The sequence below is a fragment of the Gigantopelta aegis genome, chromosome 2 (assembly GCF_016097555.1).
Source record: "Gigantopelta aegis isolate Gae_Host chromosome 2, Gae_host_genome, whole genome shotgun sequence".
In the NCBI taxonomy this organism is placed as follows: domain Eukaryota; kingdom Metazoa; phylum Mollusca; class Gastropoda; order Neomphalida; family Peltospiridae; genus Gigantopelta; species Gigantopelta aegis.
Window position 1 is genome coordinate 38,841,966 of NC_054700.1, and position 144,179 is coordinate 38,986,144.

General features: G+C 36.8%; 2 protein-coding genes across 3 annotated transcripts; both read right to left on the bottom strand.

Annotated features, from left to right (window-relative positions):
* Positions 1-623: 623 nt before the first annotated feature.
* On the bottom strand, positions 624-80,639 carry LOC121385138. Of its 2 annotated transcripts, XM_041515679.1 has the most exons (4): positions 80,510-80,639; positions 59,522-59,647; positions 6,826-9,613; positions 624-3,344 (listed from the first exon to the last, which is right to left on the bottom strand). In XM_041515679.1, exons 3-4 carry the CDS (start codon positions 9,596-9,598, stop codon positions 3,298-3,300), a joined length of 2,820 nt encoding a protein of 939 aa, XP_041371613.1. In that variant the 5' UTR covers positions 9,599-9,613; positions 59,522-59,647; positions 80,510-80,639; the 3' UTR covers positions 624-3,297. The 2 variants fall into 2 exon arrangements, 1 of the variants encoding a protein (XP_041371613.1); XR_005959497.1 differs by lacking the exons at positions 624-3,344; positions 6,826-9,613 and adding an exon at positions 53,997-54,093.
* Positions 80,640-138,407: 57,768 nt separating this feature from the next.
* On the bottom strand, positions 138,408-140,577 carry LOC121388459. Its single transcript, XM_041519801.1, has 2 exons — positions 139,845-140,577; positions 138,408-139,261 (listed from the first exon to the last, which is right to left on the bottom strand). Exons 1-2 carry the CDS (start codon positions 140,155-140,157, stop codon positions 138,408-138,410), a joined length of 1,167 nt encoding a protein of 388 aa, XP_041375735.1. The 5' UTR covers positions 140,158-140,577.
* Positions 140,578-144,179: the final 3,602 nt, after the last annotated feature.

Consider the following 144,179-nt stretch of genomic DNA (forward strand, 5'->3'; position numbering starts at 1 on the left):
GAAGATTCATGTTTTCTTAAGCCAAGAACAAAATTAGCATCCATCATAAAATTGTTCTTTGTTTAACAACTAGAACCAATAAATAATGTGCCCACTTAACAAGACAAAATGCATCTAAAACACTGCTTGTGTTGCTTTACTAGGCTTAAAATAAAATTGATAGATCTGGTTTTTCAGCCTGTTTTATAGTTTGTGCACAGACATGGACTTGCGGTTTTTTGTGACCCCCACCCGACAATTAACCAAATATTTTTAAAACCATCCACACAACATGCATTTAATACTGTAAGGCTTTGTTTGTATTGCTTTTATAAACTTTGTAATTAAGATACAAAATGGAAAGAAATGTTTGTTCACCAAGACCTCGTCACATTCAAACTACAGCAGTTTGGTGTCTAACGAATGGTTATTTTGATACTTGGTCTAAAATACATGTACCAATATGGTACTGAACATACATTTAAAGAATAATGAACAACAAAAAATTCAACTATTCATTTAGGTTTATTTTATTTAAAATAATTCAGTTTGAATCCCATTAGTTTTTTTTTTTTTTTTATAGTTTTGTGTGTGTGTGTGTGTGTGTGTGTGACACTGTGTGTGTTTCTTAATAATTTGTCATTTTAGGTCTATTTTTACTAAATTAATTTTATCATGAAATTTTTTGTAAAAATCTGTTTCTCACCTTTTTACTTCATAACAGAGAGACAAAAATTGAAGTTAACCCAAAAGGCACGAAATAATCATTATGGTGCCTCCCACATGATCAATTCTGAAACGGCTTTCTCATCTGCATGTAGTAATGTATACTATACAATAATGTATACTTGATGATATTTAGTGTATGTTTTTTTTTTTAATTTGAGATGCCATACTTTCATCTTATTGTTAACAACAGACAAACATTTCCACAAACCTTGTTACTGTTGTACCATACATAATAACAAAATGACAGTTTTGTAGTAATGTCCAAATAATGTATATTTGATGATATGTAGTGTGTTTTTGTTTTTTTAATTTGAGATGCTATACTTCAACTTATTGTTAACAAACTGCTTGAACAGGTTAATAAACAAGTATAGAGTGTACATTTGGCCTATATCAGTGTTTGAAATAAGCACTTGTCCATTTGTCCTGACAAATGAAAATCTGCTCGGACAAGCGAAATGTACCTCAGTGGTTGTCCAGTGGACAAGTGAAAAATTTCAATGCAGTTTTATTTTGAAGAATCAAAACTAATGTCCTTGCACTTGAATAAAACTAACAACTTATTTAGACAAGTGAAAGTATTGGTAGACAAGTAGATTTCTAGATATATTTGTACGGTGGACTAGTGAAACTTTCTGCTTATTTCTATCACTGCCTATATACTGATGTCCTAAAAAACCCTTTACAAGGCTTGAAATTATAGATAACCAACGAATGGGATATGAAAGAATCATGAAGTTCAAACATCTACAATGTAACTGTCACAATGTACTTCGTGATACATACTAAGTATTTGTAAGGTGATTTCTAAATTGGTTTTTGGATTAGCAACAATATTTATCACATTTTATGAATGTAAAGTTTCTTTTGGATGTCAGTATACTTAAATCAAATTTGAAAAAACTAAACTAAAGCATAAACTGAGTCATTGCACCATGAAATATTACTTTTTTTTTGACAAGTCATGAAAAAACAAACACCTACAAAAAAAACTATCCTTAAAAAGTGTTAATCTCAGACACACAAACAACTAATGCATAATTAATGCCCTCTACCTGTAAATAAAGTTATAATCACTTGTGTATAATGCCTTGTATATTGAACACTTCTGTAACTCATGGAAGATTTTGGAAAAAACTTTTGACATAAATAACTTATACCTGTTGGAAAGAATATTGAAATGGGGTAGGCCATATACATGTATATCCAATAATTAATACATGTATTGGTTACTGAAGATCAAGTTATTTGGGAAAGGGGGTGGGGTGCATACAGGCTATACGTATATGCTCATTGGGCAAGTTTCTCAACTACGATGTTCTGAGATAAATTTTGGGAACATAATAAATTAATTTTTGGTTATAAAACTGGAGCAGAATAAAAATAGAAAACTGTGCCCTGTTCCCCAACCACCTCCATAGCCTGGTTTTATACAGCAAACCAAACATCTGCTTCGTCCCTAGATCCAAAACATACTGATACTGGCCAACACCAACAGGAAGACAAACGTTGCAGCCACCAACTGAAGGGAACTCATTAGCATATAAATTTGTGGGGCGTGTTGGTTTTTTTGACTGGTGTAAACATCATAATAAAATAAATCAATCAATCAATCTTCTCAACTGGTCAGTCCGTCTGGCCACACACACATTAACGATTCAATACTATCTAGTGACTGAACCACTCTCCTGTTTGTTTACAAAAAAACCCAAACAACTGCAGTGTTTTTGGTTGTTGTGGCCAAATGGGCAACTCATGGGGAACAAAAACCACAACTGCAGACTATCTATCTAGTGATGAAATTGAAAAAATATGGGTTTTTATAAACAAAACACATATTATCATTTGTATGGTAACCAAATGCTCAAACTATTTCTGTAAACTTCATAAATATACAAATCTCTATTGGCCGGTATCTAAACAGTGGTGGTGCAGAGCACACACAGTACTCTATAGACTGCTGTCTGGTGACGGAACTCAAAACCATCGGTTCTGTGAATAAAAAACACAGATTATCATTTATCTTGTGACCAAACCCTCGAGCTACAATGTATATCTGCAGACTTCACATATATGACTCTTTGTTGCCTGGCACCTAAACAATGGCTGTACAAAACATACACAACTGTAGACTGCTATCTGGTGACGGAACTCAAAACCAAGGGTTCTGTGAATAAAACCAAGGGTTCTGTGAATAAAACAACGGAACATCATTTGTCTGGTGACCAAACACTACAGCTCCTTTTGTTAACTCCACATGTACGAATCTATGTTGCCTGGCACCTAAACCCTAACATCACAATAGTGATACAAAACATACACAGCTGTAGACTGCTATCTGGTGATGAAACACAATACCACAGGTTTTGTGGACAAAACACAGAAGATCATTTTGTCTGGTGACCAAACCCTCAAGGTATACCTGTAGACTCCACATGTACAAATCACAATCATGGTGGTAGAAAACACAAAGCTGTAGGGTATTGGTTGTTTGGCAACCAAACCAAAAGTTTACAGCATTTGGATTCAGCTGCAAGCTGTGGTCTACTTCACAATCTGGGTCTCTGGATGTCTGGATCCTAAGAGTGATCAATCGTCCAGGATAATTATATCAGCTGTTCGTTTTCCCAAAGAACCTGCAAGTATACAGTGAATCAGATGTGAACCAGATTCATTTCTAGATCTATATACACATGTACTTATGTCTGACATTGGACTAACTTGTGTGATTGACCTGTTTGCACAAACCGATCAATAATTAATTAAAATAATAAATTACTAAATTACATAAAAATAGTTGGACAAACTATTTTAAAAATTTATATATTTCATGCATTATTAGTACTATTAGGATCAAAAAAGTAAAAGGGAAGTAACTCTGTATTTTATTTGATTATGTAACTTGTACTCGATTAATCGGAACTTTATTGACATATATATGTATTGACCATTAATGCACAACAGAATCATCGTTAATAAAAAATGTTATAAACATGTACTGACAAACGATTTACAATAAAATCACCATGTTGCTCACAGCAAAATGAAACCAACATGTGACCAACTTGTGACCAGAACCACGATTCGCTTAATATATTGTGCCCTGGTACACCCTACTTAACTGTTACAGTGGAGGACACTTCAACTGATCACAAACAGAAGCAGTTAATCATTCAGATAAGATCTGAACAGTTTTGGCTCTATAGAGCACTGTACACATTTGTAAGTGCCTCTACGAGATACCAAATGTAGCCGATCCCAAACTATTGTAAGGGCGGGAAGTATCCCAGTGGTAACGTGCTCGGTTTAGGATCGATCCCCGTCAGTGGCCCCATTGGGCTATTTCTCGTTCCATCCAGTGCTCCACAACTGGTGTAACAAAGGCTGTGGTATGTACTATACTGTCTGTGGGATGGTACATATAAAAGATCCCTTGCTGCTAATCGAAAAGAGTAGCCCATGAAGTAGCGACAGCGGGCTTCCTCTCTTTATATCTTTGTGGTCCGTAACCATATGTCTGACGCCATATAACCGTAAATAAAATGTGATGAGTGCGTCGTTAAAACATTTCCGTCCTTCCTTCCCAAACTATTGTGTTTGATTTGCAGAAATAAGTATTGTTTAAACTAAGAGATTAAGTGCTACATGTATTTCAAGCAGGAAACTACAATTTTACACAGATATATTGTGTAATGCAGTAAGAGGATCATATACTGTAAATAATGAAATTAATGCAAGCAAGATATTAATGTGAAAAATGTGTCGGATGTATCGGCGCAATAATTAGTTGATATATTATATTTTCAACCTATGACACCACCAACCCCCCCCCCCCCCCCCCCAAACAACCAAATGTGTATTTATTAGAATACATTTTTTACTTTATCCGTATATCAGTGTATTAGCAGAGTTTTCAAGCCTCTAAATACCATCATGAAAAGAGGGGTTGGCCAATACACGGACTCAACAAAAAATGTCTAAGAAAATACAACAAAATATCGGTGGGTACAGAAATACAACACTAATGAAAACTCGTTGGTCATTCTAAGTTTCAAAATCTTATTGTTGTGTTATTTAACAAGTATTTTCAACAGCCTCTATAAAGTTCCATACCAGTGTCCATTTGTTTGTTTGAAACACAATAAAAATTATATTTATTTGAGAAATGAAAAATTAAATTTATTTTATTTTTATTGTTAAAACTTTCCGACAAAAACTACAAATGGTACAAGTATTTGGTGCTAAATTTATGACGAGATCGGAACAGTTATTAAGTCTTTTTATGACTGCTGATATTTTGTCATTAATTACAGATTTAATTGGTCAGAACTGATGATTTTTACTTACTGTCATTGCTTATTATATGCAAATCCTAATAAATGATTAGAAACTACATTTTATTAGAGATATCACCACTTATAAAGAGAATAGAAGAGGTAGTAGAATTATCTATTGTGCGTGCGTGTTAAATAATATTTACACCGCCTTATAAAAGTAAAACTACATTTATCAGCTGGTTATATCCATGCGATTGATTCAATAAAAAAAAGATAGAAATATAAGAACAGAACAATGTTATCTCACATTACAAAATTTTTTAAAAACATTTGATCTTTTTCAGCTATCTTAAAATCTTTATTAAAATAGTTTTTGTACATTGTACTTTGATCGGTTTGCCAAACGTTTAAACAAATTCCCATGATTTGTTTTGCTTTGTGATTTTTAAAAATTGCATTTGCCAGATGCATTAACAAAAAGTGCATTTTAGTGTGTACCTGTCCCAACACAATAATATCATAACACATTATTTTCATGATTTACAGTACTTTGATCACATACCTTGAAGGGCTAGTAATAATGACACAAGACACAAAGTTCAACTAGTAAACAGAGAATAACCATGAGTTTCATAGCAAAATGTGCATGTAAATTAAAAGTTGAATGAAAAGATTCATGTTGAGGATTCTACAGGGATTTGAGAGGGGCTGGAACAAAAAATGTTTACTGCGGCCGGGGTCCAGGGGCCACTCAATTAACTGCGGCCGGGGTCCAGGGGCCACTCAATTAACTGCGGCCGGGGTCCAGGGGCCACTCAATTAACTGTGGCCGGGGTCCAGGGGCCACACAATTAACTGCGGCCGGGGTCCAGGGGCCACTCAATTAACTGCGGCCGGGGTCCAGGGGCCACTCAATTAACTGCGGCCGGGGTCCAGGGGCCACTCAATTAAGGGCCCCTGAAGGAAAAATTGTTGTTTGCAAACCCTGGAACTGCCAAAAATTGCATTCATTGCTAACAAATCTAAACTGGTTATAACTTATAATATAAGGCACACATCATAAACTTGAAACCGTGAAAATATGCAAATAAACCTTGTGTGGTCAACAGTACTGAACATCATGTTTTTGTAGACGAAATGGAAAAGCGGATTTCCATGTAGCTCTCACATTCCTGATTCAGGCAAAGATGGAGCATTCATCTGAACTAATAAATATGGAATCACCATGCATCTCATAGCAAAATGTAGATGGAAGTGACAAGTTGAATGAAAAGATTCATGTTAAGGATTCTAGCAATGATGGGGCATTCTTCTCAACTACAACCAAAGTTCTGGTAAATACAGAATCACCATGAAACGTTGAATGAAAAAATCTGGTTAAAGATTCTAACACCGACAGGTCAATCTTCTGATCTACATGTACACATGTACTAGCTGGTTGTAGATCACAATACTATTTAATAAAGACTCATCATCTGGTTACAGATTCAAACATTGATGGGGTAATCTCTTGTACTACAGCCAAATAGTAAATTCTTGGGCTTACAAACAGAATTGGCTACGTCTATAGTCAATAGTTTTTTTTTTTTAAAACCTAAAAAATATTTTTAATGTTTAAAAGATTCTTAAAAATCCAAACCAAAAGCATTTTTTTATTTCTAAATTATATAGCTTTTAATCTATATTCAGCCACCACCTACCCCCCCCCCCCCAAAAAAAATTTAAAAGAAGACAAAGGGGGAGGGGGGTGGGGGGGGGGGAAGCAAAATACATGTACAAGAATTTGTTCAAAGAGTTCACAGAACCAGTTCAGATTTTCAGACTTTGTCATATTTCTTACCTTCATCTCCAGTTCCCTGACCTTCCTTCAATTTCTTCACCATCTCCTCCAGTCGACGACAAGGCTGCTTAGCTCCCGAGGCCTCCATAGGAGAAGAACTAAGTCGCTTGCGCGTTTGCTGCTCACTGTTGTCGGGTACATCACTAGGCACAACACTGTTACTAGCACTACCGGACGACAATCTAGCAGTGTCAGAGCCACCCTTCTCAGACTCTGCAGCGGTCTGCGTGAACATGTACAACATCTGCGGGAAGTAGCTGTTCAAGTCAGTCAGTTTGATCATCTTATTGCATTTCAACACGGAAACGGGAAGGTTGTAATACTGAATGAAAGCTTTCTCCTCACTGTCTGTGCAGGCGTACAAGGGGATCTTTAGGACATTCTGTAAGGCGTACAAGAACTCGTTCATGCTGCTCTGAGAGAAGTAGAGTTTACACACGGCCTCGATCAGACAAAACTGTCCTGTCCTGTCCGACTCATTCACACTCATGCACGAAATGCTCTTCCCATGTAGCACGACTCCTGTGATCTTACTCACCATCTTGTCAGTGCTCTCTGGAGGTTTCACTACATCAGAAGCTGGACCAGCTGAAGGTGTTCTCAAGGAAGCAGATGCAGCAGATGAAGCAGCTGGTGTCACCTGTTTGGGAGATATCCGGCAATTGCTGACAGTCTTATTTTCTGTAACTGCTGGTGTTACCCGACTTGCAGAAAACTGTGGACTACGTGCCATGATATTACTTCCAGGAAACTGTGGACTACAGGCTGGCAAATTTGGCTGACCACCTCCTCCCATCTGTGAAACAGCGACTGGTGGGGCTGTTGAAAACTGTGATGCAGACACCCTCTGTGGCATCTTCATGGTGTTAACTGAAGTGTTTGGGACCACAGAAACATTTGGAGACTTGAATCGCTGATTGTATGGAAAATGCTGTCTTGGTACATTGTTCCCTGGACCTCGAGGGCCAGGTTGACTGAGATAAGGATTCGGACCTTGTGCATGTCCATTTGGCATCAACTGTGGTGACATCATCCTGTTCATGTACATTACTGTCTGGTTGCCAGGGGACTGCTGTGGTTGGCCAGGCACAAACTGACTGCCAGGGGATGTAGGTCCAAATGGACTTCTACAAGGTTTGGGCCCATAAGAACTGGTAGGAGGATGAGGTGGTCCATAAGAATTTCCAGCCGAATTAGGTCCAAATGAACCCCTAGCATACGGATTTGTGTTGGGTTTAACTTGAGATGAATGACTTCCTTGATGATTTGCTTTTAACGACATATGCTGTCTTGGTGGCGAGCTCATGTTTGGGACTGGGCCACTGCCTTGCATTGCCTCTGGTGACATCACTGGAAGACGCTGCCCATGGGTCAGTGCTGAATAGTTAGACATTCCTGGATGAGTAAACTGTTGCCGCATCATGTTTACCAGGTTCATGTAAGGATATGGTGGTGGTGGAGGTGCTGACGGGGCAGCTGGTGGTGGATAGTGAGGTGGATATCTTCCAAAGGGATTCACGTTCGGATTGACATTGGGTGGAACATTTTCGGCCTGTGGCTGGATGTTTTCGAGTCTGAGATCAGAGGTAGTCAGATTGGGCTGTGATGGGATGCCGACCGCTCTCTCCTCCTGCTGTAGTAATACTGGCGGACTGGAAGGAATAATATCAATGTACTGGGCATGGGACAGAGGATCATCGAATGGAAGCTCCAGAATGTTCACTTTACATCGTTGTGTAACTTCAGACAGGTGAATGACTTTCGTACTCTGACCGAAGTTAAAATCGAATCCAGCAATTTTACACGTGTCATTGAGCAGGTTGCACTCGGCGAGGGTTGGCAATATTCCTTCAATCTGAATGTCCGTTAGCAAACCTGCTGCATATTTGATCACTGAAAGAGGCACATACTTTCCATTGAATCGCTTGATGTAAGGCGACACTGTATTGTTGATCTGTACCCAACCACAAACTTTAGCCAACTCCACCTTGTCATGTTCTGGTAGTGGTAAAGAGGGAGATGGTAAAGGTTGTGACTGTAAAGGTTGTGACTGTAAAGTTTGTGACTGTAAGGATTGTGAATGTAAAGGTTGTTGTGATTGTAAAGGTTGTTGTTGTAAAGAACGTGGCGAAATTTGTTGTAGAGTACCATTCCTAAATTGTGCCAGAACATTTTCTGGGAAAGTCTTTTTTACAATATTATAAAAATCTTCAAATTCACTAAGATCCACAATAAGATCTTTGCCCGTAAACTCCTGTTGCCCATACTCGTAACTGCAGTGGATGCTGTTAATCTCATTTAAGAGTTTCGCTTCGTTCTCAGTCACAAAGTAGCTCACCAAAGGCTCCTTCTTGCTGAGTTCGTCAGGAAACGAATTGGGATACCTACTGAGCAACTTTCTTTCAACTATCCTCACAGCGACATACTTCTTTTTCCTTCTGAGAATATACGGAACATTGACACCATCCAGCGTCTCCCACCCAAACACGCCCTTGATGCTGTCTACATCCACTCGATCCTCGATGTTCTCAGCAGACGTCAGATCGTCAGTATCAGCAAGAGGCTTCTCCTTGTGAACTGGAGGTGGGTTAGAAGAATGAATGCTGCTGCACACTGGAGGAACGTCCGAGGGATAACTCTGAGCGACAGATATCCCGACCTGCGGCCGGCACCCCAGGCCATTGCCGACCACCTGCTGCAGCTGCTGTACGTAGGGCACCTGGTTCTGCAAAGGGACGGCGTCCTGTGGCTCACACTTCATCTGGATCGGCATAGCTCACTGAACTGCCTGAAACATTAAGAAAATTATATTTATAGATTTGGTATTGCAATGTGGATCGGCATACATGTAGCTCACTAAACTGCCTGAAACATTAAGAAAATTATAGTTATAGATTCTGTATTGCAATGTGGTTGGGCATAGCTGACTAAACTGCCCGAAACATTAAGAAAATTATAGTTATAGATTCGGTATTGCAATGTGGATCGGCATAGCTCACTAAACTGCCTGAAACATTAAGAAAATTATATTTATAGATTCAGTATTGCAATGTGGATCGGCATACCTCACTAAACTGCCTGAAACATTAAGAAAATATATATCTACAGATTCTGTTATGCAATGTGGATTGGGTAAAAGGTAATGTTCCAGACACCACTAGAGCACACTGATTAATTAATCATCGGCTGTTGGATATTAAACATTTGGTAATTCTGACTCGTAGCAATCAGAGGATCTTTTATAGGCACTTTCCCAGACAGGAAAGTAAAGTTCTATGTATAAAAGCATTTTACTTTTATTTAAACAATATAAATATGGAAAAGTTATGATTGTTTTTGGTTTAATGACAGCATAAGGATACATATTGATTTTATTAATCATTGTAAGGCTATTGGATGTCAAACATTTGGTAAAACGTTTTACCCATTGTCTTGCAGCAAGGAATCTTTTATCTGCAATTTCCCACATACAGGACAGCATATATCATGGCCTTTGATATACCAGTCGTGGTGAATATGGATAGGGAAATTATATTTTCTAATATTAGATGTTATCTGAACATTGAATGTCAGACCAGGTGCTTGTCTTTTGTTTTAAGATATACATGTAGATTGTATCTTAAAAAAAGAAAGAAATGTTTTATTTAATGACACACTCAACACCTTTTATTTACGGTTATATGGCGTCAGACATATGTTGAAGGACCACACAGATTTGGAGAGGAAACCCGCTATCGCCACTACATGGGCTACTCTTCCGATTAGCAGCAAGGGATCTTTTATTTGCGCTTCCCACAATCAGGATAGCACAAACCATGGCCTTTGTTGAACCAGTTATGGATCACTGGTCTGTGCAAGTGGTTTACACCTACCCATTGAGCCTTGCAGAGCACTCACTCAGGGTTTGGAGTCGGTATCTGGATTAAAAATCCCATGCCTCGACTGGGATCCAAACCCAGTACCTACCAGCCTGTAGACCAATGGCCTACCACGATGCCGGTTCCAGTTTAGTTAATCTACAATCCTGTAACACATTTAGATACGGTTATAACAGAGTGAAACAAGAGTCTGTGACGTTGATACGGGGAAATGCCCTTGAAAATAAGCTACAACTCGACTCCATTATACTTCTCAGATGCAGGTACATTTAAAAAAAATTAAATAAATGCTTTTTGTGTTATTAACAAGATAACAAAAAACACTTCAGATATGGGGAAATGGATAATCTAAACAATAAAATCTAATTAATGTTTGATTTCAGTGATCAAAACCCACTCTAATAGTGAAAAATATGCGTAGTGTTTATTAGAATCAATCTGAATTCACAAGATTTTCTTTTATAAGATTCAGATTCCTGATAAAAAAACAACAACCCAAAAACAACGTCTGATATGTTTGTAATGAAACCAACTTTAAAACAGCAGGGTGTTCATTATCTCTGAAAACTGGAGTCTGTTTGGGACAAGTAGGTGGGTATATCAGTGATAGAAATAAGTGAAATTTTTCACTGATGCACCAGATCACTACATCTAAAAATCGACTTGTCGACCAATATTTTCACTTGTCCAAATAAGTAGTTGTTTCATTCAGGTGCAAGGACAATGTTTTTGACTGCTCAAAATGAAACTGTATTGAAAGTTTTTTTTTTACTTGTCCATAGGATAGCCATTGAGGTAAAATTTGTTTATCCAAGCACATTTTCACTTGTCAGGACAAACGGACAAGTGTTTATTTGAACAGTGAACACTGTATATAGAGTATACTGAATGAATGAATGAATGTTTAATGATACCCCTCCATAAACGTATGAGATAGGTGTGTATCACAGTGTGTGTGTGGGGTGTGTGTGGGGTGTGTGTGTGTGTGTGTGTGTGTGTGTGTGCGTGCGTGTGGATGCAAATCATCAAATTTGGCCAAACACTACACAGATATTCATGCAACATGAGCTGTATGACCTGAAAGTGAAACCACATCACCACGCATTTCCATCATTCCGCCCACAATACTAGTTGTAATCCATGTAAAAATGTATAGTGATTTGTTTGCAACCCTATATCACTGTTTGGCAGTAATGGCTAATGCTAATACATGTATGAATAAATGTTGTTACCTAGATTCAGGCAAAAAATCAGCCCACAAAATTGCAGCCTGTATGCCTATAACCCCAGTCAAATAATGATTAAAATACTGAATGCAGAGGTTTATAACTGTAATCATGAAACAGGATAACCCTAGTACAAAAATACATCAGTAATTGGGTGTTAAACAATGATAAAAATACTGAATGCAGAGGTTTATAATTGTAATCATGCAAATTAGGCAGCAGTATAGCAGCCGCGTTATACAACCCCAGCACAAAAATACATCATTAATCGTGTGTCAAATAATGGTAAAAATACTGAATGCAAAGGTTTATAACTATAATCATGAAAATTAGGCAGCAATATACAACACTAGCACAAAAATACATCAGCTATTGGGTGTCAAATAATGGTAAAAATACTAAGAGTTTGTTTTGTTTAACGATACCACTAGAGCACATTGATTTATTTCTCATTGGCTAATGGATGTCAAACATTTTGTAATTCAGACATACAGTCTTGCAGAGGAAACCTGCTACATTTTTCCTAAGTAGCATGGGATCTTATATAGGCACCACCCCAACACAGGATAGCACATATACCACGGCCTTTGATATATACCAGTCATTGTGCACTGGCTGAAACGAGAAAAAGCCCAATAGGTTACCGACAAGGATCAATCTTAGACTGACCAAAGATTTTTACCACTGGGCTACGTCCCTATACCCTAAAAATACTGAATGCAGAGGTTTATAACTAAACATGACAAATAAGACACACATACACCCCCCTACCAGCAGCAATATAGCTGCCAAACATGGCTGCCTGTCACCTAATAATGAAAATACACTGCAACAGAAGAGCCCACAAGGTCAGAGGACTTAACTTGAAAGCATTACATTTCCAGTTCTGTGTCAACATCAATTAATTAGAAAGGGGCAAACAAAAACAAAACAAAACAAAACAAAACAACAAAGCTTGACTTGATCCTTGATCGCTATGTGATCAATTAGTACTTCCCCACAGAACAATCGTTTAATGGTCCAGTTGTCATGCCCTTAGAAGGTCATGTCACAGGAAACTGGCATCAGCATCAAAGAGTTATGGGTAATGACATGCCACTAAAACAAGCTCTTCTGAAACTAATGACACAGAAAGCTTTTTTAATGTTTCAGACACATGCAGACATTCATGAAGGGTCAGTCACAATTGTCAACATTTTTACAAGCATACAAACTTTAAAAGTTAAAGTATTTTTTTTTAATTTAATGACACCACTAGAGCACATTGATTTATTAATCATCAGCTATTGGATGTCAAACATTTGGTAATTTTGACTCCTAGTCTTGATGACATCAAATGTTTTTTTTTAATGTTTCAAAACCAGATACTTGTGATCCGTCAGTCATAATTACTGTAAACATTTTCATTAGTATCCAAAGAGTATTTTTTTTGTTTTACTATACTCACTGCAGGTGGGTGGGGTGGGGTGGGGTGGGGTGGGGCGTCTCCTCTCCATGTCAAAATTGTACATAAAAATATTGGTCTTGCAACAGATATTTTTATTTAAATAAAATAAAAAAATCCAATTCAAAACTGTACATATTTGCCCATTAAATACATTGAATAACAAAAATTAGGTCAACATTAATTTTGTTTTCTTCAATTTATTCAAAATTAATCAGCTGAATCTCATTGCCTTTCGTGTAGATTTAAATCATCAATAAATTTTATCACAAAAAAAAAAATATATATATATACAGTGAAACTGCGCCAACTGGACACTGATGGGACAAAGTAGAAAGTCTGGTTTGAAGAAGTATCCAGTCTAGAGAGGTTCTGTTTTGTAAGGGACTGAAAAACATCCACTTATAAAAGAATTCCGTTTACTGAGGGTCCAGTTTTGACAGGTTTTACTCCATGTATTAACATATTTAAAAAGAAAATATTTTTCACTATACAGTATAATATTGTTGGGTCGAACTCGGAAGGATCGAATATACTGCACCGCTCAAACCAAAAACAGTCTTAGTTACACTTACACGATGTTGACCGATGTTGACACTTTCTCGAGCACCAACAGGGTTCGAGCCAATGGGATTCAACTGTACATAGATTTGCTGACACACCCCTCACTACTTAATTGACATTTGCAAAATTTACTTACTATAGATGACACACTCAATGGGTCGAACATTTTCTCAAGCCAACTGGATTCAACTGTACATAGGGGTGGGACGTAGCCCAGTGGAAAAGCGCTCGCTCGCGCGATGCGCGGTCGGTCTGGGATCAATCCACGTCAGTGGGCCCATTGGGCCATTTCTCGTTCTAGCCAGTGCACCACGGCTGGCATATCAAAGGCCGTGGTATGTACTACCCTGTCTATGAGATGGTGCATATAAAAGATCCCTTGCTGCTAAACGAAAAGAGTAGCCCATGAAATGGCGATAGCAGGTTTCCTCTCTCAATATCTGTCTGGCGCCATATAACTGTAAATAAAATGTGTTGAGTGCGTCGTTAAATAAAACATTTCCTTCCTTCAACTGTACATAGATTTACTTACTACAGATGATACACCTGTGTTCGGTAATGTCCGTAACAGCACAAACTTTCCTTTCATCACTACCATAATACAAGTCAACCTGATCTCGTCTTTATGTTTGAATTCACAAACAACAGCTGATCTTCCAATAAACCAGACAATTTATCTCTTGAAAAAAATAATTAACCAATTCAATCCGAGCTTTCAATTTGATTCAAGCTGCTAGCTCACATGATCATGTTGTGTTTATTGTGTAACATCTGCACACACGTACAACACCATGTTTTGGGGACTGAACAATGTGCTACTAGTACACTAATTAACCTACCTTTTAAGCATTTTGTATTTTATCATTTGCCAATATTAATCTTAATTTTACCGAACAAGGGAATGAGCTTTAGCGCTGTCGGTTGAGTGCTCACCTAAGGTGCTTGCATCACAGGATCAAATCACCTCAGTGGATCCTATTATCATTCTAATTAGTGCACCACAACTGATCAAAAGCAATGGTATGTGCTTTCCTATTTGTGGGAAAGTGCATATAAAAATACCTTGCTTGCATTACGAAAAATGTAGAGGGTTTCCTCCTATGACTCAGAAATATCAAATGTTTCACATCCAATAGCTGATGATTTATTAATCAATGTGCTCTAGTGGTGTCATCAAACAAAATAAACTTTTTATTGAACAAATATTGGTTATACTGCTCCATTTTTCATTGCTGGTAAACCTTATTTGGTAACAAAGTGAAACCAGCATTAATTTACACAAATGGTCAAATACATCATATATACCGTCAACCAAAACAAACTTTACAAGGCTTGAAATTGTATCACAGAAAACCAACAAAACGGTAATGTGGGATATGAAAGTATCATTAAGTTCAACATATAAATGTCACAATACACTTCTTGATACATACAAAGTGTTTGTAAGGTGGTTTCTAAGTTGGTTCTTTTCAATTAGCAACAATATTTATCAAATTATTCAAATTTTATTAATGTAAAGTTTCTTTTGGATGTCAATATAGTGATTTCCTGATTTTAAGAGGACATACAGGTAGGTTGCATTGAGCATTAACGGGTAAGATAAAATCTGAAGAAAAAAAACACAATTCTAATTTAATCTGCATTTAACGAGAAATTTGACTGACTAATTAAATTAATTTGCAACACTATAAAACCAGCATTAATGTGTCAGAAATTTGGGGGATTTCCCAACACATGTCTATTTACATATTTGTTACTTTTCACCTTTTAGATGAACATACTTTTAAAATATCACCTTTGATACTATTCTAAAGCAAAATGCATGTTCTTGTAAATTTTATGTTTTAATCTAAGGAGTTTTGTGTCGCTATGTATGCACACTGACATGAATGCCAAGGTATATCATGGCAAGTATGTTGAATTAGTTAGGAAATGTTTTCTTTAACGACACACTCAACAAATTTTATTTACGGTTATATGGCGTCGGACATATGGTTAAGGACCACACAGATATTGAGGGAGGAAACCCGCTGTTGCCACTCCATGAGCTACTCTTTTCAATTAGCAGCAAGGGATCTTTTATATGCACCATCCCATAGACAGGCTAGCACATACCACGGCCTTTGATGTACCAGTCATGGTGCACTGGCTTGAACAAGAAATAGCCCAATGGGCCCACCAACAGGGATCGATCCCAAACCGACTGAGCATCAAGCTACCACTGGGCTACGTCTCGCCCTATGTTGAATTAAGAATCTTCCCAAAGTACTCGTTGTTGAGACCCAGTTATCATGACGAGTATTTGGAATAAATGAAATCAGTAATAATCAGTCATTATTAAAACAAAGGGGCGGGATTTAACTCAGTCGGTTGAGTGCTCGCTTGAGGTGCTAGCGTCGCAGGATCGAACCACCTCAGTGGATCTATTCAACTAATTTGGGGTTTTTCTCGTTCCAACCAGTGTACCACAAGAGGTATGTGCTTTTCTGTCTGTGGGAAAATGCATATAAAATATCCCTTGCTGAATTAGGAAAAATGTAGGTTTCCTCTGATGACTACGAGTCATAATTACCAAATGTCTGACATCCAATAGCCGATGATTAATTAATCAATGTGTTCTAATGATGTCATTAAATAAACATATTAAAACAAAATACAAAAAAGAAAAGTGAAAACGTAAGCATGAATATTTAAATTTGCCTGTGCTATAATTATATTTTAAGGTGAATGACTTGAAACATGATAGTAATGACCAGATTTTTGTTAACACTGCATTTTTGTACAAAATATTATTATTTACATGAACAAACTTTTTAAAAATGGATTTATTGAATTAGAATGGGGACAACAATGTTATATTAGATCATCTGTGGACGTTAATGCTGGTTTTACAGCGGCAAATATCTGTTTTACTCAAAAGCTCAATCTGTGACAATAAAATTGGCATTAATGTCACAAGTGGTCAAATACAAGATAGTTATCACCTAATTACTGTTTTATTGTATTGACTTACACTACAAGTACATTTGTATATGTATGTAAGAGATAACATCTTGTGTAACTGTTCTCTCAATCCCTTCCCTTGTCACAAACACATTTCTGAGTGGCAATGAAAGATGTAATGGATCTGATAACCACACTTCTGATTGCATATAACAATTTGTTTTTTCAGTCTAACGACATCACCAGAGCACATTCATTTGTTAATCATCAGTTATTGGATGTCAAACATTTGGTAATTTTGACATGCATGTATAGTTTTAGAAAGGAAACCCACTACATTTTTCCATTAGTAGCAACAGATCTTTTATATGCACCATCCCACAGACATGACAACACATACCACAGCCTTTGATATATCAGTTGTGATGCATTGGCTGGAATGAGAAATATCCCAATGGGCACACTGACGAGAATCGATCTGCATATAACAATACATGTTTCATAAAATACAAGTTTATAAAAAAATACAACTCAGTTTTATAAAATACAAGTTTTAAAATTTGTTTTATTCCATCTACTGACCTGTCTGATCTACCACAATGACAGCGACACTATATGCACCTGTATTATGAGGTTACATTTTGACATTACTTAGGTGGTTTCTTAACACAGGTTTTAGTGTACTGTTTTACACAGGTCCTGTTTGCTACAAATAAGCCAGAAAGCTGGCCGATCCAACAGTGTATAGATTCAGACGGCTTGTTTGTTTTTACCATGCTTATTAACAAACAAACTGCCAACAGCAAGCAGTAAAGCAATCCTTGTTTACAATATATTCACCAAACCAAAGAGTTTCGCTGAATTAACACATACACACACACACATTCTTCACTACAATTAAAGTTTGATTAGTTCAACAACACCACTAGAGCACATAGATTTATTAATTATAGGCTATTACATGAAGATGTCAAACATATGCTAATTCTGACATAGTCTCAGAAGAAACCCAGTACATTTTTACATTAGCAGAAACTGATGTTTTTAATATTCATCATCCCACAGACAGGATAACACATACCATAGCCTTTGATTTACATGTACCAATCATGGGGGACAGACTGGGATAGAATTTTTGTTTTATCTAAGTCTACAGAGGGAATTCGATTCTACAACCATGGGCGAAACGTAGCCCAGTCGTAAATCACTCACTTGATGTGTGGTCAGTCTAGGATTGATCACAATCGGTGGGCCCAATGAGCTATTTCTCATTCCAGTCAGTGCACCATGACTGGTATATCAAAGGCTGTGGTATGTGCTGTCCTGTCTATAGGATGGTGCATATAAAAGATCCCTTGCTACTAATGGTAAAATGTAGTGGGTTTCCTCTCTAAGACTATAAGTCAAAATTACCAATTTATGTTTGACATCCAATAGCCGATGATTAATAAATCAATGTGCTCTAGTGGTGTCATTAAACAAAAATAAACAAACTTTAACTTTTTCCACAGGCTGCACAGCACACACCAAGGCCAGGCTTTCTGCCAGAAAATAATTCCAGGGTATGTAACAAAAACAAAACAGATCAAATGTATACTGTATGTAACTCTACAGGGTGGTTATGGATTACAGGGTGGTTATGGATTACAGGGTGGTTATGGATATGAAATCCTTTGAAAATGAACACTAGATTTTAGGGTACGTAATTTTACCCTTCATACACTCTGGCAGAAATCCTGACGGTCTTTAATATACCAGTAATATTCCACTGACTGGTGACAGGGGGCAGGGGGGTAACAATTAAAGAATGGGATTACTGAGGTGATTTAATTCTACAACCAAAGCACCTCTACTGACTGAGTTAGATCCTGCCCGTTCTTTACAACATTACTACCAAATTTTACAAAAACACAGATAACATCTCACAGGTATTTGGCATAGGGGAAAAAAACCTACACTATTAATGTTATTATCACCAAAAAATCATTCCTATGTCGGTGGCTCTAAGAGGAATTTTTTTTATCACATCTCACGGCATTCCTTTCCACAAGACCTTGTTTAATACCCAGTTACTGAGACACAATGAATCCAATAAACATTCCTACGCGTAAGTAAAGAAATACATGTACAGCCATAAAAATCTGGAATAAACTGAATGTTCCATGGTTTTGACAGGTACATTTAACAGAAAGCAAACATCTGGCAAAAAGGAATAAGAAACTCTGATTTTAATACCATGTTTAACCTAGAACATTGATTTTGCTACCCAGTTCAATAAAGAACAGGAAATACTTTGGTTTTCAAATTTTTTATTATCAACATTTGCAATCAGCTTAAAAATTGATTAGCAACTTGTACTTAATGTTACAGATTTGTATAGCTATTTCTGAAATTTGTGTAGCGAAGAGCAACGCAATACTGGACAAAACGTTCCCTGAAGAACCTCTGATTCTGACACAATGTCCAATTTAGAATCTCAATTCAGATACCCAGTTCAATAAAGAACCTCCAATTCCGGTAGTAATTAAGTTTACTAAAGAATCCTATTTTGATACCGTTCAATTTTAAAATATCTATGACTCTGATATCAAGTTCAATTTAGAACCCTGATTCTGATACTCAGTTGAATAAAGAACCTTGATTCTGACCAAGTTCAATAAAGAAACCTTGACTCTTATACCGGTTCAATTTAGAACCCTGATTCTGATAACCAGTTCAATATAGAACCACCATTTCCAATAGCTAGTTTACTAAAGAACTCTATTTTGATACTGTTCAATTTAATAAGATATAGGACTCTGATACCCATTTCAATTTAGAACCCCGATTCTGATAATCATTTCAATTTAGAACTCTTATTCTGATATCAAGTCCAATAAAGAAACCCTGATTCCAATACCATTTTAATTTAGAACCCTGATTAAGATACCATGCAACTACAATTTATAAAGATCTATGATTTCGATATGTGCAAGTTAGAACCCTGATTTTGATACAAAGTTCAATTTAGAAGCCTGATTTTCATACCAAGTTCAATTTAGAACCCTGATTTTGATACAAAGTTCAATTTAGAAGCCTGATTTTCATACCAAGTTCAATTTAGAACCCTGATTTTGATACAAAGTTCAGCTTAGAACCCTGATTAAGATACCAACTACAATTTATAAAGATCTATGATTTCGATATGTGCAAGTTAGAACCCTGATTCTGATACTATGTTCAATTTGGAATCCTGATACTAAGTTAAAAAAGAACCTAGATTCTGATACCATTAAGGTCTATATTCAGACCCCTGCATTTGAAACCCAGTTCAATTAAAGACTCTGATTTCATTACCCAGATCAATAAAGAACCCTGCTCCTTATGCAATGTTCAATTATGACTCTGATTATGAAACCCAGTTCAATTTAGAACCCTGATTTTGATACCAAGTTCAATTTAGAACCCTGATTTTGAAACCCAGTTCAATTTAGAACCCTGATTTTCATACTGCACATTTTGTTAACCTAGAGGAAAATCTGGGCTTGCTTGGATATACAAAAAATTCAGTAGAACCAGAAAACCAATCTTAATCTACAATACGAGTAAATAATACATTCTTCTTTCTCTCTTTTTTAGTTTCTGTTTATCTTTCCTCTTTTTTCCCCCATTCATTCCATTTGTCCATTCTCTCTCCACTGTCCCCCTCAGATCAAAATCATTATTGTATTCATATTTATGTATTGTTTTTAAAAAAATTCAAATGTATGTAACTAGAAGGTATGAATATATACATGTATTTTTGTAAGGCAATGATTCAAGGCTCCCCAACCGTGACACTGTCAACTGATCTGGGGGCAATAAACTCGTTAAAAAAAAAAAACCCACATTAAAATACAAAAAATAAGCAGATGGTTAGTAAACACACACAAAACACTTGTCACAGCTGTCAATTACCACTGATCAACCTGGAGTACGGACAATTGCTCACCGGACAATACCTCACAGGACAATACCTCACAGGACAATTGCTCACCAATAAAGTGAGAAACAGGACAATTGCTCACCTTTATTATTATTACTGTTTACTCTCCTTTTTCATGATCATCCTAATGTCGTGGTCACCTTTGATTAAAATTTTATTAAAATGTGTTTAACTGACATTTCTATACTGAACTGATGTGCTAAAGTTGTTTAAAATATAGTTGTTTTATAATTAGTTTTGTTATTTTATTAAAATATGTTTAACGGACATTTCTATGCTGAACTGATGTGCTGAATTGAAATAAAATATAGTTAATTTAGAATTAATTTTGTTATTTTATTGTGTTTAACTGATATTTCTATACACCCACTGATACTGGAAATTAAATTTTTATTTAATTTTTTTTAAAAATTAAAATGAAAAATAAAGGTGAGCAATTGTCCTATTTCTCACTTTATTGGTGAGCAATTGTCCTACATTCGATCAACCTACCATGCGACCTATAACTGAATAATATATATTTTTTATATATATAGTTTGAAATGGACTATAGAAAACAATCCCATTATCCATCAATGGGCCCTCACACAAAAGCTCACTTATATCACAGAATTGGGAGTCTAGCCTGAAAAGTGAAACACAATCCCGCACATCTGGCTAGCAAATGGATTTGTTTGGTGGAAAACCTGGCATAGTGCCAGCCAGCTGGAATTAATTATTTGAATCCACTGACATCTGTGGGAAGTTTTGTTTTTTTAAAGTTTTTTTTATGGGTTTCACAAACATGCACTGAGGTAAAAGTGACACATAAATGGGAGTTTATAACTGGTTAACTTGATTTCACACTGGGACTCTTTAAACAAGAAAGAATTAACAAAACACTGCACAATGTACTTGTACAAGTTACTCAGTGTTAGAGTGCTATTGGTTGCAGTACATGTAATACTACCACCCACCACCGCCATACCCTTCAGTGACTATACTTTTCCCCATTCCAACCAATATTTCACAATGGACGTGAGTATGTGTGTCACGGGGATTCTATAATTCCCGTAACTGAATAAAACACGATTATCAAATATCTCTCCTAACTGTATATCTATTAGATCTCTCTGTAACAGGCAGTTCAAACCCGCTTTGGCTCGTCTAGGTATGATCAGAGATACGATCTTATATAAAGTATATATTATTATAGCACGTTAGTTCTCTAGAAAACACAACAAAAACACAATACACTTTGGAATCTGTATTAATCTACGCTGACAAATGTACAGCCGTAGTAGTTAATTAATAACAGCAATCATAACAACCCAGAACTGATCACTTAATTAGTTAATCTCTAGGTGTCTAGTTACACAATATGCGAATCACTTCACCGTTACACCACACCCACACGTGTGATAATTGAGAAACGCTTCCAGAAGTTAATTAATAAAGGAATTACAACACCATTCCTAACTGGTTAATTTTTAATTAACCCTTACTACTCGTTCAGTAACGTGTGATAATTGAGAAACGCTTCTTGGGGAACTTAATTAATAAAGGAATTACAGCTCTATTCCTAACGGGTTAATTTTTAATTAACCCTCAACTACTCTTTCAGTAATCTTGTAACACAGAATTAATACTGGTACCTATCACAATAAAGACAATAACCTACAGTTTACCTAGGTCGTCTAGGATGACTGGCTAAGCTTTATATTACCAAATACTCGTATAATGTTAGAACAAAAAGTCTACGATTTACTTCGTCAGATGACCAAAGACACTGTCTAAAGAATATTGGTATAATACAGTATCAAAATATTGAAAGTCACATCAATCACATCAAGGTTATACACAGAGCAGAAATGATATTTACCAAAGTCCAAATGGACTAACGTTCCCGGGAAGCTTCCTTTTCGTTCTCCTCGATATCTCTAAAAACTAGCTATTTATTATAAAATCAGAATTCGCCTGGGGGTACAAGGCGGTACCTCCCCCTATCATCTGATATTTCCAACGCGACCAAGCGGTATTATTTCTCTCTGATCGTCAGACTTACTGACGCTATCGTCGCCAAATCACGGTCGTCGAAACCGCACTCGCAGAGGTATTACGTAACTACTCGCCACATGGCCTCCACAGCTGGACTAAGTGCATATTGGAATGCCCGATCGCGCGAAGTATTACGTAACAAGTTGCCCACCTGGGCTACGTGCAATGAAACTGCACACGGCCCTCTAACACAATTAAAATCGCCACAGGCGAAAACTAATTAAGAGCATGTACCGTCACAATGTGCCTTATTGTAAATATAGGAAAATGTGTATAAAAACTAGTTAGATCTTGTTGCCAAATGCAAGTTACTATATATTGCATTGTTTAAGCTGTCATTTGTCAAATCGTCAAATGTGATTTAAAGTTAAATTTAGCTATTCCTAGCAACTCACCAAAAAGATAATTCAGAAACCATGTGTTGTTTGCAGGTGGATACCTATATTAAAAACAAATATTCTGCTTGACTAAATGTTACTTGAATTTGGCTGCATATTTTCTGGTCAAATTTGCCAAAATGCTATTAATTCTGTGGCATCGTTTAAACCCAAATATATATATAGAAAGAGAGAGAGAAAGAAAGAGAGGTTATTACTAGTGTTTTTCGGTATTGTCAATATCATATATTAGGAATTTAAATTGTATTATACAAGCCTCTATTATATATAATATATATACATGTATATAGCCTATATATATATGTCTGTATGGAAATATGTTCCGTTACAACATGCATTTTTTATAATAATAAAAATGCACGTAATGTATATACGCATCTCTGAGAAATAATGGTTATACAGCCATGCTTTATTCTAGTTTTAGAAGGTATTTCCCTGTTTCAGTATCACAGGCTCACGTTTCTCTCTATTGTAATATTATCCAGATGTTGCATCCATCCTGTAACAGCAGGTTCTAAACCATGAAGAAAATCATCCATCCATCCATCATGTAACAGCAGGTTCTATAAACCATGAGGAAAATCATCCATCCATCCACCCTGCAACAGCAGGTTCTAAACTATGAAGAAAATCATCCATCCATCCATCCATCCTGTAACAGCAGGTTCTAAACCATGAAGAAAATCATCCATCCATCCACCCTGTAACAGCAGGTTCTAAACCATGAAGAAAATCATCCATCCATCCACCCTGTAACAGCAGGTTCTATACACAATGAGGAAAATCATCCATCCATCCATCCATCCTGTAACAGCAGGTTCTAAACCATGAAGAAAATCATCCATCCATCCACCCTGTAACAGCAGGTTCTAAACCATGAAGAAAATCATCTATCCATCCATCCTGTAACAGCAGGTTCTATACACCATGAGGAAAATCATCCATCCATCCATCCATCCTGTAACAGCAGGTTCTAAACCATGAAGAAAATCATCCATCCATCCTGTAACAGCAGGTTCTAAACCATGAAGAAAATCATCCATCCATCCACCCTGTAACAGCAGGTTCTATACACCATGAGGAAAATCATCCATCCATCCACCCTGTAACAGCAGGTTCTATAAACTATGAGGAAAATTATCCATCCATCCACCCTGTAACAGCAGGTTCTATAAACCATGAGGAAAATCATCCATCCATCCATCCTGTAACAGCAGGTTCTAAACCTTGAGGAAAATCATCCATCCATCCATCCTGTAACAGCAGGTTCTATAAACCATGAGGAAAATCATCCATCCATCCATCCTGTAACAGCAATTTCCATAAACCATGAGGAATATCATCCATCCATCCATCCTGTAACAGCAGGTTCTAAACCATGAAGAAAATCATCCATCCATCCATCTACCATGTAACAGCAGGTTCTAAACAATGAGGAAAATCATCCATCCATCCATCCACCCTGTAACAGCAGGTTCTAAAACATGAGGAAAATCATCCATCCTGTAACAGCAGATTCTATAAACCATGAGGAAAATCATCCATCCATCCATCCTGTAACAGCAGGTTCTAAACTATGAAGAAAATCATCCATCCATCCATCCTGTAACAGCAGGTTCTAAACCATGAGGAAAAGCATTCATCCATCCATTCATCCTGTAACAGCAGGTTCTATAAACCATGAGGAAAATCATCCATCCATCCACCCTTAACAGCAGGTTCTAAACCATGAGAAAAATCATCCATCCATCCATCCTGTAAGAGCAAGTTCTATAAACTATGAGGAAAATCATCCATCCATCCATCTACCCTGTAACAGCAGGTTCTAAACCATAGGAAAATCATCCATCCATCCATCCTGTAACAGCAGGTTCTATAAACCATGAGAAAAATCATCCATCCATCCATCCATCCTGTAAGAGCAAGTTCTATAAACTATGAGGAAAATCATCCATCCATCCATCTACCCTGTAACAGCAGGTTCTAAACCATAGGAAAATCATCCATCCATCCATCCTGTAACAGCAGGTTCTAAACTATGAGGAAAATCATCCATCCATCCATCCTGTAACAGCAGGTTCTATAAACCATGAGGAAAATCATCCATCCATCCACCCTGTAACAGCAGGTTGTATACACCATGAGGAAAATCATCCATCCATCCACTCTGTAACAGCAGGTTCTATAAACCATCCAAACCTGTAACAACAGATGCATGCTTGAAAATTAGCATTGACATGATGATCCCCTGAGGTGACTTTTATTATTTGTAACTAAGAGCGATTATGAATTTTACAAAGGTAAAATGTTGGGCAATCATCCATTTTAAAAAATGTGTATCTTTCTGTCACAGAGCTTCCAACACTGTTCCCCAGCAACAGAATCAGAAACCCGCAACAGGTGTAACAATATTTCTCCAAATATTCCAACCTATACCTATAGATCTCCCTGTATCGGGTAGTTTCTCCCCAAGTGGCTTGGCTCTAGGTGTATTCAGGGAACAAGATCATATATAAATTTACTATTAACAAATGTTAAATTAACTAGTTTAGTTTCAAATATGTATTATAGAATACCAGGTAAGGGTTACAGCACTTACATGGCCTGTTACAACCGGTGTCACACCACCTCTAGGCTGAGCACCACATGTAAACTTAATCACTTGGTAATTAGGGATATATAGTTACCCCTCACAGTTAAAACAGTAACCAAGCTTAGAATAATCAATTATTATACTCAGTCTTCCCTACATCCAATATTCAAAAGACCTACAATTTACCAGGCAGGTCATGAGACTAGGATTACCAGTTATAGATATTATAACTATTCGTAACTTCTGGTAAGACGCCTCCAGTTTACTTTAGTCATTCTGACTTTAGATTACCAGCTGTCTTTCCCAAACCTCTTATATTCAAATAACCTACAGTTTACCAAGTCATGGGACTAGGATTACCAGTTATTGATATTATAAACCCCTATCTATTTTTTTTTTTAGGTAAGCGACGCCTACAGTTTACTTTAGTTGGTCCGATGTAGATTACCAGCTGTCCCTCCCACACTAAGCATAACAAGAATACACAATTATAATACTTGAATGCCACAACAAAATATCTTTCAGTTACCACAGAGCAGTAATACATACTAATCTATGTCAGCTGGACTATAGTGCTGTCGGAAATAGAATTAAAATGATTTTCGTGGATTATTTCATATATATTAAACAGACAAGTAAATATTTTGTAAATATCTATTTAATTAGAGTCTACCTAATTTAGCATTTACTTGTTTTGGCTCTCATTGATGTACAAGGTAGTGTTTACTCTTGAAATTAAAAGAAATATGTCGGTAAACAGGTGATTTGTGCACTTTATTGGAAGTTGAACAGACTATAACAAAGTTTGGTCAACATATATTATGTCAATTTCATTGCCATTACAATATGTGAGGGACCGTTTCTGATGATGGTTTACCCCTATTCCTCTCCAAAACAAAATATTTGTATACATTTATAAGTAACTTTTGAGCAAAACTGTCAAGAACCATTTTGAGTTTGTGATCTATTTTCCTGTATTAAAGGTGCTATCTCATAAAGCTGCATAATGACAGCTATTGCAAATCATGTTTTTATTAAATTTTGCTTTAACATTTAAAGACTACACCTTTAACTATATGCCCATAAATGATTATAGGAAATGATTTTATCTACTAGTAGAAAATACATTTTTATTGGAGAATTTTTATCACAAACAGATGCTCACATATAACTTCTGATATAGCACCTTTAAGTGGTTGCAAGATTGTGTAAATTTCTACTGTATTTATATTGAATTCATATTTACTAAATATGCTGGTCAAAATTAATAATATATGCTGCAATTCAAAATAATCAGTTATCTTGCAGTTTTAAATTAAAAGTTTGTTTAAGGGTAAATGAAAATGTGTTATAGGTCACAAATCTCCTGTTTACTGACATTTTTATTTTAATTTCAAGAGTAAACACCACCTTGTACATTAATGAGAGCCCAAACAAGTAAAATGTGTTATAGTCCGTTCCTATAAAGGTCACAAATCTCCTGTTTACTGACACCTTTATTTTAATTTCAAGAGTAAACACCACCTTGTACATTAATGAGAGCTCGAACAAGTAAATTGTGTCATAGTCTGTTCCAGTAAAGGTTACAAATCTCCTGTTTACCGACATCTTTATTTTAATTTCAAGAGTAAATACCACCTTGTACATCAATGAGAGCCCAAATAAATAAATTGTGTTATAGTCTGTTCCAGTAAAGGTTACAAATCTCCTGTTTACTGACATCTTTATTTTAATTTCAAGAGTAAACACCACCTTGTACATTAATGAGAGCCCGAACAAGTAAATTGTGTTATAGTCTGTTCCAGTAAAGGTTACAAATCTCCTGTTTACCGACATCTTTATTTTAATTTCAAGAGTAAACACCACCTTGTACATCAATGAAAGCCCAAATAAATAAATTGTGTTATAGTCTGTTCCAGTAAAGGTTACAAATCTCCTGTTTACCGACATCTTTATTTTAATTTCAAGAGTAAACACCACCTTGTACATTAATGAGAGCCCGAACAAGTAAATGCTAAATTAGGTAGTGTCATTAAATAGGTATTTACAACATATTTATTTGTCAGTTTAATATGAAAGAAATAATTGACGAAAATCAGTTTTATTCTATTTCCGACACTACTTTAATATATTTCGCCCAGCTGACAGCATTTCCACCTCCTCCCTGTACGTGGCTGCCACCCAAGTCCCTATACAGAAAAAACTCCCAGCTTATATTCCCTGTTTTGGTTTTGCAGTTGGGTCCCTTATTTTTGGCAGTTCTGTCATTTATGGACGAGTGGCGAAATAATGGCCACACAAATTCTCTAAAACTACCAACAATACCGATACCATCTAACTAATAGGGGGAACCTTCTTGGGTTAATTCCATGCAATGGTTTCTGATCATTAAAGTGCTACTCCAGTTGTTTCAGACCCTGGTCAAAAGTTAATATGAAGATGGCTGTCTCCGTCACTTTAAAAAAAATAATAATAATATAAATATTTATTTTCCCCAGTCCATTCTGACCATGTCAAGGTTGGGAAGCCTTGAATTCATGGCCTTACATCAAAGTGATATAATTTATATATAAGTACATATATCTAATTTGTGGAATAATAATGTTATATAGTCATATATAACAATTTGATACATAAATGCATTTGTAATGTTTCTGTATAAATTAAAGATTGGCAAAAAACAAAATAAATTGCTATGACGCATATAATGGAAAGGACTGGGAAATATAGGAGAAGAAGAAAGAAGATATAATGGTTAAAACACATAATCCAACACCAAAAACATTTGATACAGTAAAACAGATCAGTGAATACAAACTTATTTATCCAAGAATGTAAAAACATTTTTAGTAATGGCAGATGCATAAAGTATGTATATTTAGTTATTATATAATGAAAATTTGCTATATCTGATGACTAGTTAAATTTATAAGGGTCAGTAACAATTTATTCTAACTGAAAAAAAAACAGTTTTCTTGGGGGTTTTTAAAAAATCAGATACTATGTAGTAAAGGTTCTTCTGGACTCCTTAGTCCAGAAAGGATTTTTAATATGATAACAATCTCGTCATTTTCCTTATGCTGGTTGTAATATTTTTAGATCAGAGGTGAAAATGATAATGAATAAAAAAAATCTATAAAACTTTGTAGGTCTGGAATTATTTTATATTTTTTCTGTGAGCTTTTTGTCAGAGGTTAAGAATCGGAACAGTCAAGAACCAACCTGTTATTCAAAAACTTATACGGTCAGTCAAGAACCACCTTGTCATTCAAGAACTTTCAAGGGCAGTCAAGAACCACCGTCATTCAAGGACTTTCAAGGTCAGTCAAGAACCACCCTGTCATTTAAGGACTTTCAAGATGTCAAGAACCAGTCATTCTACTTTCAAGGTCATGCAGTCAAGAACCACCGTCATTCCAGGACTTTCAAGGTCAGTGAGGAACCACCCTATCATTCAAGGACTTTTAAGGTTAGTCAAGAACCACCCTGTCATTCAAGAAGTTTAAAGGTCAGTCAAGAACCACCTTGTCATTCAAGAACTTTCAAGGTCAGTCAAGAACCACCGTCATCCAAGGACTTTCAAGGTTAGTCAAGAACCACCTTATCATTCAAGAACCACCCTGTCATTCAAGGTCAGTCAATAATCACCTGGTAATTCAAGGACTTTCAAGATCTGTCAAGAACCACCGTCATTCAAGAACTTTCAAGGTCAGTCAAGAACCATTCTGTCATTCAAGAACTTTCAAAACCACCTTGTCATTGAAGAACTTTCAAGGTTTGTGTCAACCATGGTCCTACAGTACTCCTATGTGCTCCAAAGAAAACAGAAAGAAAATCATAACATCATTTATTCAAAGACTGACTAGGCACTCGATCACTTTCACTTTCCATTTCCAATTTACGTTAACTTACGCGCTATATAACATGGTCATTAATTATGTCTGCAATCCTTCAACGACTTGGCAGGCATGTAGTCTGGAATGAAAGTGTCATGTGACTAATACAGGTTTTCTATCAAGTCATATACATGTATATCACCGTCTTCTACATTACCATGATTGATTACCATGTACAATTGCTAGAATGTGAAGTTATGGAAATAGGCTCATATATGGAATAACTTGGACCGAAGCAACCATTAAAAATATGACAAATTTGGTTTCAAAGTGATTAGTAAAAGTTAAAATTATATTTTCAAAATAAAACAAGAATTCTGAGAGTACTGCTAAAGCAATACATGTCCCCTACCGGGCCCAACACATTTTTGTATATCCTAAGTTCAAAAAAAGAAAGAAAGAAATGTTTTATTTAATGACACACTCAACACATTTTATTTACGGTTATATGGCGTCAAACATATGGTTACGGATCACACAGATAATGAGAGAGGAAACCTGCTGTCGCCTAAGTTCAAGGACTATAACTTAGTGAAAATGTATAAATAACCATGAAAGTCAAACTTGATCTGTAACAGTATCTGATAAAGATATACAAAAAATTTCATGTCAATATCTTGAAGCATTGCGAAAAACAGTCTTGAAAACTATTTTTGTACCTTCCAAGTTCAAGAGTCATACCTCTGTAAACAATGGGTAAACTGCCATGAAAGTTAAAATTAATCTGTAACAGAACATGATAAAACTATACACAACATTTTAGCTCAATATCTCAAGGCATTGTGAAGAAAACATTTGGAAAACTATATGAGGGATAGACAGACAGACAGACAGACAGACAGAAGGACAAAGAGACTGGACAGGTAGAGACTACTAATGGTTCTTTTAAAACAAAATGTGACAGACCCATTGTATTTTCCCTGCCCCAACCAATGTCCCATAGCTGGTATATCAATGGCTTTGGAATATACTTTAAAACTTTTAACTTTAATTTTTTTTCACTTCAGATCTTTTAGTTCCAAAAAAAAGAAGTCATATATTATTCCTGAGGTATTGAAAAAGATATTACCAATTCAGCATTTACCAAAATATAATCCACACATCTGTTACTGAAATTACCTTTTGAGCAACCTTACTATTAAATATATATTCAATTTACGCTTCAGAAATGACAGCTCCAACCTCAACATGTGGGAATCAGTTTATGGTCACAGATTGTAATCCCAATGCCCATTAATTATCACAAACCACATATATACATTCGCGCGCTCTCTCTCTCTCTTTCTCTCTCTAGCAACATCCCTTTGCAGATGAAACTGAAGATCTAGAGCCAATATGCTACTATCCCATTAATCTTGGAGAGTTGCAAAACTAAATTAAGTTATTATAATGACAGAAAATCAAGACAGATTTTAAATTAATTACAGAGCACAAGACTTTGAAGTGAACCGTTTCTCAAGCTTGATTCGTTAAAAGACTTGTTAATCCTCTTGTCTACCCAATTACGATGGAACCAAGAATCAATAGGATGACAGTCAAACATCAGGAGATAACAATGACATTTCGTAAAACAAAATTTTAAAAATAATTAAAAATCCATAACACTTTGTAGTGTCTTCAACAGTATGGAGTTACAATGAGTTTTTCACAAAAGAAAAATGATAGGAACAGTTTTTAATTAAGCAACACTAAAAAAAAATATATATATATATATCTCTGAAGCATCAAATTATGCATTGTTCCTCAAAGATTACAATATTTTTTTTATTAAAAACAACAACAAAAAAACATTAATAAGAAAAGAGAGTAATTATGACTGAATAATGCACATAAACCAACAGGACGAGGGGTAAATAAAATAAAATGCATAGACATAAAACAAAAATTGATTATCCTCATTTTGATATTGAACTAGACTTCTCTAGTTCAATATCAAAATGAGGATAATCAACTTTTGAATATATAAGAGGCCTGAGCATATGAATCTTTGAAGAATCCAGTAATACCAGTCCAGAGTTCCTTGTGATGTCTGCTACAGATACATGTAGCTCAATGAACTTCAAAACAATTCTAAACACAATTTACATTTTCTCTTGCTGAACTATTTTAGCTTGCCTATACTATACACTGTTTTGGTTTTTAGTTTTTTTAAATCTTTTTTTCCTTTTTTATATTTAGATCAATAAGCTGTAATTTTATACTAAAGCTGAAAAGAAAGAAAGAAAAAAAAAAAAAAAAACGAGAAAAGAAACAAAAACTCTGGTTGCTTAAATTAAGCATATAAATCACCTTCAACATCCAAGAGCTTGCCAAGAACAGTAACTCTAAGGAACAACATCTGAACTGCCTGCCCATAAAATTCATGCTATGTGTATATATATATATATATATATATATATATATATATATAAAATTAAGAGAGAAAAGAAAAGAAAAAAAGAGTAAATATGTTAAAAATCACCAACAAAACAGGACCACTAAAATGATGTTTAATGATCTTGTTAGCGACTGTTTGAAACAGAAACTTGAAAGCTCTACTGGTTTCGATGAATTCTTCCTTTCACAGGAAGTCTGATGCTGCTGAAGGGCTTTCACCATTGTCTCTTCTCTAGTTATTAATGGAGGGTGTATTACTTGAAGTGACCCAAGCACTTCAAACCTGGGATATGAATGACCACCACTTCAGTTTTGCAATCAGCAAATAACCCACTTGTAACATGTAGCAGCATATTTGCACCGGAATACTTTCCTATGCAACAAAACGCAAGTCTATCTGACTGAGCTTTTACACATTTCTAAACTACATGTATATTCTGCCATGTTTAAACTATGTTCTGCAAAAATATTTGTATCCTCTTTGTGCTATATGACCGTCCCACATTTTCCATTACTTAAGTTTATTTGACCATAATCTACATAAAAGCTTGTATGCATGCCCAGGACATTACATATGGGATCTAGGATCGGTATAGTCTGCTTGCATCAAATGGGAAACAGTTTATGCGTGTAATTGTAATATTAACTTTTCACTAGAGCACACTGATTAATTAATCATCGGCTTTTGGATGTCAAACATTTGGTAATTGTGACACGTAGTCATCAGAGGAAACCCCTACATATTTTTATATGCACTTTCCCACAGACAGAAAAGCATATTTCGCGGCCTTTGACCAGTTGTGGTGCACAGGTTGGAATGAGAAAACACCAAAGCAGTTGAATGGATCCTGTGACGCAAGCACCTCAAGCGAGCACTCAATCAACTGAGCTAAATTCCACCCCTTTTTGGAAAGTAAACTGTCTTGGCTTCTTCGAAGGCTAAATAAGACTTTTCTATGATGTTCAGAATCTAGATAAATTATGTGATTTATCTACAATAAGTCAGTTGTCTAGAACAATAAAAAACAGATCTGGGTTACATAGTAATACTAGCCATTATTTTAAACCCTGAAAAATGTAGGTCACAGGAACCTAGTAATGGTATGTGACATATAAGTTGTACTTGCATGCAAATTTTGATTCAATTCAATTCAATTCTTTATTCTGTTTTTAGGCCATAGCCCATTTACAGACAACAAAAGGTGATATTTGAAGGACCCGTTGTTCAACAATTCATATAGCAAACTAAATATTATTTAACTGTAATTAGTTTGTATATAGATTTTAGCAAGAATAACAATATTTGTATTTTCTAACAATTATTTTTGGTGTACATTATCTCATATATGTCTACAAATTAACTTATATCCCACTATTACAGTTTCGATTCTGTATCAACTAATAAGGAAGATATGGCCCAGAGAAAGATATCCTGTAATGCACAGTAATCTGTGAAAAGTAGGTCATGGTAACCTAGTTATGGTACACGACACACTGCCATCCTAAATTGAACTTGTATGCAAGGTTTGATGATACTATGTGTATATGAATTGATAAGAAAGATATGTCCCAGATAAGAATCTGTAGTAATCTATGAGAAGTAGGTCATGGTTACATTTATATGTTTTGTGACACACTGCCACCCCAAGTTGTACTTCCATATAGTTTGATGAACCTGTATGAACTGATCAGGAAGATATGCCCCAGACAAGAAATTTAACAAACTGACATACAGATGAACAGCCAGAGGGGAATAAAATGGGAAATCCCTATAAAACTCACATATGATCTGTAACTGTACATGATAAAGCTATATATAAAATTTTAGATCCACATTTTGGGATATGACGCCAGGGAACTGAATGCAACCAAAGTCAACAGGGGGTATTGGGGGGGGGGGGGGGGGGGGGGGGGGCTGCCCCAGAAGGAAAATGGGTTACGTTTAGGGTTAGGGTTAAGAAAATCATACATTAATGATAAAGAGTAGTAAATTTTGCCCAAAACAAATCTGCAAAAAATATCTGGGTAGGGTGCCATACCCATTTTACCTTCTGGCAGAAATCCTGGTGGAACAGGCAGAAGGACAAATGGACAATTGGAGACAAAACTATAGTTCTTTCCAGTTGAACTGGTAGGCGAATGGGAATTGTAAATGTGAAGTGTTGGAACCAACAGGCTATACCAGGTTAAAAGTGTGTTGTATTCCACCTATGGATTATCAGACGCTACATATTTTGATGCATGCTGTAGTAAATACCAATTACCACATATCTGAAATTATGTGCTCTTAATTATTCATCGGAAAATATATATCTCAAACATGTTTCACAAATTTGCAAACTTTAATAGTGGGTTTGCATTCCAATACCAGCTCCCACCCAGAGTGAATTTTAAATGCTCTATGAGTAAGTTTAAAGTTTGTTTCGTTTAAGTCCCAGTCACACTGTCAGTGATCGTCTGGCAGGATCCACGACGGATGAAAACCTCACGGATGACCCCAGATAGTGGTCTATCTGCGGTCCCCTACGGATGCACCACGGTTTAACTACGGTTTTCGACGGATAAACCAAGGATTATTAAGGATAGGGGTTAGTTGACAACGGGAAGCGCTACGGATCATTAGTTTAGTACGGACCATAACAGATTGTCACGAATGATGCCGGATCGTATCCGTGGCTAACCCAGCATCCTGATCCTTGACAGTGTGACCAGGGCTTGAGGCCGGGGATTTACTACGATTAAGTATGGTTTAAGTACGATTTATTACGGATTAGAATGGATTATTATGTTCTTCTACTGATCATTAAGGATGTACTATGGTTGTTCAATCCATGAATTTTTAGTCATCAGCTATTGGATGTCGAACATTTGGTAATTTTGACATATAGTCTTAGAGAGGAAACCCGCTACATTTTGCCATTAGTAGCAAGGGATCTTTTACGTTGGGTTTCCATAGACGTTCACTTTTCATGTATCATGATTCACTTTTCACCATTCACGCGTGAACAAAAGGACGAACAAGTCATTTTCAAAGTCCAGGCCCCATGGGCATTCACGTTTCACTTTTACACTTTCATGTCATGGTTATGCGTGAATAAAGCAACGAACATGCTTGTTTTTGTGACATGAACAGCAAAGTACAGTTACATTAGATTTGTAAATATGCATTTGTAAATAATTTTATCCTTGTTGTTTGGCAAAAATAGCTTTGTAGTTGCGAAATGAACCTACATAATGCAAAAAACTATTACACTATGTTGAAAATGTAAATACTGTAGTTTCTTCCTGCATGGATTTTGGGTACAATTTTACAAAAATCTTTGATTAATGTTTGGTTGCTAACTAGTTGGAAATGATATGATATGATTCGGTATGATTAGATTATGGTATGGTATGGAAATTATGGTAAATGAAAGTGACATATGAACTCAGTCTACGTGAACTTGGTGGACACCGTCATGAAAGTGAATTGTGAAACGTTAATCATGACCCGTGAAAAGTGAACTTCTATGGAAACCCAGCCTTATATGCACCCTCAGCTCTATGTTCCCTCAGCTCTATGTTCGAGTTGGGGTTTCCTGAGATCTGCTCTATGTTCCCTCAGCTCTATGTTCAGGTTAGGGTTTCTTGAGATCAGCTCTATGTTCAGGTTAGAGTTTCCTGAGATCAGCTCTATGTTCCCTCAGCACTATGTTCAGGATAGAGTTTCCAGAGGTCAGCTCTATGTTCGGGTTAGGGTTTCCTGTGGCCAGCTCTATGTTCAGGTTAGAGTTTCCTGAGGACAGCTCTGTGTTCCCTCAGCTCTATGTTTGGGTTAGGGTTTCCTGAGGTCAGTCCTATATTCCCTCAGCTCTATGCTTGGGTTAGGGTTTCGTGAGATCAGCTCTATGTTTCCTCAGCTCTATGGTCCTTCAGCTCTATGGTCCTTCAGCTCTATGGTCCTTCAGCTCTATGTTTCCTCAGCTCTATGTTTCCTCAGCTCTATGTTCCTTCAGCTCTATGTTCCCTCAGCTCTATGTTCGGGTTTATGTTTCCTGAAATCAGCTCTATGTTTCCTCAGCCTATGTTCCCTCAGCTCTATGTTCCTTCAGATCTATGTTCCTTCAGCTCTATGTTCCTTCAGCTCTATGTTCCTTCAGCTCTGTTTCCTCAGGTCAGCTCCATGTTCGGGTTAGGGTTTTCTGAGTGATCATAGAGCTGAGGGAACATAAACATGATCCCAACACTGGTACCGGGTATATCAAAGGCCATGATGTGGTTTTTCGTTCTATGGGAAAATGTATATATAAAGGACTTTTTGCTGTCTGTGTCACTTCCAGCGAGTGTCGCACGGTTTGATAAGTTCCCCAAGCCTTAATTTTTTAACACCTTTTGCTTCAGTTTGAAAACCATCTCTGATGCTTGCATATTCTTTCAATTTATATCTTTAATAAATCATTAAATGTGTTAACTTATTTAATTAAGCTATGTGGGTAAAAAAGTATGTCCTATTTTATAGAACTTTGTAAATTCACATTGTGTACAAAAATTGTATTTTGACATTTGACATTCTGATAGCAGCAGCAAGCATTACATGGCCTGGACCAGGGTGGAGTGCCGCCATTTGAATATCAACCTAGTGAAACTATTTGTCTAAATTTCCCCATGACACTTCTATGAATAGCCGAATATTACACTAAAAATTAGTTTTTGCCCCTTGATAGTTAGTCACATGACACATGGTCACGTGATTAAAAGTAGTTCTAACAATCCAAATCCAACTATATTTTCAGTCTGCTTGTGCCAATATTAAACTAGTTAAAGACACTGAGTAATTGTTATATTAGCAACATCTTACACCGGTCGCTGTTTCTTCCAGAAATAAATGTTTGGGTATGGCACTATGGAACTGAATGCAACCACAGTCAACATGGGGTATTAAAAGGTTAACTTTAAAAAATTAAACATGCCAAAAACTTTGGGTGTGGCGTCATATCTATTTTACCCTTTGGCAGAAACCCTGCTGGTGTGTAATAATTAGGGAATAAATAACAATCTATGAGGAATTAGGAATTATTTGTCCCAAGTGAATGAATGTTGTAAACCCGAGTCTTTGGTGAGGGTTTTATTTATTGAAACAAGAGGGACAGATAGGTCGTAACTCCTCATAGTGAGTTGGTTAGTCTCTTTATTACCCACTGTCACTTTTAACTGGTTTTGAACATAAAAATTCCTGTTGCCTGCAACAAAGCCAGTAGTCATTATGTCATATAACCTTACACACATTACATGACAATGCAACCCATGTAACTGCCCACGGCAATCGGCAATCGGCAATCGGCAATCAGCAATCAGCAATGCAATGCCGAGGAGATTGCTGTGGGGTTGTTAGTTCTCCACGGCACATTTTGCTTTGGACTATATTCACGATTTTTTTTAATGGCAATTTTTTGGTCGTGGACATTTTCTTAATTGCATGGGTTGCAATGTGTTTGATTTCATGGCATAAAGGCATTCTTTTTACAGCCAAATATTTACAATGCAAAATAATATGACCGTGAATTGCATTAAACAATTGTTTTTATAAAATTGATACTGTTAAAGCTGCTGATTATGGAAATACAGAATTTCATGTTTATGAAAGAAAGAAATCAATGTGTAATGTATGTGTTATCTGACTGATGAATGAATGAAAGTGAAGTTCTGTCCATAGCCAACAACCAACCTAACACAGTAATTTTTAAGACTTGTCTGGATTTTTTGTTTGGCAAGGTAACAAATTCCTCTTTCACTGGTTATAGTGTGTTTCATATTTGTGATTCACAGAATAATGGTAAATTGCAGAAAGTTGTATAATCTGAAAAACAAAACTAGTAACACTTTCTAAATTGTATTCCTGCACAAGACAGTCAAAAAGATAATTTTAATGTTTCATGTAGTGAACAACCAACCATACATCATTTTAAAGCCAGCCAATCAGTGGCTGTAGAAGCATCTGCAAACTGCAATTATAGAAAACATATTACCTCAGATACGCAAATATAGTTTAGCCCATATGGGTAATAAATTGTAATATCCATTTATGAAAATACATACCGGTACACGCATCTTCTTTATAATATTCTGTTATTGATACTATTAACTTAAAATTTGTTTTGTTTAACGACACCATTTGAGCACATTGATTTATTAATCATCGGCTATTGGATGTTAAACATTTGGTGATTTTGACATTTAGTCTTTGAGAGGAAAGCCACTGAATTTTTCCATTAGTAGCAAGGGATCTTTTATATACACAATTCCACGAACAGGATAGCACATATCACGGCCTTTGATATACTTTGGTGCATTGGCTAGAATGAGAAATAGCTCAATGGGCCCACCAACAGGGATCGATTCCAGACCGACAGTATAGTATGCAAGTGCTTTACCACTGGGCTATGTCGCCCCATCTCTGTCTCTTTTCATAGTCCATGGTTTTATTACTGATGTTTCTAGACTCCAATACTCAGCACCATTTCCAAGGCCATGCTGTTTTGTATTTCTAAGTACAAATTCCAAATATGAATGCAAGAATGTCGAACGAGTACAAATTCCAAATATGAATGCAAGAATGTCGAACGAGAGAGAGAGAGAGAGAGAGAGAGAGAGAGAGAGAGAGAGAGAGAGAGAGAGAGAGAGAGAGAGAGAGAGAGAGAGAAGAGAGAGAGAGAGAGAGAGAGAGAGAGAGAGAGAGAGAGAGAGAGAGACACAGAGAGAGACAGAGATAGAGAGAGAGAGAGACAGAGATAGAGATAGAGAGAGAGAGATAGAGATAGAGAGAGAGAGACAGAGAGACAGAGACAGACAGATAGACAGACCCCAACCAAACACAAGTCAAAGTTACCATAATGCAACAAGACTGAAGTAAAAAATAACAAATTCAAATACCTATTTACCAGGATTCCAAGTTTAGTCACCTTTTGACCAAAACTGAAATTCCATCTACAAGAAGAAACCATGTTTTGTAACGAATACAATAAGACTTTTACAAAACTGTATCATTTTAATTGAAACAGTGTTTAAATAATGGTTCACAATATGACTTTTAACTGAAACAATGTATAAATGTTGCCCCAGAAAAACTGTATCAATTGAAACAATGTTTAAATGTTGATTCATACACTAGCAATGTGTTAGCAGGATATTTTAAGTAAGGTTTAAAACAATGTATACTTGTTTTGGCAGGGTAACAAATTCCAGTCTCTCTGGCTATAGTGTGTTTCATATTTGTAATTCACAGAATAATGATAAATTTGAGAAAGTTGGTATAATCTGAAAAAGGCAATTTAATGTTTTCAGTTAAACATAATACATTTATTATCCAACATGGTTCAACATACCTGTGATAATAAAAACCATATCAAGCTCATGTGCAATGCACAATAACAATATGCCAGACTTTGTAGAAGTTAAAAACTAAAATGATGTCATTTCATCATCTCTTTCAAGTTTATAGTACTAGTTACATTTGAAATTTTTTTTACACCTTGTTATTAATAAGAAAATTATATGGATAATAAAGGAATTATTACACTTGTGTGTGAATCGTATTGATTTTACAAACTCTTGTCACTCATTTCGTAAACTCAGTATGACATATAATATCTATATATCACCTTGTGAAGCCTATAATTTCATATTACCAGATAACACCTGTTGGAATAAAAAAAAAATATATATATACATATTAACAAAACAAATGTACAATACGTACAAAAATAAATAATTGCGTAGAAATCTTAGCTATTTTACGCAAATACTGTCATAAAAAGCAGGGCCGTAGCTAGGCAACTGAGTAGTTAATAGTCTAAAACTCCTTTTCTTTAAGTTCCTATAATGCTTTCCGCTAACTATGGCCCTGAAAAGATCCATCCTACCCTGCTCAATAAATTCAAAAAAATATATTTGTAGAAAGTCTATTTCTGGCATGTGACCTTAAATTGTGGGGTGGGACATAGCCCAGTGGTAGAGTGCTTGATTGATGTGCGGTCGGTTTTAGATCAATCCCTGTCGATGGGGCCATTGGGCTATTTCTCATTCCAGCCAAGGCACCACGACTAGTACATCAAAGGCCATGGTATGTGTTATCCTGTCTGTGGGATGGCACATATAAAAGATCCCTTGCTACCAGTGGCGTATCTACAGAAAATAGCGCCTATGGCAAGCACTGAAATTGCACCCGTCCAAACATCTTTTAGATAACGTCCGACTTTAATAGAGACTACCCTAGGTATGCCATTGTTTGCTACTAAAAAAAAATGTAGCAGAATCCCTCTCAATGACTGTCAAAATAACCAAATATTTGACATTCAATAGCCAATGATTAACAAATCAATGTGCTCAAGTGATGTCATTAAACAAAACAAACTTATTTTTAAAACCTGATTGTTGGAAAGTTTCAAATTATCAGGTAACTGAAGTCAACGACTCTAAAGAGGTATGTACAGGTACCTAAAAATTCTGACCATATCGTAACGGCAGATTAGTAAAAATATTAACAAAATAAATACCCGATAATTATAAAAATGATGCCTTTTGCAACTGATCGGGCATATATAATACTTCTTTTTTTTTAAATTGTATTTCCGGGAATCCAACCCTATATGTGTACCTAGAAAGAAGGACCAAACTTTTAAAAAATATCCAGTGTTACAAAAACATTTTTTAAAAGATTAGCTTTTGTAATAATATATAGGTGAGTAGTAAAAAAAATTAATTAAAATTGAAGCCTACCAACTTTTAAAACAATTTTTTTTAGTATGTTCCTGGAAGGAAAGAAAGAAAGAAAGAAAGAAAGAAAGAAAGGTTTTACTTAACGACACACTCAGTCAAACATATGGTTAAGGACCACACAGATAATGAGAGAAGAAACCCACTGTCGCCACTTCATGGACTAATCTTTTCGATCAGCAGCAAGAGATCTTTTATATGCACCATCCCACAGATAGGGTAGTACATACCACGGCCTTTGGTATACCAGTCGTGGTGTACTGGCTGGAAGGAGAAATAGCCCAATTTTTTTTTTTTTTTAATTCAATGTTTTAACAAAAGTATTTTAGAACCAAAACTGGTAATAAAAGGTAATATCTCGAACACATTTATTTATTTAATATGTCTAGGTTTAAGTTTATTTTTTCTTTACTAATTTAGTCAGAATTTTTGTTTGTTTTGTTTTGTTTTCTTTGTAAATGCTTCGGCCTAAATCTAAAAACGATATCTTTAAAAACTTTCTCTCTTTTTTAATTTTAACTACTAATCTTTATACATTTGTTTTTAACATGTGCTGAAGACCCCAGCTCTACATTCACAGGATTCCAGAGCAATTATCAACCCTAACAGCTTACCTGCTTACCACCCTAAAACACCTGGAGAAGGGTTGCAGGGCATTGGGCTGCGTAATAACACCAGGCATCAGGTGCCATTTGCAGAACAAACAGGAGCTTGGCTGAATTAATCTTGTCAATGGGCAACCCAACCAGCCTGGGTTGCCATTAGCAGCAGGCATGCAAGACCATTAATCACTGCAATATATCACTGAGGAGCCCCGACACATTCCTGGCACGCTGCCAGCAATCTTTCTGGGGCCGAGCCAATGTCATGTATTATGTCAGTCTGCTAAATGCCAGCAGCGGCTTGGAGGTGCTGGGCAGGCCTACACCATCAACTTAGCATTTACATGCAAATACTTGCGCACAGTTTTATGTAAATATTTGAGGTATGAGGCTAGGCCACCAACGGAAAACACTCGTTATTTAGTGGTTGTCATAGCTACCGACAGGATCAATGAGCCACTCGCCAGGGGTCACAATCCTGCTGAGTCTTGTAAACAATGGACAAAAGGCTGAGTGGTGGTGACTGCAGCAAATTGAAACCTTTTTGGAGGCTGGGCCATTTCACCCATGGGTGCCTCCAACCACATAGAGATAATGGGCAGCTGTGGGGCTATAAATAGCAGAGTGTTAACCAGTTATATGATAGCTACTGCACCAATTTACAGTAACAGTGGCAGGGTTAATGGGATTTTTTTTTAAGTGGCAGCTGAAAATATTGTATTATAGGCAGTCTTGCGAACTCCCAGTATTTTTTTTTATCACATACAGTTATTAACAATGCATCTATTGTACATGATTGTACACAAGAATGACAATTTCGAATACTTTTGGTTAGATTTCTGTCTTATTTCGTCGATTTAATAACGATATTGAGAAAAATAGCCGAAATGTAGCAGTTTTAAAAATGGTATTTCATCTTTAAGGACTATTGTTAATATCCAAATTCAGGGACTTCATTAAATGTGTAAGTGATATTTTATTTTAATCATCTCTAACCGCAATCTACAGTTAATAACACAAAACAGAAAGAAATGTTTTTATTTAACGACACCTTCAGCACATTTTTGTCTATGGTTATATGGCATCAGACGCATGCTTAATGAACACAAAGATAATGAGAGAGCAAACCCACTGTCACCACTCCCTTAAAAATAAAGGTAAATTGCCAAAAGTTATATAATAAATAGAAAATTTCGTGTTTTTTGTCAAATATGATTTATATTTCATCTCGTGAAGTTTGCAACCATATCACACTTGTCGTGCAAGGGCGACTCGTGAGATATGATTGCAAACTTAACTCGATGAGATATAAATCATATTTGACAAAAAATATGAAACATCCTATATTTAATATTCCTTCAGGAATTCTTTGGTATGTCGTCATCACAATAAGATTCAAGAACAGTGTTTGGTAACCCATGTACTGGTTACCACAAAACACATGCCTGTAACTTACGTTATGACGCACTTATCAAGTTTACAATTCTTATTATTGTTGCTTTTAAAGCCCTACAGACACAAAAATAATTTGTTATCGAATCATATAGCACTGTTTTAATTTTACTTATACCTGTTTATCATATATCCTCAGGAATAAAACACTATAGTTTTCCAAACCTGCCGATGTCATATTTAATACTGTTAAGGTCACATAAACTGCAAACATGGTTGGTTGCACCCTTGAGTGTTTTAACTTTACTGATACCTGTTTGTCATACATCTGAATAAAACACTCCCTTTTGCCCAACATGCTGACGTCATATTTAATACAATCAGGGTCACTGCTTACAGTAAGTACCATTAAACTGCCCAATAACATGGTAGGTCGCACCCATGAATGATGTATTTTCTCATAGCAAATACATTAAAACTGTTTTTACGCAATATCACTGACGGATATATAAATATCTAAAAGCAATAAACAGGATATGCATATATACTGAACAAAATAAGAAACTTCCGCTAACTTTGCTTGAACATAACTTGATGAAAACAAACCGGGGGAATAATTGTTATATATGCGTTTAAAGAGTGTTCCATGATGCATCGTTTGGTGCAAAAATCATGGCCATAGGTTAACAGAAACTGGGAGAAATTTTGACCAAGTGTGGTAGGGGTTAAAAAAAAAAGAAGCACCCACTTAATAACGGGTATGACCACCTCTTGAATTGACCACTGCAGTGCATTGCAGACGCATAGAATTGACTAAAGTGTTGATTTCTGCATGTGGAATATTGTTCCATTCCTGAATGAGGCCTTGACGAAGTTCATTGACGTTAGCGGGTGGGTTGGGACGACGCCTCAATCGTCTGTCCAGACTATCCCAGACATGCTCGATGGGGTTGAGATCAGGACTTTTAGCGGGCCAGTCATCAATGAAATCAATGTTATTTGTCCTAAAAAAATTTACAGTGTCTCTAGCTGTATGAGAGGTGGCATTATCATGCTGAAAAATCGAGATGTTGGCGTTGTTATGGAACAGAGGAATGACGTGATGAGCGAGAATATCATCGCGGTAACGTTGAGCATTTAAATTGCCATCAATGACGACTAGTGGTGAACGATAACCATGGACAATGGCTACCCAGACCATGACACAACCCCCACCCCCGAAACGATCTTGTTCAAGAACACAACAGTCAGCATAGTGTTCATTTCTCCAACGGTAGACGCGCACCCTGCCATCACCACGTTGTAAAGAAAATCTGGATTCATCCGAAAAAAGAACGGTATTCCAGCATCGCCGTATCCAACGAGTGTGTACACGTGCCCAATTAAGACGATTTAGACGATGACGTTGCGTTAAAATGCATCCGACGTAAGGAAGATTTCGTATCGCTCGACTAGAACTCCCAACATGCCTTGCAACGTCTTCTGTCGACATGCCAGCATCAAGCATGCCAATCGCCCGTTCACGTAAATTATTGAGTATTCTTGGCGTACTAAAAATGCTACAATGTAAAAAAGTTTTATTTTTTTTACAAATTTTGAAGCGTTTTCGTTCACTTGACGACAATGTCAGTAAGACAAGTGAAACAAATTGACCGAATACTACACGGGACATGTCGAACCATGCATGCATGTGCAAATTGAATTTCACGCTGTCGACGATTAATTAACAGTGCAAAAATAATCGATAAAATTCATGAATCCTGATAATACAGCTCAAGGCTAATACTACCTATATAATTTCATTACACAATGAATTCTTTAACACAACAAATACTATATGTACAAATCGGAAGTTTCTTTTTTTGTTCAGTATAGATAGGCATATCACATAACTCATAATAATCGTATTTGTCAGAAAAATCTGTTGATATTAGTGATAATAAAAAGGGTATCTTTTACACAAGAATCAATTATTTTACACAATCTGGATTCAAGCTGTTGCTTTCATCTGTCACCAGTTGTCACATAACTATTAAATGTGGTTGTGTTTTGTGGCAATAAATTGCAATTTGTTGTGATTTTAAACCACAGTTTCTACGAATGGTGTTTGATTAAACTATTTAAAGAGCCACCAGCATTCGAAATAAGTACTTCTCAGGGCTTGAAATAGCAACCTGTGAAATGCAGTTCATTTCTTTTAGACCTAACACGTGAAATAGAAATTCACCTACTAAAAACCACCCAGAAATTTGCATGGTCCATTTACAAAAGACCAATGTATTTTATGATTATCCCATCTGCTATTTAACATATGATTATGTTATGCTTTAAAGGCATAGTCACAGATTTAAGGACCTTATTTCTCCAAAAGTGGATACTAAATGAAAATTACATCAATGTTTAGAAATCAAATCTGGCTATTGAATCACCTTAATTAAACCATGATGGAGTGAAATCCATGTCAATCCTCTTGGCAATATTAATTTTTAAATTATGGACCATTGCCATAATTCAATTATTTTTTACAAAATATCATTAATAAGTGAAGTATGATGGTTACGTAGATTGTTGAATAAAGTACATTTCGGAACAAATGAAATACATATGTTTAACGTAATACTTTGTTAGTTCATTTAATAGGTCAGTGGTCTGTGACAACATGCCTTTAAATCCATAATGCTCTAAAATTCACCCCAGAATTTCTAATTTTTCATACACTATACACTTTTATCTTATTTCCAGAAGGCTATATTTTTTCTTAGCATGATACATTTCTTTTGGCCCGCTGTTTTAAAAAAAGAACAGGCCACATTTTACGTCCTATTTTTGAGCCCTGCTTGTCCATTTGTCCCGACAAGTAAAACTCTACTCGGACAAGCGTAATGTGCCTCAATGATTGTACAGTGGTAAAGCAGGGTTCACAATGAAAAGAAATTTGCTGTAGTCAATTTTCAGATATATGAATTATTTGAAAATTACCAAAAATGGGTATTTCAAATAAAATTTTATTAGTCAAATACTAAATGTTGTAGCCATTTTGTATTAAAATAAGCAAGTAAAAATGTTCAATGCAGTTTCATTTTGACCAACCAAAAACTAGAATAAAACAAACCACTTATTTGGACAAATAAAAATATTGGCAGACGTCAATATTTTTCCAGTCAAAAAATTATTTGAAAATGCCTGAAGATTGTAGAGACCAAAAGTTGCATATATATAGCATTGGGTCAAGAAATAAATTACTAACATACATGAGTCTGAATCATTTTAGTTTTAAAATGATTTGCAACAAACAGTATGTTCTGGAGCAGGGCTCGAATTTAACGGCGGCCATGCAGAAAAATTGCTGTAATGCCCTATGCATGTACTCCCATGCCTTGGAGAAATTAAACAAAGTCTCACGGACAAACTGGCTATGCCTTATTTTGCATGTGAGTAATTGGTCATCATACTCGAACAAGATTTTTGAAAGTTGTTTTATTACAAAACTATGAAACTGTTCACACTTCTTTATTTTGAATGGGTGCTGCCATGTTATATTGAAAGACATGTTGAAGTTTGCCTTGTTGCCCTGCATTCTGGCCATAATGATTCCCATAAATCTCCTCAGTCTACGCCAAATGGTCTTGGGCCCTGTTATTTGCCAAATTCTAGGCCTGCCGGAGAGGACGAAACGGTCATCCTTATATAAAATAGCCTTAAAGGGACAGAGCCTAGTTTTTAAACACTAAGGCATATTTTGTCTGTGACGTTGAAATACCCTTAAAAATAGACTAAAACGCGACTCCATAACAATTACTTCTCAGACGCACGTGTGCGTTTTTAAAAATATGACAAATGCATTTTGTGGTATTCGAAACAGCAGGATGACCAGAAACACTTCGGTTGTATGGAAATTAATAATCTAAAGAATACAGTATAAGTAATGTTTGATTTCAGTGATCATAAACGGCTCTAATAGTGAAAAATATGCCTTAGTATTTAAAAACTAGGGTCTGTCCCTTTAAGCACTCAAGGATTAAAAGCACTAGGTTAATTCTGTGCATGCTATAACCTACAGTTATTTACAGCTGCCTCGGTAACTTAATCCATTACTGGCTATTCACTAAAACAAAAGTTCATTATAACAAATCAGTACCAGTAGTGAATATTTGGTCTGGGCCAGTAGAAATTATCAGCTATATTACTGTAGAATACTAAAGGCCCTAGTCAAAGCTGCTGCAAGAGCTAGTGACTTTCTGAAACATATGTCAAACACTGATTATGGATGAAAATTATATGTAATTTAAAGGCAGGCCTATAATTCTTTTCGGCTTCAACATTTGGTTGGTAATGCGAATTTTATCCAATTTGAAGATTAATTAATACCATTCAATGTCCTCTAGGTGTGGTGTCATTAAAGAAAACAAAATATTGCACTCAAACTTTTCAACTTTTGAAAAAGCATATTACATTTGGTAGCCTGGTAATTCGAGTATTTTATTTTAAATTTGTTAGATATCAGGATAGTAATCCTAGACTTTGACCGTGCATCAAGCGAACGAGAAACAGCCCAATGGGTCCACTGGGCTACGTCCCACCCCGTATATAAATAATGTATGTTTGAAAAGTTTGAACTTTAAAAATGTACGGTAACGACTTTCATTAAAATGTAATTACTGAAATATGTGACACCATTAGTAGCTAATATGTCTAAAATTATGATGAGCTCTTTCCACTGGCTATTACATTTCTAGGATCATTTCAAGAAAAAACATCTGCTGATATACACTGAAGTTGTCCTGACAATTATATTTACTTAAAAAACCCCTCAAACTACTATTATACGACTGAAACCATACTGTGTTCAGTAATTAACTTGCTAATTGAATTAATAAATAAGTTTGTTAAATTGTATATTTTACTCAACAAAATGGTTAATGGAAATAATTTTAAAAGCATATATCTTACATAATAAAACCTGCTGCAGACTCATAGGTACCCCAGAATCAGTTACTCCTTTAAAGAGACATCACTATATATTTGTAACTACTAGAGCCTTTTCTGATACTTGAAATCGGACATTACTTAGATTTTATTGTTTAGATTACTGGAACATTCTAGCACATATATATAACTCAATTAATCTATTAAAACCACAGAATATAAAATATTTTACATTTCATTTTGTCAAATTAAAACAAATACAATAAAAGCTACATCTCCCCCCCCCCCCCCCCCCCCCCCCCCCGATCTGAAGACAGTATCTGGTGAGATAAAAGGACCTGGCTTGCCTCCAAACTACAACTCTATGTGTTCAAGGTTCCAGTATTTACTAATGGCACCAACGTATCCGGGGAAGCTAGATCAATAGGAAGTGTTCCAGGACTCGAGCTTCTTAAATTTTACAATCTATACTGAACGCTCAAACCTGACATCCACAATCACGGTTTCTGCCAGACGCTACAGAGGGTAGAATTACATACCCTGAAATCTTTGAAATTAATGGATTTTTAAAAAATAATATTTAGATATATTATTGTAAGAGAACTGCTGTTTAAAATTTGTTGCAGGCAGGGTTGGATAAATCCACTAGCACTCGGTCCTGGCTAGTGAATTTGTGGTCTTGGCTAGTGGAAATTATCAGCTGTATTACTTTAACACATAGGGCACTAGCCAGTCTCTCAAATATTTGTCAAACACTGTTAAAGGGCTTGAAACGCAGCATCCAGCTTTAAAATATTTGTAAACCATAATTACCTAGATGAGGCACATACATGTTTAGTCTGTTCTGTTTTTATTACACACCCTCAAATTATTTTATGGCAGAAAGCTTGACAATCATATCAGGCTGTGAATGATTAGAATCCCAAAATATCTATATTACATAATTTTTATGATTCCAGTCAAATCCTAACATTTTTGTTTTAAATCACCAAATTTTATGTCTGTGATAGCAAAACAAAATGAGGGCTAGCTCTGGGTGAGCAAAACATAGTTATTTTCCAAGAAATATAAATTATTTTCACCTTTTTTCACCAAATTAAAATCAGGGCTTCTAGATTATGGTAGCCCCACTCCCATGGCTAATGATATTTAATGTTGGGCTAGTAAATAACTACTATACTAGTCAGATGTAGCAGTTGTGTCTATTTTGTAAATATGAATATAATGCTCCCACCCCGAACTGCCAATGTTAGTGTTTTAAGCTCTATCTCCCCTGTTTAGGTGACATATCTGATTATTACTATTATTTAGTAAAATTATATTAACTTAAAGTAAAGTAGGGCTAGTCAATTTTTAATCGTGGCTAGTCAATTTTAAAAATCACTGATCCCATGGCTAGTGGATTTAAAAGGAATTCTAGAAGCCCTGTAAAATAAAACAATTTGAATCCAATGTGCTATCATGCTTTTTTGTTTTGATTTTTATAAATTACTTTATAAGCGAAAGCATTATATACAGTGGTTGGGTGTCTTGTTGTCTTGCCAAGAAAATGGCTGGCTTGTCAAAACAAGCTGGTAATTGGTGAATTGATGTTTTATATGCAGGTAACTTGTTTAGGAAGTAACCTAACATTATTAACACCCTGTTTCTGAGGTTTGTATGTGTTTGCACTTGTTTTCTAAGCATGCACTGGCCTCAGTGACGTCGTGGTTAGGCCATTGGTCTACAGGCTGGTAGGTACTGGGTTCGGATCCCAGTCGAGGCATGTGATTTTTAATTCATCAATGTTCACATACATTTGCAAACAATTATAGTCATTCCACGTTTAAGCAGCGTCCACTAGATGAATTTACTTCCACGTGCACTTGTGCAATTGAAAGCAATTTCGGAAATCTGCATTTAAGCAGCGCCCACTAAATAAATTTATATCCGGATTTCATTTCTCGTACCAATGTGGTAACCTATAGGTTACCAGGCTATATTTTGTGGTAACCTGTAAATGGGTTACCAGACACAATGCTTATTTTATGCCTGCTGGATCGACGACTAGTTACATTTACACCAGTCAGTTCTATCAGTAATAAACATTTGACAAATTCTTAATTTAAAATTCACTGATGCTCACAACATAATGATTCAAAAGACACTTAAAATACCGTTTTTAATTTAACTAGTTAGAATATGAAATACTCATAAAGATGAACTCCTATGAAGCTAGCCAAAGTATTTTATATAGAGAGAGAGACAGGATTTAGCTCAGTGGATTAAGTGCTTACTTGAGGTGCTTGCATCGCAGGATCAAACCACCTCAAAGGATCAATTCAACTGATTTGGGGTTTTTCTTGTTCCAACCAGTGCACCACAACTGGTAAAAGGTTGTGGTATGTGCTTTTCTGTCTGTGGGAAAGTGCATATAAAAGATCCCTTTCTGCGTTATGAAAAATGTAGCAGGTTTCCTCTGATGACTACAAGTCAGAATTACCAAATCCTTGACATCCATTAGCTGTTGATTAATTAATTAATCAATGTACTCTAGTGGTGTCATTAAACAAAAACAGACAGACTTTTATATAGAGAGAGGATATTTATACTAACTTGGTGGACTAGTGGCACAAAACAGGACTACACTTCCATAGGATAATCTCTAGATCTCTAGTCCACCCATTATTGATTGGAATTCTGCAACTGACAGTGGAAATAAACTTTATAGAAAGTCCTCATTGAAAGCTGTTCAAAGAACACACATCACCTACAAAGTGTATCTTTGTGTGTAAGGTACATCTATAATAAATGAAAGTCTGCAGTATTTTAGGCGTTGATCATCACTCATGGAAACACTAGACAAATCTATGGTTCACCACCAACCAATTAACGACCTACATAATTTATCAGGACTCATTGATTCAGCACCTTAATGTCATTTGAGTCTTTATGCTAGATAATTTATAGATACCCAGTTTCCAAAGTAAATATCTTCTTCTTTTTTCTTTTTGTTGCAAACAACTAATGTTGAGCTAAATGTACTACAAAAACCCCCAGAACAACCAGGGTTCATGCTTATAAAACTTTAGTCTAGACTCAAGTCTTTATCATCATATATTGGATGCACGCACACACACACACACACACACATAAACACCCCCCCCCAAAAAAAAAAAACCCAATAAAACTACTGAATATGGAATTGGTTAAAAAGTATTAGGACTGTAATTTTAATATTTCACACTCATTACTATATGGATATTTGCCACATTCAGTTAAAATTGTAGGCCCATAGGTCAAATATTGTTGAAATAGCAACAGATTCAAAATTGGAAGTTAAAATGATGCTATGCCAAAAGCAAAGTGTAATTTCGTCTATCTTAAAGTTTGTTTACGGCAAGACAGTATTCATGGAGAATTGACTATGGACAAAATAAGAAAGAAATGAGAAGAAATCATGTTGGAAGATATCAGAAAATTAATTTCCTCATGGAAAATAAACGCTTCATGACAGTCTACGAGCAAGTTGGTGGACACATTGACCACATTTTCAAGCAAACAAAAGTAGATAACATTTCACTTACCTTTTGGCGTTTACATTTTTTCCCAACAATTTTTATTCTGCTTCTATTTAAACAATATTTCACCTTTAGGCCTAAAATTGTCACCAAAGGTGGCAAAATATTCATATGGTAATGAGTGTAATAAATAGTTTGTAGTTTAAGGCCAGCTATCACTGACTAGTTCAAAGAGAGTGTTATTTTTAAGCAATTAAACACTCAATTTTATTCATGACCAAAGTCTGTATTGTGCTTAAAAACCTTTTACAAAGTACTCACAAACATAATGGATACCCTTACACTAAAAAATCCCTAGCTTTATTCAGAATTCAACCGAATATTGACAATAGCCCGACAGCTGGACTGCTGAATGCATCTTTCCTATTTCACCAAGTACCGCATGAGAGACCAACAACAATGGAACAGGGAGCACACTGGATAGAAGTTTGGTTTAGTCAATTTTTATCTATGCAGGGCTTTGGATTGCACTAAAGCTGAGGCAATGAAGAGTGTGCCCAAAATAATTAAGTATGCCCAAAATAAACAAGCCTAATTTTGGCTCGCTCTGGGTCAGCAGAAAAATTTACCAAATTATCTATTATAGCCTAGTTTCAACTCGTAAAATTGGACACTAAGTTTAGTTAATCTACAAACCTGTCACACATTTCGATAAAGTTACAACACAGTGAAAGAAGAGTTTGTGATGTTAAAACCACGAAATATCTTTAAAACATACACCAGAACTCAAATCAATAACTGCTACTTCTCAGACACATGTGCATTTTTAAAAATATGAAAAATGCATTTTGTGGTATTAAAAACAACAGGATGACTAGAAACACTTCGGTTCTAGGGAAATGAATAATCTAAACAATAAAACACAAATAATGTTTGATTCCAGTGATCATAAATGGCTCCAATAGTGAAAAATATGCTGTAGTGTTTGAAAACTAGGGTCTGTCCCTTTAAACTTTACGAAACACAGTTATTTTGTAACAAAATATCAATTAATATTTGAAATTATTTTGCCAAATTAAAATAAAATTTGCCAATTGTTTGTAAAATGCGCAATTGGTGAATTTGGCAAGTGCCAGAGTTTGCCCTGCCAAATTAAGTACAAACATGCTATCCTCAAAACATTTCACTTCAAAATCAATGGAATGTTACACTGTAATTAGATTAAAATAACTAAAAATGGATTTTTCAATACGTACAACTCTTTACCAGCCATTATTAACATAACTACACTAAAAAGATAATGGTGCGCTCAACACAAGGAAGGAAGGAAATGTTATATTAACGACGCACTAAACACATTTTATTTACGGTTATATGGTGTTGAATATATGGTTAAGGACCACACAGATATTGAGGGAGGAAACCCACTGTCACCATTTCATGGGCTACTCTTTTCGATTAGCAGCAAGGGATCTTTTATATGCATCATCACATAGATGTACCAGTTGTGGTGCACTGGCTGGACCGAGAAATAGTCCAATGGGCCCACCGACGGTGACTGATCCCAAACCGACAGTGCATCAAGTGACTGGTTTAACACTGGGCTACGTCTCGCCACGTGATCAGAACAGACAAAAACGTGTTGTGCCCAAATTAGTGTGATCCAAAGCCTTGGCATATACAGTATTTCCTTGAAAATCATTCAAAAGTGGCTAATTTAAAGAAACATTTATTAGCCAAATACTAAATTTTGTTGCCATTTTGTATAAAAAAAGAGCAGCAATTGACTAATTTGGTAATGGACAGGATAAGCTCTGAATGGAGACAATGGATAGTTTTATAACAACCAAAACAGTCATCATTTCCAATAGTACAGGCTTCTCTGTGGAAGGTGAGCAGTTGCTTAAGCTCACCTCATACTCACACAAAGACAGAAAGTAGTGAGTTTATGTGCACAAGCCTTTGATTTTTTGTTGTTGTTACAATACTTATTTTTTTGAATGTGTGGAACAGGGTCCGTGCTTATAAAACATTTTAGAGTCTACACTCAGTCTCTAATGACGTCACACGCATACAGTTTGTACAGTGTTGCCATGACATTAGTGTCTCAGACTCTATTAAGAGTCTCGAGTCTAGACTCTAAAAGTTTTATAAGCACCAGGCCTGATCTCCTTATTTAAAAATGTTCACCTGTAATTATTATCAGGTTTGCTCTCCTGCTACTTCCAAATGGAGAAACTTGTTACAGATATGAGCAGTGAGAAAAGTCAACACAGACTGAGTAATGAATGTACTCTGATTAGTAATTATCCCAGCAGCAATGAGTTGTTATTAAAGTTTGTTTTAACAACACCACAAGAGTACATTGATTAATTAATCATCAGCTATTGGATGTCAAACAGTTGGTCATTTGTTTTACTTGTAGTCTTAGTGGAAACAAGCTACAATTTTCCTTTAGCAGCTAGGGATCTTTTGTATGCACTTTCCCACATACAAGACTGAACATACCATGGCCGTTGATATACAAGTTGTGGGGAACTGGTTGAGATAGGGAAAAAACAATCAGAATATGGCTTCACTTAGGTGAGTGCTCAACATATGAGCTATATCCTGACCTCTAACTGCAATGAAGATGTTACAAGACAGCAATAAAATTATATATGCAAACAACACTGACCGGGTGTTAGAGAAGAAACTTGCGACTGCCAACTGGACTATTTTATAAGCAAGCTATCCTTTTATCTTTTCTCATCAAAGCAGTAAGCCAGGTTCATGTACCTGTAAAGTGAGATTTCACAACTGAGAGTGGGAACACATTCACTAACACATTCTCACCTCTTTAAAACATTTTAGGATTAGCTTTCATGCACTAGAACAGAGTTTTGAAAATATGCCCATGGTGTCTGCAGATTTAAAAAAAACAAAAGATGTTGGTGTATGATTTTCTTTACCCTAACCCTAAACTTAACCCATTTTCTTTCTGTAGGAGGCCCCTCATACCCACTGTTGATGCATTCAATTCCATAGCACCATACACAACAACAAAAAATTCTAGCAGCAACTTTGATGCCATACCACAACCTGTTGCAGACAGACTTTAAAATATATGTTTATAGTTCTAGAAGTACAATGTATAAATCTATGTACCTGGTATTCTTTGTTCTTCCAGAACTTAAACACCAAGGGCTAAATTTCCAAAGACTGATTTATCTTAAACCTGCATAACTGTACATACGTGTACAATGCTTAAACACCTGCATTTAAGAAAAAGAGGCTTCGTACATTTGACATTCATGTTGAATTAAAATACCTATAAATCCAAAAACATAAGCTCTAGACATAAAATACGACTGCAATCTTGACAAGTGGACATTCCTCATAAACTAATATAAAAAGGTAATATATTTTTATATTATTATCCATATGGTTCAAAATAACCAAGTTAATAATAATTATAAGAAGCACACGTGTAATAGCAAGTGTGATGACATAATTTTGGGAAGCGACGTCATAACATGACGTTGCTTCTCCAGTCCTAGCTCAGACTGTGCATTTGAAATATGACGTCATTTCGTCCTCTCCTAGTTGTGGCTGAGTTGGGTCTTGTTATTCATAAAGAAAACAACAATAATAATATGGATAATAAAGAAATTATTACACTTGCGTGTGAGTCATACTAATTTTAAGAAACTCATGTCAGGATTCATGTATTACCCTTGCTCATGCTCGGGCAATACAAAAATCCTGACACTCGTTTTGTAACATCAGTACGACACACAAGCTCGTATCATAATCTCGATTTATTACATGTACATCTATACCAAAAGTCAATGTACTGCTGTAACAAAGAGTTAGGCCAGCCTACTGACTGCTGTATTGTGTGAACTGGACACTCCTTGTGTCCTTGTATTACAGGAATTTAAATTGGACTAAAAAATAAATAAATAATCATTGATGAATTATGTAGGAAAATACATACAGCACATGTAAGTAGCCAAATTCATTTTTTACTCAGCAGATAATATAAAAGCTCATTAAAACTGACAATTCCATTATTAGCTTTTCGGCAAACTTCAATTTGTATTAAATTTTGCGAATGACATCTTAAATCCTTGCCTTGTATTGTTACCCAATGTGGATCACAGCTGCCAACGATCACTAAAGCAGACTAATAAAACCGGGCCGATATATTGACTGGTGGCTACCTCGAGTTGTAGACACTGCTTGCTTGTATACAATGAGCAACCAAAGATCCTACTCAGTTCAGGGATGAAAGAAATCCGTCTAAACACACTAAATAATACACCAGACAGAATTCAACAAAATTAGTTCAGTAAACATTACGTTTAAAGAGAGAACCCTACTGTCTTAGGCAATAACTCTGGTTAAACTAAGAGTTCATTGTGCTTGGGATGCAAGTGCTTAAACCTTTAGTGGAAGTCGGCCCATAAATTAGAGTCTTATCATGTTTGAAAAATTCAACACATGATAAACACCTCCACTAAAGACCGAGGTATCGTTCTTAACTTTCTTGACTTGTGATAACCTCCAGGTAACCTCAACGACTGTTCTCAACTTATTTCGATGCCTGAATTTTATATTCATATTCTGAAAGACTCCATATTCCTACATGCTTGTAATAAACAGCAGTATTTGAAATAGGCACTTGTCTGTTTGTCCTGACTTAGAGGCTGGATGTAGCCCAGTTGTAAAGCGCTCGCTTGATGTGCGGTCGGTCAGTGATCAATCTCCGTCGGTGGGCCCATTGGGCTATTTGTCATTCCAGCCAGTGCACCACGACTGGTATATCAAAGGCTGTGGTATGTACTACCCTGTCTGTGGGATGGTGCATATAAAAGAACCCTTGCTGCCAATCGAAAAGAGTAGGCCGTGAAGTGGCGACAGCAGGTTTCCTCCTTTAATCTATGTCTAATGCCACATAACTGTAAATCAAATGTGTTGAGTGCGTCGTTAAATAAAACATTTCTTTCTTTCTTCCTTTCGTTTGTCCTGACAAGTGAAACTCTGCTCAGACAAGCAAAATGTATCTCGGTGGTTGTACAGTGGAAAGTAAAAATGTTTAATGTAGTTTCATTTTGAGCAATCAGTAACATTGTCTTTGTACCTGAATAAAACAAACCACTTATTTGGATAAGTGAAAATATTGGCGGACAAGTACATTTATAGATGTATTTGTCTGTTAAGACTACTTGTAGTTAAATATTTTGCTTAATTCTATCACTGAAACGATACTTGTACAGATTCATACAAAGCATTCATAAAGGGATCATATTCCTGTACCAGGTATGACAAAAATGTGGTAAAACTTTGCTAGGTCTTAAAAAGGAGGATTACTGTGAGCTTGTTATCAAAGAACAGAGACACCAAGAGTTTTCTTGGCAGAAATCCTGCAATTCTAAAACCAGCTGGATGATTTTCATCTCTGCTTTGATCGTAAATTTCATAAAAAGAAGGAAGAAGGAAATGTTTTATTTAACGAAGCACTCAACACATTTTATTTACGCTTATATGGCATCAGACATATGGTTAAGGACCACACATATATAGAGAGGAAACCTGCTGTCACCACTCCATGGGCTATTCTTTTTCAATTAGCAGCAAGGAATCTTTTATATGCACCATCCCACAGACTGGATAGTACATACCATGGCCTTTGTCACACCAGTTGTGGAGCACTGACTGGAACGAGAAATAGCCCAATGGGCCCACCAACGGGGATCAATCTTAAACCGACCTCGCATCAAGCAAACGCTTTACCACTGGGCTATGTCCCACTCCTTTCACAAAAAGAAAACGCTTTCTTTTTTTTCTCCTCTAGGTAACGTTATAGTATATACATTGCATTTATATTACCTGCATTTGTTAATCTTTATATACCAATAAAAATGCAATCTTGACCTTAGTTTGCTATGAATACATATGTGCTGTTGTTATTTTACTTCTTTTTTTTAAATTTAAAATTACAACAACAAAATTTATTATCAATAAATTAAGCAAACCTTTTTTTTTTTTTAAATCAATACACTTATTTACTTTACTGAGTAATAAAATAAAGACTCTGGAAGAGACATGCCAGATCTTGAGTTACACATACACATATATGGACATCTGTGTAATTTGGATTTCTGTGTAAACTGACACAATCTCAGTCCTATTCAATGACAAAAACATAGCAGAAATCTGTGTATGGCAGCATATTTCATTGGTCCAAGTTAAATATGGTTTAGATAAGTCTTCATATTAAGAAATATAGGTTCAGTATTGGTCATATTAACACACAACTTATGCTTTACTTATCAGAGTAGGACTAAGTGTTATATTTAATGACTTTATGATTTAAGATGGGGGGGGGGAGGGAGGGGGGTGAAGAAAAGACTATGCAGACCTCCACAAATTGTATGAACCGTTTTATTCATGCACTGTTTAACTGTTTATGCAATTTATTTGCCATAGATGATTTACTGTTCTTGTAAAATTTACTGAACGAGTTAGGAGACTTTTATTTTGCCTTTCAATTTAAGCCACACAAAAAATGGTTAAACAAACGTTTTCAGGCACAATCCGTTTTAGATTATGCAAATTATCAATATATGATTTAATTATATATGGGTATCAATTTGTTAGCAAGAAAATGCAAAATATAAGTAATCCTTTTTGGAAAGATGTTCTTGAAAGCTGGAGAAAAATTCAATGTGAAGAAATCATTGAAAGTATAGACGACATAGTTGGTGTCAATATTTGGCACAACAGGAAAATATTAAAAGATAAAAAACCTATTTTCTACAAAAAGTATGCCAAAAAGGAAATTATTTTTCTAACTGTTGACGAATTTAAGGTGAAGTATAATATAATAACGAATTTGTTAGATTATACGTCTTTAATTAAAGCAGTAAAATGTTTCATTGAAAAATATGGAAAATTAAATTGTCAAACTCTGCATTTTTTCCCTAATTATAAACCAGTTTATTCACAAAAGTTAAAGCAGATTTTAAAAGAGAAACAAGGTTGCAAGGAACACTATAAACTGCTATGCAAAACATCACAAATTCCAAAATCACAATTAAAATATCAGGAAAAAGGTTTTAACTAGGGGCCTATTCATTAAGGGAATGGAAAATATATTATAGCATACATGTACCCTTTAAATGTACCAGAGATACAACTTTGCGGTGGTTTCAGTACAGAATATTGCATCGAATACTCGCAACTAACCATTTTTTATATACTATTCACTATATAGATACCAATAAATGTACTTTCTGTAATCTGCTGCCAGAGACAATGGAACACTTATTCTATGATTGTCATTTTGTAAAAAAAAAATATGGAAATCTATTGCAAATTGGATAACAAATACTATGGGTGAACATATTCCTTTTGATAAACATATAGTGATCTCAGGTTTGCCTAATGAACCAAACAGCAATGTAGTAAATTGGATGATTATTAATATAAAATATTTTATTTATTCTATAAAAATGCAAAAACAAAAACTGAACTTACGAGCATTACAACGAACAATTAAAAACAAATTAGAAATTCAAAGGTGTATTCTGCTTAAAAACTGTGAATACGAATATTTTGAAACATATTGGAAGAAATGGTAAAATTAATTTATTGACAATTTTACATGAACTTCAACTTAGTTTAACATACTGGCTTAGAGACAAACATTAAAAGATAAAATTTGCAACCCGTTATTTTTTTCTGTCACTTGTGATATTTCGTTTTTTCCCCTTTCTTCTTTCTCTTCTTTCTTGCTCCCAGAAATAATTAAAACTAATTACCGACTTGTATGAAAACTGATGTACATAGATATTTGTGTGTGTTGTGTGTGTGTGTGTGGGGGGGGGGGGGGTGAGTAGGTGAGAGGATGAGAGATTTTTTTGAATATAGTATATGTTTTAAACATGAACTTTGTGTACATGTAAATAGTCTCTATATACTATATATATGAAATATATTTAAAATATGTGTAAGTCAGTGAGCTCAGGGCTCTCTCAACCCTGACACTGCCAAATATTTCTGGGGATTATAAAAAAAAAATTTAAAGTAAAAAAAAATAAAAAATAATAATTATCAATTTGTGGAGGCCTGTTCTGTCTATACTACAAAATGTTCCTGGTGTTTTGTCAAAGATATTATTTGATAAAGTTACGGTTATGATTGTAAAATTAAAACTAACTTGTCTTGGAGCGATCGGTAAAGGCAGAGCAACAAAGCACTGATGAGATGAACATACACATCAAGAAGAAAGATGGCCGGTCGCTGGATACGCAATACATCTCGTCAGCAACTTGAATCTTGAAACCTGAAACCAGAAATATTTTATTTAACAACAGCACAATTTTATTTATGGTTATATGGCACTGGACATGCAGTTATGAACCACATACATGTAACTAATAAAAAAAGGAATTCCATTGTCACATGCCATGGATACTCTTTACAATTAGCAACAAGGGGTCTTTTGAAGCACTTTCCACAGACAGGATAGTATATATACAAAGGATTTTGTCATATCAAGTTGTGGAGCACTGGTTGGAATGAAAAATAATCCAACGGGCCCACCAACATTGATCGATCCTAGGCCAATCGTACATCAGGTGAGTACTTTATCACCAGGCTGCATCCCACCCCACCTTCTGAAACAGAGACAACTCATCACTGATCGATCCTAGGCCAATCGTACATCAGGTGAGTACTTTATCACCAGGCTGCATCCCACCCCACCTTCTGAAACAAAGACAACTCATCACTGATCGATCCTAGGCCAATCGTACATCAGGTGAGTACTTTATCACCAGGCTGCATCCCACCCCACCTTCTGAAACAAAGACAACTCATCATTTAGGTTTGGGTTGGTTTTGTTTCTTAAAGGAAATATTTTCTTTCAACCAATCTGTGTATAAAATCATACGAATAATTTTAAGTTGTGCATATTTTAAAGGGACATTCCTGAGTTTGCTGCAATTTTAAAGATGTTATCGACAAACAGAGACTTTTTAACAATTGTAATTACATACCAAATATATTTTTCTGCATAAAATATTAGTAGCTGTATATTAAACTAGGTTAAATTTCATTTTATATCCTAAAATATATTTTTTCATACGTACGAATTTATTTGAAGACAAAATCCCAATTGGGCTTCTTACAATTATTAAGACAACCAGAAAAACATTGAATATACAGACACTGATATTCTAAACAAGAAAATATATTTAATATGTAAGTTTAATCGTAGAAATATTTTATTAGTCGGAAACATCTTACAATGCAGCAAACTCAGGAATGTCACTTTAATTATTTCCAAAACTAATACCAATATGTACAACACACCCAAAAACATTGAAAACCCCCAAACAATAACACTATGAGAAAACAAGATATTTTCTATTGCAATGTAATTTATAAGATGTTATCCATAATCTATGACCTCAGTTTGACTTTTACACTTCAGTAAGGTACTAAATAAAATCTTGTCTAACACTTCCAATCTATAACAATCTTAATTCACCACACACATTGTTTCTAGTTAATACAAATACACATAGTTCACTGAAATAATGATGTAAAGTTAAGATGAGGCTATCGTTCAAAGATTAAAGCTACATTATATGAAAAATGAGTGCCCATTATCAACAAGATGTCTACCTGTGGTATGAGAACACATAATGTATATCTTATCTCAAGAGACAAGAAGATGTCGAGGTCAAGAAATTGTGCCATGGTATAGTTTTCACTCACAACTATTAGTTTTATCTTAATTCACCGTTATCTCAAGCAATTCTTTATCTCAAGCAATTCAGTTTGGTCCCTTCAACATTGAAATAACTAAGATTGCCTGTAGATATTTCTAGAATCTACATCTAAAAAAAATTAAAAACCCATTAAACCATGTCATGTTTGAACACAATAATAATAAAATAAAAAAATTCACAAAGATAAAGCTAAATAAATTTACCAGTTTTGTTTTAATCAAATGCTGTCTAACAAAAGACCTGTTAACTTTTGCCTGACTCCATCTTTCAAAAGAAATCTTTGGGTAGGAAAAGTTCCAAGTCTGATAGGACAAGTAAAAATCACGAAGTACAAGTTTATATTGAAAGGTACAGTAGCTACATTCCTTTCTGCATTAAATTTATTATTAACCATTGCTAGACTTATTTATTTATTTGGTTCAGGTCATGATATAAAATGTAACTACCTTCATATAGCATACAGAGTCCATGCCTTCATGAATCTCAGATTTTGAGTCGAAGTTCAAGTGCAAGATTATCACATGGAATCTCAAAATGTTTGGACTACCAATTTCCTCTTTAATTACGACCACATTTCAATTCAATTATTTTCAAAAAACTGACAGTGGACATTATTGTTTCACATAGAAATGAGAATTTATCAGCCTGTCATAGCTTTAGAATTTAACCACGTCATTTTTACCATTCCTTGAAAATCCTTTGATATACCATGCTGTCATGGATTCCATGGCCTTTTGATATACCAGTCATGGATACCAAGGCCTTTGATATACCAGTCATGAATACCAAGGCCTTTGATATTCACGTATCAGTCAAAATGGATACCAAGGGCTTTGATACACTGATCATGAGTATCAAAGCCTTTAATATACCAGTCACAAATGCCAAGGCCTTTGATATACCAATAATGGATACCATGGACTTTGATATACCAGTCATGGATACCATGACCTTTGATATATCAGTCATAGATACCATGGACCGTTGATATATAAGTCAAAATGGATACCAAGGCCTTTGATATACCAGTCATGGATACCAAGGTCTTTGATATACCAGTCATGGATACCATATGGTCTTTGATATACACCCTTTGATGTATCAGTGAAAATCGATACCATAGCCTAACAAATACCAGTCATTGATACCAAAGTAGAGCATTGACAAATAATGGATTCACTTAGGGTTATCAAATCTATGACACATACAAGTCCCAGGTGAGCACTCTACCCTTGAACTACATCCTGTGCCCATCACAGACACTAAGTAAAGCACTGGTACATACATGTATGTACTTGCACTGACAAGCACCATGTCCTGCAGACTTTACAAGTGCTCTACAGCCAAGTGCCCTACAACACCAGAAGCGAGGCTCAGCTGTCCATCAAAACTCAAGAGGTGCACGCATTGATAAATTAGTACCATATCAGACAATGATCCAATGTTACAAACACTATACACAACCAGTACCAGTGCCACATTCAAAACCATTTGTCTAGAAGCCAGAGTTGGCTGCAAAGTTTTATTTTAAAAATGCAGCCATTTTGAGAAGATGGTGATAAAGTCCTAGCCAATCAGAAGCAATTAAAAGTATACATTTGTAGTAATCAGTAGCCATATTTAGTTCTAACTGAACTGAATGCCTTGTATTTAGAATATGTAAACTTTTGTATTTAGACAATGTAAACGTACGTATTACCACAGTCCCACATATGACTGTGGCCATATGTTAATTGTTAAGAAAATGACAAAATTTATAGAACATTCAAAACCATCTATGTGTATTTAGAAGACAGAATAAACTATTAGTTTATACATGCATAAGTCAGGCAACATTTTGTCAGGCAACATTTTGTTCAGTATCACGATTTGCCAAGCTAATTTTTAGAGATCACTACACAATTCAAAATGTTAAATAGCAGAACTTTGCTAATTGATTTTCAGTCAATTAACAATGTTTGCTAATTAAATTTTTGAAAACAAAATATTCCCTGAATGTACCGGTGTATATATATATATATATATCTATATATATATATACTCTTCAAAAAAAGAAACGCAAAAGGGTACAAATGGGTTATAACTCCGATTTTATGTTTCCTACCGGTTCATGCTTTGTGAATATAAGGTCATTGCATGTCCCAAACACATTCCCACGGTTACATTCGATAAAACGCAGCTACTGTACAATAAAGTTCCAAAATGTGAATATTCGCAAAAACGCAGCCACGTGCAAACCATGTCAACACTGCAACATGAACACCGACAGTATAAAAGTGCAGGGTGTTCGCTTGCCTGGCCTCTGTATCTGGCCAACAGTTGACAATCCAGGACATGCCACGTCTCAGTGAACCGCAGAGAAACAATGCCATCGGCCGACTAGACGCAGGCGAATCCAGAACGGCCGTTGCCAGGGCATTCCATGTGTCCCCAAGCACCATCTCCAGACTGTGGGACCGTTACCAGCAACATGGATCAACACGTGACCTCCCTAGATCCGGTCGACCATGGGTCACTACCCCCGGGCAGGACCGCTACATCCGGGTACGCCACCTTCGGGAACGATTGACTACTGCCACCTCCACAGCCGCAGCAATACCAGGTTTGCGCAGGATATCCGACCAGACCGTACGGAACCGCCTACGTGAGGTAGGAATTCGTGCCAGACGTCCAGTTCGAGGTGTCATCTTAACACCACAACACCGTCGACTCCGACTGCAGTGGTGCCAGATTCATCGACAATGGCCTCAACTGTGATGGAGACAGGTGTGGTTCAGTGACGAGTCCCGATTTCTGCTCCGACGTCATGATGGAAGATGTCGCGTGTATAGGCGTCGTGGTGAACGTTATGCGGCAAACTGCGTGCAGGAAGTGGACAGATTCGGCGGGGGTAGTGTCATGGTGTGGGCAGCCATCTCACACACTGGCAGAACTGACCTGGTCCACGTGCAGGGCAACCTGAATGCACAGGGCTACATTGACCAGATCCTCCGGCCACACATCGTTCCAGTTATGGCCAACGCCAATGCAGTGTTCCAACATGACAACGCCAGGCCTCACACAGCACGTTTCACAACGGCTTTCCTACAGAACAACAACATTAATGTCCTTCCTTGGCCATCGATATCACCGGATTTGAACCCAATTGAGCATCTATGGGACGAGTTGGACCGACGCCTCCGACAGCAACAACCACAGCCCCAGACCCTGCCCGAGCTGGCAGCAGCCTTGCAGGCCGAGTGGGCCACCATCCCCCGGGACGTCATCCGTACTCTGGTTGCTTCAATGGGCAGGCGGTGCCAGGCAGTTGTCAACACACGCGGAGGCCACACCCGGTATTGACTCCAGATGACCTTGACCTTGGTGGTGTGTCCTATCACTTACTCACAATGGACTAGAGTGAATTGTGAACAATCCTGCAACATTTGGTAATTATCGGACTCACCATTCAATAATTAAATCAATTCTCCAAATGTTACGACAATGTGGTTTTGCGTTTCTTCTTTTGAAGAGTATATATATATATACAGTAAAATCTTGTTGGGTCAACCTCGGAAGGGTCAAATACACCGCAATGCTTGAACCAAAAACGAAGACCTGAGTTACACTTACACGCTACTAACCTAAATGGTTAGGTCGAACTACCCAATGGGTCGAACACTTTCTCAAGCACTTCGGGTCAAAACATCCACATACAAACTGTCTGCGACTGACCCATCCATCCACCAGGTAAACTGATCACTCAATGAAATTTGAATATACTTTTTCAGTCTGTTATTTAAGGATTGTCTGTTATTTCTTTTACATTCATCGGAGTGTGAACAAACAAAACAATCATCCGTATACTGTGTGAATTGGCAAAGCCGTTCTTACATAAGTTTGCAGATGATTTTTTTTATTCATACCCAGATGAATGTAAAAGAAATAAGAGACAATACTTATACCCCGGTAATTAAATCTGAATCATACAGGTGAACAATAACTTCATACTTTATTTTGAATTATTTTTTATCCATAAACAATAACGCTCAATAAGACATCTTGCCCATATAAAATGATGTCATCAGATATGACATTCCCTGATCACGTAATGTTTAAGTTTTTACAAAAAATTAAGAAACTCTCGTTGCTATGTCTGGCCCAATGGGATGACATTATGTTGTAATGAATGTAACAGAAATGTAATTATAGTGTTAACATTAACACCAGCAGGGCTAGCTCTGGCACTTGCCCAATTCACCAATTGCAAATTTAAAAAGCAATTGGCAAATTTTATTTTAATTTGGTGAAATAATTTGTATGTAATAATTGATATTTTGTTACAAAATAACTGGGTTTCAGCTATTTTTGAAGTTTAATAAATAATTTGGCAAACTTTTCTGCTGGCCCTGAGCTAGCCCTGAAGCAGTATAGCAAAGGTGAAGTTTCCCATGAAAATTCAGTTCTGAAAAACCTCCCAATTCAAATGGAGACCTTTGATGTAGAAGCTCACCAAGTGTTAAAAAAAAAACCCACACCCTGTAACAAAATAATCAAATACCCATGGATATTGAAATCACTAACAAAACCTTCTAGATGGGAAAGTGGTAAGTGGCGAGTCATTCTGCTCAATGCTAGACTCACTAAAAAGCAAAAAAAGCGTGGGAGAAAGCTGACAGACTGCCAAGAATTGAAATGACACAACACTTTGCATGAAAGGAAAGAGACAATTGGGTCACAGTGGGAGTCTTTATAACATACAAAAGCATGTTAGGGGTCTTTGTACTGTTATTGATTTACACCTAAAACCCTATACGTTGTTATTGGACACCCTCAGATGAACATTTTATTACACTGTTCTCCATTGTCTACCATTAACAAAAGGTGAACAATGGATTCTTTTTTTATCAAAGCTGCCACGTCTAGATTGTAGTGTTGAGAATATAGAAACAAGTGCCCCAATCCTATACAACTCTTCTTAATAAGAACAAACCCTCTTCTCTCATCTACAGAGCTAATTCAACTGGCCTTGGTGGAGCAGTGGTTAAGCCATCGGACTATAGGCTGGTAGGTACAGGGTTCGCAGCCCGGTACCGGCTCCAACCCAGAACGAGTTCTTAAGGGCTCAATGGGTAGGTGTAAGGCCACTACACCCTCTTCTCTCTCACTAACCACTAACCAACTAACAACTAACCCACTGTCCTGGACAGACAGCCCAGATAGCTGAGGTGTGTGCCCGGGACAGCGTGCTTGAACCTTAATTGGATATTAGCACGAAAATAAGTTGAAATGAAATGAAAATGAGCTAATTCAGATGCAGTAACATAGGGGTTAAGCAGGGCTCAACCTTAGCAGTAGCCTGGGGTATTCTGGCGGTGGCTGGAAAAAAAAAAAAAGTCACAGAAAAAAAGTCACAATTTAGTATAGAAAAAACAAATCACATCAAATCAAATTTTTATATAACAAAATGTATGGGGTTTGCAGAGTACTGAATGTGGCCAAATTAAAAGAAAGTGGCATCATAGTATCCAAGTGGAGGAGAGACTTGTTAAACTTATTGATTAGGGTGGGTTTGTAGAGTACCTGGGTCAATTAGGCTAGATTAAAAAAAAAGGCTTCATATTGTGTAGGGGTGGTGACATGTTACTTAGTGATTTGGGTCAATTAGGTGCTGCAAGAGTGCCTTCGCAACCTGTATGTCGATTGTCTTGACGACGGCAAGACTGGCATAATTTCTCCGTGGCATCGGGTAGAACATCCGCTTAAACCACCACCATTGAAAACAAATAACATTGACAAAATGTGTTTGATCTGTCTTTCATTGCCTAATATATTTTTTTAATTAAAAGTTGTGACTTTTTTCCTGGTTTTTTTTTTTCTATGACTTTTTTTACCCATGACTTTTTTCCTAGATTCATTCTGGATACCGAAATGAATTTTGGACTACCAGATTCTCCAATCTGGTTACAACAGATGCTAAATTTGCCCATGTCTAATTTACCGAAATGAATTTTGGACTTCCAGATTAAAGGTAAATTCAAAACATGAGTCTTATGTGTTAGAAAGATGCATACATGGACCACCAACACATACTGACACTTTAAATGCGTGATTATTCCTGCTAACTGGAGGCTGCCATTTTCTTTTGTTTTCAGTGCGTCCAGAATAATAGCTTGGGGCAAAATGACATCAGCTCCGACCAACTCCTCTATGCACAGTGTAAATAAATGCAGTCATTTACGACAAAGCACTTCGCTTTTCTCAACATGACTTGTAAAACAACATAAAGGACGTGATAATATAATACTAGTAAACTATTTAACTAAATATATTTCAATTTGCATTACTAGAATAAAATGGGGTTATAGTATTTTTATCTCTAAAGCCTATTGGTAGGGTACGTAGGAGCAAAAACAACCACTCACAATACCCAAGTGATAATTTTCTTTTCTTTGGGACTATATAATAGGTCAGTTTTGTCATCTTAGATGGAGTTCTACAGAATTATTTACAGTAATAAAGCAGAACGGCTGATAATGTCCATTACCATTTTAGGGGTGGCCGGTTATCCCCTGTGATCTTAATAAAACAGGCACATATTATTTTTGTGTCGAGACACCTTGACTGGTTACCATTCAAATATACACCTGCCAATCAGGAAACATAGGTACAGGTCACGGAAAGAAAAGAACAGTTAAAGGTAGGGTCAACTCAAACAAGAGCCTTATGTGTTGGAGAGATGCATACCTGGACCACCAACACACACTGACACTTTAACAAATGAAAACCGCGTAATTTTAGAGTTAATAAAAAACCATGATTATTCCTGCTAACTGGGGGCAGGCATTTTGTTTTGTTTTTGTGACGACCGGTGGTATAGCTTGGGGCGAAGTGACGTCAGCTCCGTCCATCTCCAGTGTCCAGCACAGTGTAAACAAACGCTCTAATTTACGACAAGGCGCTTCGCTATCAACAACCTGACTTGTAAAACAACATAAATGACTTGATAGTATAATAAACTATTTAACTAAATATATTTCAATTTGCATCAATAGAACGAAATGGAGTTTTTTTCTTTTTTTAAAAATCCAAAGAAAAAATTCATATTATTAGGCCTATTGGTAGGCTACGTTCGAGCAAAACGACCACTCACGAAACCCAAGTGATACTTTTCTTTTCTTTGGGACGACGTAATTGGTCAGTTTTGTGAGTTTTGTGAGTCTACTTAATCAAGGGTTTTACAGAATTACTTACAGTAATAATGCAGGGAGGCTGATAATGCCCATTACGACTGAAGGGGTATCCGTACGGTTACCACACAATACCCTGTGATCTTAATAAAAGAGGCACATCTTTTTAGGGTGTCTAGACACAGTGTCTGGGGACCGTTTAAATATACACCTGCCAATCAGGAACCACAGGTACAGGCCACGGAAGGAAAAGACCAATTAACCAAGAAAACACTCTGATTATTATTTCAGTACATGGATTAATTTATGTACCAAACATAATACAGTTATTTCAACACTTTGACAATGGTGGTTTATTTTGTATTGAAACATAATATTAATATATAATTAAATTGTTGCTGGCTTACTGGGATGGCTATTATTACAGAATATTGCGATGCATTCGCAAAAATCAGGTATGTTTTGTTTCTTCAGTTCGAAAACTAATTCCTGACGTGACACGTTAGGTATTACGTAACCACCAGCTCGCCAGAGGGCGTATTCACTGGGATGGTACAATATGGCTGCGCCCGTTATATATAATAGCCGTCACATTTAACTGTTTTATTAATTAACTATACGATTATACTTGTTGATATTAAGCAATAATGTGCATTATATATAGTTGAATATGCATACTAGGCCAAATGCCTTAATTGTCCCCTCCTTTAACTAAGAAAACACTCCGATTATCATTCCACAACGTGGGTTAATGTATTAACAAAACATAATACAGTTATTTCAACACTTTGACAATGGTGGTTTATTTTGTATTGAAAAATAATATATACTTATTGCTGGCTTACTGGGATGGATATTGTTACAGAACATTGCAATGCATCCACAAAAATCAGGTACGTTTTGTTTCTTCAGTTCTGACATTACTGATGATAAACCTACCTGTATCAATTTTCTGCAGATGTGGAATCAATATCTCAAATAAAATTTGAAGTGAGGAAACATCCAACAAAAACAATAGCGACTTAGCGGTTCCCAGTCTATTGGTACGCCGCTATTGCTCCAGTATAGCATTAGATTGGGTACGAGTTGGGGGAGATATTATTACGGCATAACATTAGACTGGGTACAAACTCGAAAATATTGTTACTTAACTTCACCAGTAAGTGACGACTTTCATTGTTTCAGTGAAAAATGAAAACGCAGGATTAAAAAAACAAACAACATTATATGGTATCCTGGTGGGATACTGGGTTATTGAAGTCTGGTATCCAAAATTAAATTCTGGTATCCCCAGGATATTGGGATACCGTTAATCTCGAACACTGATTATATATCGTTGAATATATGCATACCAGTCCAAAAGCTTGCGCGAGCATTCCTTTAACCCAATAAAACTGGTTACATCAGTTAACGTTACAACAGATGTTAAATTTGCCAGTTTCTAAAATATGCCTTTTATGTACTGACTTTTATGACATGCTCTCCTTCTATGTGTGCTATACTAACAGCAGGTGTAGATTGACAGTTGCGAGAACAATCGGTTCGGTTGTGATTTACTCACACAAATCTAATTTTGCATAACCTATTCCACATTGATACATCATTTATGTGAACATAGCAGGTTCTGCAAAATGGAAATGTTTTACCCATGGCTAGCTCTGGGTGAGCTAAAAAATCCGTCAAATTGTTTATTAAACTTTAAAAATGGCAGAAATCAACAGTTATTTTCTAAAAACGGTCAGTTATTACATAAAATTATTTCGCCAAATTAAAATAAAATTCACCAATTGTTTTCAAAATTCGCAATTGGCAAATTTTGGCAAGTGCCAGAGCTAGCCTTGGTTACATGAATTTGTTCCAATGTAACTGATAAATGAGTTATGCAAATTTTTTATTTGGAGCTGTATGATTTTCCACAGGGATTCCGTTAAAAATGAAAAATCATTACCAGTAATACAGTGGCAGACTAAAAAACAAACAAATGTGAGTTGTTGCGATTTCATAAAACTGTCATATCTCAGTTTGTAATTTTCATAAATGAAAAAATGTACTGTTATTGATTTTCACCTAAAACCCCACTATATGTTACTGTCTATCACAAACAAAACGGTGAACAATGAATTCTTTATGATCAAATCTGCCACATCTAGCTTAATGAAAACAAAACCCCATCTTAGAATCGATCCCCGTCGGTGGCTATTTCTCGTTTCAGCCAGAGCACCACGACTGATGTAACAAAGGCTGTGGTATGTACTATCCTGTCTGTGGGATGGTGCATATAAAAGATCCTTTGCTGCCAATCAAAAAGAGTAGCCCATGAAGTGGCGACAGCGGGTTTCCTCTCTATATATATCTGTGTGGTCCATAACAATATGTCTGACACCATATAACCGTAAATATAATGTGCTGAGTGCGTCGTTAAATAAAACATTTCCTTCCTTCCATCTCTCATCTACAGAACTGATTGAGATGCAGTAACATAGTGGTTAAGCAGGCCTCGACCTTAGCAGTAGCCTGGGGTAATCTGGCTACCGAAATGAATTTTGGACTACCAGATTCCCCAAACCGGTTACAACTGAAAGTTTGTTTTGTTTAACAACACCACTAGAGCACATTGATTTATTAATCATCGGCTATTGGATGTCAAACATATGGTAATTTTGACACAGTCATAGATATGAAACCCGCAAAAAAATTTTCATTAGTAGTAAGGGATCTTTTATATGCTCCATCCCACACAGGATATCACATACCATGGCCTTTGATATACCAGTCGTGGGGCACTGGCTAGAGCGAGAAATAGTCCAACAGGCCCACCCACGGGGATTGATCCTCGACCAACCGCGCATAAAACGAGTGTTTTCCCACTGGGCTATGTTCTGCCCTCCAGATGCTAAACTTGCCAGTGTCTAGAATACAGAAATGAATTTTGGACTATCAGATTCTCCAAACTGGTTGCAACAGATGATAAATTTGCCAGTGTCTAAAATATGCCTTCCATGTATTGGACCTTATGACAAAAGTAGCACCTACGGTTTTCAGTGGTCTCCTACTATTACTTTGAGTACCATACTATTAACAGCAGGTGTAGATTGAGCTCAGGCCTCCAAAAATTGCAAGAACAATTATTTCGTTCGTCTGCCGATCACGCAAATCTTAATTTTGGGTAACATATTTTTCATTTACACATTAAATTAAGAACATCATTTACACAGATATAACAGGTTACACAAAAAGGAAATGGATTACTTGTAACTTGCCTTTGTGTAACTGATAAATTCTCAGAGGTTTCAAGTGTATTCACGTCTGACAGTTTCTATGAAGGAAGGAAGGAAATGTTTTATTTTTAACAACGCACACAACACATTTTATTTACAGTTATATGGCGTCAGACATATGGTTACAGACCACACAGATATACAGAGAGAAACCCGCTGTCGCCACTTCATGGGCTACTCTTTTCGATTAGCAGCAAGGGATCTTTTATATGCACCATCCCACAGACAGGATAGTACATACCACAGCATTTGTTACACCAGTTGTGGAGCACTGGCTGGAACGAGAAATAGCCCAACGGGACCACCGACAGGGATCGATCCTAGACCGACCACACATCAAGTGAATGCTTTACCACTGGGCTACGTCCCGCCCCCAAAAGTTTCTATGATGAACGAAAAATCATAGTAAGTAATCCAGGGGCCGAAAAAGAAAAAAAAGAAAGTGTAGTTGTTGCCATTTCATAAAATAGAAAGAAATGTTTTATTTAACGATGCACTCAATACATTTTATGTACGGTTATATGGCATCAAAGATATGGTTACGGACCACACAGATATTGAGAGAGAAACCCACTGTCACCACTTCATGGGCTACACTTTTCGATTAGCAGCAAGGGTTCATAAAATAGAGTCATACCAGAGTTTGCAATTTCCGTGGCTGTAAAATACACATTTAAAAATTTGTTTGAAAACAAAAATAGAGGCTGTTCAACAATCATGTAATGCAAAATTTGCAAATATTTTTAAACTTCATTCATCAATATGTTTTACAACATCCCAAGCACTTTTCACTCTCACCATGACCAACTGACAAACATTATTGGGATGAATAAGACCAGAACGTTGACTTCTCTATAGGAGTTTGACTGGTATATAAAAAATTTTTTACGGGGATCGAAAATGGTTATTCCACTTGCCACTCACTTTGTCATACCCCCTAGTGTAAAGCAATAGGCGATTAACTATGTCGAGTCTGTTGCCACAGATTTTACTACCAGAAACAGTACCAGTGGTAAAGCGTTCGACTGATCCCTGGGTGGGCCCATTTGGCTGATTCTCGCTCCAGTCAGTGCACCACGACTGGTATATCAAAGGCCATGGTATGTGCTATCCTGTCTGGGATGGTGCATATAAAAGATCCCTTGCTACTAATGAAAAAGTGTAGTGGATTTCGTATCTAAAACAGTTTCAAAATGACCATATGTTTGACATCCAATATCCGATGATTAATAAATCAATGTACTCTAGTGGTGTCGTTAAACAAAACAAACTTCTTCTTGTAAAGGCGAGACAAAAAACAAAAATGGGTCCATTGTAGGGGATTGATTCGGTGACCTATCACACATCAGACAAGTGCTCTGTGATGGACGCACTTCCTGCCACAGAGAGGATTCAAATGATACAGAAACTTGAAACGAGGGCATGATCAGTTTTCATCTGTAAACTGATGCCTTCAAAGTAGAATCAGACAAATGTGTGTGTGGTACATTCATCCCATAAACAGAAATGTGTTAGTGCCGGCTGCATATTATTTTATTTTCAAACAAACCAGGATCTGAATTTACCCTAAAATTAGTGTGAGCCAGCATCAAAATAGTCAACATCAAGGGTTGCAAGGGGTCAAATTTTAATTTTTGAAGGACCCACAGTTTAATAACAGAAATATTCATCAAGGCAAGTTAGAAGGGTACCAAGGCAAATGTTTCCCTCAAAAGACGGGCATGAAGGCAACTTACTTTCTATCAATTTATCTCAGACAGAAATGGCTTCACCTTGGGCTCTAGCCTATGCAATTTGTTGGGATATGGATGCCTTTTATCATTTTTATCATATTACCAATGACATTTTTACTATTTGTTGCATATATATATATATATATATAACAAGGAAGGGCATGGTGCCAAACCAGGTAAGTGTGCCACAGCATTTTTCTTGCCATCGACATTTAGTGTTTGTGCCAGAAAGAAATTTTTGGATATGGCACTATGGAATTGAATGCAACCAGTCAACAGGGGGTATAAGGGGACCTCCTCCAGAAAAAAAATGGGTTGAGTTTCGAAAATCATACAGTAATTATAACAGTACTTAATTTTGTCAAAAGGTTAACTTAAAAAAAAAAATCTGCCAAAACATTTGGGTATGGCGCCATACCCGTTTTACCCTCTGGCAGAAACCCTGACAATGTCTGATTTCCGAGGCATAATGGCAAGTAAGGATGGGCAACCGAAGCACTTGCCATCATTGCCATGGAAAATTCAAACCTGCGAGCGATAAATAATCATTTCATAATTTCCAGCCAATTGATAACAGGGCTCGAAACTCATCAGAAAAGTATGGTGGCCCAAAATAAAATATCTTGGCCACTAAATTTTTATTTTTAGTGGCCCAAACTTGTTTTAGGTAACTCAACCACAACTATTCATATTTCAGCTTTGTTTTAAATAATAAAAAATTGAAAATGCTTAATTATAATTTTTTTTTAGAAAGCTTATGAAACATGCTTCAATAAAGTGGTTCTTCAAATCAATATTACTTTATTGAAGCATACTTCATATGCTTACTTTAAAAAAAAAGACGAAGTTAATTAAATGTTTTCAATTATTTAAAACAAACATGAAATGTGAATATTTGTGTTTGGGCTACCTAAAGCAAGTATGGGACACTGAAAATTATAATTCAGGGACCCAGAAATCTTGTTTTGAGTCACCATACCTTTCTGATGAGTTTGGAGCCATAGTATCATGTTTTAAGTCGAATAATTATTCTATAGCGTAAGCAGATTAAAATATTATTTTTTATGTGTTGTTCCCAATTTCATTTTGTATTTTATTGTTTTAGTAACAACAATGCCAACCATTATTACTGATTTCACTTACTCTGAATACATATCATGCAGGGCTTCTAGATTATGGTAGCCCCACTCCCATGGCTGGTTATATTCAATGTTGGGCTAGTAAATAACTACTATTGCCATGCCCGATGGCAAGTGAAAAAAAAGAGAGGTCAAATGTTGTATTTTGTAAATTTTAATATCCTACACCCACTCCAACCCACAATGTTAGTGTTTGTAAGCTCCATCTCCCTCTTTAGGTGACATATCTGATTATTATTATTATTATTTAGTAAAATTTTATTTACTTAAAGTAAAGTAGGGCTAGTGAATTTTAAATTGTGGCTAGTAAATTTTTTAAAGCACTGATCCTATGGCTAGTGGATTTTATAAAATTCTAGAAGCCCTGCATCGCAACAACTGGGCTGAGTTCAACCAGACCAAGCAACAAAACGTATGCTAGACTGGTTTATGCACTTCATGTTAAATCAAATGACCACACTGGGAACCAATCAAATAGTTCGCAAACGTTAGCTGGCTGAACTTGGGTCTGGTGCTGCATATAACAAAGATTCATAGCTGGCACAATTTACTTTGCAATTTCTGTCAGCATCATACATGTAATGTCATACAAATGTTTGTAAACAGCATTTACATCAAAACACACGGTTAGATATTAAAAGTATACAGCAAATTTACAGCAATATTTTGAACTGCATCATGTGTCGATTTTAATGTCCACTATTTATTTGTACTACTTAGCTTAGCTTAGTAACTTGTTTAACGTGTCCATATACCACTAGGGTTTCGAACACGCCTATCCCGAGTCCGGCCTCCGATAGGATCGGGGGTCTGACTCAGGACAGGGATTTTGTACTACTGGTCTGGTTTCATTTTTAAAAAACAAAACAATACATTGTCATGAACACCATTAGCTGTTATGTTAATTAAGTTTGGTTCATGCACCTAATTCAGGATATTTCAGTGGTGTATCATTACTGCATCGTGGTTTCCAACTGTTGCACATTTTTATATAATCTGTTTAATCGCGATACCTTGTAAAATGTCGAGATTTTCAAAACCTATAACTTTACACATTTGAACTATAATTACAAATTTCCGCCGTTATACGATTCACTCTATTCTAACTGGACGATGTCACTTTTATATTGACTATTAATATTCATGGCACCAATGTTTTGCTGCCTAAGTTTAGAACAAAGAAAGAAATGTTTTATTTAACGACATACTCAACATATTTAATATACGGTTATATGGCGTCAGATATATGGTTAAGTACCACATAGATATTGAGAGAGAAAACCCGCTGTCGCCACTTCATGGGCTACTCTTTTCGATTAGCAGCAAGGGATCTTTTATATGCATCATCCCATAGACAGGGTAGCACATACATGGCCTTTGATATACCAGTCGTGGTGCACTGGCTGGAACGAGAAATAGGCCAATGGGCTGACCGACCATGCATCGATCCCACACCGACCATGCATCGAGCAAACGCTGTACGTCCTGTCCCCTTACACAACAAACACCAAGTAAATAAGTAGAGAGACAAAACAGCAGTAGATTAAAAGTAGCACATGATCAAATATCATTTTAATTCGTATTTGGCAAATTGCCAAACAACAGCTTTAATCATGGAATATAATATTTGTTACAAACTCTCTCTATTGGTGAATTTGTTTCACAAGTTATATTTAACAAATTGTATTTTTATTCTTTTTATCATTTTAACTTTAAACATTGACAATAAACAAGAGTATACAACGAATGTTTAACAATATCCCAGCACTAAAATATACATCAGCTATTGGGTGTCAAACAAAGGTAAGTATAAATGTAAAATTAAATATTTTCAGTTTCCAGTTTAGTAAGGCATCTATGTTGAACTGTAATTAAAAAAAAATTTTTTTTTTAGATATTACAAAATATGGATTTTAAGTGAAATTATGGTAAGATATATTATATATATATATAGGGCAGTGACCCCAGTATTCGACCAGTACCTAGTATTCAACCAGTGCATTTAATTAATTATCATACTCGTTTAAACTGAATAGTATATAGATTTCCTCAACGTATTTTGAACATACGCGACAGGGTGAACATTCTTTCTTCCGAAAACGCAATAGCAGATGATAACCATGTGAATGAACGTAAGTACATATTCATCGGCTATAGTGATAATATGAACGTCGGCCATTTTTATAGCATGCTATTACACCATCCAACATCCTGTGAACATTTACAATACTTTTAATCCATTTGAAATCTTTGAAAATGTCTTTAATGTTTTTATTTATAATCAATTGGAGCTGGCAATGCAATGTGACCTCAGTCATTATAATTTCAATCACGTGACCACGTGATCAAATAATGACATATGACAGAGAGGGTTGCCCCAGTATTCGACCAATAGAAAAGCGTGAGGATACATTCCCAAAATAAACTCCCAAGAACCACAAATTTACTATTTTTAAGTCTTTTGGTGCTGTTTGTCAGGACTTACACAATTGTTTTCTCTTATTTTCAGTCTAATATCATTATTTGTAAATTGAGATAGGACCAAAGAGACTGTTCATCAAAAAGTAATTGTGCGTGTGTGAATGTGTATATAAGCATGAGTGTGCGTGTGTAAATGCATGAATATGTGTTACAGTTGTTAAAATCAACACTTTTTGGATTTAGTTGTTTGATATATGCTGCATTTACTATGAAATAAACTTCAAAGTTTAGTTTTATTAGTTAATTAGAAAGTGGTCGAATACTGGGTCAGCTGATCGAATAGTGCATACTGTTCGTTGCGACACTCAAACCTACTCTAGTCGGCGTATACCGCATGAACAAAACTTTGGTCTATTCAGTGAATAGCATTGCCAGTAAGTATTTACGAAGAAAAACAAATATTAGCAAATGCCAATAAAACGAACATGTTATAATCCTTTTTTTCTTAAGTGGTCGAATACTGGGGTCGTTGCCCTATATGTATTGTGTACGAAGGAAGGAAATGTTTTATTCAAAGAAACACTCAACACATATTATTCTACAGTTATATGGTTAAGGACCACACAGAGATTGAGATAAGAAACCCGCTGTCACCACTTCATTGGCTACTCTTTTCGATTAGCAGCAAGGGATCTTTTATATGCACCATCCCACACACAGGGCAACACATACCACAGCCTTTGATATATCAGTTGTGGTGGGTGCACTGGCTGGAACGAGAAATAGCCCAATGGGGTATTGTGTACTTCTGTCACGGACTTCAAGATATTATCCCAAGGTACTTATATAGAGGATAATAAACAATTTTCTAGTTACTATCAAATTTATGTCCTTCCTGAAATAATTTTCAGTTGTCACGAGCTTTATCGATTGATATCTGAAAATTATTTCACGCGGGACATAAATATGATAACTGGTGTACTGGGTTTGTTATTCTATTTATTACACCAGCCATTTTTTTCTTCTTTTAAAGGAATGCTAAAGCAAGGCTTTTGGACTGGTGTGCATATTCAACGATACATAATGCACAATATTGCTTAATATCAACAAGTATAATCGTATAGTTAATTAATAAAACGGTTAAATGTGATGGCTATTATATATAACAGGCGCAGCCATTTTGTACCATCCCAGTGAATACGCCCTCTGGCGAGCTGGTGGTTACATAATACCAAACATGTCACGTCAGGAATTAGTCTTCGAACTGAAGAAACAAAACATACCTGATTTTTGCGGATGCATCGCAATGTTCTGTAATAATATTCATCCCAGTAACACAGCAACATGTATATGTGGTTTATTTTTCAATACAAAATAAATCACCATTGTCAAAGTGTTGAAATAACTGTATTATATTTTGTATATAAATTAACCCACGTACTGAAATAATAGTCGGATTGCTTTCTTGCTTAATTGGTCTTTTCTTTCCGTGGCCTGTACCTGTGGTTCTTGATTGGCAGGTGTATATTTAGACGGTCCCTAGACATTGTGTCTAGACACACTAAAAAGACGTGCCTCTTTTATGAAGATCACAGGGTATTGTGTGATAACCTCAAATCGTAATGGACTTTACAGGCTTTATTACTGTAAGTAATTCTGTAAAACCCTTGATTAAGTAGACTTTCCCATCTAAAATCACAAAACTGACCAATTACATAGTCCCAGAGAAAAGAAAATAATCACTTGGGTATCGTGAGAGGTCGTTTTTGCTCGAACGTATCCTACCAATAGGCCTAATAATATGCATTTTTTCTTTGGATTTAAAAAACCCCAAAACAACTATAACACCATTTCGTTATATTGATGCAAACTGAAATATATTTAAATAGTTTATTATACTATCAAGTCATTCATGTTGTTTTACAAGTCAGGTTGATGAAAGCGAAGCGCCTTGTCGTAAATTAGAGCATTTGTTTACACTGTGCATAATAGAAAAGTTGGACCTGAGCTGACGTCACTTCGCCCCAAGCTATACCACCGGACGTCACAAAAACTAAACAAAATGGCTGTTCCCAGTTAGCAGGAATAATCAAGTTTTTTTTATTAATTCTAAAATTACGCGTTTTTTATTTGTTAAAGTGTCAGTATGTCTTGGTGGTCCGGGTATGCATCTTTCCAACACATAAGGCTCTTGCTGGAGTTTAGTCTACCTTTAAGACACTTCATTTTCATTACAACTACATTTATACACAATGTTTGTACATTTACATCACTCAAAAAAAATAAAAATAATAATAAATACTTTAAAATATATCTTTCGGAGCAATTTCTACTTACCTCAGGTGGGTGTTAGATTATATGAATGCTAGTCAACTCGCCCCAAAACCAACAAGCCCAACAGTTGGTCAAACTGTCCCAAACTGTTTAGTCAACTTACCACCAAAACGTTACCAACTCGCCCCAATGTTTGGACCAATCGGCTCCAATCTCAACTTTAAATAATTTTGACAATATCATTAAAAATGGACGTCTACAACTCTGGTGTATCAATTTATTTATTAATATTACAGTGAAACTCTGCTATTACGACTACTTGTGTGTTTCATTAAAACTGGTCTAAAATTGGAGCGGTCCTAATATCAGATAAACAATTATAATTATTAATAATGACGATGTACAGTCTTGCAACTTTGAATCCCACTGAATGTTCTGGCGTAAAATATGTTGTATTTCTGTATTTCAAAATCTGGTATCCTACCCGAGAATTTAGTATCCTACTTAAATGAAATTCATAAATAACATCGTAACAGACTTGGACGACACTGTTACTTAATTGCATCAGTAAATGACGACTTTCATTGTTTCAGTGAAAAATAAAAACGCAGGATTAAAAAAACAAAAACAACATTATATGGTATCTCGGTGGGATACTGGGTTATTGAAGTCTGGTATCCAAAATTAAATTCTGGTATCCCCGGGATATCGGGATACTGTTAATCTCGAACACTGTTCTGTCAAATCTAATACATTAGTTTAAGTTTTCTTTGAACATAATAAAGTATAACTGGGGTGAGTTCACCAATCACTGGGGAGAGTTGTTAACATTTTAGGGACGAGTTGACTAAACAGTATGGGGTGAGTTGACCAACCATTCAGGCGAGTTGCTAGAGGGCGCCGCGAGTTAGTTTTGGGGTGAGTTGACATGCTCCCGATTATTTATATCACTATATTATTATGGAGGAGTACATTTACATCATTCAAAATAAATAACCCTAACCTAATCATAAATGCTGCAGCAGTCAGATTTCCCCCCCCCCCCCCCCACCATCAGGGGTACAGGTGAAACTCATGCCTGGAACTACTCATACTAATAAAACATTAACATGGGCACATCCAAGGAAGGGGACCAGCAACCCACTGTGACATGTCCATCCCCTAATAGTAAAACAAAAGTAAACTTTATAGTGCTTTTTAAAAAAAACCTATTTTATAAAGTTCATTGAAGTGCCCTTTTCAGGAAGTTGGTACATGTACCCATTTGCCTTTGGTCCCCTCCCTAAAATATTTCTACCTCCACTGTTATTGTTGATAAAATCATAAAATGCCTGTCAGTCAGTGTCACTGTGAGGCAAGGAGTAAAAAGAAACGCGGTTTAAAATCCCAACCTACCATTTCAATTACAAAGTATCACTGTGGCAGCGAGATATTAGCTGGCTCCTTTTAAACGACAAATTAAGACGCACATTGATCAGATAGATTTAGATATAACAAATGAATAAAGCACATGCAACAGTAGAACATTTCCTCCACTTACAGCCATTCAGTTTCTTCCAATGGTATTTCCCTCCTTTTCTTAGCATCGTTAACGAGTTTACTTTGGCCAGTAGGCCTACGTACGTGTATTTCAATTCAATTAATTCGTTAATACAGCAAAATTGAGTTATGCTATAAATTGTGGTCTATCACTACATTGAAAACAACAACAAAAACAATATATATTAATAAAGGAAATTAATAAAGGATAATTTATATGGTATATATGTATGCAGTGTAAAAGTTTTTTTGCAAATGTTACGTTTAATTCCTATTCAGTCCTTGTTTTCTTTACATTTGCATGAAAACAAACCCAAACCCCGACAGTTTTTATATACAATTCATCATCTAAAATGCATGATGTTGACTTAGTTCCATTTTATAAAATTCTCTGTATGTTTTGAATGCAGATTCTTTCTCCTATAAATAACTAAGGCTATTTGCATAACAAAATCATCACTCTGTAGTGTGTTTCAAACTAATGTTCTGAAGCTCGTGATTGACAACTGGCATACACCACCCGCTAACGACACATTAGTTGTTTGTTTGTTTGTTTGTTTGTTTTTTCTCCACTAAGACAGGATCGAAATCACAGCAACCCAATTAGCCAATCAACATCGTTAGGCAATGAACCAAGATAGGACACCATTAATTATTGCCTATTTTTTGCAGCACTCTCGTTGGTCCAATCCAGCCAATCACGGATCAAGAACCCCACTACACCTAACTGTAAATAAACTGCACGAATTTGTCTTTGCACCCGCACCATTGTTTTTTTTTTTTTTTTTTATTTATTACTGATGCATTCCATCCTAGCTAACTAAGGTAAGTCAACTAGGGTTCCAGAAGCAAAGACATGCAGGAAAACCGATACCCAACTATCCAGATAGCCTGAAGACAAACCAAGTAAGCCTACTAAAATCCTATATTTAGGGGGCGGGAATCAAAATTCTTCAAACTAAGTACCTAGATTGGTGCGTATATGTATACAATTGCTACTTGACACCGTTAGTTTCGTTTTATTGCATTGGTAATAAAGTTAAGTATGCCAAGCACTAGGCTTTTTAAACCAATACCTACACTATAAGGGTTTAACCCTTCAAATTAGATAGCTAGGCTAGTTTAACCCCCCCCCCCCCCCCTCCGTCATTGTATTCAATGATATACAAGGACGGAGGGGATGACCGTTGAACTCACTAGAATAGGGACTTGAGACAATAGATACAACCTTTTTAACACAAAACTAGGATTCACAAATAGACTACACGCTCACTGCATCAGTACACAGGGTGCACTGACTAATGACAACAATGCACCCGCCCCCATTTAATGGCCCAGCACGTACTCTAATAAGGAACCGGACAAAAGAATACCGGTTCCGAGTACACAATTGCAATGCACCCGGGGGAAGCTGAACAAAAGAATATCAGCCTCCCCCACCCAAACCCCCAATACTTGCTGCTGGTAATACTTGGTACTTGGTGATGCCTCGACCAGAAGCGGTCAGGCCCTTTATAAGGGCCCTATGGGCAACCTAGGGAGACACCACAGCATCGTAGAGGTCTAAAATTAACGAGCTACTCTCGATTCACTAATATCAAAACCTATATTAGCTCGGCCATTTACCTTTCGACCGACCGTTCAAAATTGCGCCAAATCCCCTCGATCAAAATTGCGCACCCTTTTCTCTTTGGCATTTAACTGCTCCATTCAAAATTCCATAGCATCACCACCACCACCACCACCCGCCTGCTACCGATTTGATCAGGCTGCTGGTGCTCCTTTGCACCTGCCAGTGCTGGCGGTCCCTCCTCTCCCCTCCCCCCACCGTTCTTGTCATGGACGGGGTGTCTATATTTCCTGTAAGTTTAATGTAACAAATGGCGTCCGTCAAGGTGGAGTAATGTCACCCTTATTATTTAATATATATATATATTGATGACCGTAACCTACAGTTGTCAAAATGTGTAGTTGGGTGTAATGTTGGTGGGGTGTTTCTAAATAACTTCAGTTTTGCTGATGATATGTCACTTCGATGCCCATCTATTTCTGCATTAAGAAAAATGTTAACGATTTGCGAGAAATTTGCAGAAGATTATGATATTATATATAATACAATGAAAACTGTTTGTATGTGTACTGAGTCAGAAACTCTGAAGTTGATCAATGTGCCTTCGATATATTTGTGTGGTGATGTACTGAAATTTGTTGACAACTATAAATATCTAGGTCATATTATATGCAAAAACATGAAAGACGATAAAGACATTAAACGACAGGATAGAGCCCTCTGTGTTCGTGCAAACATGTTGTTGCGGCGATTTGCAAAATGTTTAGAATCTGTTAAAACACAATTATTTGTGAGTTATTGTAGTAATTTGTACGCGGGTGCATTATGGGTGAAATTTACACAGGATACCATGAAGGATCTTAACATATGTTATAATAATGCATACCAATGGATGATCGGACAACGACGACCATACAGTGCCAGCAAGATGTTTGTCAGTCATCGAGTAAAAAGCTTTGGTGTTTTAATTCGCTCAACAGCATATTCGCTTAAGAGCAGAATCGAAACAACTTCAAAGACCTACTTACCCACCTGCGGTGTACAACTGTGTACGTCAAATCTGTATATGTAAATCGCTGGCACAAGCTGCTGTATATTATGTAATCAATTTTGTATGTGATGTTTATATATGTTCTATGGATCTCTGATCTGAAATAAACATCTATTATTATTATTATTATTATTATTATTAGACGACGAGTATACCGATTTTATAGAGACGGCGAATTACATACATTATATACTGAACAAAATAAGAAACTTCCGCTAACTTTGCTTGAACATAACTTGATGAAAACAAACCGGGGGAATACTTGTTATATATGCGTTTAAAGAGTGTTCCATGATGCATCGTTTGGTGCAAAAATCATGGCCATAGGTTAACAGAAACTGGGAGAAATTTTGACCAAGTGTGGTAGGGGTTAAAAAAAAAGAAGCACCCACTTAATAACGGGTATGACCACCTCTTGAATTGATCACTGCAGTGCATCGCAGGCGCATCGAATTGACTAAAGTGTTGATTTCTTCCTGTGGAATATTGTTCCATTCCTGAATGAGCGCTTGACGAAGTTCGTTGACGTTAGCGGGTGGGTTGGGACGACGCCTCAATCGTCTGTCCGACTATCCCAGACCATCTTCATAAATCAAGGCTAATATTCGTTCCTCGTATTCAGGAATACGAGGAACGAATATTAGCCTTGATTTATGAAAATGATCCCAGACATGCTCGATGGGGTTGAGATCAGGACTTTTAGCGGGCCAGTCATCAATGAAATCAATGTTATTTGTCCTAAGAAAATTTACAGTGTCTCTAGCTGTATGACAGGTGGCATTATCATACTGAAAAATCGAGATGTTGGCGTTGTTATGGAACAGAGGAATGACGTGATGAGCGAGAATATCATCGCGGTAACGTTGAGCATTTAAATTGCCATCAATGATGACTAGTGGTGAACGATAACCATGGGCAATGGCTGCCCAGACCATGACCAACCCCCACCCCCGAAACGATCTCGTTCAAGAACACAACAGTCAGCATAGCGTTCATTTCTCCTACGGTAGACGCGCACCCTGCCATCACAACGTTGTAAAGAAAATCTGGATTCATCCGAAAAAAGAACGGTATTCCAGCGTCACCGTATCCAACGAGTGTGTACACGTGCCCAATTAAGACGATTTAGACGATGACGTTGCGTTAAAACACATCCGACGTAAGGACGTCGTGCATGTAAACCGTTCTCCCGCAGACGATTACGAGCAGTTTGCCCACTGATTCGGTTATTATGAAGCTCAGGTGTGTTAGCAGCAATAGCAGTGGCAGTTTGGAATCGATTGTGCAAATGCGTGTTCATGATATAGCGGTCTTGACCACGAGTTGTAACACGAGGACGTCCACGACGTGGCAAGTCGTTGCTGCTTCCTGTCGTTCGAAATCTTACGCGAAGATTTCGTATTGCTCGACTAGAACTCCCAACATGCCTTGCAACGTCTTCTGTCGACATGCCGGCATCAAGCATGCCAATCGCCAGTTCGCGTAAATTATTGGGTATTCTTGGCATACTAAAAATGCTACAATGTAAAAAACGTTAATTTTTTTTACAAATTTTAAAGCGTTTTCGTTCACTTGACAACAATGTCAGTAAGACAAGTGAAACAAATTGACCGAATACTACACGGGACATGTCGAACCATGCGTGCACGTGCAAATTGAATTTCACGTTGTCGACGATTAACAGTGCAAAAATAATCGATAAAATTCATGAATCCTGATAATACAGCTCAAGGCTAATACTACCTTTATAATTTCGTTACACGATGAATTCTTTAACACAACAACTACTATATGTACAAATCGGAGGTTTCTTTTTTTTTTGTTCAGTATATAAGATTAATTTGGCTTTGAGGGGGTGTCAGGGAACATGCTCTTAAAATTTGTTTCGCCTGTGGCGATTTTTATTGTGTTAGAGGGCCGTGTGCAGTTTATTGCCCGTAGCCCAGATGGGCAACTTGTTACGTAATACTTCGCACGATCGGACATTCCAATATGCACTTAGTCCCGCTGTGGAGGCCATGTGGCGAGTAGTTACGTAATACCTCTGCGAGTGCGGTTTTACAACCGTGATTTTGGCGACGATGGCGTCAGTAAGTCTGACGATCAGAGAGAAATAATACCGACTCTAGTAGAGTCAGACTATGAGATGATACGTGAGGTACCGCCTTGTACTCCCAGGCCAATTCTGATTTTGGAATAAATAGCTAGAATTTAGAGATATCTAGGAGAACGAATTAGGACGGCTCGAGGGGATCACGAACGTAGTCCGTTATGGCTTGGTAAATATCATTTCTGCTCTGTGTATAACCTTGATGTGATTGATGTGACTTTAAATATTTTAGTACTGTATTATATCAATATTCTTTAGACAGTGTCTTCGGTCATCTGACGAAGTAAATCGTAGACTTCTTGTTCTAACATTATATGAGTATTTGGTAATATAAAGCTTAGCCAGTCATCCTAGAAGACCCTAGGTAAACTGTAGGTTATTGTCTTTATTGTGATAGGTACCAGTATTAATATTGTGTTACAGATTACTGAAAGAGTAGTTAAGGGTTAATTAAAAATTAACCCGTTAGGAATAGAGCTGTAATTCCTTTATTAATTAAGTTCCCCAAGAAGCGTTCCTAAATTATCACACGTTACTGAACGAGTAGTAAGGGTTAATTAAAAATTAACCAGTTAGGAATGGTGTTGTAATTCCTTTATTAATTAACTTCTCCTGTAGCGTTTCTCAATTATCACACGTGTGGGTGTGGTGTAACGGTGAAGTGATTCGCATATTGTGTAACTAGACACCTAGAGATTAACTAATTAAGTGATCAGTTCTGGGTTGTTATTATTGCTGTTATTAATTTACTACTACGACTGTACATTTGTCAGCGTAGGATAATACAGATTCCAAAGTGTATTGTGTTTTTGTTGTGTTTTCTAGAGAACTAACGTGCTATAATAATATATACTTTATATAAGATCGTATCTCTGATCATACCTAGACGAGCCATACTAGGGTTAACAGCCTGTTACAGAGAGATCTAATAGATATACAGTTAGGAGAGATATTTTGATAATCGTGTTTTATTCAGTTACGGGAATTATAGAATCCCCGTGACAGGGGTGAATGCGGAATCAACATATCAGACATGACAAGACAAGACAAGACAAGACTTTATTTACTCTCTGGCCGTTGCACAACGGCGTAGGAGGAATATATACATAATATTTCTATAAACACGTGACAAGATGAAAGAGAAATACAAAAGTTAAATTACAATGATTGTGAATTAATTCCTATGAACATATGCATACAACATAAAGCTGTGAATATTCATAAAAATACTAATATATAAACTGTTTAGCCGGTAGAACTAGTTAAAATTGTTATTGGTAAATTAATGTTCAATATATATATAAAATGTACTTCTGGGGGTTGGGGATGTGAAATATCAAGTATGTTTAAATGCATTCATAATTACTTTTATAAACTTTGCTAAATTCTTTAGTGTACTGATTCGTTTGTTTTGCATTAGTTCTTTGAATTTATAAGTACTTGGTCGAGTATAGTAATAGGGATGTAAAAATTGAGTCCTAGAATTACAAAAAAAAGTGGCAAATGAAAAGATAGTGAAACTCATCACCAATTTCACTTACATTGCACAGGGTACAAATTCTATCTTCTGATGAAATATTATTCCAGCGTCCTGTTTCTACCGATAAATAATGGTTTGATGTTCTGAATTTTAAGAGTGGTTTCCACAGTTTTTCTGGAAGTATATTAATGTATTTTTCTAAAATTAGTTGTTCCTTATATAATTGGTAGGTTTTGCCTCTCGAAGATAATGATATGTTACTTCTCCATGTTTGTGAATATTGATCAGTTTGTCTTTGTTTAATTTGTTGCGAGAGACAATTAACTGATCTGAAAGTATGAGCTACCCAGACATTACCCATTCCCAAGTTTTCCAAAATGTTTTTAATAGTAATGGCCCATTTATATTCTGTTCCGTTAACAATATAGTCATTTAGCATTACTTTATACAATAACGTCGAAAATTGTGACTGCTTTCCTGATAAAATCCTTGCCCAGTAACATACCATTCTTCTATAAATTATTAATTCAATAGGAAGTCTCCCTAGCTCTCCAAAGTGCATAAAACATGGTGTTGCTTTCTTAATAGGTAAAATATGTCTATAAAAATGTATTTGTACGGAATTAAATATATCAATTTTCTCATGTCCCCAGACTTCACATCCGTATAACAAGATTGGAAGGATTATTGAATCAAATATTTTTAATTTACATTCGGTTGATAAATGATTATCTTTGGCTTTTGATAATACAAAATACATAACAGGCCTTAGTAGCCTGTTGGCTGAGCTTAGTTTTAGTAATACGGAAGTTATTTAATTTAGTAAAGATAATTCCAAGATATTTATATTCTTTTACATTCTCTAGAACAGTGTTTCCGATCTTGAAAGTATGTTTATAATGTCTAGTGGTTCCATTAAAAATTAATATTTTCTTTTTGCTACAGTTTATTTTAAATTTCCATTTTAAAGAATATTGATAAAATATATTTAAGGTGTGTTGTAAGTCGTTTGCGGAAGTTGATAAAAGTGCGGAATCGTCTGCATATAACAAACAAAACATATGTAGTACAATATCTGATGGTGAATTTTGATTATCGGACATAGGGGCAACTCCTTGACATCCATGGTTAGTTAAATAATCTTCTATATCGTTTAAATACAGGGAAAATAAAATTGGGGATAATTTTTCACCTTGACGGATGCCGATATTGCATGGGAATAAAGCCGATTGTTTATTATTTATAAGAATAAGTGATTTTAGGCCTTGGTACATTTCGTAGATAATTCGAAAGAATTTACCGTTGATATTATTTTTCAGAAGTTTATGCCAAAGTAGCGTTCTGGATATCAACATTACGTAGAACACTTCACGACCTCGATTTTAAATATATATTAACATATTTCTACAACTGGGAAAGTCATTTTTGAGGACGCCAATATAGCAGACAGGAGACTCTCCTATCTCCATGAAGTATTCAGTTTACGAGAACAGGGGTATTTAATAGTATATCAAGATGAGACGTAGGTGAACGTTAACCATACAAACATCACAGCACTGGACAGATATCCATCCGGGCACAAGCACCGCCAATCACCTGCCTAAATTAGACGCTACTCATCGAGTTCCTAAACTCTGTTCGATGACTGGGAAGGGAAAACGACTTATTATCTGTCATGCTGGCTATGATAAATATGGACTGATAGATGGTTGCGACTTGATATTTGAAGCTAAAAAAAAACAGACGGAGACTACCATGGTGAGATAAATCATGAACATTTTATTAAATGGTTTGAAGAAATAGAGGGTGACATCTCACCTGGATTCCCCACCTGACCGGTAAGTAAATTATGTTACGAGAGTGACTATAATCATTGTAACTTGTCTTTGGTTTTGTTCGGTTTTATTATTTAATTTATTTTTTTATTATATTTTCTTTATTATTATTATTATTATTTTTTTTTTTTTTTGATGTTTGATATTATTGTTCAACTTTGCAAAATGCTGAATAGTTTGGTGCTTATAACATATTGTGTGTGTGGGTGTATATATATATATATATATACACTGAACAGCAAAAGAAACGCAAGTTACAGTAAGAATACGAATGGTATTTATTTTTAGAGAGCATTGTACAAAACTGATGTAAACTAACGATTTTTTTTTATTGAAGCCAAATTTTTTTTAACTTCAAGGAATGTTAATAGGCATCAGTCATAAATGATAACAAGGGCAGACAACCCAGACAGAGTAATCAATAATCAATATCGTGTATGTCCACCATTTGCATTCACAACTGCGACACACCTTCTGTACATGGAATGAATCAGACGGTTGATAAAGGCCATGGGAATAAGTGGAAAGGTGTCACGGGGATCCTATAATACCCGTAACTGAATGAAACACGATTGTCCAAATATCTCTCCTAACTGTATATCTATTAGATCTCTCTGTAACAGGCAGTTATACCCGCTGGCTCGTCTAGGTATGATCAGAGATAAGATCTTATATAAGTATATATTATTATAGCACGTTTAGTTCACTAGAAAACACAACAAAACACAATACACTTTGGAATCTGTATTAACCTACACTGACAAATGTACTGCCGCAGTAGTTAATTAAGAACAACAAATAATAACAACCCAGAACTGATCACTTAATTAGTTAATCTCTAGTTTACACAATATTCTAATCACTACACCGTGACACAACACCCACACGTGTGATAATTGAGAAACGCTTCCAGGAGAACTTAATTAATAAAGGAATTACAACTCTATTCCTAACTGGTTAATTTTTAATTAACCCTTAACTACTCATTCAGTAACCTTGTAACACAGAATTAATACTGGTACCGATCACAATAAAGATAATAACCTACAGTTTACCTAGGTCCTCTAGGATGACTGGTTAAGCTTTTTATAATTATTTAGGACAGTGAGCCTACAGATTACTGCGTCAGATGACCGGCAGCACCGTCTAAATAATATTGGTATAATACAGTATTAAAATATTTAAAGTCACATCAATCACATCAAGGTTATACGCAGAGCAGAAAATATATATTTACCAAAGTCCCGTCTGAACTAATATAGATCGTTCAGTGGACGACGTCCGTTCCCCTGGATACTTTCAAATGTTTCTCCCCGATATCTCTAAAACCCTAGCTATTTATTCAAAACTCTAAGAGACAGCGAATATCGCCTGGGGGCGCAAGGCGGTACTGAATCTTATCATGTGGATTTTCCACAGCCACCACGCCGGCATATCTTTCTCTGATCGTCAGACTAGCTGTCGCCATTCGCCAAAATCACGGTTGTAAAAACCGCACTCGCAGAGGTATTACGTAACTACTGGCCACATGGCCTCCACAGCTGGACTAAGTGCATATTGGAATGCACGGTCGCGCGAAGGTATTACGTAACACATTGCCTATCTGGGCTTAAGTGCAATTGGAACTGCACACGGTCCTCTAAAACAATTAATATCGCCACAGGCGAAAAGAAATTAAGAGCATGTACCGTCACAAAAGGTCTGAAGTATGATTGCCTGCAGCTGAGCTGCATTTCTTGGTCTTGGACGAACTTGATCAATTCTTCTTTTCAGCTCGTCCCATAAATGTTCAATTGGAAGAAGAAGTTTGTTTTATTTAACGACGCCTGTTCAATTGGATTTAAGTCGGCACTAAGGGCTGGCCAAGGCAAAATTCTGATGTTATGCTGCTGTAAGAAGTGAACCGTAGCCCGAGCTGTGTGTGGTCTGGCGTTACCATGCTGGAACGTGTATTGCGAATGACGAGCAAAAAAAGGCACTATATGGGGTCTGAGGGCCTGATCAATGTAACGCTGAGCTGTAATACCATTACCCCTTCCCGGACCAATATTCTGGAAGACAACTCGGCGAAGTATTTGATTCAGGCCAATTGCAGCCCATATCATAATACTTGGACCACCCCATGGATCTCTTTCCATCACACACTGATCATCATAATGATGTCCACGTCTGCACCATATTCGAATTCTTCCATCAGCATGGGATATGCAAACCCGACTTTCATCTGTAAAGATCACATGTCTCCACGGCTGATAACGCCAATTCCGGTGAAATGTGTCCCACTGTAAACGGTTCTATCGGTGCTGTTGAGTCAAACTGGGACGACGGGCAGGACGATGACAACTGAGAGTGTTTATACGGAGTCTACGTCTAACTGTGTCACCACCGATGGATCGGTTGTGGACTCCCAATTGTCTGTCGAGCTGTTTCATTGGCTGTCAGGAATGGATCGCTAAGATGCAAACGATGAATATGTCTGTCCTGTCGTTGGGTGGTGACACAAGAACGGCCACTTCGTGGAAGGTCAGCAGTACTGTTGGTGGTGACAAAACGATCTTGCAGACGATAAATGGTTGTGATGTGAATGTTAAAAGCATTGGCAACATTACTAACGCTGTCACCTGCCTGTAGGCGTCCGATTGCTTGTTCCCGCTGTTGTGAGGTAAGTCATGGCACATTCGTACGACATAAATATTGGTGAATATGTTTGTTTTAAATTGGGTATTTTTATACCCTATAATGTCATGAACAAAGCATGCTTTTGGATTTTCATGAGGATCTCTTACTTGACAATCCCATGACATTTTCCTATGGTATGTTTTGATGACATGCTTCAACCGTAAATGCGAACAAAACGAAATGAAAACTGTTACAAGGGACGATTTGCTTCAAAATACACCCATTACATTACATGCAGGTAAAAAATCTAACTTTTTAATTAATTTTTAGCCTCTTTAAAAAACTTGCGTTTCTTTTGCTGTTGAGTATATATATATATATATATATATATATATATATATATATATATATATATGTATGTGTGTGTGTGTGTGTGTGTGTGTGTGTGTGTATTGATGTATGAATATTTATATATTGTATGTATGTCGAGGTTGACTGTTACATACATAGATATTAACGCACTGGCGCAGGGGATAATTAAATCCTTTCTGGCCTCACAAACTGTCCCATGCCGTTGCTGGGACTCGAATCTGTGGTACCGAATCGCAAGCAAATAGCAAAACTAACCACGATGCGCTCTGAGCTATCGAAGCATCCATAAAAAGGATGTTCTTTAACTCAACCACATGCATGGGGCCTACAATCTACGCGGTCGATCCAGCTTACGTGCATGAAACAGTGGGCAGACCTGGCACTGGCTAGTATGTATTGATGTATGAATATCTATATATTGTATGTATGTCGAGGTTGACTGTTACATACATAGATATTAACGCACTGGCGCAGGGGATAATTAAATCTGGCCTCACAAATTGTCCCATGCCGTTGCTGGGACTCGAACCTGTGGCACCGTATGTATGTATGTATATATGTATATGTGTGTGTGTGTGTGTGTGTGTGTGTGTATATATATATATATCACTGGCGTAGGAACGGGGGGGGGGGGCAAGGGGGTATGTGCCCCCCTCCACTTTTGAGATATTTTGCTTTATATTTGCTTTATACTAGTGTAAAAGTGTGTAAATATAAAAATGTGCCCTCCCCATATAAATATATATGGAGAGCTGTGGTAGTTTCCGCACCAGAATATGTGTGCGGAGTGAAAACATCCAGGCAACATAAAACCCCTGCGTCGGTCGTTTTGCATTTCTATAAGAAGATTTTCAACCTGGCCTCATAATGTGTGGATGGTAATTACTGCATCATGGCAACAGAGTGGATATGCACATTTTCTCACAAGACTATATAGTTGTAACCACCAACATATGATGTTTTTACTCCAAAACTGTTAGGTACTGGGGTCGGAAAGGTTCGAGTCACCTCTAGCCCTCCCCTTATTGATATGTTGTAGGGTACTCCAGCGGACAACATATCAATAAGGGTGAGGGCTAGAGGCGACACTGGCGGGGACTGCGCTGGTAGCCTAGGGCACTGTTCAACACAATCTAACACTATTACATGTGGATCTAACAGCAGCCCGTTGGAGCTCATGTCCAGTTGACCTTTCATGCGACCAATCAAAACCTTACTTGCAAAACCATGCCTGTGGTTTGAAAAGAATTTGAAAACATTATGCCAAGGGTATACGAAATGATTCGGGTGAATTACGAAGTATGCCGGAAACTAATTTCAATATAAAATTTTATATAAAATTCGTTTCAAGACGAAAAATAAAAGTGATGGTATAGCCATAAAATCTGTTTATACTAGTGTACAATCCAGAGTTTATTACTGCACTTTCCTCCTTGTTTTTTCAATGTTGAAATAGACCAACAAGTTCGCGTATTGCATAAATAGTCTCGACCGATATTTTTAGAATGTGTATGCTCCCGAATAACGTTATAAAAGGCGAAGTGTAATTGGTCGATATTTAAATTGTTATTTATAGATGAAGTGTCACCTGGATATGGGAGTCCACGCAATGCTGTTAGATCTACTGGTGAGACCAGTAGAGCTAATTTTAATCAGAATGTGTTCAACAAAGACTTTCAAAACTAAGATGGTCAGAATGTGCACATATGCGTTGCCCCCACCCACAATTGTAAGGCGAACTAATGTCTTTCCCAGATGTTAGCTGGCATCAGACCATTCCAACGCCTATAGCCTTTGCAATACATTCAAGATGGTGATACTAGCACTTTTTAGTATTCTTTAATAGGTTACAAATTCCCTTCATGAAGAAGGGTAACGCACTGCAATGAATAGTCACATCATACTAGGTCAAGGTAGTTTGCTGGCTTCTGAATTGACCTTGCCGCATTTCACCGTAGTTTAGGTTGGGAGGTAATATAGCCTGTCAAAACAAAATATCTCTTCGCATTAGCGGATTCAGAGGAGGGTCACAGGGTCCTTTGAAACAGACACACACACCGTCCGCCGATTTGTTTCTCTATACATATGAATCAGATTTGTTACACTAAATCTGTCACGGGGATCCTGATAATACCCATAACTGTATAAAACACGATTATACAAATATCTCTCTAACTGTATATCTATTAGATCTCTCTGTATCGGGCAGGCTACTACCCGAGTGGCCCGGCTCTTGGAGTAATGAGAGATAAGATCTGATATAAATATATATATGTAGCACGTTTAGTTCACTAGAAAACACAACAAAACACAATACACTTTGGAATCTGTATTAACTCTGACGCTGACAAATGTACTTGCCGCAGTAGTTAATTAACAACAACAATATAATAACAACTCAGAGCTAATCACTTAATTAGTTAATCACTAGGTGTCTAGTTTACACAATATTCTAATCACTTCACCGTGATACAACACACACACGTGTGATAATTGAGAAACGCTGCCAGGGGAACTTAATTAATAAAGGAATTACAACTCTATTCCTAACTGGTTAATTTTTAATTAACCCTTAACTACTCATTCAGTAACCTTGTAATACAGAATTAATACTGGTACATATCACAATAAAGACAATAACTTACAGTTTACCTAGGTCCTCTAGGATGACCGGCTAAGCTTTATCTTACCAAATACTCGTATAAAAATATTAGAACAGTGAAGCCTACAATTTACTTCGTCAGATTACCGGAGACACTGTCTAAAGAATATTGGTATAATACAGTATTAGAATATTTAAAGTCACATCAATCACATCAAAGTTATACAACAGAGCAGAAATATATAGTTACCAAGTCCGGTCTGAACTAATATAGTTCGTTCAGTTGGACAACGTCCGTTTCCCTGGATACTTCCAATGTTTCTCCCTGATATATCTAAAACCTAGCTATTTATTATAAAAATCCCAGACTGGTCCGGAGACAGTACGCGGGACAGAATCTTATGATGTGTATATTTCCACAGAGACCAAGACGGTATATTTTCTTACAAGCCTAGACTGATTGTCACCAGTTCGCTAGAGATACCATGGTCGCGCGGAGGTATTACGTAACCACTCTCCACATGGCCTCCACATCTGGTCTGGGTGTGTATTAGGAGGCACGGTCGCGCGGAGGTATTACGTAACCAAGCTGCACTAGCCCCCAACACAATGGACATAGCCACAGGCGAAAAGATAAGAGCATATTCCGTCACAAAATCAAAACAAAGGAATCTGCTGAAAAAGTTTAATTTCACCTTTCGATAATATATTGATGATCTTGTATTATTCACTAATAATAACATCACAGATTTACCCACCAGAGTTACAGATAAAGGAAACTACTGAAAGAATAACACCAGGGGCCCATTTCACTAAACATCGTAAGTTGACGTCTGCTACTAGCAGTTATACCGGTCGTGCGTTTGCACGTGTTTGGCATCAATTTAATGCTTTTAGTATGCACAAAACACATGCACCTAAACCTTTGGCTAGGAGCTGTAGGGACATGCATTTACTTGTCTAAACATCTGACCTCTGACCAGGGACAGTGACGATCAACCAATAGACTGGCCAGCTGTGTTTGACCCAGTTGGTGGCTATTCATTGTCACTCACCTGATATTCTTTCACCTGTCACGAACTGCACAAGCTAGCCACTCTCTATCTGAATTTAATTTCCATGGGATAATTGGTGAGTTATATTTCTACTTTTCTAATTCACTTTACTATTTTACTAACATATATAAAGTACAGTTTATAAATGACAAATAAGGCTTAAACTGTTAAAGGAACATTCCTGAGTTTGCTGCACGTTTTAAGCTGTTATCGACTAATAAAGACTTTTTAATGATTGTAATTACATATCAAATATATTTTTCTGCATAAAATATTAGTGGCTGTATATTAAATGTGTTTCTGATCGTTTTAATATTTGTACCAGGTTAAATTTTATTTTATTTCTTAAAACAGATTTTTTCGTACGTACGAAATTATTTGAAGACAAAATCCTGTTTGGGCTTCTTACAAATATTAAGACGACCAGAAACACATTGAATATATACAGACACTGATATTCTAAACAAAAAAATATATTTAATATGTAAGTATAATCGCAGAAATATTTTATTAGTTGTAAACATCTTACAATGCAGCAAACTCGGGAATGTCCCTTTAAATAAATAACTACTTCAATTAATATTTAATTTGATAAAGGAATAAACTGAATTAATGTAAGTGTTAGAATTTGGGCGTGGCACTTACACTGCAACAAATGAATATTCCTATAGCCAAGCCATAATTAAATGAGTCGTTATATTGTTTTAGAAATGTATGTGAATAGTGTGTATGTGTGTATATTAAATTAGAATAGTATTAGTTTTATTTTACTTGTTTCTTGTAGACGTTTTGATGATTTTGATGTTACCGCCCTAAAGCCCACAGCTGAAGGTATTGGTATTTCAAATTCTGGGTAAACCGTATTACCTATGAGGATAATGTTTTGTGTACCTTACTTATATTTTATTATACTATATATCGCCATTTGTGTATTTGTTTGCTGTAAATAATGATTTAAGATTACCGGCGATTGATTAATGTTCAGTCGTTTAACGTACGGTAATTATGTATGTGTATTATGCCTATATTTGATGTTTACTGTGTTGATGTTAACTATTGCTCAGTGTGCGGTTCTTTCTTTTGTTTAAGCGATTTGTTATTATTATCTGTTGATAATAACTGGTCAGGTCAGGTCAGGTCAGAGGGTTTAATGTGCACATTCAGAGCAAGCTGTTGTAGCGCACGCCTGTCCTGGGCACTGGTGCCGGCCTTGGCCGGCTCCTCCGTCCAGGACAGGAAAGGTGGTGGTGGTGGAAGGAAGGACCACTTGCACTAGAAGGTGCAAGGGAGCACCAGCAGTCCGGCCGGGTTTTTGAATTTGGAAGGAGCGGTCGGAATTTAGCCAAAGAGAATGGGTGCGCGTTTTGAATGAAGGAAATTTGGCGCATTTTTGAACGTCGATCGAAAGATAAGTCAGGAGCTACGTATAGGTTTCGATATTAGTGAGTCGAGAGTAGCTCGACACTTAGACCTATTGATGCTGCGGTGTCTCTCTAGGTTGCCCGTAGGGCCCTTAGAAAGGGCCTGGCCGCTTCTGGTCATGGCACGACAACCCAGGGGAGACTTGAGCAATTGTGCATGCCGGCAGGCTGTTGTCCTCGAGTTGGTTTAAACAATATTTTATTTGCCAAAACAACATACTGGGATTGGTCAACAGGCTTAGCCTATATTAAGACCTCTCCCTACAATTTACATGCGGATACATGTTTAGATACCACAGACTATAGCATATTTAAAGGAGGAAGAAAAGAAGAGGGGATAGAGTGAAAGGTGTAGGTATAGTAATAGAAAACCAGAACATTTTCTTTGGATTGGGGAATTTCTAGCCAAAAAATTAGTGTAAACTTTAGCAGAAACGTTTAGTAGCAGTTATGTATTTTAAAGTAGTTTTAATAATTTTCAGTATCTTTTTCACTAAATTCTGAATTTCCCAATAGGATCTTCTTATAATTTAGATGTAAATAGTGTGACATGAAGTTGTTTCTTTGTTCATTGTATAGGGGACAGTGGAGAATGAAATGATTTGTATCTTCTATTGGATAGCCACAAGAACAAGACGGATCATCTGAGATATAACGAAAGAATTTATGACTATTAAGATCACTGATGTTTAGTCGAAGTTTACAGTGGAGTATCTGCTCAAGTCTAGAACCCAGATACAAATATCTTGGAACAGCTTTGTCCGATTCTTTTAATTGATGTTTAAAAGATGCCAACGATTTAGCTTTCCGGACTTCAACATTTAATGCATTCCACAACCTTATTCCAGAAGGAAAAAACGACTCACAGTACAATTTTGTACGACTTGCTACTGTTTTTAGATTTTCTTTATTCCTTAGACCATATGTTCTATTAGAACTTGATAGAAAAAGTGATAAGTAGGTGGGTGCACCATCATTGACAAGTTTGTACATCTTGCATAGCTTATGGTGTTTTCGTCTATTAGTGGGATAAATCCAGTTTCGTCATACAATTTTTGATGAGATGTACCTCTAACTGCACCGCATATTGTCCTAAGAGCATCCAATTGAGCAGATTCGAGTTGGGACAGTTCCAATGTGCAATTATCCCATACACCATCAGCATAATCAAATACTGGAAGAATAAAAGATCTGTATATTTTTCAAAGGCGGATCTTGATAATCGATATTTAAAGGAACGTAAACAATTTATCATTCTACTTGATTTTTCAAGAATACTATTTATATGATTTTTCCATTGGCCTGTTTCGTGAAAAATCATCCGTAAGTGTTTATGAGTTTTAACTTTAGTTACTTGTTGATTGTTAAAAGTTAGATTAAGATTAACGGGTTTATTTTTACAAGTAAATAACATTGTTTTAGATTTTTTTAGGGCTAAATTTCACTAACCATTGGTCTGCCCACCTACTAATTTTAGTTAAGTCACGATTTAACACTGTTTCACAAAGATGAGGATTTTCAACTTCAATATAGAGTGACGTGTCATCAGCAAATAGACGTATATTGGACTCAATATCATTAATATAGATTAAAAATAACAGAGGACCGAGAACAGAGCCCTGTGGAACACCTGCAGTTATTTAAAAAAATTCAGAAGTACTGCCATCTATTACAACCTGTTGCTTTCGTTCAGACGGATAACTAGAAAACCAAGATAGAAGTTTACCTCTGATGCCAATTGTATCTAATTTATATATTAAGCCTTTATGCCATACTCTATCAAATGCTTTACTAATATCACAAAAAACTACTTGAACCTCCTTTCCTTCATCCAGTGACTTGGTAATAAAATTATAAAAATTCAATAGTTGGTTTACTGTAGAATCACCTGGAATGAACCCTGATTGATATTTAGTTAGTATACCGTTATCTTTTAAAACATTAAACACATATTTAAATACACATTTTTCAAAAAGTTTTGAGACGTTACTAATTAGAGCTATAGGTCTGTAGTTTGTACATTCATGGGCGTTTCCTTTCTTATAGATTGGTATAACACTAGCTTCTTTCCAACAAGTAGGAAAATCAGACTTTTCTAGTGCTAGATTAAAGAGTAGTGTCAGAGGATACGTTAGCTCATGTGATAGTAATTTCAATAGTTTGATACTAATATGATCTGGTCCAGTTGATTTGTTAGTATCTATAGATGTCAAAACATCATTTATATCTTGTTCTGTAAGAGTTATACTACTAATTGATTTGGTATACTTTGTTGGTTCTGGATTATTTAGTGTAGATTGTTTAATAAAAACGTGATTAAAAGTATCTGCCATTTCTTTTGGTGTGGAAATGATATCGTTGTCAACAACTAGCGGCGGAATAGTAGAGCTAATGATACCTCGATTTTTTAGATGTTTGTTTACTATGTTCCACCATGCTTTATTACCAAAAGTCTCAGGGTTATTGATCTTATCATCTAGCTTTCACATTCTATTTTAGCTTTACGTGTTTCAGATATTACTTCATTACGTTTCCTCCTAAACAGTTCCCAATCGATTGGTCTATTTTGTCGTTTAGCTTGCTGGTGAATCCTCCTCCTTTCCCTTATAAGTCGACGGATATGACCTCGAGTTCCGGGGTTTCCCGTTGTTATCCTGCTATCGGTCCTTTTCGCTCAATCCTCCAGTACCAAGTGTCACACCAGCAGCAAGTATTTGGGATTGGTGGGAGAGAGCCGGTATTCTTTTGTCCAGCTCTTAGTGCAGTGAATTGTGTACTCTGAGCCGGTTTTCTTTTGTCCGACTCCTTATTAGAGTACGTACTGGGCCATTAAATGGGTGCGGATGCATTGTTATTATTAGCCAATGCATCCTGTGTACTGTTGCGGTAGTGCGTGCTATTTTGTATGTTAACCCTAGTTTGTTGTTTAGGTTGTTCCTATTGTCCTAAGTCCTTACTCTAGGTGAAACCCAACGTATGCCCAATATCACCTACCAAGTCAAAGTTAAAAAAAGAAAGAAAAGTCTTCATTTTTAGTCTCGGTACAAATATCTGAAAACTACGTTTAGGGAGACTATAGTCTAATACCAGTTAGTCACACACTGCACATTCGCCACTACAAGCAGACAATATAAAATACCTGAAACTTTACACAGCTACCCTTTAATATTACCTTCTTGGTTTTTTTCACCTCGAAAAGCGATATATATTTTAATGTATATCTATTGTTTCATAATCAAATCCGTAACCATTTAAAATAATTCAGTAATAGCCCAACACAAGATTTATATAAGTCAAAAAACTATTTATCACCTGTAATTCCAACGAATGTAGTGTTGAATAATTCAATAAAATAGTATTCTATGACCATTGTCAATAATCATAGGCGTTGGAAACGGGGAAAGAGTCTCGGGGGCTCATGCAAAAACAAAATTCCCAGTATATTTTCCGGTGAAGCATGAGTCGACCCCCGTATAAACTTCGGCAATCAGTCTAGACCCCTTGTTGCTATAATGCCGGAGGGGGCGAGTATGCCTTGATCCCCGTCCCCAGTTAAAGGCGAACAAAATATGGATTTGAAATTTTAATAAAGAAGAAAGAAATGTTTTATTTAACGACGCACTCAACACATTTTATTTACGGTTATATGGCGTCAGACATATGGTTAAGGACCACACAGAGTTTGAGAGGAAACCCGCCGTCGCCACTACATGGGCTACTCTTTCCGATTAGCAGCAAGGGATCTTTTATTTGTGCTTCCCACAGGCAGGATAGCACAAACCATGGCCTTTGTTGAACCAGTTATGGATCACTGGTCGGTACAAGTGGTTTACACCTACCCATTGAGCCTAACCACGACGCCACCGAGGTCGGTTGAAAAAAAAAATGTTTAATGAATTGAATTCCTTGTACCCTAAATCCCGTATTTGAAGAAAAGAAAAGAAAAAAATATCTCTTGGTGGCCATGGCCATTTGCATAGCCATCTTTGATTTAAATGATGATGTACTGTCTCAGTTACAAAAAGATTGCTATAAATTAATTCCTTCATTCGATAAACATAATCGCCAACATCAAAATCTTGCCCTTGTTGATGTAGTAAATTGCAATTTCCTCATTCTATCCATCTTGAATTTAAATGATATCGCAATATGTCTTGATTAGCCGAGGCTAGTTTAAAATTAATTCATCGACCCTTAAAACACAGTCAGAGTATTCAAGTTATTGTCAGTTCTGTTTTTGCAGCCATCTTAGATATTTTAAAATGCTCTGTTGCCAAATTTGCACCCCTTGGAACATCATTAGCACCTTCCAAAGATGCAAAAGTCACAAAAGATTTGACTGCTCGGCTGAAACCTTATATAATTTGAAGCATTTCAGAGGACCAATCCAAAAGGAAAAAAAAGATATATGAGAATCAGACTATTTAATAATGTGAAAATAAATAAATATAAATATATATATGTATTACATAAAACGGAGTAGAAAGTCTAAAAGTCCGATCCATATGTTAAGGCCGTTAAGGTCGTTAAGGTGCACAGCTGGTAGGGGCGAGATGGTTTGCATCCTGTCACGAAAGCTAGTCAGATTTGGAAGGTTTCGTGCTGTGCGGAAATATAGATCCCGAAAAGCCGAATCCGTCTGACTGAAGAAGAGAAAATGAGACTACAGTATTGTCCAGTCGTCATGGCTGTGCGGACGGACCCATCTTCGGAGGGTACGAGATGACACCAATCCGGCCATTTGTTCTTAAGAGTTGGGCGGTCAATATCCCAGTTTAGCTCGAGTAGGCCTACTCGTAAGCAAGACGGACATTTGGACAGTTATAACGCTCTCCCTACCACCGTGGGGGGCATTTTAACTGTCCAAATGTCCGTCTTGCTGTGTTACGGTCAGAGTACTCGGACTGTCTCCCAGTGCTGCTAGGACAGGCTGGGGTAGGTAGACCGCGGCGTTCTGCAGAATGGCTGTTGTCACTGGGATCCTATAATACCCGTAACTGAATAAAACACGATTATCTAAATATCTCTCCTAACTATATATCTATTAGATCTCTCTGTAACGGGCAGTTATACCCGCGTATGGCTCGTCTAGGTATGATCAGAGATACGATCTTATATAAAGTATATGTAATATAGCACGTTTAGTTCACTAGAAAACACAACAAAAACACAATACACTTTGGAATCTGTATTAACCTACGCTGACAAATGTACTGCCGCAGTAGTTAATTAACAACAACAAATAATAACAACCCAGAACTGATCACTTAATTAGTTAATCTCTAGGTGTCTAGTTTACACAATATTGTAATCACTTCACCGTGACACAACACCCACACGTGTGATAATTGAGAAACGCTTCCAGGGGAACTTAATTAATAAAAGAATTACAATTCTATTCCTAACTGGTTAATTTTTAATTAACCCTTACTACTCGTTCAGTAACGTGTGATAATTGAGAAACGCTTCCAGGGGAACTTAATTAATAAAGGAATTACAACTCTATTCCTAACTGGTTAATTTTTAATTAACCCTTACTACTCATTCAGTAACCTTGTAACACAGAATTAATACTGGTACCTATCACAATAAAGACAATAACCTACAGTTTACCTAGGTCCTCTAGGATGACTGGCTAAGCCTTAATATTTATTTAGAACAGTGAGTCTACAGTATACTGCGTCAGATGACCGGCAGCACCGTCTAAATAATATTGGTATAATACAGTATTAAAATATTTAAAGTCACATCAATCACATCAAGGTTATACAACAGAGCAGAAATGATATTTACCAAGTCCAAACGGACGAACGTTCCCTGGAAGCCTTCCAATATGTTTCTCCCCGATATCTCTAAAACCTAGCTATTTATTTAAAAAATCCGAATATTGTCTGGGGGTACAACGCGGTCCTCTACCTATCAAGTGTTATTTCCACAGCGACCACGCCGGCATATTTTTCTTAGATCGCCAGACTTACTGACGCCTAGTCGCCAAAATCACGGTCGTCGAAACCGCACTCGCGGAGGTATTACGTAACTACTGGCCACATGGCCTCCACACCTGGACTAAGTGCATATTGGGATGCACGGTCGCGCGAAGGTATTACGTAACAAAGTGCCCACCTGGGCTAAGTGCATTTTGGAACTGCACACGGCCCTCTAACACAATTAATATCGCCACAGGTGAAAACAAAATTAAGAGCATGTTCCGTCACAGCTGTTATATCTGAAAAAGGACACGGAGGCAAGGAATCTTGCTGTAAAAGAATTCACCCTGGTGCATGCTATCTTGGCGTTCAAGCGGTCCCAAATGGGCGCATACATCCCGGTAGAAGATCCATTTCGTTGACAAAACCAACAAAATGGAGGATCCCTAATCGTGCAGACGAGCACCATTGGCGGAGGTGAAACACACACGTCTTATCGCGGCGTGTTTTTAACTGGGAATGAAGGATAAGAAATATTTTATTTAACGACGCACTCAACACATTTTATTTACGGTTATATGGCGTCAGACATATGGTTAAGGACCACACATATATTGAGAGAGAAAACCCGCTGTCGTCACTTCATGGGCTACTCTTTTCGATTAGCAGCAAAGTATATTTTATATGCATCATCACACAGACAGGATAGTACATACCACGGTCTTGGTTACACTAGTTGTGGAGTACTGGCTGGAACGAGAAATAGACCAATGGGTCCACCGACGGGGATCGATCCTAGACAGACTGCGCATCAAGCGAACGCTTTACCACTGGGCTACGTTCCGCCCCGACTGGGAATGAAGTTATCCTGTCTGTGGAAAATGACTTATAGATGCCTTTTGTAACTAAAAAAACCCCATTTATATAATAATTACATAAAAGTGCATTTATAAAATTGATAGTGTTATAGTCGTAGAGAATGGAGCTAAAGGGGAGCCCTCAAATACTAGAGAATGTAGCCTGTGTACGCTGCCATTTGGGAGATAGACGGAGATTTGGACGGTTAGGATTGCTCTCATAATCGCTCTCGAACGGCAGAGTACTCGGCCAGTAGAGAATGGAGTGTTTTTTTAGATGTCAAATAATAATAATAATAATAAAAATAAAAAATATTAATATTTTTTTATTTATTTTTATAAATCTGTTAATTAATCAGTAATCTGTGTATCCGCTACAATCGCTTACTTTATCGTGACCGGCGGTACACCGTGCAACAAAATGTGATTTACGAACGATAGTCGTCTTCAGGGCATCATTAACAGGTCAGTAACATTATTAGTATATTACTATGTAGCCTACATGTAGAAGATGACTTCTATCAAGTTTAACCGTAAATGCTTAGGTGTCGAATGAACTAATGACGTACCAGTGATTGATTATAACCGAAAACTGATCTGTTCAGCTCTGCCGATGTGTTGATAGATTATATACATTTCAATGACGGAGTAAAGACTGGATGCATGTAATGTGCAAAAATGCATGCGGCCCACTGCAGTGATATGATCGTATGTTCTACTATGTATTGTTGCAAGTCTGACCGCACGCACGCACCCCATGCAGTCTACATGAGCCTTTAGTAATAATTAATCCAGACATTTCCATTCCAGTAAAACAATTCACCACCGTATGTCGAAGATTTGTTTTCTTTTATTATTAGGAACTTTTTTTTTTTTGACACTGTGCTTCAACATATTTTTTTTCTTTCAAATTTCCCGCCATCTATACCAGAAATAATGTCGCATTGCTTCAGATAATATATCTCTAAAAAACCAGGTTCTTTTGTTCTGAATGAATAACAAGGGCTTGTTTTAAAAACATTTGGGGTCAAAGTGAAAGTAAAAAGTTGCTTTATCTATATGGAAAATGAGACAGAAGCATTTAGGGTACCAAAGGGACCAAGGCAGATAAAGAAGCATTTAAAGAAAGGGGGGGGGGGGGGGGGGGGGGGGGGGGGGGGGGGGGGGGGGAGAGAGAGACCCAAACAAACACACACTGCCATATCAATTTTGGAAATTTGGTCTGACCAGAGATCAAGCAGATTTGTGATAATCATAGGGTTTTATTTTAAATTTTGATTTGACACCAATGGCTTTGACTTTGAGAATTAAAATTGTTTAAAAACATTTTCAAGGGTTTTTTTAATAAAACAAATTAGAATTTAAAAGAGTAATACCATTCATATACTCAAATTAATATATCTATTTTGCAATTATGAAATGTTATAGGTGATGAAAGGGTTGTTTGTCAAGTGTTACATATCATTTTTAGAATTCATCACAACCAAGGTTCTCCTTTCCTCTGGAGAGATTACCAACTGCTATAGTCCACCAAAGTCCAAATTGAACCTTCAATCCATTCCTTTGGAAAGGGAAAACCATATCATTGTAGGAGACTTAAGTGGCCACTCGTCCAGCTGGGGCTATGAAGTTACAGACAGTAGAGGAGAAGAGCTCGAGGACTGGATGGTAGACAATCAGCTAATCCTCATCAACCAGCCAAGTGACAAACTCTAGAGCATGGAAGAAAGCATCCACACCAGACCTAGCTATAGAAACGGAAGATGTGCAGAAAAATGCATCCAGGACTGTAAACAGCCAGTTAGGTGGAACGGACCACCTCCCTGTGACATTGGACATTGCTAACAGGAAACATACTGAATATAAATGAAAAGAACCCAGTTGGAACTACAAAAAAGCTAAATGGAGCAGTTTCAAACATCACACAGACCAACTTTCCAAGACAGCGCATCTCACGGAAGACATCAACTTAAATGTCAAACTCCTCACAGAAGCCATTCTGAATGCAGCCCAAAATTCTATCCACTTGGATCCAGAAAGGATTACAAGCCATACTGGACTGACAAACTGAGGAAAATCCACAACAAACTGTCAGATGCAAGATCCCAAATGGAATGGAACACCTGTTAACATAAGAATACACATCCAGCTAAAGGAAACCTTCACATAAGAAAAACAACAACTGAGGAACTCCGTCGCAGCTGGCGTGAGAAAACTTCCCCTCTCAATCTAGAACGAGATATAGAAAAGCTATGGCGCCTCACAAAGTCGCTCAGTGAAGATGCCAAACTCTCACAAAGGAATATCATAGAAGAAGCTGGGACGCTCCACACGGGAAAACATGCAGCAGATAATCTGGCAGATGCATTCCGAAGTGAATGTTCTCTCCAAATCCCACCAGAAAGGAACAAAAAGATCAAAGACAGTCTCCAAGAAAAGTCCAGAAATCAAACCCAAACCTATTAATGATCTCAAATTTAGGAATGTCGGAACTGACTGATGCCATCAGGAAACTCAAGAAAAAAAAAGGCACCAGGAAAAGATGGCATCACCAATGATATGATGCAACATCTGGGACAAATAACCAAGGAAAAGTTGTTGGAACTCTATAACCAGTCATGGAAAAATGGAACCTCTCTCTCTCTCTCTCCCTCCCCCCCCCCCCCCCCCCCCCAGCCTGGAAGGAGGCCATAATTATTCCCATCCTGAAAAAAGGAAAAGACAGGAAAGACAAAACAAGCTACAGACCTAAAAGTCTTTTAAGTGTTCTGGGAAAGATTCTGGAGAATGATCAACCAAAGGCTTAGATGGCACCTGGAAAGCAATGCTCTCATCTGCAAAGAACAGACTGCCTACAGGAAGAACAGAAACACCGAAGACCAGCTTATCATCCTAACTCAGTCAACTGAAAATAGCTTTTAGAAGAAAAAAGTCATAGCAGTCTTCATGGATCTCTCAAAGGCATTTGACAAGGTCTGGAATGATGCACTCCTGCTGAAGCTGCTGAATGCAGGAATAGCAGGCAAAATGTACAGCTGGATCAAGAGTTAACTGCAACACCGGACAGCCAAAGTAAAACTGAATGGATGTCTGAGCCACCTCATAAAGAACAAACAAGGTGTACCACAAGGTAGTGTCATATCTCCAACTCTATTCAGTCTTCATCAATGACATCACTGAAAATCTGTTCAAACATGTCTCCAGGCACTTCGTGCTGATGATCTCGCAATCTGGAATGCAGCAGAAAACACCAACACTGCCACAATCCGCATGCAAGATGCTTTGAATTCCATCAGGAAATGGGCATCAGACTGGTGTAGCACTGTAAACGGCAAAAAGACTGCAGCCACCTGTTTCTCTCTCTCTCTGCTACAAAGGAAACCTTCAAGAAAACGGTCAGTGGAAAAGAGCTACCTCAGGAGAACACCCCGACTTATCTCAGAGTCAAGCTAGACAAACGGTAACGTGGAACCCATACATAAAAAGAGGTTGAGAACAGAGCCACTAGAAAAGTCTTTCTCTCTCATGAAAAAGTTGGCAGGCACCAAATGGAGAGCAAACAGCAAGATCCTACAACAGGTGTACACAGGAGCTGTTGGACCAGTTATGGAATACGGATCATCAGCCTGGGCAACCGCTGCAAAGACAAACACCAAAAGACTGACACAGATACAGAACACAGGAATGCGCCTTATAACAGGTGACATGAAAACTAATCCAATCAGTGCACTGGAACAAACAACAGGATTGCTGCCACTAGACACATAGAGAGAGGCGAAACTCTTAATCACGACCGAGAAACTAAAGAGGCTTCCATCTCACCCAGCACATCAACAACTCCAAGAGCGAACAAAAAACCCCAAAAACCTTTTAAAACGAAGCAGCATAAACCATCTTGCCAGACAGCTTGGACACACATACTCTGATATCCAATCAAGGACACCTGAAGAACGGGAACCCTTGATAGATGTAGAGGATTGAACAACATCAAGACATAACCATTGTAGAGGATGTTCCAGGAATCACCAGTAAGGGAGAACAGTCAGATGCCATCCTAAAGTCTCTCACACTGGAAATGCTTCAAGACAAGTACAACACCTCACAGTGGACCCATGTCTACACAGATGGCTCAGCTGAAGACGCAGTAAAGAATGCTGGTAGTGGTGTCCACGTAAGATTTCCTGATGGACGAGTAACTTCCAGATTATACCCAACAGGAAAAGTCAACAAACTTCAGAGCAGAAACAAATTCCCTTCTTCAAGCTACCAGAATCATCAATGTGGAGTATCCACTTCTGTCACATGTTGTGTTCCTGACAGATTGCAAATCCCTCACTCAGAGCATACAGTCACCTGAAGAAAACCTAGTAATAGCAGTTCAACAGGGATTGGCTGACCTTTCTCTACACATGCAAGTTGTAGTTCTGTGGGTTCCAGCACATTGTGATAATTGCAGGGAATGAACATGCTGACAGGCTGGCAAAGGAGGGAAGCACAATGTAACAGCTAAATCATCCAATCTCCTTCAGATATAAGAGCGACAAAAACATAATTAAGAGAAAGTTCCGATGCACCCATGCTACAACCAAGGATCCAATCCATCATCTGCAGAGATACCAAGAGACAACCATTTTTGGGCTAAGAACCGGTCACTGCCATCTCAGATCCCATATGTACTGCCTGAAACTGGCAGACACTGATGAATATCCATGTCAAACATGACCAGTCCCCAGAGTACATCCTGCAATTCTTCCCCCTCTACGATAAAGCCAGGATAAAGCACTGGCCAAATGGAGCAACACTGGCTGTCAAGTTTTGGGGTTCAAAGAAGACTTGACAGAGACTTTTTTATCACTACAACCAGACTACAAATCTAAAGCATGATCAACTACATGTATAGCTTGAACACAGAAGAAGAAGATATCGGTTTTAAAATATAACTTTATATAATAATAAAAAATGAACTATTTTCATTTAGATTGGGAATTTTTTAATCCAAAATTGGGAATAAAAAATGACATAGCCATTGGGGATTGGTGAGGAATGATGCCGGTGATAAAACCCTGAATCAATATCAGAAAAACAAACGAAAACAAACTCAAAATTAAAAAATAAAATTTAATCAGAAACTATATATATTATGCCAGCATCATTTGCATCAACAAAAAACAAAACAATGATGTATCTCCTGTACTAATTGGTAAAATCTGATACTAATTATGCAGCATCACTTGCATAACAAAAAACTAATCAATAAGGTATCTCCTATACTAATTGGTAAACATATGCTGTAGTGTTAACGCTCATATTCACTGGATGTGACGCATGCATGCGGTCTGGCTAAAGAAATAAAATCGAAATACATTAGTTTTAATGAGAGTAAAGACTGGATGCATGCAATGTGGAAAAATGCATGCAGACATGCAACTGCAGTGATATATAATCGAATGTATGTGTGGTGTTGCAACAAAAAAAAAGAAGAAGAAGAAAAAAAGAAGTTTGTTTTGTTTAACAACACCACTAGAGCACATTGATTTATGAATCATCGGCAATTGGATGTCAAACATTTGGTAATTCCGTCTTGCAGTCATCAGAGGAAACCCACTACATTTTTTCTAATGCAGCAAGGGATCTTTTATATATGCACTTTTAGGAAAACACATACCACGACCGTTTACCAGTTGTGGTGCATTGGTTGGAATGGGGAAAAAAACCCAATCATCTGAATGGATACATCGAGGTGGTTGATCCTGTGATGCAAGCACCTCAAGCAAGTGCTCAACCGGCTGAGCTAAATCCCGTCCCCAGTGTTGCAATAGTCTGACCGCACACATACACCACATTTAATCTATATGAGCCTTTATATAGTAATAATTAATCCAGAGATAGAACTGAAGACCTTTCCATTCCAGTAAATCAGTTCGCCACCTTATGTCTACGATTGGTTTTCTTATAGTATCATCAGAGTCTGGAAACAGGTGATAAAACCCTGAATTCATGAACATTCGAAAGAAATTAAAAACATTTTTTAATTAAATTTAATCATCAACTGTACATATTATGCCTGCATCATTCGCATCAACAAAAAACAAAACAATGATTATCTCCTGTAGTAATTGGTAAAAATCTGATATTAATGACGGCAGCATCATGTAATGCTGATCAAAGTAAGAGAGTGTTGATAACTGTCCAAATGTCCGTCTAGCTCTTTTACTGTCTGAGTACTTGGGCTACTAATGCTGTCTGTTAATAATATAAAAGATTTAAGCAGAAAAGAAAGAAAGAAATGTTTTAACAACGCACTCAACACATTGTATTTATGGTTATATGGCATCAGACATATGGTTTAGGACCACAGATATTGAGAGGAAACCCGCTGTCGCCACTTCATGGGCTACTCTTTTCGATTAGCAGCAAGGGATCTTTTATATGCACCATCCCACAGATAGGGTAGTACATACCACAGCCTTTGAAATACCAGTCGTGGTGCACTGGCTGGAGCGAGAAATAGCCCAATGGGTCCACCGACGGGGATCGATCCCAGACTGACCATGCATCAAACGAGTGCTTTACCACTGGGCTACGTCCCGCCCCAACCGTTAAAGAGTTTTCGGGCTAGTAATTCTGACTGTTAATTGTATAAAGATTTAAGTAGGTGACAGTGTAAACTACCGAGGGATATTTTGTCACAGTACAGTTAAACCTCCCAAATCCAGACTATCTGTAAACTGGACGTTTTTCACGATCCCTGTTTAAATTTCAGAACAAAAGTGAACTTCTCTAAAATGGAAACCTCTTAAAACAAGACTTTTACACGGTCCTGTGGGGCTCTGATTCTGAGGGGTTTCACTCTATAAAGAGTTCACTCCTGTAAGAAGTTACAATGTACCGGTAGTAGTACATGTAGTATAACTATCGGTACCCCACAGGGATGTATATTGAGTCCACAAATGTTCATTATTTTTATGAATAGGCTTGTAAAAACTATGGAAGAGTGTGATGGACAAGGTGTTTTTATTTCAAATGATTTTAAATCATTATATTATGCTCTTATGTTTGTTGATGATATATCATCTATTTCTGACACTCCCTTACAGCTACAAATGAAAATTAGTGCATTAGAAGTGTTTTGCAATACTACAGGTATGGCTGTGAATTTAAGAAAGACCAAGGTCATTGTTTTTAGAAATGGAGGTCCTCTAAAGAAGCACAATTTTTAAAAAATGGAAATAGTATTGAGATTGTCTGATATTATAGATATTTAGGTATTATGTTTACACCAAAAGTAATATGGACTAAAACCCAAACTTGTCTTGCAGCACAAGGTAAAAAAAAAAGCGATGATGGCTCTATATATATATATATATGTATATATATATATATATATATATATATATATATATACATACATACACATATATATACAGTGGACTCTGTCTAAACTGGACTCACTTCATACCGTCGAAATAGTCCGGTTTACAGAGAGGACAGGTTTAGACAGAGTTCATCCAGAGTTATGGTTCTTGAATGATCGACAACTCGTGATCAACAATGACATTTGAACCCATGGATGGTTGGGAAACACAGACCCAAACTTGCAATCGATTATTTTACAGACATAAAAAATATACTTAAAGGGACATTCCAGAGTTTGCTGCAATTTTTAAGATGTTATAGACTAACAGAGATTTTTTAACGATTAATTACGTATCAAATATATTTTTCTGCATAAAATATTAGTGGATGCATATTAAACGTGTTCCTGGTCGTTATAATATTTGTACTAGGTTAAATTTCATTTTATTTCCTAAAACATTATTTATTCGTACATACGAATTAAAAAATTTGTGCTAAATCTTTCTATTTTGACTAATTTTTGTATTAATTTGAATTTAGTTTCTAACGAAAGTTCGATACGTTGCCGTTTTTTGGGGCCGCTCCGCCATTATAAATGAAATAAGACAACACAAAATATACGAGCGACTCGCACCTATTTAGACATGCGTTAGGTTGACAAGTAAAACTCGCCGAATTCATAAGAGTGAAATCAGTTAAATCAACACACACACTAATATTAATCCAATTGATCTAACGGCCCACCGCAATAAGAGTAAATTTCACACGAGTGTGATTACATTTTGTATTTGATCTTGTGACGGTGTCCTGATTACTTGGCAATTGACGATCATTGTTTAACTAATTAAGCAGCTCGTCGTTCAGTCAAATCCCAGTCCGGTGTAGACGGAGGTAATTAATACATGAATGGTTCTTTTGTTCTTGATTTTTGATCCGGAGTCCGGAGTAGACAGAATACGGATTTGGCAGAGATTTATACCTAAGAGATAAATGGTAGCTGGACGGGGCTTTAGAAATAGACCGGTTTACGCAGAGATCCGGATTACACAGAATCCGGTTTAGACAGAGTCCACTGTATATATATATATATAGATATATATTGATATATATTGATATATATATATACTTAACTCCAAAAGAAACGCGAATACGTAGATTGGAGGTTTTGAGTGCACTCATTGAAATACGTCCCAAAGTTCATAAAATAATCGTTTCTATGAAAAACTTAAACAATTCGTAAAGATGAGATTTCATGTTATTGACATGTTAAAAATCGAGGTCGCATTGTCATTTGAAATGTTAAGGCCATGGCGCTTCAACAATGGCGTCACATGCCACTCAAACATGTCCACTAATAGCGGGTGTGTCCGCCATTGCTGGCCATGACCGCCGCACACCTCCTACCCATGAAGAGGAAGAGGTTCCTGATGAAGGCCCTGGGCACGTTGTTGTAGGTGTCCACGACGGCCTGGCGGAGCTGCTGCTGTGTCACCACGGGAGCAGGGCGTTGGTTCATCATGCGCTGAACCTCGTCCCACAAGTGCTCGATGGGGTTCAGATCCGGGCTTAAAGCTGGCCAGTCCATTGTGATGATGTTGTGCTGTGCCAGGAATGCCTGGGTGGCCCGTGCCGTGTGTGGCCTGGCGTTGTCGTGCTGGTAAACCATCTGACGGTGACCCGCGAAAAAAGGCACCACCACAGGCGTGAGCACTTCGTCGATGTAGCGCTGTGCTGTGACGCCCCTGCCGCGTCCTCGGCCGTTGTTGTCGAAGATGACAGGTTGTACACGACGTCCCCAGGATATGGCACCCCACAGCATGACGGAAGGCCCTCCCCAACGGTCCCTCTCCATAACACACGCATCTGTGAAGCGCTCACCTCGACGCCTCCACACCCTCATACGACCGTCGGCCCTATCTAAGCAGTAGCGGCTTTCGTCGGAGAAGACGATGTTCTGCCACTGTCGGTTCCGCCACTGTCGATGCAGAACAGCCCAGTTGTGTCGTGCAAGGCGGTGTCGCTGTGTGAGACGTTGTCCAATGTACGGTCGACGACAGTTCAGATTGATGGCGATCAGACGACGTCGTACCGTGGTGTAGGAAACGGGGCGGTTGTGGGTTCCCACTGTCTGCCGGGCTGTTGTGGTGGCTGGTACGAACCGATCACGCATGTGAGTTCGGACGATGTAACGGTCCTGGCGCTGTGACGTCACTCTGGGACGGCCGCTACGTGGACGGTCGACGACGTTGTTGTTCTGTAGAAATCGGTCTATGAGACGGTAGATTGTCGAGACATGGACACCGAAAGCACGTGCAACCTGCCTGGCATCCATTCCGGCCTCCAAATTCCCCAAAGCTCTATGTCTGGAATCAGCGTTAAGTCGTGGCATCGTTGTATCGCTACTCGTAAAATGAGTTGAACATTGCTGTCTGGCGTTTCTTTTATACCCAGGCCTGGTAGTGTTTCACGTGCAATTCGCATCTTTCATGATCCACCCGTTTTGCATTCCAGATCGATTTTGGTCGTCAATTTCAGCACGTGCGTGACGTCACACTGTACTCGTTTTTTTCATGCGTTATGTGGAATTGGATACGCTGACAAGATGGCTATTGGTCAACTTAATCGATTTGTACATAGTTTATTCAAATGTGGGTTTTTTAATATTTTAAAATTTTCGCGTTTCTTTTGGAGTTAAGTATATATATATATCGATATATATATATATATATATATATATTGATATATTAATATCAAAAGAAATTTAGTGATATTCCTTGTAAAGATCTATTTAAGATATTTGATGATATGGTAACTCCAATTTTATGTTATGGTTCAGAAGTATTGGGCACTTGTTACTGTAAAATTATTGAAGATGTTAAAGATTAAAATGTGTAAATGTTTTTTAAAATTAGGGAAAACACCAGTAGTGTTATGGCTTGAGATGAATGTGGTAGAGCTCCTTTACAACTTATTTACACTAGTTGAGCTATTAAAGGAACATTCCTGAGTTTGCTGCAATTTTTAAGATGTTATCGACTAACAGACTTTTTGACGACTGTAATTACGTATCAAATATATTTTTCTGCATAAAATATTAGTGACTGTATATTAAATGTGTTTCCGATTGTTCTAATATTTGTACTAGGTTAGATTTCATTTTATTTCCCCAAAAAGATTTGTTCGTACATGGGCTTCTTACAGAAACACACTGAATATACAGACACTGTTATTCTAAACAAGAAAATATATTTAATATGCAAGTTTACTCGTAAAAAGATTTTATTAGTCAGAAACATCTTACAATACAGCAAACTCAGGAATGTCCCTTTAAGTATTGGTGTAGGCTATTACAACTGAATGAAAACCGGCTTCCCCGTCATTTTTATAAAATGTTACTGACACTGGCTGAAGCAGGACGTCCCACATGGGTTACTCATATTAAAAATATTCTTTTTAGATCAGGATTTGGCTATGTTTGGATAGCTCAGGATGTTGGAGATGCAAAATTGTTTATATTTAAATTTAGACAACGATTGTTTAATAATCTTCAACAAAATTGGTGTAGTTCTGTTACTAATCTATCTAATACTTTTTATTATAAGCATTGTAAGTCATCATTAAATGTAGAATCTTATATCGCTTATCAAATCCCTGTGTATCTTAAAGTAATATATATACAAGATTTAGATTAGTAACTTTAGACTTGCTGTTGACAAAGGAAGATATAACAACATAGCCTACACTGAAAGACTTTGTCCATATTGTCTGGATTATAGATTAGGCTATAATGAGGATGAACTCCATATGTTGCTTCTACGCAAGTGTTATAATGTACTAAGAGATCACTGTATTTCTAAATTTATTAAAAAATCATTAATTGCAAACCTTTATAGACATTATGACATCAGAAAATCTGAATGTATTATTTAATGTATGTCTTGTGTGCAAAAAATTTGAAATACTTAAATATTGAAATATATACCTATAGTATACTGTTCAAATGTTAGCTATGCATATGCACAAACATGTCTAACAGTTTCTGACTGTATTATGGGCCTAAGGCCTTTATACTAAATAAATTGTTTGTCCGTCTGTTAGAGCTGTAACGATACAGGAGGTCACAATATGATATGTATCCCGATACTTGGGTCATGATACTTAAATTTTCTCATCAATTATCAATAGTTAAACTGTTTAGTTAAAGTTTATGAAATATGATAAATTAATCCTCGGTAATTCTAGCAACTGAACATCTAAATTACATTTTCATTCCTCTATTTTGCAAGTTAGTAAATGTCTGCTTCAACTTTTTTTTACCAAATGTTATTAAAACATGAATGTATCGTATACATCTGTCCTGAATCCATGTATCGTATTGTGGCCCTCATATCGCGATATGATACTGTATCGCCATATCATTACAGCTCTACTGTCTGTGTCTTATAAATTTTGTCAGGCAAGTAGTGACATAGTATTAGTACTACAATGGGTATCAATTCTGTCACAGTATAAAGGATTCAGTCAGCTAAGCAGCGACACATTGTAGTATGTTAGTACCAATAGGATATAAATTTTGTCACAGTATAAAGATTTCATTCAGGCAAACAGTAACACAGTATAGTACCACTGGGGTATACATTTTGTCACAGTATAAAGATTTCAGTCAGGTAAGTAGTGACACGAAAGAAAAAAAAGATAAATGTTTGATTTAACGACGCACTCAACACATTTTATTTATGGTTATATGGCGTCAGACATATGGTTAAGGACCACACAGATTTTCAGAGGAAACCCGCTGTCGCCACTTCATGGGCTACTCTTTCCGATTAGCAGCAAGGGATCTTTTATTTGCACTTCCCACAGGCAGGATAGCACAAACCATGGCCTTTGTTGAACCAGTTATGGATCACTGGTTGGTGCAAGTGGTTTACACCTACCCATTGAGCCTTGCAGAGCACTCACTCAAGGGTTTGGAGTCGATATCTGGATTAAAAATCCCATGCCTCGACTGGGATCTGAACCAAGTACCTACCAGCCTGTTGTCCGATGGCCTAACCACGACACCACCGAGGCCGGTAGCAGTGACACATTGTAGTACTCAGGTAAAACTTTTGTCACAGTATAAAGATTTCAGTTAGGTAAGCAGTGACACAGTATAGTACCACTGGGGTCTAAATTTCGTCACAGTCTTAAGCAGACTCTTCAGAAGTCCACGATTCAACATTCGCTGAGCGTACGCCTTTGCATCCCGCCGAGTAACAATTCCACCAACTTTTTTCAGTAGCCAGCAGATCAGCTCCTCACCTGAAACGAGACCAATCACAATCATAATGTTATTACAAATACCTAAGTATAGACAGAGGATTCATCATGAGTGTTTTTTAATATGGAAAATATCAATCGAGTCTACATTAATCAGTATTTGTTAAGGCTTTGCCGAGACAAATATGCATTAACTAGACAAGGTTAATATTTTACATACTAAAGAAGAAGACAGGTGAGGTACATGATATGCCCATCAGGAGTTTGATGGAAAACCATACATTTTAGGGTGTAATTCAATTCGAATTATGTAAATATAGACAAATTATTTGATTTATTTGTATGACAGTGACCTAGTAATTGTATGTAACACACCACCATCTCAAGTTGTTCCTAAATGTGAGGTTTGATAGTCCTGTATGGTCCGGACAAGGATTTACCGTTATGTGCAGTAGACAGTGAAAAGTAGGTCACAGTGACCTAGTAACAGTACGTGACACACCGCCATCCCATGTTGTTCCTACATGTGAGGTTTGATTGATGGTCCTGTATGCATCTGTATGCAAGATATGGTCCGGACAAGGATTTACTGTTATGTGCAGTAGACCGTGAAAAGTAGTGACCTAGTAATAGTACACGACAATAGTTGTTCCTACATGTGAAGTTTGATGGTCCTATATGCATCTGTATGCAAGATATGGTCCAGACAAAAAAAATTAATAGATGGATGTACGGATGGACAATGCCATACCATAATACGACACATCATAGACGGGCATATAAAAAGACGAGTAGCGAATTCTATTTATATTACTTTAGCTTAAACTGTGACCAGGCCACCCAAACAGATTTAGCCACTTCAAACGGATCGACCAGACAGTCGCCGCGGACCCGGAAAGTACAAAAAACCGCCGTGAAATCAACTCCGACAGTCAGTCCACAGGTAACAAACACGGATTCAAACAAAGGCACAAAGCCTGACTTAGAAAAACCTCAACAAAGCCAGAGTACAGAGCCCACGGCAGATGTCTCAGGAGCTGTGAAAATCACCGCGTCCGCCGCAAAAACAAAGACAGGTAATCCCTCTCCCACTAGCCTGGCCACTGTGCCTCAACTAATCTCCACGCCCTCAAACAGCCAGCCAATTGTTATTACACCATTTAGGCCTGTCAATAACAAGAAAAACAACAAACGAAAAGTCAGGAGCCCTGAATCAATTGTTAAAATACCAACTGCTAAGGATTTTGTAAAAAATCTAAATGTTGAACAGCCAACTAAAAAAACAAAAAATGTAGGACCAAGCGAGGCGCCCAAAACCGGTTCACAGCCAGGTCCCCAAACTCCAGGACCTTTCTACAAGGAAATTCCAGTTAAAGCTGGGGGACTCGGACAATCCCAACCTCAAATTAACAGGGAACCCCCAGCCCCCGCCACAACAATTGGAAACACCCCACCACCTCTCAGCACCAAGTGGATTATCAAACTAAATCCCCTCCCAGCAGAAGCGACCACATTGAACACGCTCAGAAGGGATAACCCACACTTGAACCTGAGGGAGGCGACCACTTGGTCAAATGGGTATGTCTTAATAGCTGCTTCATTCAGCAATACTGACCAGCGCATATGCGTTCAAGGGTGCCATTACCAGCTCACGCCATATGAACGTAAGCCCAGTAAATGTTTCCACTGTCAGCAGTGGGGACATAGTGCAGCTAAGTGCCGCCATCACAGAGAACTTCCCACCTGTCACAGGTGTGGACAGAAACATGAAAGATCATCACGCAACTCACTCTGTACCAGACCTGTGCAATGCCCTAACTGCCTTAGCCGGCACATGGCTCATGACACCAGATGCCACCACTACCAGAAGGCGCTTCGCAAATTAAACAGAACTAGCGAACAAACAAATAAACCAGGCAACCGAAAAACTTTTAGCGTCAAGTCAGTTCCTACAGTTAATCAAAACTGCTCCTATGCAGAAAAACTAAAAACCAACTCACCATCAGAAGTTAGTGAACTCAAATCCATCATTCAAACTCTAGTACAGGAGATATCAACATTTAAAGCTAGCCTAATTACCCCCCCCAAAATTAACCTAATTAAATCTAAAAATAACTAAAAACGTAAAAAAACATCGGGCCAGCATCACGAGAGACAAGTCTCCATACACCCCCCGCTAATAATTCAAACAGGAAATAAGGGCCTTAGCGTTCTCCAGTGGAACGCTAAAGGCCTCCATTCAATGGGACATGGTGCCAAACTCATTCAACTCATTAGCACTAGCAACATCAGGCCAGATATAATTTGCCTGCAAGAAACTTGGCTCGGAATCGGCACTAAAGATAAAAATAAATAAAATAAAGTATTTAAAATTCCAGGATATACAAGTTATTATAAAAATAGAGAAAATAGTACCAGAGGTGGAATAGCCACTCTAATTAAAATTACCATACCGCATACCGAAATGAAATTAGATTCTATTAATAAAAACTTAGAAGTCCTAGGACTTACTATACAAAACGATAAAATGCCTATTGATATCATCAATATTTATAGCCCACCGGGAACAGCCCATAATCAACTAACGTTAAGAGATTACAATAAACTCATAAACTCAAACAATAACTTAATTCTTGTAGGAGATGTTAATTGTCATAGCACACTGTGGGGAGGTCTGCACTCCGACGCACAGGAAGACATACTAGAGGAATTCATCAATACACACAATCTAGTATGTCTCAACGATGGCAGTACTACTTTTATACATGACTATCTGGGCACATCCGCCATCGACCTAACTATCACCTCTAACAATATAGGTGCAAACGCCCAATGGGAGGTGTTAGAAGCTCTCAATAGCGACCACCTCCCCATTCTAACCAGCTATAAATGTAATACTACTTATACAGAAGAAGAAAAATTTATACCTAAATTTAAATTTAATAAAGCTAACTGGGCTGGCTTTACAAGCGACTGTAGCAAAATTAAGTTAGAAAATAGCCCAAACATTGACGACGCCACTAATAAACTTACTAATAAAATAATAGAAATAGCTGAAAAGAATATTCCTAAAACTAAACCCTTCAATAAAAATAGACCAGTTAACTGGTGGATGGACGAAATTAAATCCAAATGCGGCTTTAGGAACAGGATGCGTAAACTTTATAAAAAAACAGGGAAACAAGACTATCACACTAAATATAAAATAGTTAAAAACGAAGTAGGTAAGCTTATCATCAATGCTAAACAAGCCAGCTGGCATAAATTTTGCAGTGAAATTAACAATAGAACATCTATTAGAGAAATGTGGAAAAAAATTAAGGCTATTCAAGGACAACGCGCTAATTCCACAGTCCTTCAAAAACATAAAACAGCAACTACTAATAAACAAAAGGCCGACCTTCTCAGTAAAACTTTCAGTAAAAACAGTAGCAACGAAAATTTTCCTAAACAATTTTTTGAGAAACTTAAGAAAGATAACTCTCTACCAACTAATGATACTAAAACAGCAAATCACCCAACTACTGATAATTTAGAATTTAATAAACCGATAACAATGTTAGAATTAAAAACAGCTCTTAAAGCTAAAAAAAAGTACTGCCACCGGGCCTGATCAAATAAGTTACACATTACTCAAGCATATGCCGGGTGTAGCCCTAAAGGTAGTGTTATCGCTCTTTAACTGAATCTGGAGGGAGGGACAAATGCCCACTGCGAGGAAACATGCAGAATGCTTTAGTCTCCCTAAAGCAGGAAAAGACCATTCCCTCCCAGGGAGTTATAGACCGATAACACTCACGTCCCACATGTACAAAACCTTAGAAACTATTATCAATAAACGACTCAACAATTACCTACTCGAAAATAATCTAATAACTAATGTACAGAGAGGATTTAGAACTAAACATTCAACAATAGATCAAATAGTTAGATTACAAAATAGTATTAATGATGCATTTCGAAAATCTCATAAGGTTTTAACAATATTTATAGATATTGAAAAAGCTTTTAATATGGTATGGCGTCAAGGTCTACTAAATAAACTACAGAGTAACGGTATTAAAGGTAATATGTTTAATTTTATCAACAATTTCATCCATAATAGATCAATCTCAGTTAGAGTGAACGGTCACTATTCAGATAGAACCGAAATAATTAATGGCATACCACAAGGTTTGGTCCTCTCACCAACCTTATTCAACATTTTTATTAATGACATAACTAAAGCACTTAATGCTAAAGGAAAAACAAAAACGACCACGCCATTAAACACAGCACTATTTGCCGATGATTGCGCCATCTGGCACACAGGCAACACAACCACTAATTTATTTCACCTAATGCAAGCTGATATGAATAGACTTAACAAATGGGCCCTAGACTGGGGCATTAAACTATCAGAAACTAAAACTGTCTATATGCTTTTTAATAAAGTCAATAAATCAGATAATCACCAACTTAAATCAGGTGATAAAATAATTCCAAGAGTCAACAAATTTAAACTTCTAGGTGAAACTTTTGACTCAAAACTAACCTTTAGTGATCATATCAATGATATAGTCAGGAACTCAAAAAATACTCTAAACTTGTTAAGAGCCATCTCAGGTACCAGTTGGGGAGCGCAAACAGAGGCAATGCTTATGGTTTACAAAGCATGCATACTCTCCAGAATCGATTATGGAGCCCAAGCCTACAGTTGCGCCGCCCCCAAACTGTTACATAAATTAGATGTTATTCAAAACCAAGCTCTTAGAATCATAGCTAAAGTTCCATCAAAATACCAGCGGACAAAGCTTAGAAGTTGAGTTTAACATTATGCCACTGAAATACCGTCGCAATCTTCAACATCTTAATTATCATCTAAAAATCCACTCTCTTAAACTAGATCACCCAGTTCAGGAACTCACTCCTATCATAGCTAAACCAGGACTAGTATTCAAAACCAATCAAAATCTTAATGATTCTTTTGCCACTAAAGCTAGTAAAATAGAAATAGAAGTAGGTATAGATAACACGCCAGTGGCACTATACCATATCAATCAGCCAGTCAAGTGCCACACACCATATCTAATTAAACAAGCTACAGATTCAACTCCATTTCCACCATTTAAGAAAATCCTGTTTGAAGCCGCAGCCAACGAAAATTACCCTGAGCACATCCATATCTTCACGGATGGCTAAAAAAATCCAGATAATGGTAGGGTTGGCTTCGCAGTAGTTGAAGAAAAAATATCTAAACACTCTAAATTAGTTAAATATGCCAGGCTGTCAGATAACCTATCAGTCTATACAGCAGAACTGACAGCCATCTATGAAGCCCTAATCTGGATTAAAACTAAACAATACTCTAAAAGCGTTATTTTTTCAGATAGTCTTAGCTCTATCCAATCACTTCAAACTAATAAATCTACCAGGCCAGATATCCTCGCAGCCATCCACAATAAACTTCATGAACTAAACCAGCTTAATTTAATAGTAGTATTCGAATGGGTCCCAGCTCACGTAGGTATAATTGGCAATGAAATAGCTGTCTATGGAGCCAAAACTGCACTTTCAATCACTAGCAAAATTACAGCACTACCTTTAGGAATAGCAGAACTAATGTCAAAAGCAAGAAAACACTACATTAATCAATGGCAGGCCAACTGGGACCTAACAACCAATACATGGCACTATAACATCAAACCACTAGTCGACTCTATCCGACTTAAACACTTATGTGGATAAAATAATTACTAAATTGCGCATAGGTAAATCTTCGCAGCTCAACAGCTGCTCTTTCACCAATAAAAGCCCTGACTGTGAGTGTGGCACCCGGGAAGACATGACACACTATCTCCTGGATTGCACGCTACACAACAGCCAGAGAAAACTAATGATAGAATCAATAACCGAAGCCAACCACAATAAACCAATTACACCTAACTTTTTACTTAACCCTGATAAATATCTAAAACATAAAACCTTCAAAGCAGTATATCAATTCGTCCAGACCACCAAACCAAAACTATAAGTGCCACGTACTGCCCGCCTTGCCAGCGTTCGGTCGACACGGACCACCAACCCGACTGATCGCAGGCAGGATGGGAAACCATAGCACACCCATCGGGCTCCTGACAGTCATAAAGTTAAAAAATAAAATTAGAAAATGATCGCAACCACCCGCCTGTACGTCTCCCGGAGGGAAGAGCGACCTTCTGCACTCGACCGACATGCACTCCAATCCGGGGGACCAACGATCTATAATTAAGATAAGTAATTAATACGCTGCTTAACTCGTGACACCCGTGACTCCCTGGATGGAACATCCACCCTACGCATTTGAACAGACCACATATTCCAACCCGGGGAGAGAACGGTGAAACGACAAAAATAAAAGCATATACCTAGCCAAATTAGCTGGCACAAATTCAGCAATAATTTAACAATTACTCAAAACCACCTGCCTGTACATCTCTCGGACGGAAGAGTGACCTTAAGCACTCAACCAAACAAGCACTCCAACCCAGGGATCAACGGCGGGATGGTAGCGAATGATTTAATAACCGCTAGATATGACAATGCTTGAATCGTGACATATGTGACCCCCTTGGTGGAACATCCACCCTACGCACTCGAACAGACCACGTATTCCAACCCGGGGGGGGGAGAGAGAGAGAACGGTGAAACGACAAAAGTAAAAGAATATACTCAACCAAATTAGCTGGCATAAATTTAGCAATATAAATTAACAATTACTCAAAACTACCCGCCTGTACATCCCTTGGATGGAAGAGCGACCTTAAGCACTCGACCAGGCACTCCAACCTGGGGATTAACGGCGGGACAGTAGTGAGTGATTAATAACCACAAGATATGCCAATGCCATCCAGACCTAACCACGATAACCATATTATTCTACTGTAAATATGTTCATGTTCTGAAGCTCGTGATTGACAACTGGCATACACCACCTGCTAGCGACACATTATTATTTTTTTTTTTTTTTTTGGGGGGGGGGGGGGGTTGTTTGTTTGTTTGTTTTGTTTTTCTTTCGTTTTTTGTTGGGTTTAAAAAAAAAAAAAAAATCCTTTTCTTTCTTTCTCACTAAGACAGGATCGAAGTCGCAGTAACCCAATTGGCTAATTAACCAGCCAATCAACATCGTTAGATAATCAACCAAGATAGGACACCACTAATTATCGCCTATTTTTTGGCAGCACTCTCATTGGTCCAATCCAGCCAATCACGGATCAAGAACCCCACTACACCCAACTGTAAATAAACTGCACAAATTCGTCTTTGCACCAGCACCATGTTTTGTTTTTTTATTTTTTATTACTGATGCATTCCATCCTAGCTAACTAAGGTAAGTCAACTAGGGTTCCAGAAGCAAAGACATGCAGGAAAACCGATGCCCAACTATCCAGATAGCCTGAAGACAAACCAAGTAAGCCTACTAAAATCCTATATTTAGGGGGCAGGAATCAAAATTCTTCAAACTAAGTACCTAGATCGGTACATATATGTATACAATTGCTACTTGCCACCGTTAGTTTCGTTTTATTGCATTGGTAATAAAGTTAAGTATGCCAAGCACTAGGCTTTTAAACCAATACCTACACTATAAGGGTTTAACCCTTCAAATTAGATAGCTAGGCTAGTTTAACTCCCCCTCCGTCATTGTATTCAATGCTATACAAGGACGGAGGGGGATGGGTGGTCATGAATGACCGTTGAACTCACTAGAATAGGGACTTAAGACAATAGGTACAACCGTAACACAAAACTAGGATTCACACACAGACTACACGCTCAATGCATCAGTACATCGGGTGCATTGACTAATGATAACAATGCACCCGCCCCCATTTAATGGTCCAGCACGTACTCTAATAAGGAGTACACAATTGCAATGCACCCGTGGGAAGCTGAACAAAAGAATATCGGCCTCCCCCACCCAAACCCCCAATACTTGCTGCTGGTAATAACTTGGTACTTGGTGATGCCTCGACCAGAAGCGGTCAGGCCCTTTATAAGGGCCCTATGGGCAACCTAGGGAGACACCACAGCATCGTAAAGGTCTAAAATTAACGAGTTACTCTCGATTCACTAATATCAAAACCTATATTAGCTCGGCCATTTACCTTTCGACCGACCGTTCAAAATTGTGCCAAATTCCCTCAATCAAGATTGCGCACCCTTTTCTCTTGGCATTTAACTGCTCCATTCAAATTCCATAGCACCACCACCACCCGCCTGCTACCGATTTGATCGGGCTGCTGGTGCTCCCTTGCACTTGCCAGTGCAGGCGGTCCCTACTCTCCCCTCCTTTCCTGACAAATTCTAAAAAAAAATTGTAAAACAAATGCTAAAATTCCCAAAGTGAAACGAAATTTTAGCATTTGTTTTACAATTTTTTTTTAGAATTTTCAGTTTCATTTCAAAAACATCTCATTAAGCCAAGTTAGAATTTAAAAGCGTAATACCATACATATTCAAACTAATATACATATATCTAGTTTGCATTATGAAACAGTAGAGGGGTGAAGGGGTGTTTGTCAAGTGTTACGTATCATTTCAGAAATATATCTTTATATATATATATATAATACTAAAAAAGGCAAATTATTTACCTTCAGGTTGGGAACTTTTTACTCCAAATTTAGGAATAAAAATGACATAGCCTTTGGGGAATGGTGCCGATTATTGGAGTCTAAAACATACCTGATGAAACCCTGCATTAAGAAAAAATTAATTGAGTCTTATGTTAATCAGTATTTGTTGAGACTGCCAAAACAAATACTGATTAATAAGATGAGGTTGATATTTTACATATTCAAAAATACAAGTATTGAATTCTATTTATCCTGCAACACTTCTAAATTAACATTTTAATTCAGTATTTAGTAAATCATAGTTCTAAAGTCACCTTCATCAATAATATGAAGGCATCACGATTGGCACAAATGTAGTATGACATCATGCACTTTTCCTAAACCTTATTAAAATGTTACGCTCAGGTTAATGACTTATTAACAGAATGTTAAATGGGTTTATGATATGGGCAAGTTATAGGTTAAATTGATGTAGTAAGGTTAAAACAGTTGTCTTTATTTGGTAGCGTTTGACACAAATGATACATTAAAGACTGTGGTATGTACTGTCCTATTTACAAGGAAGTGGCAATGAAAGATTATTGCTACCTTTTTGAAGAGGTAGCCTGTGTATTAGCATTAGGTTTCCTACCTTTCTCTCTTGACCAACTGTTGAACGAACCATCAAATTCTGTTAGACACCAAATAGCCCAAGTTTAAAATGTTCTGAGAAGAATTTTTGTTTGTTTAATAACACCACTAGAACACATTGATTAATTAATCTTTGGCTATTAATTGGATGGCAAACATTTGGTAATCCTGACACGTAGTCATCAGAGGAAACCCACTACATTTTTCCTAATGCAGCAAGGGAATCTTTTATATGCACTTTTCCACAGACAGGAAAGCACATACCATGGTCTTTGTCCAGTTGTGGTGCAATGGTTGGAATGAGAAAAAAACCCAGTTAGTTGAATAGATCCACCAAGGTGGTTCAATCCTGCGACGTAAGCCCCTCAAGCGAGCACTCAACCGACTGAACTAAATCCTGCCCCCACCTCAATTTTTTCTTAGACGCCAAGGTGCAATATTGCGGGTAAAACACTCACCTGTCAGTGAAATTCTGCTATGGTTGATTACAATTTACAAAACACTTGTCTTTCGGTGAGTCGATTATTTTCTATCATCTGGCTGTCATTAACCTTTTGACTACTGGATTAATTTTTTTACATAAACCACATTGACGGGGTACAAATTTAAAACATTTACTCAAATATTTTCACTTAAAATGTTTTAAAATACATAAAATAATGTCCTTATATGAATCGTGGGTTTTTCTAATTTTAATGATATGTTAGATCAGGTAAGGATGATTACAATTAAACAAAAAATCAGATATCCAGTATTTAGGTCCGTTATTCCCAATAAATGTATTTTTGGTAACAAACTACGATTCATATTCCAATATTTAGTGATTTTCGTTGTTGGTAAAATGATCAAATTCATTATCAAATTAGCTGTCACAATTGGCTATCAATTCCTGAAAGTCACTGTGACGTTCCGTCATTGTTGTCAAGCAAAAATATTTGCCGAAAACCATCTTTTCAATTAAAAATTTCCAGGTATTTCTCACTCAAAAACAAAAAAAATAAAGCAGGCAAAGCCATTTGCAAAGCAGTGGGAAATATGAACAAGTGAATGTACTGTATTGCGGTGTATAGTGTCAGCTTGTGTGACATCTGCAATAGTCAGAAGGTTAAGGCAAATCAAATTCGAACTTTTGTCCAATTCGATGATCAAGGTGTTTTGAACGATTGTTACATTTTATATTCAATTTGATATCTTAGGGAACACGTCTGTTTTCACAGTGACCACATTACCAATGATGTAATTTTTCTCAATTCCTCTAAATTAAGGTTGGGTCAAGTTCTTTCATTAATGTATATTCATAAAATACTTGATATGCATGTTGCGTTGGCTAGTGATTTTTTTTTTCATTTACTAGCAAGTCATAAACGTATACTAGCAGATTATGACTTTTGACATCACTCATATGACATCACACGCATAGCTACATAACAAAATCACTCATTTGACCACTAGGTCATCGTACAATGTTACTTGTGAAATAACAGAAATAAGAGCTTTTGTCCCTTAATTTTTATAGCTACTGCCACAATTACTGTTATTTATCCAGCAACCACTGTTTCTATTGGCCGATTATGATGACTGATCCAGCAACCACTGTTTCTATTGGCCGATTATGATGACTGATCCAGCAACCACTGTTTCTATTGGCCGATTATGATGACTGATTAAAGCAAAGTCATAAATGTATACTAGCAGATTATGACTTTTGATGGCAAGAGTGACATCACATGCATAGCTACATTACAAAATCACTCATTTGAGATAAAAGTCTGTTTTGTTTAATGACACCACTAGAGCACATTGTCATTTGAGAAAGAAAAACAGAAAGAAATGTTTTGTTTAACGACGCACTCAACACATTTTATGTACGGTTATATGGCATCAAACATATGGTTGTCATTTGAGATAATAACTCATTCATTACGTAGGATATTGGCTATATCCCGTTCACACGAAATGTCTTTAACTAGTTATGCTCTATTTAGTTAGAGAGTGTTCAGTGGGAATTACCTACAATGGCATTAGGAATGATGCATTTTAACCACTTTCTGTCTCCGACAAGTCCAGAGTATGGATGCAGTACCGCCATCGCAACCACAGTTAAGTCGTCAGCCGATAATGCCGTCTCATTAAGACTACTTTTCGACTCTGTAACAATTAAAACCAACAAAAACAATCATTAATTCATAATAGAACATTTAATTTCCCAAAGGACCAAAATACCTGTAATATAGCAGTTTATAATCATTACACAATAACACTGTCATTAAAGGCACTCAATCATGGATTTAGTGGGCCTTATTTCTAAAAATATGGATTATAAATGGAAATTACATTCATTTGGAATACCAAACCTAGTTATTTATGATCCAACACATTTCAATTGTACTACGATCGAGGGAATTCCAAGACACGATTCATTTTTAAAATTTGGAAGTCTTCTTGTGAAAAGTCGTAAAAATACGGCAAAAGAGACTCGTGGTGATGAGACTGTATATACAACAACCGTATAATGTATTTTAGAATTTTATATAAACGATCGCCGTGTATAGATACTTGGCAAATGAGGGCCGGCTATATCATAAAATAATTAAAAATATATATATTATTTCATGACGAAAATAACTGCGAATACGCTGAAATAAAATAATAAACAGTCGAAACATGAACTCACCATTTATTATTATTATTATTATTATTACATGTATTATAATGTTGGGGGCGGTTGTTACAGAAACATTACTTAAATTTAAAGGGGGACCCGGGAGTGGTCTCAGCGTTAATGGTATAAAAAATATGTATTTTGAGTTTTATTGCCCCTTGCAATTTTGCGCATTTGAAATATGACTAAATACAGCAAATAACCTTTTAGTCATATTTATTTGCGGTAAAATTAACTTTTTAAAAACATCAGAATTGCAATCAGAGAAAACTTATTAAGTTCAAGCCCTGTTAGTTTGTATACTGTCCGCAGTTAGTTTCTTTCAGATAATCTATATCAGCAGCTGATAATTTGTAATTTTTATTTATTTATTTATTATTATAAATTTTTTGTCAGTACTGTAGGGGCAATATTACGATTCATATACCCCCACTCTCCCCTGTTCAGAAAACACACTGTTTGTACAGTACTTAGTATGTATTCCTTCTGTTCCAGATGGTTCGGTAATATGGATCAATCAAATTTATCACCTATATACATTTTTGCTGTGAATATAGCCAGCCCTTGTTAGCGGAGGCTATATACACGGCCGTCGTATATATATATAGTCACATCGTATATAAACACCGTCTAGTTCAGAGTATTCTTTTAAAATGTAACAATTCCTATCCCAAGTCAGCTGTTATGGCATATTTTGCATAAAATGAATTTGACAAGGTGGAAAATGAATGTGTTTGTGATCCAGATGTTTAGAGGTTTTTTTTTACATATGACTAACGATAAATTTACCTATAGATGCAAAGGCCTAACTAGTCGGGATTGTCGACATTTAACATGCTTCTGTTACTAAAATAAATTAATGTAGAAGCTTATTATCATTTAGTACATGTTTATATTGATTTTTAATAACTTATTTTCATTATTTTTTTCTATTTACCCTACGTCGCAGAGGACAGTAAAGCGTTCTCATTACACGAGCTTGGTAAATCGTTTTGACACTGTGGTTATTCGGAGGATGCCCGTCACATGACTCAAAATAATACGTCACACCTCTGCTCTCCAAATAGCCCTTATTTTTCTCTGAATTATGGACCGTTGACAAAATTCAATTATTTTTTTTATAAAATATCAATAATAAGTGGAATATACTGGTTATGTAGATGGTTCATTTAGGTACAAATCAAATATAAATTGTCATATAATACTGTGTTGGGTCAATAATTAGGTCAACCATCCGTGACAGAGCGCCTTTAAAGCTTAGATATAGAATAAAAAATATCTATAAAATAGCAGTTTATAATCATTACACAATAACACTGTCATTAAAGCTTAAATATAGAATACAATTTTTTTTCAAGTTTGTTTTGTTTAATGAATCCACTAGAGCAAATTGATTAAATATTCATCGGCTATTGGATGTCAAACATACGGTAATTCGGACTCGTAGTCATCAGAGGAAACTCGCTACATTTTTTCATTAGCAGCAAGGAATCTTTTTATATCTTTTATATGCACTTCCCACAGACAGGAAAGCACATACCACAGCCTTTGACCAGTTGTGTTGTACTGGTTGCAACGAAAAAAAACCCACAATCAGTTGAACAGATCCACTGAGGTGGTTCGATCCTGCTACGCAAGCAACAAACAAAAAGTGTATTATGCAAGGACATGTAATCTCAAGCTTAATATGAGTTTTGTAAACTTTATGCATAACTATAATTCCAGTCAAACATTACTCGATATTAAAAATGATGTATGAATATATGTGAGACAAAACCATTAGTCCCCTCCTGTTGGGCTGGTATAGACTCAGTGGAATTGTTCCCATCTCAACCAAAACTGGCATATCAAAGGTTGTGGGATTTGGCTATTGGGTAAGAATAAAATAGAAGAGTAGAACACCCCAGCACGAAAAATACAATGGCCATTGGGTGTCAAAAGACTCAAAACTATTGGGTAGGAGTAGCCTTTAAGTTGGCAGCATTTGAGTTGGCAGCAGGTTTCCTCTTTTATTTTCTACATCAAGTGTTGAAATAACTATATTAGACACCAATTATATTAGTTATAGTTTAAAATGTTCCTAGATGTTATTACTTTCCTTTCCGATGTTTGTTTGTTTGTTTAGTTTATTTTGGATGTCAAACATTTAGCAATTCGGACACATAGTCGACAGAGGAAACCCGCTACATTTTCCTAATGCAGCAAGGGATCTTTGATATGCACTTTCCCACAGACAGGAAAGCACATACCACAGCCTTTGCCCAGTTATAGAGCACTGGTTAGAATGAGAGGGAAAAAAATGCAGTCAGTTGAATAGATCCATCCTTTCCGATCTAAGCTCATACATGAAAAATTGAAAAATGTTAAGTGTACCATTTTGGCTGTTATGTACTTCATCATAAATTATACAATACTTTTCAGTTTGTTGTTTTCCTCTGAAAAAAAAAGAAATTCATTTTCAATACCAGAATGTCAAAAGTAAACATTGCTAATAAAGGTATACACAAAATTTCAGCTTAATATCTCAAGCCATTGTGAAAAAAAAAACCATCCGGAAAACTACACGCGGGACAGACGGATGGACAGACAGAGAGACAGACAGACAGACAGACTGAAGGACAGAGATGAAACCTATTGTTCTCTCCAGTTGGACTGGTAAGGGACTTAATAACAGTGTATGCTAGAACCAATATTTAAACAAATTTGAAAAACAAGCTACAAGTAACAAATGTTATATATATTGTAAAAATATTAATACACACACCATTAGTAAAAAGGTACTGGGGAAAGTTGAGAAAATGCTGGGGAGAACTGACCAAATGCTGAGTCAGGGAATCAAGGCTGAAATGTTTGGTCACAGTGAACCCTTCTGTTATACTTTTTAAACCATTTTTTTTATTTCAAGTTTATCATATCAGAAGTTATGAAATGTTGGTCTGCTCTGTAAAATCCACTGAGAATTTTATATAGGGCAAATACCGGCCTCGGTGGCGCATTGGTTAAGCCATCAGACTACAGACTGGTAGGTACAGGGTTCACAGCCCGGTACGGCTCCAACACACAGGGAGTTCTTAAGGGCTCAATGGGTAAGGCCACTACACCCTCTTCTCTTTCACTAACCAACAAACAACTAACCCACTGTCCTGGACAAACAGCCCAGATAGCCGAGGTGTGTCCACGACAGCATGCTTGAACCTTAATTAGATATAAGCACGAAAATAAGTTGAAATGAAATAAGGCAAATATTTCATGGCACCCTAGACGTTTCTAAAACTTGTTTTTATAAAATGTTTCGAAGTGGTTTTATGGAAAGTTATATCATAAATGATGCAAAATAACAGACTATAATGTTTAGAGTAAATATACCATGAAAAAAGCAAGATATAGGTATTACATTTAGTGATTTCCCTAGAAATTTGGCAAGGCATGGTAGACCAAACACTTTTGGGGCATTTTCACCATTTACGGGGCACTTGTTTTTCATTAAAAATACACAAAAATTAATTGAAATAAACATGAATGTAATTTATGTGCTTGTTTTAATAATTGAATGGCAAAAGATATAAAAGACATTTTTAAATTAATTAATAATACCTTTTGGGGTGTTTTATAAAGGCAATTTTATAATTAATCAGTGAAAAAGGCTCGTTTAAGCTCAGGCAGCATGGTGCTGATTAAGGCAAGATAGTGCTAGACTATTGAGGCATGTTGCTGCACCATGCTAAAACAAGCTAGGGAAAACACTAACATTTCCGGTGACATTGGCAACGTTCACATGCCTTGAAGAACGTTAAAGATACATTTAGCTCCATTTCTCAAAAACTAAAAGCCCTACATCAATAAAACTTGGTTTACAGCTGTGCCTATGTATGTCTTTGCATTTATGTCCATTTTGTACAGGTTATAAGTCCTAGATCAATAAAACCTGATTTATAGTTGTATTTCTGTTCATTTGAAGGCTTTTAAGGCAATTTGAAATTTATTAAATTTATTAAATTCAAATTTAAAATTTAATGAATTTGCCTTTTGTAATGTATATAGCATTAACACCAATAGCGATATAGAAACTATTATCATTTAGTTACTATTACCAGAAGTGTTAATATAACAATACCGAGAAGGTATCCGAGGGTTATGTCATAGTGAAGCAGACGGCAAGTCTATGTTCTCTGTGAATAAAAGCCACCATTATTTTTAAAATGAGTTTGCTGAACCAGAACTTTACACCTTCAACATGCATTGAACATATCTGGATGTTCTATGAGTGACGTGGAATAAATTTAAGGTTAACGAGACATTTAATTTCAAGGAATTCTTGTCTTTTATTGTTACAGACCGGTAGTTGTCGAGACTCAAATGTAACACGTGTTTAAGAAACATGTGCAAGATGCATTATCAAGAGTGGAACAAACAGTACATTTCCGAAGAAATTATATGAAAATTATGCAATTACATAGATATGTTTGTGCTACCACTTAAAATAATAATTATCTATCGGCTGTTATTGTTACTATCAGGGTTTCTGTTAGAAAGACATTTTTGGGTATGGTGCTACGAAATTAATTTTTTAGAATGCAGGTGGCAAAGAAAATGGAATTTAGGATCCCTGAGATGCGTTTTTCTCTCTCTGTTCACCTTGCTTTATAATATATTCCTTCCATAATGTGTCATCCTGCTGTACATATGGAAAGAATAGCTTTATAATGATTTAAAACAAAAAGTAATCATACAGTAATGATAAGAGTAATTAATTTTGTCAAAAGGTCAAGTAAAACCTATATAATCTGTAAATATTTTTGGGGATGGCATTTTACCCATTTTACCCTTTGACAGAAAGTCTGATTATATTTACTTATTTATTATATAACTCAAATATATTCGTGCTTTTCATTTCCGGTGTTCATAATTTTATCAATGTTGAATCATCACTTGTAGAGTTGTTCAAGCAGCCATTCTTCTCCGGTTGTGCTCCACATAAACATTAAACAGCATGTCACATAAGTCTTGCACGTGATCATAACTGAAAGCATTTTCATTTCCTGCCTTTACGAAATATGGGTCTAATAAATATGTCTGGTTACGTTACATAGATTGATCCTGCAAGCACTGTTTCTAATAACAGATTATGACGACCGATTAAAGCAAAGTCTTAAATGTATACTAGCAGATTATGACTTGACGTTATACGCAGAGCTACATCACAAAATTACTCATTTGACCTCTAGGTCATCGTACAACGTGGCAGAAATAACAGAAATAATAGCTTTTCCCTTTAATTTTTATGGTCTGCAGGATAAAAATAATAACTATTACTGACGTCGGATATCTGCTTTATCTTGTTCAGGCTGAATGAGAAATTCCACTTAGCAGAGCCTCGTGGAATTTTCCATTCTTACCTTCACAGGATAAAGCAGATATCTGATGTCATTAACTAGTTATTCTCTATTTATTGTAGGAGCAAATGTTTTCAATCCTGTGTCAGTCAATTTTATTATCAGTTGTATACAACATGGAATGAACTCATCCATATATATATATTTTTTTATGCATTATGCAGTTCTTGTTTTCTTATGCATTAAGTGGCTTAAAAATTAAATCCTTTAAATTTGCTGATCAGTGACCAGCTATTTTGTTTATATACATGTATACCAAAAGAACAATACTCAGGGTATTTTTGTTGATTAACTAAATACAAAATATGTTTGGGTTTGGGTCTTGGGTTTTTGACTTACAGAAAACAGATATTAAGGTTAAAATCAACAAAATCACATTCAGTATTAGTGAATATAAAAATGATGTCCCCAACTTAAATAAAAAGTGATTATATACAATTTTAATATTATCACAATGTGGCAATTAAAAAAAAATGGCCACGGTAAAGAAATGCTGTAGAAAAATAGGCTCCATGGCATTTTCCATGGCAGTTTTGTGGAAATTTTGTGAGGAGTTTAATTTATCAGTATTACCAAAACCAAAATATACATATTTTTTTTTAATAAAATGACATGAAAAGTTCCACAGCAAAATACATGAAAATACGGAAAATGAAAATACCATGGCAATCTCCGGCATTGCCGATGGCCCTGATTAATTACCAGGGTTATCATCATATTTACTGTATTAAACAAAGAGGGTTAAAAATAACAATGTTTTTAATGTAAAGACTTAGCATAATGAATGGAAACTTGCCAATGATAATGCATGCCAAATATAGGAGGGGCGGTGTTGTTATATGATGTCACATGACATGTTGTGGTGCTGTTGTGTTGGTTCTCTTATTACATTTTATTCTGCATTAGACAATGTAACTGCATGCAAATCTGCTATAACATGTTTTTATAAATTTCATATTTATAGCTAAAAACAAACCAGCATATTTAATTTTTAGCATATTAATAGTGGCCATCTTGAAAAATGGCTGCATTTGCTAGTACATAATATTTTTTTAATTACTTTTAATTTTAAAATGCTCCCTATAATATGTGCTAAATTTCATCTCAATTTTAAAATACCTTTTTGGGGTTTTTTTTAGTTTAAAAATAATCACTATTCGGTTCATTATGTAAAAATTCTATGGTCTATGTGCCTTTAGTTGCTATAGAATAACTTTCTTAGCAATAGAAATTGGCTTGCAGACAATCCTTCATTCAGAATATATAAGCGGTTTAAAAGTATAGCAGAAGGGTTCACCTTGAACCTGATTTTGAGCACTTTTTTCCAAGTCTGGCTCCCTGACTGTGAACCAAGTTGGTGATTTTGGTTGTGTAAGTAGACTACGGAGATCGAGTCAAATTCACAACAAGTCTGGAGTTGGTGTTGGACCAGCTGATAAGTATTTGGGACCAGTTGATAAGTATTTGGGACCAGTTGATAAGTATTTGGGACCAGATGCATATGAATTCAGTTCAAAACCAGCTCAGAGAATTGAACAAAATTAAAGTTTGTTTTGTTTAACAACATCACTAGAGCGCATTGATTTATTAACCATCGGCTATTGGATGTCAAACATTTGGTCATTTTGACATATAGTCTTAGAGAGGAAACCCACCACATTTTTTCCATTAGTAGCAAGGGATCTTTTATATGCACCATCCCAGACAGGATAGCACATACTATGGCCTTTGATATACCAGTCGTGGTGCACTGGCTGGAATGAGAAATAGTCCAATGGGCCCACCGACAGGAATCGATCCCAAACAGAACTGAACAAATGCTGCAACCAGTTTGGTGACTTTAGTAGAGCAAGTATTCTACACAGACTGGCTCACATTGACCCGCAAGAGTAAGGACCGACCACTACTATCAGGGTTCATACACTTAAAGGAAGTCAAAATTCCAGGGTTTTTCAAGCACTTTCCAGGTCAACTTTACCAAAATTCCAGGACCTTACCGAGTTTCCACAGGTCATTAAACACGCAAGTGCCAACCATCTGTGTGGGTTTACAATAGATTCATTAACTTGACACGCTCCCTGAACTTGCTAAATACCCAGCGGCAAAAAGTGACAAACTTTCTTTTCCAATATGGCAACGCTGTCGCTTGGATCTCGTGGCCGCGTGATCCTCGCATCACATGATAAAAAACAACAACAAACATTCACACGTCAACACGCCGGACGATTGGCATTTGATTGTGCCGCAGAAATGAAACAAATAATTTAATTACATGTTAAATAAAGTAAATAAAGCCTCCGTTTTAGACGTTTATATTTTATTTGACATCAAATTATCATTTTCAAGGGTTTTCCAGACCGCAAGATGATTTTCAAGGGTATTCAAGCACTGGAATACATTAGTTTATTTTTAAGGGGTTTCAAGGGTTTTCCAGGTGCGTACGAACCCTGTACTATAGTCCTTCCCACAGGGAACGCCCCTTTTCATACTACAGAATTTACTCCAAGTTATTTATTTCTGAGCAGACTGTTTTCTAAATTGCACACACACAAAAAAAAGTGTTTTTTTGTTATTTCCCAAAACTTTTACTTTTCTTCTTACATTAAATCAAACTAAAATTATTTACCAAAAAAAACCTCAACATTTTTCAAGAAGGATGGGACAATCTATAGATGCATATGAATTCAGGTCAAAACCAGCTCAGAAAAAGTTGAGCGAATGTAATGTAAACAGGATCATGCACTACTCCAACTGTAATGACATTCAAGGCAGGCCGACCACTTGGCTGATTAACAATAACAATTTGGTTGAATCTTTAAAAACTCAAACTTGTTGATTAGTTACATGACGCAGTTAAATGATAAATAAACTAATACATGGCACACAGTGCCTATATCATATACCGGTATATAATTCATGAGTATAAAAACAAGTTATCACTGGTGTATATAGAGGGTGGTGGTATGGGGGTGGGCGTGGAGAAATGGCACAAGGGCAGCATGTGCCCCCACTTTTCTTGATCCAGTAGCAGCAGTGATGATTTATATATATATATATATGTGTGTGTGTGTCCCCCTCCCCATTTTTTCACACCTTCCTACGCCACTGATTAACAAAAATAGTTTTTAGACAACCCTTCATTTTAGTACTTTGTTCATTGATGTTTTATCCTTTTTTCAAGTTTGGGGGAAGTGAGGGGCGGGGATATAAAAAAATTATTAAGAAATTATTATTTTATAAATGCAGGGATTTCTGATGGGATTGGGAAAATTAGCACTAGTAAATCAGGCCACTAAATGATGCACCTCTATTATATTAATTTATTAGAACACTCATAACTAAATACATGTACAGTAGAATCTCACTGGCTCGAACACTGTCGGTGCATCAAAGTCTGTTCGACCCATCGGGTAGTTCGAACCATGCATTCGGCCGTTGTCGGGTGCTTCTGTAACACAAAAACCAATCGGAACACCTCGCATATTTCTGTAAAACTGGCTTGGGCGAGATGGTCCGATTGACTCATGAATAACGAAGTCGTCGTCAAATGTCGGATGAGATACAAATTTGTAACTATTATTTATCACCGTTAAATAAACAAATAACAAACACACTGGTAGTCTGTATTTATAAATATTTATTTATTTAAAAAATCGTTCTTTACTATGCTGTTGTAGAATCTTTTGCGACATATTGACAACGCTGAGAAAAAAATGAATGCATGAAGCACAGGCGGAGGGCCTTTACCTGTTATTGTTGCAATCACTACATTACAATGATCTCTCCTGTATTTCAAGTTAAAAACAGAATATGCCGACGCTCAGGCATAGATTAGCGATTAAAATGATTAAAGTAAACCGGCGAGGCCTGGCTAGGCTCACCAATTGATTGGTGTTACAGGCAAGGTTCAGTCAGCTAACGATTGTCGTAGTACAATTGTCTGTACTAGAAAGATAATTACCGATAGGTGCTAAATAAACAACATGATAAGCCGGCATATGAGCTAGGATTAATTCGTTCCACTTCCGAATTTATAATAACTTACTTTGAGACGGACGTAAAGGGTCGATAAAAAATTCGTACATAAATATTTTTTGTATTTCTTCGGATAGACTTAGTCGTTCGAGCTAAATATGTTTAATTTTACAGTTAGGACCAATAAACTGGTTCGAGAGAAAGCTTCTGTTCGACCCTAGGGGTATTCGACCAATCAGCACCAAAATAAAAGGGTTTAATAGAGAGAAAAAATCGGGACATTGTTCTTGGTTCGAGAATACCGGTAGGTTCGACCGTTGGGCGTTCGAGCCAATGAGATTCTACTGTATATATATTTGGAATTTTTAGCATAGCAATTGGGAATTTTCAGTTCCACTTTCTTTTGGGAAGGGGCCTATGTTCGGACCCACAGAACGCCTGAATAAATCCCCATAATGTGAATAATGGTTGTATGCATGAATGTGTTTGGTTTATTAGTTTTAATGATTGGATTAAGGTATTAAAACATCTTAATAATAGTGTACAATCATTTCATTGGCTATGCATCAAACTGGTTTAAATAAGAGTCCACTATGTATAAAAAAAAAAAGCAAAAAAAACCCCTACTTTTTACACATACACTTGTCACTATGAAATGTTGAAAAGTTCCAAAGATGTGACAACCATGTTTATATGTTTGTAGGTTGTATGCATGAATGTATTTGGTTGATTAAGGTATTAAAACATCTTAATAATAGTGTACAACTACTTCAATGGCCATCAGGCCAGGTCATAGGGCTTGATGTGCAAATTCAGAGCAAACTGTTAGAGCACATGCCCATCATGGGTGCAGGTGTCGGCCCATGTCGACTCCTTTGTCTACGACAGGTCAATTACCATGCATCAAACTGGTTTAGTTCACTATGTACAAAAAGCAAGAAAAAAGGAAGAAAGCTTGATATAAAAACATAATTTTTTTTTTACACATACACTTGCCACTGTGAAATGTTGAAAAGTTCCAGAGACGTGTCACCTATATTCGAGATGACCAAATCATTCCACCACTGTCTGCCTTGAGGATGACCTTGACACACCTGTGACACGTTGCTACTCGGGTCAAGCAGCTCACTCCGTGATCTCTTCCTCTGAGACTCGGCGAACAGCTCATCCAGTGATATGCGACTGCTCGACGCCAGTGGCTCACTACGGCACCCTCTCATCGGAAACCGTTCTTCAGTCTCACCCACTGACTCAGTCTTTGAGGTTAATTTTGTACTTCTGATTCGTCTTCTCCATGGATCAGACCGAATCTGATTGAAAGAGATGTCACTACTGAACTCCAATTTATCACGTTGGGATGATTGTCTTTCCACTGGTTTCGTCTGAGGTTTGTCACCACAGATACTGTTACTAGATGAACTTTCTGTGCTAGAAGCCAATGACCATGGCATTTTGACCCTTGTTTGTGAGGAAGAAGTTTTCTCTTTGAGACAGAATGTTCGAGGCTTGGCCAACATGTAACCAGATGAACTTTCTGTGCTAGAAGCCAATGACCATGGCATTTTGATCCTTGTTTGTGAGGAAGAAGTTTTATCTTTGTGACAGACTGTTCCAGGCTTGGCCAACATGTCACCAGATGAACTTTCACTTTTTGAGCTTAATGGACAGATTCTGTGAAAATCCGTGTCAGATTCTCTTAATGTAGTCCTTCTCTGAGAAGCAGATTCGTCTTGAGGACTTTGATTTTGTACTACAGCTGGCGTGTGGATTAAAACTTTATGAAGTTTGGAGTCACTCAAGAAGTCTCCAGATTTCTCACAACTCTTGGATAAACCTGCAAGTACAATGTATATATCCAATAAACGTTCAAGCATGCCTATCCCACACCTAGTCTCTGACAAGGCCAGCGACTGGGTATGGGACAGAGGTATTAAATACTTCATAAAGACATATAGCCCAGTGGTAAAGCATTTGCTTGAACCGTGTTTGGTTTGGGATCGGTGGGCCCATTGGGCTATTTCTCATTCCATCCAGTGCACCACTAGTAGTGTCATTAAACAAACAAACTTTAACACAGAAGTAGCTATATCAGAGTTTGAACTTAAGAATTTGTCAACAATTAATTTATTTTTTGTGTGGGTGAAATAGCCCACCGACGGCTATTTGAGCCGGTTTACGACATTTTTTTTAAAAAGTGACTTTTACAGGAAATAAACTGCTTTTTTATACAAAGTGGCTACAACGTTTAGTATTTGGCTTATAAATATTCCTTAAATTGAGCATATTTTAATACTTTTCAAGGAAATATATACTCTACATATCTAATTACCTGCTAAACCAAAATTGATACCAGCGTGTCTTGAGCTCTGCCAATGCATACATGCACACCCTATCTATCTCCATATCTTGCAACTTACCCTTTGCATATTTTTCACTTTCTGCTCCAGGGGAGACTCTGGGCCGCTGCCTCGGTGCACAACACTGAGGATATCCTTCTGAACTGTCCAGTCTGAGCCCAGCTTCCTCTTCCTCGCTGTCGACTGATCTCAAACACTGTCTGCGTGTTGCTGTGTCTAAACGTCTGCATCTTCCCCCGAACAGACCCCGTGCAATGCATCTTCCCTGGAACAGACCCTGGACACTGCATCTTCCCCGGAACAGACCCTGGACACTGCATCTTCCCTGGAACAGACCCTGCACACTGTATCTCTTGTCTTGATACTCGATCATACTCACTATTCTTCAAAAGTAAGTTGCTTTGCAGTTGTGACAACGGAAGTACTTGTACTCAAATCCATTTTCTACTTGAACAATTCGGTAACATTTTCCAGATTTTTTTGAATGCTCACTACCATATTTATTACCAGTTTTTCTTGAAGGTCTACTTTTCCTCGATCGAGAATGCTTGGATCTGAAGAAATTAAATTCACAAGGGTCAGAGTTTTTACCCCTCACGTGTGCGGAAGGTGTGCAGGTCAGCTCTCTCTGATTTGGATCATGGTATTCGGTCGAGGTCTTGTCAGCAGACATGGACACATTTTCTCCCAAGCTGCGGTTTCTGGAAAATTCGCACGGCGAACTTTGACCTTTTTCTGGAGTCTGCTCATCCATCACAGACTCTTCTGTGTTGTACGGAACAATATCTGGCGATGTCTCTCTTCGGGTCAACTATGAAAAATAAAATATAAAACTTGTTTATTTTAAACAGAAAAAATTATATCGGAATGCTTACTCATTTCTGCCAACTATCAAAATTAGTCAACTATTGAAATAATGTGGCAAATCTTTACACAATGGTTTGAAATAAAAACTAGCAAACCAATTAATATAAACATCTGTACTGTTTTATTTGGTAATCCATAGTAAAGTCTGCTACTAAATCACTTACTTGTAATAATTAAACAACATATATACCACTGCAAATTTACTAAAATGAAGCCAAATTTTAATGGAAGTGGCTACTAGAATAAATTTTACTGAAATATCAAAAAATATATTTACTCCAAAAATTAAGACCGCTTCACGGATAAATGGGGGTATTTTACAATAATACTGACCATTATATTAAATTAATTTTATAGGTTTTTTTTGTTGTTGTCATTACACAAATACAGACCCTAGGAAACCTTCATGTTTTTTATGTTTTAACTATTTACTTCTGACTAAAGTGTCTATCCTCCATGAATTTTAATTGCTACATTGTAATTCAGAGGGTTGCATTGCATAAAGGGTTGTAGAAAATATTGTGTATTAAAAATGTTACCAATTATACTCAAGCCACGTGAGTATAAAGCAAATGTGAATGTGGCAATTAGTTTTCATGTAATAAACTCTTTAAAAAAAACCAACCCCAAAACCCCCACAAAACATGGCTAGCATCCTGATACTGTGGATGAGTGTTTTGGTTGCAGTCAAAAAGTAAAAAAACAACAACAAAGCAACAAACTATTGAAATTAAGTTTAAAGTTTGTTTCTTTTGTTTAACGACACCACTAGAGCACATTGATATTTATTAATCATCGGCTATTGGATGTCAAACATTTGGTTATTCTGACATAGTCTTAGAGAGGAAACCCGCTACATTTTTCCATTAATAGCAACAGATCTTTTATATGCACTATCCCACAGACAGGATAGCACATACCACAGCCTTTGATATACCAGTAGACATGCACTGGCTGGAACGAGAAATAGCCCAATCTTACACAGACCGTGCAACCAGTGAGTGCATTACAAAGTACGTATGGGTCGACAGAGTGCCATCAGTTTGATTAATTAGCAGAATTCGCCGTACATGGAGCTAGAAGTGAAAGTAAACAGGCGTACACTTGGGTAGATATTGAGAGGTCCACATACCTCACTCTTTGTTTCACCATCTCTGTATTTATTACAGTACGTCACACGTAACGAAGTCCATGTACCTTTGTGAAACTGCTGTATTTAACTCACTTTCTCTTTATCTTGAATGCACAAGCATATTTTGCTTGCCATAAGAAAGTTGATCGAAGTGCATTAAAAACATAAAAACATAGTATTTAAGAAACAAAATAGTCAAGCTTGAGGATTTGCTATTCTGTTTGTTGAGATGTTAACGATTTTATTCCAAGAGTGCAGCATTTTCGTTACTGAAAAATCATGCGAATATGAAGTTGCTTGGTCATGATGGTTAAACAATGTCAGTGCGACATGTAGAAAAACATCTTCCTGTTAATATTCCACAAGAGGAGTTGGGCGAGGACGGAGGGGATTTTACACAAGATCACAGATTTTGGTACAGTGGGTAGCTTATGGGTGTATGCTAATTAAAGCTATGAAGTTTTGCATTGGCCTGCTGACTAACATTACCTTTGATTTTATTGACCCTCGCAGGCAATTTAATTTTAAACCATGAATTTAAACACTGGCAACTGCCATAGTCACTTATAAGCACAATCAACTGATACACTGGTACTTGATTTTTGGTAACAATGTAATGGCACAGGTCAGTGTTTTGATGTACTAATCAAAGACCCAGAACAACTCAAAATTGGTTTTTCCGAGAGTGCTAAATCTTTTTTCGATAAATTGTATTTGGGTATGAGGCTTACAAAAACAATATGAAATCTCTTTTTTTTTTGTAACGGAAAAATATCTTCATTTGACGGAATTAAGTCCTGTACTAAATGAATGGCAACTATGGAATTCAATTGTGGCTGCAGTTTTGTAACTAGAGGTTGCAACATCAAAAATGCCTTTTGTGGGGGCTGGGGTAGATAAGATCCCCAACATCCTCCTCAGGGAAAGGGTCTGCACCAGAAAATTTTGTATAGTTAAGTAGCTGTAAACTTACTATACAAAGTTTAATGCCATTTAAAAAATATGCTTTATTTCAGATTTTGACACGCTTGATTTAATTTGGTGAAACAGTATGCATTAAGTGCCTGTAAATACTTTATTTGGTAGTTTTTAGTTATTTCGGTCCAATTTAGAATACTAGTATATAAAATCACAAACATTAATATCTATTTGGCAATTTATGGTACCCATTATGTCATACTGTGTCAGTACCGTAACAGAAAATATGTTACGATACTGACTACATTTTACAGAAATGACACTATTTACTTAAAATGCATAGCTGTATTCAATGTTTCATGATGACATATCCAACAGGCCATTCCTTGTTACATAATCATATGGTCATTTAACTGTCAATTCACAGAATCCATTGCAAATCTGTGTTATGGTACTGACATTGAATAAGGACCGGCCTCGGTGGCGTCATGGTAGGCCATCGGTCTACAGGCTGGTAGGTACTGGGTTCGGATTCCAGTCTAGGCATGGGATTTTTAATCCAGATACCGACTCCAAACCCTGAATGAGTGCTCCGCAAGGCTCAATGGGTAGGTGTAAACCACTTGCACCGACCAGTGATCCATAATTGGTTCAACAAAGGCCATGGTTTGTGCTATCCTGCCTGTGAGAAGCACAAATAAAAGATCCCTTGCTGCTAATCGGAAAGAGTAGACCATGTAGTGGCGACAGCGGGTTTCCTCTCAAAATCTGTGTGGTCCTTAACCATATGTCTGACGTCATATAACCGTAACTAAAATGTGTTGAGTTCGTCGTTAAATAAAACATTTCTTTCTTTCTGACATTGAATAAACATTTAGTAGCAAATTTGCCAAATCTTTGTAAGTAAGGCAAGTAAAAGGTCCTTTTTGGCATTGAAAAAACATTTGGGGTTATTTTAATGACAATTTAGTGGAACTATTTATAGGGTAAATGCTAATAAAGGTGTTTTAATCCAAAATAAGACTTAAATTTAAAAACATTTTGCTGTGTCAATTTGTTAGGTTTTCTGTTAATTTTTGCTAAACGGAGTTATTTCTCAATAGAAAATTCCAATTTTATGGGGTTCGGGCCAACTTAATAAGCAAAACATCGTTATCATTCTTGTCATAGTTAGAAAGTGTCCGAGGTCCCTAATTATAGCCAGTTATCCAACCTTCAAACCGTATGTCACATAATAAAATTCTAAAAGGCATATTGCCAAAAATGTATAGTTGGAATGTCTGGTAATAGGGTATAGCCGCCATTTGGTTTTGGAATTTTGGAGATTAAAACCTCGAAATGAAGTTGGGTAAACAGCTATTTGAAATCAGCACCATTGAATAATTATGTTAAAAAGTTTGTTTGATTACTTTTAACAGAAAATGCCTACAGCATTAATATATGGAGAAATTCAGACTATTAGTATTATAGCCAGTTAT

What these genes read in the sequence shown, in the direction of transcription:
- LOC121385138 (XM_041515679.1), bottom strand. Translation starts at nt 9,598, where the DNA reads ATGCCGATCCAGATGAAGTGTGAGCCACAGGACGCCGTCCCTTTGCAG. An exon ending in TCAGGGAACTGGAGATGAAG is followed by an intron (nt 3,345 to 6,825) that starts GTAAGAAATATG and finishes GTATACTTGCAG; the next exon opens with GTTCTTTGGGAAAACGAACA.
- LOC121388459 (XM_041519801.1), bottom strand. Translation starts at nt 140,157, where the DNA reads ATGATCGAGTATCAAGACAAGAGATACAGTGTGCAGGGTCTGTTCCAG. An exon ending in AAGTGAAAAATATGCAAAGG is followed by an intron (nt 139,262 to 139,844) that starts GTAAGTTGCAAG and finishes TTGTACTTGCAG; the next exon opens with GTTTATCCAAGAGTTGTGAG.